Source organism: Cavia porcellus, unplaced genomic scaffold (assembly GCF_034190915.1).
Source record: "Cavia porcellus strain 051 isolate PalLab524CR breed Dunkin Hartley unplaced genomic scaffold, mCavPor4.1 scaffold_25, whole genome shotgun sequence".
NCBI lineage: Eukaryota > Metazoa > Chordata > Mammalia > Rodentia > Caviidae > Cavia > Cavia porcellus.
Genome location: NW_026947508.1, coordinates 21488146 through 21630537, shown reverse-complemented (window position 1 = coordinate 21630537; position 142392 = coordinate 21488146). Strand labels below are relative to the sequence as shown.

Here is a 142392-nt window from a genome sequence, read left to right as displayed (position 1 = left end):
TGATTAAGTTGAACACAATAAAACTGGATTCAAAGCCCCAATCAGGTAAGGCACAGCATACACCTGTAAAAGTTACACTTATTGGTAAGTCAGGAGGATGAAGACACCAGATTTGCTGTGGCATTGGCCTTGAAGTCAAGATTCAGTCATACAAAACTGAGTACAGTATCTGCTTAACAAGGCCAGTTCTTGAAGGGTGTGGTGGCACAGCATTTGGAAGCATTTGAAGACTCAGGCAGAAGGATAGCTGAGAGATCCAGGGTAATCTGACTATATAGGGAGACCCTGTCTCAAAAAAAGAAAAATAAATAAAAATTTATAAAAACCTCTATAAACTGGTGGCACAAGAATATATAACAGAGAGCTCGCCATGGAATTACAATAAAATCGTGTAGTTCTGACACCTCCAAAATTTATCTGTGCAACCCTAAGGAAATCATGTAACCTCTCACCCTGGGACTCCTTTTCTTATAAAATGAGGCCACTGATACTTAAACCTCAAAGCTATGATTCAAATACATAATGGGCATGCAATAACACTCCTAATGTTATAGAAAAACTGATAAATGACTTAAGGGCCCTTCCGTATGCTTCATTTTATAGTGGATGATATGAAGACTTGAAAAGGGGGACAAGGCACGCATAGCAAGTGAACGGCAGAACCTGGAGCCAATAAAAACGTTGTCGTATGCTTCTCCAAAAACGGTTCTAAAAGCCAGCCAGGAGAAAGCGGGAAGTTCCTTTAAAATGATGGCAAAGGTCCTTCTTAGCCGGCAGCCAGGACTCTGCGATTACACCAGAGAAACACACCTTTATGCGCACGCTAGCTTCTCCTCACAGAGCCAGGAATTAAACCCACTCGCGTAATCCGGAGTGATAATTAGCCCACAGCCCTCACAGCTCCCGAAACCCGCAAGGCCCCGGACGAGGGCAATTACCCTTTCTTCTCCTCTTCCCACTTCCTGCAAGAAGGCGACAGCACGCAAACCTCCATTCGGCTGCTCCGCAACGTAAGGGTGCCGAGAGGACCAGAAAACACTTCCTTTCGGGCGGACAGGCAGGTGCGCATGCGCAAAGTGCGCTGCGGGTGTGTGAAAAAGCGAGTTATTTGAAGCGTGTTCCTCCGGGCGGAAGGGAAGGGGCTCTTGACGTCAAAGGACTTCCTCTAGAAAAATATGCGGTTTTTTTCAATTCGGACCGTCTGAAGTTGTTTTTGTGTGGGCAATCTCTTGGAACTGATAAGACTGAACAAAGATATAGCTAACTTTTGAATTTAGCAACACTTTGGGGGGGGGAAAATGAGATTGGCTAAGGAGCTGCAGGGAAAGGAGCAGGGGAGAAGGTTACAAAACAAAAGACTTCTTTTTCTTAGCTGCCTGAAGGTGAAGGAGTTACCCTATACTGCTTAACATAATGTTATGTACTACTAGGAATGTCAGCAATACGCAATATTGCTGTATTTGTTCACTGTACGGTGTATATTATATCTCAATGCATGTATATCTCAGTGTAAAGATATAGAGGAATGGTGTGTGCATGTAGACACAGCTCCTCAGAAGGCTGAGGCAATAGGATTACTTGAGCCCTACAATTCAAAGCCAGCCAGGACAACATAGACCACCATTAAAAATAAATTTCTAGGGGCTGGGGATTTATTTCAGCGGCATAAGCGCCTGCCTTGCAAGCAGGCAGTCGTGAGTTCGATCCCTGGTACCGATAAAAATAAATAAATAAATTTTAAAAATTTAAAAATATATTACATATGGTATACATGAGATATATATATACAGTACATATGTTATATACTGTATATATAACTTATAAATTTAAGAGCATTCAACTCTGCTAATGTGTCAAGCACATGAGATGTGGATAGAGCCAGGACTGGGATGATGCATTGACTTGGAGCCAAAATTTAAGAGAACACTAAAAGTTCAGTAATTAATGGTATTTTACAAAATTAATCCCCAAATACTTCATGGACAAAATATAGAAATGTTAAATTCAATCATCAAATCAATCCTATGAACCAAGTACTACTCATTGTAATTTTATCACTGGGGAAATAATCTTGGGTATTAAATAATCTGCAAGGGGTTCAATTTCCTGTACAAAAAAAAAAAAAAACTGCAAGGGCCCAGCATGATGGTGCACACCTGTAGTTCCATCACTCTGGGAGAGTGAGGCAGGAGAATCATAGTTTCAAGCCGAGCACAAACTGGGCAATTTAGCAATTAGCAAGACTTCATTTCAAAATGAAAAAAATTAAAAATGGGGGAGAGGGGCACTGGGGATGTAGCTTAGTGCAAAAGTCTTGAATTCAACTCCCAGCCAAAAAATAAAATAAGAAAAATAAGAAACATGTAAAGTGGTGGAGGGAGTGGGATACAAATGTAAGCCGTTGGTTTTAGTCTACCCTCTTCGTTATTATATTACATCATATTAGCTCTAGTTCCTTTGCTTTACCCTATGCTATAGAAAATTAAACTCAGCAGACAGTACCATGTGGTTTAATAGGGTAATGAGACATAAATGGCTCAGCTGTTTGGAAAGCAAACAGAGCACTTCATCCAGTCTGGATATATCAGGGAAGTCTTCCTAGAAGAGGAATTAATGCCCAAAGTAGCTTGATGTATCAATAGATGTTAGATAAAGAAGGGAGGAAAGAAAATTTTTGACAATGGAAACAGTATAAACAAAAGAACACTGAGTTAGGAAGAAACAGGATATGGATTCTGAAGTTAGGAGTAAGAAATGAGACTGGGAAAGGAGTACCTCTCAGATCCTGGAGCACTTTGCAAGCTAGCCTAAAGAAAAGATGTGAGGACTGGGGAAGTAGTTTAGTGGCAGAGTGCTTGTCTAGCTTGAATAAGGGTTCCATCACTAGCATCACAAGAGGGGAAAGAAAAAAGGAAAGGAAAAGAAAGGAAAGGAAAGGAAAAGAAGACATCCTGTAATCCCAGCAGTCTGGAGGCTGAGGCAGGAGGATCATTGTAAATTTGAGACCAACCTGGGCTATAAATTGAGCTCAAGGCCAGCCTGAACTGCAAGCAAGACCCTGTCTCAAAAACAAAGGACAGAAAACCAAAAAAAAAAAAAAAAAAGAAAGAAAGAAAGGAAGCCAGGTGTGGTGGGTGCATGCCTGTAATCCCAGCATTTGAGAGGCTGAAGCAGGCAAGGTCAGCCTGGGTTACATAGTGAGATCCTAAAAAAAAAAAAAAAAAAAAAAAAAGGAAAGACTTGGAATATAGTTCAGTGCTCCCTGGGTTTAATTCTTCATACCACACACACATCACATATCATATCACTCTAGCCGCAAAACAAAGAAAAGTTTAGGAAAAAAAAAAAAAAACCCTTGGAGAGAAAAGGGCCAATAGGAGCCATGATCAATTCTTGCTGGGTGATAATTGCAAGAGAAAATTTTTAAAAATGTAAAAGAACAAGATGTGGTGGTGCATGCCTATAATCCCAGCACTTAGGAAGCTGAGGAGGGGGACTACTGGGAGTTTGAGGCCAATGTAGGCTACATAGTGAGTTCAAGGCCAACCTGAACTACATAGTAAGACTCTGTCTTAAGCAAGAAAGAAGGAAAGAAAAAAAGAGAAAAAAGAAAGAAAGACTGACTTAATGACTACAGAGACAGAGACAGACAGAGAGAGGAAGAATTGAGTCACAAATGTCTAGATTTCTACCTTTGGTGGCCATAGTAACACTTTTTCTTCAAAAGAGTAGGCAGAATGACAAGCTCTCAGTGGTGTAATGGTTGGAGTGTTGTAGCTTGGCAAACTGACGCCATCTTAAGCCCTGCATTTAATTAGTGCCCTGTAATCAGGAAAATGGAAAATTACCAGGATATAAGTCCCATGAGAAAAGCAGAATGAGCTATACCCACAGGAGAAAAATTAACCTGCTCAACAAAAGAAGCAGGATACAGGTGTCAACCGAAAATTAATGAAAGATTTGAGCTTTTTCCAACAGGATGTCTTTTGTGATTCTCTCTTTTAAAAACTCTAACTTTCCAGTTTGGTGCCACTTGTTTGGACCCTGAACCAGGGGGAATCTGTATATGAGTGGTCCTGAGCTCAATTAATTAAATTCCAAATGCTTGGATTCTTGTATTGTTGTTCATGCACCCACCTCAGGATAAGGTGTTAAAATTGCGAGGCCACTCTTTTTTTTTTTTTTTTTTTTTTTTTTGTCTTTTTTTCATTTTTATCGGTACCGGGGATCGAACTCACGACCGCCTGCTTGCAAGGCAGGTGCTTATGCCGCTGAGCTAAACGCCCAGACCCTAGAGGCCACTCTTTTACTGTGTAGACACTAGTTTCCAAAAATAAAGTCCAAACAAATTATAGGTCTACTGAAGCACCATAGTATTTATCCTAATTTTAATTGGCATTCTAAAATAGGGTTAAATTTTTAAAGTGGAGGATGAACAATATGTTTCTCTGATAAGGATACAAATCCTGGAGCTCACCCAGTGCTCTGCCACCACCCACCTGTGCGACCTTGGGCAATACACTTCCCCTCTCTGAGCCTCTACTTCCTTTTTTTTTGTAAAGTAGAGATAACAGTGCTGTTTAACCTTTTCTTTTTTTAAGGTGAGGTTTCACTATGTTGGCCAGGCTGGTCTCCAATTCTTGAGCTCCAGTGATCAGCCTCCTGGGTTCTGGGATTGCTTGCATGCTCCACAGAGCCCAGCTAACGATAGTACTTTCTAGGGGCCAGGGCTGTAGCTCAGTGGCATAAGGGCCTACTTAGCAAATTCAAGGTTGTGAGTTCGATCTCCAGTACCAAAAAAACCCAAAAGATATTACTTTATATAAGGGAGGCTACAAGAATAACATATGAGAGTTATATTGCACCTAGCACAGGTGTCTGATTGTGGTAATCACTTAATGAATGATAGTGATTATTAGTACATTTTGTACCTGTCATTTGACTTTACTTTTTGGTACTGGGGATTGAACTCATGCCCTTGTACTTGCCAGATAGGCGCTTATTTGACTTTTTTTTTTTTTTTTAACACATGGTAAGTGTTAAAAAAGCAAATGCTCTGCCACTGAGCTCTGCTTCCAGCCACCTAGGTTTGATTTTTTTGCTCGTGGTACTGGCTTTTGAACCCAGACCTTTGAGCATGGTAGGCAAACTCTACCACTGAGCCACACTCCACTTCTGGCCCTTTTAATATTTTTATTGTGAGACAAGAGTTCACTAAAATGTCCAAGCTGGCCTCAACCTGTGATCCTCCTCCATCAGGGCTCTGAGTAGCTTAGATTAATTATAAGCATGCACCACCATGCCTGGCACTACTAATTACCAAACTGCTACACACCAAACACAACTAAGAGATACATTTGATTGCACCTTGCAAAGCATGGAAAAGAGATTCGGAAAGGCACAGTGACATTTCCAAGATCACTCATCCTGTAGATGTCAGAATTCACATTCAAATTCAGTTCTCTGTGACACCAAGCTTATCTCTTTACTTACTGCCTTTTGAACTTTAGGGGTTCCTTCCCCAGGTACATTTCCCCAGTTGTTTCAACTGGTGACAGTAAAAGAAGAGTAAAGTTCATACATTTAATAATTACCAGCCAATATTAGATTAGACTCAAAGGATAGGTCCAGGATGTGGCCAGACTTCCTCAGCACAGCTGACTGTGGACATGGGTTGCAATACACACGCTCAGACACACACAGAGAGACATGCACAGCACGTGTTTCCTTCATCAGCTTTCTAGACTGGCCTACTGAGGAAGAACTACCTAAGACAGCTCTACTCCCCCATTAAATTCAATGTTAGACGTGTAACTTTAGTGTTAGAAATCATTTCTGTGGGAGTAAGCTATATGCGTAGCCCTACTGAAAAGGCGTAACTATTGCTTTCCAATCTAATCACCTTCAGTGCACGCATCAATTCACCTCCCAGTAGAAGCAGAAGTCCTTACTATGTTTGTCTGCCCTGCCCAGATATACTACACCTCTGATCATGTGCTGTCCATCATGCCCATCACTGTTCCTACCCTGTCCACTCACTCGTCACACTGTTCTCATTGCTAGCACTTGGCCATGTTAAATCTTCTACAGTTGTACAGTCTGCCTAGAATTTTCCTTCCCCACTAAAGTGGAAGATTCACTCTCTTTCTCTTATATCTACTCATGTCTCCCTTTATTAGAGAGGCCTTTCCCAATCACCGGTTTAAAACTGCAATCCAAGGCAGGTGCAGGGTTGTATACCTGTAATCCCAGCTATCTGGGAGGCTGAGATAGGAGGATCACGAGATTAGGAGTTAGAGACCAGCTTGGGCAACATAGCAAGACTCTGTCTGAAAACAAATAAGTTAAATTCCAATCTGCTATTTGCCCTGCTGCATTTTTTATAGCACTTTTGACCAAGTCACTCAGTATCAATTATTTTCCAATTTGTTTATCTTTCTCTTTTTATTAAAATTATAAGCTCTGTGAAGGCAGAGGCTTTGTTTTATTCATGGCAGTAGTCCTGACCCTGGCATGGTGCCCGCCACAGTGCAAACATTCAATAAATATTGTATTTGTTGAGAAGATGATCAGTAGCGACAGAGGTCCATGAACAATTATTATACTATTTTCTTGGTCTTGCAACACTTAGTCAGCACTGGATGTAGTGAAAGTAAAGCCCTTGATTTCCTTAAGTTCCAAGATAGTGTTACTGTTTTGTTTGTTCGTTTTTTGTTTTTTGAGGTAGGATCTCCCTGTGTACTTCAGACTGGCCTGGAACTCAGAGCAATCGTCCTGTCTCAGCCTCCTGAGTGCTGGGATTATAAGCAAGCATCACCATGCCTGTATGGGATCTTTTGTCCCAGATGTAGTACAGATCAGGCTGTGTCAAATATTGTAAGTGCACATGCACAGGCACATACCACACAGACAAAGCTTTACTGAGGGTGGAGGAGAAAGGCCTCTGTTGAAGCTTTGGCTGAAGGCAGTTAGCAAGTGGGTGAGGAACGCGGGCGGAGAGAGAGGGAGAGAGAGAGATAGCCTGCTGCTCACAGAACAGAGAGAAAAGGAAGTGTCTATTGATTTGTTGGAGTGGGCTAAAGTCCTCTTATTTTTATTGTTGAGGAGCATAGTTCCAAAAGATGACCTTTTGTGTATGTAATGGACTTAGACCACCATGTGGTCATAGTCACCTTGTCTTAGAGGCTGTTGAATTTTTTTGTTGTTTTGTTTTGTTTTTTTTGGGTACCAGGGACTGAACTCACGACCTCGGGTTTGCCAGATAGGCACTTAAACTACTGAGCGCTAAATCCCTGGGCCTTGGCTGTTGAATTTTGGTCTCTGGTACCATTATCCTGCACAGAGCAGCCTGCCTTATAGCTGGTGGACTAAAGAAGGTCAGCTTCACTTAGGAACTGCTGAATTACTCTTCTGGTTTTCATCCTCAACTGCATGAACAGCCTGGCCTTGTGATATGGCTGAAGGACTGTCCGTGTTTGAACTTCTGAGGAAGATCATGGGTGGGCAGAAGAAACACACAGCAGCCATGAAGGATTATGGGTTGAGCTCAACCTGTAGCATAATCTCTCTCTCTCTCTCTCTCTCTCTCTCTCTCTCTCTCTCTCTCTCTCTCTCTGAAATAGGGTCCTGCAATGTAGTCCACACTGATCCCAAGCTCACTATGTAATCCAGGCTGGCCTTGAACTCATGGAAACCCTCCTACCTCAGCCTCCCAAGTGCTGGGATTAATGGAGTGTAACATTATATTGGCCATAGCACAGTCTTAAACAAAATATTTCTTAAATGAGGAACATGGCTATGTGAAGGGTTGAGCAAAAATCCTTCTCAAAGCTTAAGACAGCAAAGGAGACAGATACAACATGAAGACAAAGATGCCAAGACTTTTATCCCATTTTCTTTTTTTTTTCTTTTTTTTTTTTTGTCTTTTTCCTTTTTACCGGTACCAGGGATCGAACTCACAACTGCCTGCTTCCAAGGCAGGCGCTTATGCCGCTGAGCTAAATCCCCAGCCCCTTTTATCCCATTTTCTGCAGGTAACCTTCAGGTCCCAGGGAAGTAACCAGGCTATTAACATAAACTCATGGATCAAAGATGCTATTGATACCAAAGTTAGTGAGAACATAATAATATTGTCCAGCTATGTGAAATCCAAAATTCATGGGTTTTTGTTTTTTTTGCACCAGGTATGGAACTCAGGGCCTTGTACTTGCCAGGCAGGCTCTTGTGCAGCTGAGCTATATCTCCACCCCTTAAATTCATGGTTAACTGGGTGTGGTGGCACATACCTGTAAGAGGCTGAGGCAGGAGGATCGCCAGAAATTCGAGTTCAGCCTGGGCTACATAGTGAGTTCAGGGCTAGCCTGAACTACATAGCAAGACTCTGTAGACTCTGTCTCAAAAAAAGAGAGAGAGAGAAAGAAAGACAGATTAGAGGTCTTATTTAGGTTGGGGGTGGGGTGCAAGTCCTCATTTCATGCAAACATCATGGATTTTGGTTTTACTGGTGTCTCCTGACAGATCTGTCAAAATATGCTATGCTACTGACACTAATAATTTACTTTGTCACCCCAGCTTTCTGTCACACCTCTGTCCCATCATGGTGCTCCGTAGCAGCCTCTCTGGGACACTTCATTTTTCCTTAGTGCATTTCTAATGCACTAATTTGTCTAATATACTAGCCAAAAACAACATGTGGCAAGTCCTAATTGAGATATGCTATAAATTTAGGCTGTACAGTGAATATACAGTGGACTTATTAAAAAAATACTAAATATCTCAATAATGGTTCATAACGAGTATATGTTGAAATGATATTACTTGGCGATAAATAAAATTATTTCATGAAATTTAATCTCATCTTAGCTTTAAAAATGTGGCTGAGGGCCAGCTTTAGCCCAGCAGTTCCTTCCAGTCTGGCTTCCCAACCGCCCGGGCCGATTGGTCCGGTGGTTCGAGACCCGCGGGCGCTCTCCAGTCCTTTAAAAAAAAAAATAAATAAATAAAAATGTGGCTGCTAGAATATTCAGAAACACATATATAGCTCATGTACATTTGTACTGGACAGTGCTGCTCTAGGATCTCAGTTTGAAGGTGCAGTTTACAGCTAGACAGAACCAGGTTTATGATCCAGCCAGTACTTACATGGCCCTAGGCAAATTAACTTCTTAAGCTTTGTCAGTGCGTGGCACACACTGTATACTATAGATACATAATGAATCAGAGTTGTTATTATGAGAATGGCGTAGGTCCTGGGGAATGTTTTAACATGGAAAAGACGTGTTTTCCAATGTATAAAAATATGACAGAGAGGGCTGGGGATGATAATTACTTGTAATGCCAGCACTTAGGAGGCTGAGACAAGAGGATCACCACAAGTTCAAGGCCAGCCTGGGCTACACAGTGAGTTTAAATCCAGCCTGAACTGCATAGTGAAATCCTGTTTTTAAAAGGACACAAAATTGAACAAAGCAAAACATGACAAAGAAGCCGGGCGTAGTGGCTCATGCCTGTAATCCCAGCACTCAGGAGGCTGAGGCAGGAGGATCGTTGTGAGTTTGAGACCAGCTGGGCTACAAAGTGAGCTCAAGGCCAGCCTGAATTGCATAGAGAGACCCTGTCTCAAAAAGATTTAAAAAAGAAAATGACAGAGCCTAAAGAGATAGAAAAGGGGAATATCTTAGATTTATTGAGTATCAGGTCGCAGATATTTTATAAATATTTGTATCATTTAGATCTCATCACAATGAATACTTTAGCTTTGTAGATGAGAAAAAGTCTGTGAGAAGTTAAGCATCTTGCTAGTAAGCATCACAGTCAGGATTTGAATCCAAGTTTGGCTGCCTCTAGAGTTTGTCCTAAGACTTTGCTATTAGGGCTGCTATCACAAATTACATGCTATCTCAGTTAATGAACTGTGTTCTCACTATAATTCTGGTCATAAACTGAACTGAACAAGAACCAAATGATATTATTTGGGGATAAATAAAAATAGAAGTGGAATCACTTTTCCTTGATTCTTAGATACTATCTACTCTCAGTCACGATATTTATTTAGTGACAAGAATTTCTGGCAATCATGAAATGCCTTCATATACATGTGTATATGCGTTGTAAGTGGAAGCCTGATAAACATGGACACCAATGCATTTGAAAGCTGAGACAACAAAGAATTGAACTTTATGACTTCAGAGTTCATAGAGACACCTAGACTTAGTCATACTGCTTCTTGGGATTTTTTTCCTATTATGATAACTACAGAGTTGTTATTAATAACCGCCAACAGTAAACACCCACTAACAAACACTGCATGATGCGATTGCTGATCTGCAAGAGTTTGGTTTGCTGGGAGACAGGTGAAACATTGCCAGGTCATTTTGTGTTTAGTGCTCTTCACTGCATGCTGACTCAAGCGTTCACCTCCCATCCCTACCCTACAAATTATAGGCAGCATTAGCCATTCCATGTCAAGACAGAGGCCTAAGACCATCTCCTGCAGAAGGATAATTGGCCTATTTATTGCTCCCTTCTACTCAGCCCAGCCAACCCTACCCCAGCCTCTGGCTGAGCAGTTGTTGAGCTGCCTTGAGGGGATAGGCTATAACAGTTAATATATTACACCCATCCATAAAAGGTTAAAGATTAGCTCTGTTGCAGCCGAACTGTAACTGTCTATTTGGGTTTCTCTCCTCCCGAGCTATCTGGGGAAGTTGGTGTTGTTTTCCATCGGAGGATTATTAACCTACTGGATCTCAGGTTTCCTGGATGGGGCCCTTCGACAGCTCTCCTTTAGTGAGCACTTGCCAGGCTCTGGGGCTAGCGATTTCTGTGACTGTATCACTGGTTTCCTCCTCCCACCAGGCCTTGAAGGCAGAGGAGGCGTCTCCTAATCTCAGAGTGGCTAGAACTGTGAATCTGCTCTGTGGTATGTAGTAATTGAGAGTAGAATGTTTTATTTCTGGTCCCCTAAAACCTCAGTGCCATTAGCTCCTTCCTTAGGTCAAAGGGTCATATGCCATTATCTATATCATCAACTCAAATATTTTCTTGGGAGAGTCTCTGTACAGCCCAGGGAAGATAGAAAAGCCCAAGAAAACTTATCAAGGAAACAGGACACTGACTAACAAACTAGTGCTTAGGGTTTAAAATGGGTTCTGGAGTCAGGCTGCTTGGGGTGAAATCCCATCTTTGTGTAAACCTGGGCAGGTTACTTTCCTTCTCCGCATTTGTGTCATCTCTCTGGTGGGGAGTCTATCAGTACTTCCCTTTAGGATTGTTATGAGCATTGACAGAGACACCTGGAAAATTGTAAGGCACACAGCAGTTTTAACCATTCCCAATATTGTGGTGAGATTTGGACTGTGTTAAACACAGGCATTGAACAAAATGGGTCAACATTTGGACTCACTTACATAGTGGCTACATGGACTTGAATCCATTTCTTAATTTCCTGAGCTTGTTTCTTAATCTGTAAAACAGGAAGATGATCCACTTGACAGAGTGTAGATGGTACTTGGTGCTCTTGGTATGTGTTCCCAAACACTGCTTTCAAGCAGTGCAGTTGAGAAGGCAGGATATAAACATCAGGAAGGAAACCAATGGGATGAACCCTGTAAGGAGAATTGGCATATTCTCCATATAGACGCACCATGGTCATTTGTGGCATATAATTCAATCAGCACTCATTGTGTGCCTGTGTAGGCTAATAGTTCTGGGCTTTTGATGTACAGAATAAGTGAAGGCTAAGGATGTAGCTCAGCCATAAAGTGCTTGTCTAGTGTGTATGAAGCCCTGGGTTCTGTCCACTGCACCGTCAAAGGAAGAAAAAAAAGCTAGACAAGCTAAATCCTTGCCTTGACAGAGTTCACATTCTCGTGATAAAATATACACTGGTTACAGAAGAAGTGATATGGGAAATATTTATGATATGATGTTGACTACAAGAGTGAGTTACAAAATCGTTTGTATAATATGATTTTAACTGGAGTCTGCAAAATGTCTATACCAGAGGAATTAAGACAGAATGCTCTAATACTAACAATAATTGTCTTTCATGCTTGGGACTAGAAATTATTTTATTTTCCCTTCATATGATTCTGTTTTCCTATTTTTTGGTTTTTGTTTTGTTTGGTGGTGGGGATTGAACCCCGGGCTTCTGCACTCCACTAGTGACCTACACTCCCAGATCTATTTTCCAGATTTTTGATGGATAATTGTTGCTAAAAATGAAAAGAAAAACAAACTTTAAATTAGGTATGGTAGCACATTCTTGTGATCCCTGCTACTCAGGAGGCAGTGGCAGGAATTTTGAAAGTTTTTATTTATTTATTTAGTATTGAAAGTTTGAATCCAATTTGGGCAATTTAACTAGATCCTGATTCAAAATAGAAAATAAAGTCTAGAGGCTGGGAATATAGCTCAGCAGCACAAATGCCTGCCTGTCAAGCACGAGGTCATGAGTTCAAACCCTGGTACCAATAAATAAAATAAAATAAAATAAAGCCAGGTGTGATGGTGTATGCCCGTGATCCCACCCCTTAAGAGACTGAGGCAGGAGGATTGCCATGAGACCAAGGCTTGACTGGTCTATGTAACAAGACTGTCCCCCAAAAACATAAATAAAAATAAATAAATAAATAAGGACTAGGGATATAGCTCAGAGTTTGATTTCTAGTACCACCAAAATAAAAACAAAACTTTTGTTTTTACTCCACAAAATTTGAAACAAAGCAAATATCCATCAATAGATGTATAAACAAATTATGACATGCTTTTGCAGTAGAAAACTACTCAGCAATAAAAAGATACTGATATACATAACAAGATGGACATATCTAAAAAAGTCTTAATGAAAAAAGTCAAGCACAAAAGAATATGTAACTTATAATTTCATTTACATGATGTTCTACAACGGAAAAAATTAATCTATAGCCAGAGAAACCAGATCTGTTTTCCAGAGGTAGGTAATTGGTAGACTGCTTGCCATGGGACCCAGGGAGTATTTTGAAAAAGTGTAAATATTCTATATCTGGATTGTGGTGCTATTTGGCTGTATACACTGAAAACTCTTTAAATGGGTGATTTTATTTTATTTTGTACCGGGAATCAAACTCAGGACCTTGCTCTTGTCAGGCAGGCACTTTATGCCTGTTGAGCTATATCCCCAGAACCTGTGTTTGTCTTTTTTTTTTTTTTTTTTTTGGTCTTTTTGCAGTTCAAGCTGGCCTTGAGCTCACTTTGTAGCCCAGGCTGATCTCGAACTCGCAATGATCCTCCCTCCTCAGCCTCCCAAGTGCTGGGATTACAGACATGAGCCACCACGCCCGGCTTGCGTTTGTCTTTTTTGAGACAAGGTTTTGCTATGCAGTTCAGACTGGCCTTGAGCTCACTTTATAGCCTAGGCTGACTCGAACTCACCTATCTCAGCCTCCTGAGTGCTGGAATTACAGGCATACGCCACCATGCCTGGGTAAGTGGGTATGTTTTAATTGTATGGAAACATATGTCAAACTTAGTCCATTGTCTGTGACTATCATAATGCATGTGCCAGGCCCTGTGTTCTAGCCCCAGAGTTGCAACACCCAACCCAACTCAGGCTGAGTACTTTACAAAGAAAGAGGTTTATGAAACTCACAGTTTTGACCTCTGTCTATGTGCTGCCAAAGCGAGCACAAGCTCACAGTTCTAGAGGTTCAAAGTCAAGATTAGGTGGCCTCACCTGTTTGATTTTGGATGAGGGCCCCCTTGGCTGTGTGTCAGAGTGGAGCCTGGGAACCATCACAAGTGAGACGGGAAGCCAGAGAGATTCGAGGACTGAGCTTGCTCTGTGTATAACAAGTGCTTCCAGGGGCCGTGAGATTGCAATCATCCCTTCCATGGTGGTGCCCCAAATAACCTATGGGCCCTCCGCCCGTCCCATCTTTCAAAAGTTCCTTTACTTTCAATCAATCAGACTGGGAACCAAGAGTCCAGCACACAGATTTTTAGGGAACACATTCAAATCACATACAAATCAGACTAATGTAACATTAAAATTATGAAAAATTATAGTTTTTCTTCTGCTCACAAGAGAATTATAGGTTCAACATTTGTAAGAAATTCAAATACTTTAGAAGAAATTTCTAATACTTTTGAAAAAAGTACTTTTTCCATTTTGAGATATTGAAAAGACCCCACAACTCTGAGTGCAATGTTTGATATGCAATAAATATTAGTGAATGCAGAGTAATGGGGAAAACCCCATTCCAAAGAGAAGAGCGAATGGAGTACTCAGAAATTCCAGCTTTATTCAGAAATCCAGGTAGAAACCTGGCAGAGGATAAGGTTGTCAGAGGGGTAGGTGCACGACCTCTGCAGGGGCCCACAAGTGGAGAGAAGGACAGAGGCGCTGATAAGGAATTGCCCGGGGTTGGTTTTCTGCTTGCTTTTAGCGCTCGCTCCTCCCCTTGAATTGGGGGAAAGAGTAAGAACCTGGCAACCAATGAAAGAAACCATAAGCACAGAGCCCTCGGCAAGGCCGGAGCAAGCCATGGAGATAAGCCCCACTGTCGTGGCTCAAGGACTGTGAACTGATCCCACCTGTTTGTCCTTAGTGAGTAGAATCATATCAGTCTGCAACCATATGTCCTAACTCCTAAAAAGACCTATATTAAGCATTATTTGTGCATGCAAAAACAGTTGCAGACTCAGGTCCCAGCTCCTATTGTGGTGGGGATAACAGAGACTGTAATAACTCTGTCGCAGGTGGCGCATGCACAGCGCCACAGCTCATCAAGCACTCCCCACCAGTCACTTCAGTGTCTTCTCCACCTTCAGAGCTGTGAAGTAAGAAAAAATAATGTGGCAAAGGGCAAGAGGCAAACACACCCGGGATGACATGCCAGCTCACCTCCTACAAGCAGATGGACCTCGAGCAGGAACGCGCTCCTCTGTGGCCGTTATGAAGAAGAAAAGTCAGTGCAGACGATGTGCCTGTCTCATTGGCGCGGACTGTGACAGAGCTGCTGGTGTTATGGCCGTCCTCGTTTTATGGATATGGACATGGCTCAGTGGAAATCATGAAAATGTCATAAGCAAGAGCTTTCACTTGCTGGAAAATCTCCAAGGAGAAAGAACTCCTCACTGCTGTTATCTGTTCTTTGCCCAGGGGAAGTTAAAAAAAAATGGATTTTGCAGAGAACAAAGACCATGTTCAAAAGAGTGACTTAGGGGGAAAAAAATCTTTTGACCTAAAATCACAGGGCCATGGAGTTAAAAGTGAAGGAGGCCTCTATTCCAGCTCCCTATCACCCACAACACAAAACAGATGGGGAAACCAAGGCCCACAGAAGGGACTTACTTCCCCAAATGACTCAGTGTGGAATGGCAAGCACTAAACAATAATATATATATATATATATTTTTTTTTCTTTTTTTGCTATTTCCTTCTGAAGACTTGGGGTGAATTCCTGATCCTCTACTAACCAGCTGTGTGACTTTGGTGCATGACATAACATCTCTGATCCTCAGTATCTGTATTTTAAAGTAAAATACAATAGCCAGGCAAGGTGGCTCACATCTGTGATCCCAGAACTTGAATGGCTGAGACGGGAGGATCCCTTTGAGTTTGAGGCAAGCCTATGTAGTGAGTTTAGGGCCAGAACAACATAGCAAGAACCTGTCTCAAAAAATCAAAATCAAAACCAACCAATCAACCAAAACTCCCATCTATCTCATTAGTGTGCTATAAAGATTAAATTACATAGTGATTACATAGTGTATCTCCAGTGTGCAATGATTTAAGTATACATATAGTTTCCATTTTACAGATGAGGAGCCGAGGTGTGTCACAATTTCCTTTGGCTCATAATTGTACCTCAAGTCAGACAGAGGGCCTAGAAGAATGAAGAAAGTCCTAAATAAGAATTGGGTGGGCACAGGTGAGCCAAACTCTCCTTGCGTCTGTCACTGGGAGCCGCCTTTCTGTCCAGTTCACTAAGACATCAGCCTCTTGATGACCTTCTGCTGCCAAATGCACAAACAAGTTGTGAAACCACCTGGGCAGTGACTCAGCCTGGAGGCCTGCTTGGCTGGTTACAGCCAGCAGGCTGGGGCTGTTTGGTTGAGCCTTGAAAAGATATTGTAACAAACATGTTGCTCGTCAAAGGCCAATCAGGTGCCAAGTGCAGACTGTGAACTTGGCCCTTCAAGCGTCATAGATGGCTGAACTTGAGTACCAAAGTTATAGGCACCTTCTGTGTGTTACTCTGCTCTAACAACCCTCTTGCCCAATGTCACAGCAGAAGAGGATGCTCTAGAGGGTGACAGCTCCCATTTCCTGAGGGAAGCTCGGTGTGGTGGCCAGGGTCTGGGGTGGCATCCAAATGATACAGACCTGAGTCTAGGGCCCTGGTTGTCTTTGTAGCTCTGGGTGAGTGACAGCCCTCTAAATTTGAACTTCCTTATTCCATCAGATACCCATCTTGCAAATTTGTCTTTTATCCCAGTTGGGGAGAGGGCATATTCCACTAGGATAGAGCAGGGACTTGACAAGGCTCTCAGTGACCTTGGAAACCAGAGAGCACAGGATAAAGGAAACACCAAGCACTGCAGCTTCTCCCAAGACCAGCAGCTCAACGGACCTTTGCTGTGTGTATTCTGCTGTGGAAGAGCCTTGTGAAGCATTTAAAGATAATTTAGCCTGACCTAGTGGCACATGCTTATGTTCTCAGCCACTCAGGAGGCTGAAGCAAGAGGATTTGAAGTTCAAACCAGCATGGGCAATTTAGCCATATCCCATCTCAACATTAAACAAAATGCATATATCTATATGTATGTGTGTATGTGTATATGTATTGTTGAGATTATAGCTCAGTGCTCCCCAGGTTCAATCCCCAGGGCCACAGACAAACAGACAAACCCATAGATCAAAAGAAGAAAAAGATGTAAATTTCCTGAAACATAAAACTCTATTCATTAATATAAGAATCGTTTGTCAAAAAAATCTATCCCTCTCCCTACTCGAGGGGGAATTTCCCCTCCTGCTAAAGGCCTGTGCTGTAGTGGTATATTTCCTCCTTGCCTGGAAGTAGTGGAAAAGCACCCAGCGTAACTATCCCAGCACTAGCCCCAGCTCAATCATAGCACTGTTGTCCTAATGATCATTGTATTCATTTCCTAAGATTAGAAGGGAAAGAAACAATTTTAATTAAGGAATACAGTAAATTGAGTGGAGTCCCCAAAGATTTCCAAGTCTTAATTTCTGAGCCTGTCAGTGTTGACTTGCATATAACTCAATCTCTTTTGCAGATGTGACTCGGACAAAAGTACTGAGATGGGGAGATGAGCCCATATTATTTGGGTGGGCCCTAAATGTAATCATTTTGTCATTAAAAGAGGGAAACTGAGGAATATTTGATTACAGAAAAAGAGAATACAGAGTTCTATGGTTTAATTATGTCCTCCAAAGCCCATGCATTGGGAAAAGTCCCTCGTGCAAGTATTGAGATGCATGAACTTTAGGAGCTGATTAGGTTTTGAAGGCTCTGTCCTCATCAGTGTGTTCATTCTGTTTCCTTGGGAGTCATTTGTTACCACAGGACTGGACTCCTTGTAAATGAATTAGGCCTCTTTCCCTCACATTCCCTTTCAGAGTGTCACCCTGTGACCTCTTCCAATGTTAGGGTGCACCAGATGTGGCCATTGATCTTGGATTTTTCCAGCACTAGAAGGCATAAATTTCTGTTCATTTTGAATTATCCAGCTGTAAGGGGAAGTGGATATATAGCTCAGCAACACAGCATCTTATCCGGCAAGCACAAGGTCCTGAGTTCAAAATTATCCAGCTGTGGTATTCTGTTATAACAGGACAAAATAGACCAAGAATCCATTCCTTGTGGTACACATCTGTAATCCCAGAATTCTGAAGGGTTGAGACAGGAGGATTACAAGTTTGAGCACAGCCTGGGCAATTTAGCAACTTACAGAGACAGTGGCTAAAACTAAAAAAATTTTTAAAGGTTAGGCATATAGCTCAAGGCTAAGGCCCTATGTTCAATCCGCAGTACTGCAAAAATTTACATGAACAAACAGCTGAGGACTATAGCTCTGATCCAGCACCTACCTAGCATGCAGGAAAGCCCCGGTTCTATCCCCAGTACTGCAAACAAACCAAAACAAATGAAAAGCAGACTAAGGTACAATGTGATTATGAACATAGAGATTGAAGCAATGTGACCTCAAGGCAAAGAATACAGGCAACCACCAGAAGCCGGAAGAGGAACGAATCCATTTGGATCATGCAGAAGGAATCAGTCCTAACACTCTGATATTAGCCCAAGACTCATTGCAACCTTCAGGCCTCCAGAACAGCAAGGGAATGCATTCCTAATGTCTTAAACCACAATCTGTAGTAATAGCAATAGGAAACTAATTCAAGGTTGTGGTTGGACTATTGATTATGGACATTAACACTTGTAGTAGATCCACAAAGGTGATACCACACAACATTAAAAAGGAATAAAGTGCTGGCTCATGCTACCACTGAACCTTGAAACTTCACTAAGTGAAGGAAGTGAGTAGCACATATCATGATTCATGATACATATCATGATTCCATTTCTATGAAACCTTCCACCTATAGAAGAGGCAAATCTGCTAGGACAGAAAGCACATCACTGGTCTCCTAGGGATAGGATAGAAGGGTTGGGGGTTGATGGATAAGAGGCATAAGATTTCTTTTTGGAGTAATGAAAATATTTTAAACAGCATGGTGGTGCATGCCTGTAACCCCTGTCCTGGGGAGGCTGAGGCAGGAGGATTGCTGTGAGTATGAGGCCAGCATGGGCTACAAAGTGAGCTCAAGACCAGCCTGAATGACAGTGAAGGAGTCCAGTCCTGTGGTAACAAATGTCTCAAAAAAGACAAAAACAAAAAACAACAAAAAAGACAGAAAGAAAGAAAATATTTTAAAATTGATTGTGGTGTTGGTTGCACAAGTCTATTCTAAGAACTGGTGAAATGCACACTTGTCTGAAACATGAATTATAGCTCCATAAAAGTGTTAACAAAAATATAGACAACTGATATTTAGCTAATCTAAATACTTGCCAAAATCTAGGGCGATGTCATGTACTTGTATTCTCAGCTATTGGAGGCTGAGGCAGGAAGATCACTCAAGTCCCAGAGTTTGAGGTCAGCATAGTAAGATCCTATCTCAAAAAACAGAGTTGGACATGATGGCACACACCTGTAATCCCAGCACAGGAAGCTGCAGCAGGAGTTTAAGGTTAGCCGTGGCTACATAATTAAAGACCAAACTGGTCTTTGGAAGACCTTGTCTCAAGAAACCAAACATAAAAATTAAGCCAACTAATTAAATAAATGTTTGCTACAGTTTATTTCTTTTCTCATTTAATTCTGGAAAAATAATATAACTAACATAAGCACCTGCTCATGTTACCGGGCATAATTTTATTTACTTAATTCTAATTGAAAGTTATTATAATTATTGCTTTGAATATCTCTCCTTTTGGACTGTTTATATTTCTCTAACTTTAAAATTTTTAATTTATTTAAAAAATTTTATTAGTACATATTTATAGTACATAATAACTACACTCATTGTAGAGAGTTGGTACATGTTTATTACACATCTTAATTCTTTTTACTTAGCATTGTTTCTATATCCTCTACTCTGTTTTATTGTCCTGCACACCTGTTTTTGACATTACCATCTTCGGTTCATTGTCGTTGTTTGTTGATTTTTGGTTTTTTGAGACAGGGTCTTGCTATGTGATTCAGGGTGACTTTGAACTCACTATGTTGCCCAGGCTGGTCTTGAACTTGTAGCAATCCTCCTGCCTCAGCCTTCACAGTGCTGGAATTACAGACATGAAGCACCATGTCTGGCCATTGCTGTTTTTGTCACTGTGGCTTTGTCGTATAACTTAAAGTTTAAAATTGTGATGCCTTCTACTTTGCTTTTATTGTCCAGGATTGTTTTGTTATACTGGTACTCTTCTGGTTCCATTGGAATTTTTAGGATTTTGGAGTGGATGGTACTGGGGATCAAATTCATGACCTCATACTTGCCAGGCAGGGACTTATGTCACTGAGATAAATGCCTGCCCCCAGGAATTTTAGGATGTTTTCCTGGTTCTGTGGGGGATGCTGTTGGTATTTTGATTGGGACTGCATGAAATCTATATAGCAGTTTTGGAAATGGGGCCATTTTGACAATATTGGCTACACCTATCCAGGACAGGGTTTATTTTTTCATTTTCTGGTGTCCTCTTTGGTTTCCTTTTTCAGAGTTCTACAGTTTTTTTTTCTTCCTTTTTCAGACAGGGTCTTGCTATGTAGCCCAGGCTGGCCCCAAAGTGCTGAGATCACAGTTGTGCACTGCCACGCCTAGCTGTAATTTTCATTATAGAGGTCTTTTATGTCAAATACTTAGGTTAATCCCTAAGTATTTGATTTTTCTTGACACTATTGTGAATAGTATTGTTTTCTAATTTCTTAATGGGTTCATTATTGATGTACAAGAGCACCATGGATTTTTCTGCATTGATATTATAGCCTGCAAGTATAATTTTATTTTTTTATTTTTGGTCTTTTTCATTTTTATCAGTACCGGGGATTGAACTCAGGATCGCCTGCTTGTAAGGCAGGTGCTTATGCCACTGAGCTAAATCCCCAGCCCCTTATGATTTTTTTTTTTTGGTCTTTTCCTGCAAGTATAATTTTAAAGCATTTTACATTTGCTAAGACTTTTAATCCCTATATGAACCTAAAGATTCAATTACTACCTATTTGAAGATTAATAAAAAAACAGGGAATGGAGAGGCTAAATAAGTTCCCTTGGATCACCCAGTTTATAAGTGATAGAACCAGGATTTTAACTCACTGGACTCCTGAGTCCGAGATCTCACCATTTTGTTCCCCTGCGATCACACTCACTGTAGGAGATGGCCCCCTAACTTGGCTGATTGGATCTGAGAATTTTCCACTTCTTATCTCTATAGTCTTTTACAAGGGTCAGCTGCACTTCCTGTATCTTCAAAAAGAGATTTCCTTTTTAAAGTTTAAAGCTGAGCAGGTTTCTGCTATTTATACCCAAAAGAGTCAAAAGGATCTTGATTTAGAAAAGGGCAAATTCCACCCACACTAGTGTAGACTCTAGACTTCCTGAGGAGTTGGTGACCAGAGAGCCCCTAACACCTGGGGCCCCCACAGACCACAAGGCTGGCAATTTAGCATCCTTTGCTGTGTATATTCCAATGTGTAGGGGCTTTGTGGATATTTTTTAAGTTAAAATTAATGTGTGGATTTTAAAAAATACTATTACTAAAGTTCACTTATAAGTAATAGAATATTGGAATTAAAATCCTGAGCCCAGTTGGGCATAGTGATGCATGCCTGGATTCCTAGCACTCCGGAGGCTGAGGCAGAAAGATCACCATGAGCTCGAAGTCAGCATGAGGTACAAAGTGAGTCCAGGGCTGGCCTGAGCTACATAGCAACACCCTGTCTCAAAAATAAATAAATAAATAAATAAAACAAAAAATCCTGAGCCTTGCATTCCAAAAAAGTTAGTTTTTTAAAAATTAAATATATAGCTATCATGCAATCCAGCAGTCACAGTCCTAAGCATGTGTCTCAGAAAGATGAAGATTTATGTTAAGATACAAATCTGTGTATGGATGCTTGGTGCAGGTTTATTTGTAGTAGCTGAAACCTAGGAACAGTGCAGCCAGCTTTCAGTAACTGAATGCTTATTATTATTTTTAAAAATTTTTTAAAAGACTAGTCAAGTGCAGTAGTGAGAAGCGGGGAAAGAGTAGAACAAGGAGTTCAATCTGTACTGACTGTGAACAATCGTGATAACTCACTACCTTTGGACCAGCCAGTAACTGAATGATTAAACAAACAACCCTCTATCTTGAGAATGGTACTCAGCATGGAATACTATTCAACAATGAAATATTAACACCAGAGGCTGAGGATTTAGCTCAGCGGCATAAGTGCCTGCCTAGTAAGAGCAAAGTCATGCATTCAATCCTCGGTACCAAAAAAAAAAAAAAAAAAAAAAAAAAAGGAAAAGAAATATTAACAATCTGGATCAATTTCCCAAAAATTATACGGGGTAAAAAAAGTCAATCTCAACAGGTTACAGACTGTATGATTCTTGTATATAAAACTCTTGAAATGGCCAGTTTTAGTGATGTCCATTTATAATTCCAGCACTCAGGAAGCTGAGACAGGAGGATTGCCATAAGTTCGAGGCCAGCCTGGGCTACATAATGAGACCATCTTTAAAAACATTTTTTCTTGAAATGACAAAATTATAGGAACAGAGCCTAGATTACTAAATGCTGGGAATTAAGGAGAAGGCAGAGGCAGGAGGAGAGAAGTGGGGGTGGCTATGGAAAGGTCCACACAGAGACTCCTTGCAGTGATGGAAATATTTTGACTATATCATCATGGATAGCTTGATTGTGATATGGTACTATACATTTTGCAAGATGTTATCAGAGGATATTGGGTAAAGGATATATGGGATTTCTTTGTATTGTTTCTTTTATACAATTATTTATTCTTTGTTATTATTTCTTATAACTGTGTTTAATTCTATAATTACTTCAAAATAAAACTTAAAAAGACCCTGGGCTCTGTGTTCAAGTCATGCTCCATTACTTACTAACTTTAGGTTGTTAAGTAAATAACTTTTCCTCTCTGCTCCTAAATTTTTACTTATTTTATCAGTTGATTGTGAAAAATTAACAAAATCATGCATATAAAACAGACTACAGGGGGCTAGGGATTTAGCTCAGTGACATAGCCACCTGCCTTGCAAACAGGTGGTCGTGAGTTTGATCCCCGGTACTGATAAAAAAATTAAAAATAATAAATAAATAAAACAGACTACAATGCCTGACACATTGTAAGAACTTAATAAACATGATTGCAGAAAACTTAGAAAATACACATAAAATGAAGAAAATGCCAGATGTGGTGGCACACACCTGTAAGTTCAGCATTTGGGAGGCTGAGGCAGGAGGACCTCTGAGAGGCTGGGACCAGCTAGGGCTATAAAAAGAGTTCAAGTCCAGCCTGAACTGCCTAGAAAGACCCAGCTTCAAAAAATAAATTAAGAAAATATTACAACCAGTCATATATCTACCATTTTAACATTTGGATCAATTTCTATGTTTTTATATGCGAGTATAAACAAAACAACCACAAGGAAATATTATTCCAAATGCACAGAGCTGTCTATAATAACCAAGAAGGCTTAACAAGTACATGACTACTGAATCCTAAAACTGCTACAAGGCAGAGTTTTGTCTTCTCTCATAGATGAGGCCATGTTGTGAATGAGAATTTTGCAGAGGACAAAATAACACTCTGATGTGTCTCTCTCTGAGGTGCTGGCCTGGGCGATGCTCGGGGTGTGCGGTCTCTCTACGTGGTCTCTGGGGGCCCCTAGGTGCCAAGGTCAGAGCAAACAGGCTCTGCAGTCAGCAGGTGCTCAGGAAGTCTCTACCCTCACAGTGGTCAAATTTGCTCTATTCTCAATCAGGATCCTTTTGTACCTTTCTCATTTAAGTGACAGAAAACTGTAAGCTTGAAGTTAAATTTTGAAAAAGGAAAATAAGCGAGGGTGAAGAGGTAGAAAAAATGCAACCTTCCTACCTTGCTGGCAGATATACCAAATGGTCCCATCTTCACTGGAAACAAAAGGTTAAACAGAGAATCTTCATTTAGGTCTGAAATTCCACCCGGAGGCATCTACCCTGAATATTTGAAATAAGAAGTGCAAACAAAGCTACAAGTTCATAGGAGCACAACCCATAATAGCCCAAATGTCCATCAAGGATGATTGGATAACTGGGTTGCTTTATCTATGTGGAACAGAGTGTTATCCAGTCATAAGAAGGAAAAAAGGGCTGGTCTACCTGGATGAAAAAACTATGCTAAGTGAAAGGCTGCACACACAAAAGTCGCTATTGTATGATTTTATTTATATGAAACAAAATAGATAAATCCACAGAGATAAAATGCAAATTGTGGGTTCCTAGTGGCTGAGGGGAGGAGCATATGGGAGAAACCGTTTCACAGGTAAGGAAAGGGCTACCATGTGGAGTGAGAGAAATGTTTTGGAAGAAGATAGAGATGGTAATTGTATGACATTAAGAAAGTACTGAATGGTCAGGGATAAAGCTTGGTGGTGCAAGCGCCTGCCTTATAAACACAAGGTCCTGAATTTGGTTTCCAGTACAAGAAAAACAAACAAATGAAGACCACTGAATTTTAAAATGGTTGATTGTATACTATGTAAATTTTGCCTCAAAAAAGTATTGAATGCTTTTTTTTTTTTGAGATGGGATCTTGCACTTCATGCTGGAGTTGAACTCATGGCAATTCTCCTGCCTTAGTCTCCTGCATACTGGGATTTCAGGCATGCACCACTATTCCCAGCTTTCAATAAATCATTAAAAACAAAAACAATCTCGAAATTACTTATGAAAAATGTATTATTTATCGCATTAATTCCAAGGTTGTGGCTTATGCCCATAATCCTCAGCACTCTGGGAGGCTAAGGCAGGAGAATCACAAGTTCAAGCCCAACATGGTGATTTAGTGAGAACCTGTTTCAAAATAAAAAGATAAAAAGGGCTGGAGATGTAGCTCAGTGCGGAGGCCCTAGGTTCAGTCCCAAGTATTGAAAAAAAGAGTCAGAGGTTAAAAAGCTCTAGAAGTAGGTTATTTCAGTAGCTAGATGATTTTATCAAGAATCTAAATTTTCTCTCTTTTTTTTCATTTTTCTCTTTTATGTTTGAAAGATAGTTGTCCTGTTTCCTGAGGACATAGTTACATCTAGTTCTCTTAAACTGTCTCTTTCTTTCTTTTGTAGCACTGGGGATTTAACCCAGAACCCTCACCCTGAGCTACATTGCCAGCCTTATTTAATTTAATTTTAATTTAATTTAATTTTATTTTATTTTAAGACAAGTTCTCACTAATTCGCCTAGGCTGGTCTTGAATTTTCAACCTTTCTGCCTCATCCTCCCCAGCAGTTGAGATGATAGATTTGTATCACAATACTTGCCTCCCACCTTGTTCTCTCTGTTTTGACAGAGTTTCACTGTGTAGGTCGGACTGGCCTCAAACTTGCTGCGTACCTCATGCTGACATTTAATCTCCTAAAATTATAATCCCCAGCCTGCTGCTGGTATTGTAGGCATGTACCACCATACCTGGCTTCTCTCTCTTTTGTAAGTAAAAGATTTTCTGCCAAGCATAGTGGCACATGCCTATAATTCCAGCATTGGAGGCTGAGGCAGGAGGATCACTGTGACCTCAAGGGCCAGCCTGAAGTGCATAGTGGGACCCTGTCTCAAAAAAAAAAAAAAAAGGAAAAGTTTTTTTGAGGACAAAGAAATAATTCACATAGCACATAACTTAACCATTAAGGTGTGTAAATTTTCTGGGGATGTAGCTCACTGGTAGAGTGCTTGCCAAGAGGAATGAGGCCCTGGATTCAATCCTTAGTATTGCAAAATTAAAACAAAAACAGACATGCTTATGGGCACATCTCAGACTGATTGTGCTGTCCTGATTGTTGTTTCTGGTCTTGGTTAGGGTTAGCCACTCTCTCTGAGAATGACTAGGCCATGAGTGTGGTCTCCTGGTTTCCACAGTGGGTGTGAAACATATAATCATTAGTGTTTAAAAGATGGGTTCCATTGAGCCACCCTAGAGCCAGAAGAGATAGGAAGAAATCGATAAGAAAGTCAGAGCCTCTAATAAGAGAACTGGCTACAATCCTGATGTAGTAAATTTTACACCATTTTTAGAATGAAGATAGCATGCTCAAACCCAGTGCCGACAAGCATTGGTTCAGGAATGGAAAGTCACCTGTGAAAATGCAATGTCCGTGGATCCACCCTGCTTACCACTGTGTATGACACTTGACCACCAACCCCGCCGAAGGGCAGCCCTTGTGTCTGCCCCTCCTGGATATGTACACAAGTGCTGGTATGGTTCTATCCCTGTGAGCTGAGTGGAGACTGCAGCCCTCACTTGTTTTGTTTTGTGTTTTGTTGAGATGGAGGGTCTCACTGTGTTGCCCAGGCTGTTCTTGAACTCCCAGGTTCTAGTGATCCTTCCACCTCAGCCTCTCAAGTAGCTGGAGCTGTCACTGACTAGCGTGCATCTTTAGTCACAGATGGAAATCAGACCCAGGCTGGTACTGCAGCCACTTCTCCATTGCTGACAATCGTCACCTTTGTTCATTCTCTTCTTCACACCCTGTAAAAGGAAGGATCCAACCAGACCAAGGAAGAATCCTAGCCCTTGGCAGCTGAGGCAGGAGGATCACTGGGAGTTCAAGGACAGCCTACTATCCATAGTGAGTTCAAAGCCAGCCTGTGCTACGTGGTGAGACTCTGTTTCAAAAACAAAAAACAAACAAACAAACCAACAAAAAATATGCCTGTAACTCAAACAGGGAAAAACAAAACAAAACAAAACAAAAAAGTAGGCTGGACATGGTTAAACTGAAGTTTAGTTTTGTTCTTTAAAAAAGTTGACAAGGGGCTGGGGGTTTAGCTCAGCGGCATAAGCGTCTGCCTTGCAAGCAGGTGGTCATGAGTTTGATCCCTGGTACCGATAAAAATGAAAAAGACCAAAAAATAAAATAAAAAAATAAAAAATAAAAAAATTGACAAAGGGGGCTAGGCATACTGGTATATACCTGTAATCCCAGCATTGCGGAGGTTGAGGCAAGAGGATGGCTGTTCCAGTCTGGGTTACAAAGTGAGTTCACGGTCAGCCTGAGCTGTATAGTGATACCTTGTTTTAAAAGGAGAGAGAAAGAAAGAAAGAAAGAAAGAAAGAAGGAAAGGAAGGAAAGGAAGAAAGAAAAAAGAAAGAAAGAAAGAAGAAAAGAAAAACCTTAAACAAACAAATATGCAAACAAAGAGAAAATAAAAAAGGAAGGATCCCAGTATGGAAAACAAAACTGCTACCAATCAGCTAAAGGTTCTTTCCCTCAATTCAGATGAAATCACAAATAGGCAGAGAGTAGCTCATTCAGTGCTGACATCCCTGGCTTCTGAATGACTGTGACTATCAGCTGAGTGTTAGTGACCCTCAGACACAGCAACAACGGACATGTCTTGGGGACTCTTCTGGTTAGCTGAGATGGCAGCTCTTCACAAGTCTCCATTGCTCTCTATTATGACTTAGATCAAGTATGACCCCCAAAACTTTCATGGACTCAGAGGTAGGGCTTTTGGAGGTGATCACATCACAGAGGTCTGTATCCACCAGTGGATACATCCACCAGTGAGTTCCACAGCTGAGTATGTGATTGGAAGGTGGGGCCTGGTGGGAACAAGGGCATGCTGGCACACAGTTGGAAGAATGTGTTCTTGTTCCTGGCTCTTTTCCTTTTCTCACTACTTATTGGCCTCCATGAGGTGAGCAGCTTTCTTCCCCTAAACCTTTCCACCATGCTGCTTCTGCCTTGGAGCCCACTGAGCAGAGACCAAAAACATGAGGTGCAATAAACCTCTCCTTTAAATTTCAGGTGTTGGGTACTTTGTCTGAGATTACAAAGTGACAAAGACACTGTCCATCTGGGTTATTGGCCAGTTTTAGCACCAGTAACCTTTGATGTTCCCGGCCCTTATGTACCAGCTCAGCATGATCTACTCAAGATAGGGATCATAAATAGGCAAAGTATGCTACTCAAAAGGGACTTTATTAAACTGGGTGTGGTGGCTCACTCCTGTAATTCCAGCACTCAGGAGGTTGAGGCAGGAGGAGTTCAAGATCAGCCTGGGGTACAAAGTGAGCTCAAGGCCTGCCTGAACTGCATAGACAGACCCTATCTCAAAAAGACCAAAAAATAAATAAATAAATAAATAAATAAAAAAGGACTTTATTAGAATTCAGGCTGTAACAGAAAAAGGAACAATGCATGGACCGACTCACTGAGGCTTATGTGAGGAAGTTGCTTATGTCTGGGCAGTGTCAGGTTCTCTGTGGAGTCAGGATAGAGGAAGAGCTCCTGGCGGGTCCTATGGAGGATGGCTGCAGGCAGTGGGGACATCCAGAGGGGCTGTGGGTGTGGTCACCTGGGATGGAGTGCCACTGAGACTCTGCTGTCAAAGCAAAAGTCTTCCTGAGCGGTCTGAGCCAGCTGTTGCTGCTAGGTGTTTGGAGCAGCTGTGGAAAAGAAAAATAAAAAGTACTTCTTGGGAGTGTCAGGACCTTCTGTCCTATCTCAGAGCCACCGGCATGCTCCACGGTGTCTAGTAAAACTGGTATCCTCACACCTGGCAGTGTGGTCACCTGTGATGAAGACAATGTCACCACTCAAGTAATCTGATAAAATGAGCTTTGTGTGAGGCTCTTCCAGAAGAAAATGTTGTCTTCACTGCCAAGAATGTCCATCAAAAATGTCTGTCATGGCAGTGTGCTAGTGACAGCAGAAGCGATCTACCTGCTGCTCAGGGGACTACCCGGGCCACCCCAGCACTGACTGTGGCTCTGTGTGGGGTCACCACATAGGTCACACTACTGGCAAAGTCGCTGAGCTGAATGAAAAGACTGATCACTGTTCTGATAAGGAGCTGAAAGAGGCCCCCAAATGCTTGAAATCTGTTGATGCCGCCATCGTCGGTATGGCTCCTGGCAAGCCCAGGCGTGCTGTGGGCTCCTGACTTCCTTCCTCTGTTCATGGTGTGAGTCAGACACTTGCTGTGGGGCTGATCAAAACAGTGGACAAGAAGGTTGCAGGAGCTGGTAGGGACAGAAAGCTCAGAAGGCTAAATGACTCTTGTCCCTAATACCTAATACTATCTCTGTGAGCTATAGCAGACTAATCTAGAACATTCATCTCAACTGGTCACTTAAGTTTAAAAGGAAAATATTGGTTAATGGTAATAATGCATCACAAAAACTTCAGAAGGGAAGGAGAATACTTTTTGCTCTGTGTGTTTGTGCATATATGTGGGTGTGAGTGAGTGAGAGAGAGAGAGAGAGACAGAGACAGAGACAGAGACAGAGACAGACAGAAAGAAAGAGACAGAGAATGTTTTCAATTATTAGTTTAAAAAAATTGAGCCAGGCCTGGTGGTGCAAGCTTGTAATCCCAGTACTTGGGAGGCTGAAGGAGGAGGATAACCACAAGTTCAAGGCCAGCCTGCACTACACAGTGAGATCCTGTCTCAAAAAACAAAAAAAGACAAAGAAAAAAGAAGCAAAACAAAATTGAGGGTTTGGGATTTAGCTCAGTAGCATAAGCACCTGCTTGGCAAGTGCAAGGTCATGAGTTTGATCCCCAGTAGCAAAAAAAAAGAGATCTTTCCATAGCTGGGCATGGTGGCACACACCTGTAATCCCAGCATTCCAGAGGTTGAGGCAGGTGGATCACTATGCATTTGAGACCAGCGTGAGCTGCAAAGTGAGCCTAAGGCCAACCTGAACTGCACAATGAGATCCTGTCTCAAAAAAAAGGAAAGAAAAGAAAAAATTGAGGGACTGGAGGTTTAGCTCAGTGGCATGAGCGCCTGCCTTGCAAGCAGACAGTCGTGAGTTTGATCCCCGGTACTGATAAAAAGGAAAAAGACCAAAAAAAAAAAAAAAAGAAAGAAAGAAAAAGAAAAATTGAAAGATAAAACAAAGAATAAATTGGATTTGCCTTTCTTTCTTTCCTTTATTTAAAATTTTATTTTATTTTAATCAGTATCAGGGATTGAACTTACAACCGCGCACTTGCAAGGCAGTCACTCATGCCACTGAGCTAAATCCCCAGCCCCTTTTCCTTTTTTTTTTTTTTTTTTTAGATAGGATTTTGCTATGCAATTCAGGCTAGTCTTGACTATATAGCCCAGACTGGCCTTGAACTCATGGCAATCCTACTGACCCAGCCTTTTGAGTACTGGGGTTACAGGCATGCACCATTACACCTGGCTTGGATATAGCTTTCATATGTGTTCATTTATACCATAATTTTAATGTCTGAAATCTTCTGAGTGTTTTAAATTCTGTAATTCACAGGAGACTTTCCAAACTTTTCCTGGCACATTAAAAATTCTGTTCAGAAGAGGATTCAAGTGTTCATTCAGAGAGAAAGAGGGATGGCAGAGGCTAATATTTCTTAGATCATCTGTTTCTTTGACTCAAGGCAGAGGTTTGATACCCTCTTTCTCTTGGAAGGGGCACTCAGTAGGTTTCACTCTATTTTCTTCTATTTTTACTTCCAATTCTTTCTACCTTCTAGGACACTTGCTTTTTCTTTTTTTCTTTCTTTTTGGTGTTTTTGAAATAGGGATTCACGATGTAATTCAAGCTGGCCTTGAACTCACTTTGTGGCCCAGGCTGGTCTTGAATGCATGGCAACCTTCCTGCCTCAGCCTCCCAAGTGGTAGAATTAGAGGCCTGTGCCACCATGCCTGGCTTGACACTTGCTTTGGTAATAATCACATCTCTAGTTCCCTTCTTACTTGCTGTTTCCCTCTTCCTTCCATGTCTCTGTAGAACCTATGTAGGCTCTGCAGGACCACATTTGAGGCTCTCCATAACTGTGTTAGCATGCTTCCTGCGGCAGGTAATGAAGAACCTGTCTGACTCGTGAAAGATAAATTTTTGCTCACTGACGTAAGGGTATGTGTGATGACTTCAGGCACTGCTGGATGTAGAGATTTAAATATTATCCTAAGTATCTGGCCTCTCTATTTCTGTCTCCAACCTTAATTCTCTCTTCTCTTAGCTTTCCTAGTCAAACAGCTGCTTTCTCCCCAAGAGTCCTAAGGAATGTGTCAGGGAGGACAGCTTGCTTTATGTGTCTCTCTTTGTGCCAAGCATCATCGAATTCTGATGAACTAGACCAGTTTTCACTGTGTTCCCACATCTGGACATATAAAAGTGGGGTTAGGCTAGATGCAGTAGCCCACATCCTTAATCCCAGCAAGGAAGGCTGAGGCAGGAGAATCACAAGCTCTAGATCACCTTCGGCAAATTAGTGACTTAGAGACCCTGTCCTGAAATAATTTTGGTGGTGGTGGGGGGTGGCTCTGGGAATTGAACTCAGGACCTTGTGCTTGCCAGGCAGGCATTTGTGCTGTTGAGCTATATTCCTGTCCCTGAAATAAAAAAAATTTTTAGAAGTAGCTGGGAGGCTGCTTAGTCAGAAGACATTAGGTTCAATCTCAAAAAAACAAAACCAAAAAAAAGTGGGTCAGGCCTACTAGAACTAAATACACCAGGAGGAGTGGATCAGTAAAAAAAAAAAACAAAAAAACAAAAAAAACAGGAACACACTATTTCCAAAAGGTGGAAAGGAAGTTGGGTGAGGGTATGTACCCTTTCCAGGATATTCGGCATGACATTCAGGCTGTCCTCACCAGCACATCCAGGACTTGATTATAGATCAGTGTCCTTTCTGCCCCACTGGTACATATTTCCTTCTGGTTATTTCCTTCTGCTGGGATTACAAGAGTGACCATTAGTCCCATCCATTTCCACCAAACAGTTTTGCCCCAGTTTATCAGCGTTCCCCGCCAGATCTTCTGTTCCCAATCCTGTGTACTCAGATTCTCTTGCCTGATCCAGGGATCCTACTTCTTCAAATCTCAGTCTGAAAATGAAGAGCAAGCTTTTACTTTAGCCATCTATTTCCAGTTCTACCCTTCCTCAAAGACCAGTTCACCCACCACTTCTTCCAGGAATCCTTCCTCCTATCCCTACCTGAAAGAGACTTCAGGCTGGCCTTATCCCACCTGGATTCTCTACTGTTACCTCTCTCATTGTCTTGAAGTTAGGCTTGTATTGTTATTCTCTGCTTTACAAGATCCTGACCTCTTTGAAGGCATCTCATCTATTGTCCAAAAGTCTGTCACTAACTTAAGTCACCTGCCATTGGGCAAAATCCTTGACCTCTTTGAGCCTTGGTTTAGTCTTTTATAAAGTAGGATTGAAGGACTAGGTATGATACCACATGATGGTAATTTCAGCATTTGGGAGGCTGAGCCAGGAAGATTACAGTGAGTTCAAGGCCAGCCTGAATGGCATAGTGAGATGCTGCCTCAAAAAACAAAACCGAAAAGCAGGAATGTTGGTGTTGGGGAGGTAGACAGAACTGTGGTACAGTGCCTGCCTAGCATGTTCAGGGGCCTGGGATCAACCCCAGCACTGCAGGAATAAATAAACAAAACATAAGTTAAAACTAAGAGTGATAATAGCCCCTATACATTTTTTTTCTTTTTTCTTTATATTGGTACCAGGGATCAAACTCACGACCGCCTGCTTGCCAGGCAGGTGCTTATGCCCCTGAGCGAAATCCCCAGCCCCAATAACCTCTATACATTTGTTTTGTTTTGTTTTTGTGATAACAGAAAAAACACACAGTTTATTTATTTATTTATTTATTTATTGTCTTTTTGAGATAGGGTCCCGCTATGCAGTTCAGGATGGCCTTGAGCTCATTTTGTAGCCGAGGCTGGTCTCCAACTCGCAACGATCCTCCTGCCTCAGCCTCCCGAGTGCTGGGATTACAAGAGTGAGCCACCACGCCCGGCCACAGTTTATTGTATGTACACCAGTGTGCCTGAAAGATGGTGTGCCTTACCAAGGACAAACACTGGTGCTGGCAGAGCTGGGATTCAAATGTCCTTTTCTAGATGTCTGCGCTCTAACCGGTATTCCCAAGGGACTGCTGCCTGGGAGACCCTTAGCTGTTGTACCCTTGCTGCAGAAGCAATGAGAGCTCCTCAATGCTTGGCTCTGTTGAATTGAATCAATTTCTACTTGGGTTGCACTTTTTCCGTGGACTGTGATTTGCCCCCTCCAGTTCATTCTGGCTGTCATCCGGATCACGTGACACGCTGGGGCCCCACTTACTGCCTGCTGACCTGGAATGTATCTTCCGAGCTTGCGGAAGTGGAGGAGCCCATGGGCTCCTGGATCTGGGATGCCCCAGAGCCTCCATTTACCCTGCCCCAGCCAGCCGCTGGAACTCTGAACCCGGGACAGTGCCCTCCGGCCTTCCACCCCGCCCCTGTGTTCCCCGGGAGTCCAAGGTCCTACTGGTCTCCTATTTTGAATATACTGCTGTCTGGTTTCCAAGGCATTTTTAATGACAAAACCACTTATTTGGCATGAGCCTCCTCATGGCTAGAAATTTGGAGAAAGGACCATTGGGATTTTGGATTCACTGAATTTATATATCTGTTCCAGGAAGCGTATTTTTCCCCAAAGTCTGTTTGTTTTCCATTTACCATCCAGTTAATGTGTACCAGGTGTTGTACTGAACACACTATGTGCATTATTTAATTCAGGATTTCTCAACCTTGGAACCATTTTGACTGGATAATATTTTGGTTTAAGGGACCTCTCCTTGCATTGTAGGATGTTTAGTGGCATCCCTGATTTATGCCTTCTAAATGTCAGTACCATTTCCTGTTGTAACAACCAAAAATGCCTCCAGACTTTGCCAAGTGTCCTGTGGGAGTGACAATCACTTATTTAACTGAATAATCAGCAATTCTATAAGGTAGGTATTATTGTCATTTCTGTTTTACTTATTTATTTTGTATTGCTGGAATCAAACCCAGGGCCTCACAAATGCTAGGCAAATGCTCTGTCACTGAGCTGTACATCCAACCAGCTCTACTCACTTTTTATAGAAGAAAAATGTGAGATTTGAAGAAGTAAAATCCAAGAAAATGGCAATGACCAAACCCCCATTTTTTACACAAGGCAGGCATCTTACAAACATCTACTCATCTGATCCCACCATCACAAATTTTTCACGTAGATGGCGACATTCTCATCTTATCAATGAGGAAATTAAAGAAAGTTACTAATGGTCATGTGGGTACTTGGCACTGTTTATTTATACTCTGCCTCATTCCAGATGGACTTGCGTTCAGATTTGAGGCCTGGCTGTCTGGTTCCAAAGTCCAAGCTCTTTCCCGGACACCAGACTGATGCTGAGTGTCTGAGAGGTGGCCCTGTGACAAGTCAGGCAGGGCAAGGCAGCCAGAGCAGAGCCGAGTCAGCAGGGCGGGGAGGATGAAAGGATTGAAACAGACCTCACCTGTGAAGTACTTACCGGGGAACCTGGCACGCGGGAGCTCCTGCATGTCTTAGGACTTTCCCCACTCCCTCCTCTAATAAATAAATATGATCTGTTTTGTAACCAACAACAAATCTTCTTTGAAGACTTCCCATTGCCTATAGGATAAAGTCCAATTTTTCTAAAGGCCTGGCACATTTGAGGCAAACCTTCTACCCCTGAGCTACACCCCCAAGCCAAAGTCCAGTTTTGCTGTGCTCTGTCAAGTCCTGCCAGATCCACCGGGGGCTGTCTCTGGCCTCAGCCCTCCTCTCATTCTTCCTGCTGTCTGTGCAAGGCTGTGTTCTCTTTCCTGGTCCAAATTTTCTCCTGTACTGTTTCCTCTGCCTTCTTTCTCCCCACGCATTTTGCTGATCATGTATCTTCCACGTTCACGGTAAACTGTACTATCTCATGGCTCCTTGTATGTTTTATTTCTCCAGGGGTTATCACCAGTATTTGTATAATGTTCATTCCTCTGAACTTTACAGCCTATGTTTCATTTCATTTGTTTTTTATTTTTTGAGACAGGTTCTTGCTATGTAGTTCAGATTGGCCTTGAACTTACTATGTAGCCTAGGTTGGCCTCAAACTCACATGGATCCTCCTGCCTCAGCCTCCCCACTACTGAGATTACAGATGTGTGCCACCATGCCCAGCACAGCCTATGTTTAATTGACAGCTGCAGGGCTAACTTGTAGTAGCATCTGGACAGAGGAAGAACTTGACAATGTCCATATGAACAAAGGAAAAAAAGATTCTCGACACGTGACTTTTCATACTCAAAAATGATACTGGGGGGTTGTTGGTGCATGTCTGTAATCCTAGCACTCAGGAGGCTAAGGCAGGAGAATCACTGTGAGTTCAAGGGTAGCCTTGGCTACATGGTGAGGTCAAGGCCACCCTGAACTACACAGCAAGATCCTGTCTCAAAAAAAAGGGTGGGGGGAGTGGGCCAGGGATTTAGCTCAGTGGTATAAACACCTACTTGGCAAGCATGAGGTTGCGAGTTCAATTCCTGGTACAAAAAAAAAAAAAAAAAAAAAGAGAGAGAGAGACAGATGCTGCCAAGTGCCTGTAATCTCAGCACTTTGGGAGGCAAAGAAGGGAGGATGGTAAGCTTGAGCCCAATATGGAAACTTAGTAAGAATCTGTCTCAAAATAAAAAATAAAAAAGACTGAGCATGTAGCTCAGTGTGAAGGCACTGGGTTCAATTTTCACGAATGAAAAAAAAAAAAAAAAAAAAAAAAGAGAGAGGCTCAACTCCCTTCTTGCTCCAGCAGGAACCAACTATGAAGTAAGATGTGATTTGGACACAGGAGGAAAAATTTCTGCTGCCACATGTTGTTTTGTTGAGATGAGAACACAGAGGCTGATGAGAGAAGATGGAGCACTAGTGATTTGCCTTCCGTCTCCAGCCACAGCATCCTGAGAATATTTCAGCCACTGCCATCGTTGTCCACAGGCTCAGCAAGACAAAGTCAAGGTGTTGGGCCCTGGCCCTGGGTATGACACATGTGCCAGAGAGCTGAAGATCCGAAGGTTCAGGCTTATGGGATCTCAAGCAAGTCATTGCCTGTCTCTGGTCTTTATTTTCACCATCTGTAGTAAATGTCTTAGATCAAGTACCCCGTTAAGCAGATTCTGAAATGGAAATCTGCATGTGGGAAGATTATTGGGGAAGTATGGATGGTTTGAAGTGAGACTGGTTTGAAGTGAGGAAGAGAAGGCCTTCAATACATCTGCAACGGAGGATTCAGGAATCTGAAGTGGGGTGCTAGAGCTGGGCTGATCTTTCTGGGTGGTTTCAAACAGAGGCAAAGAGCCAGGTCTCTGTAGCCTTCTGTCCCACCAACCAGCCATTAGAGGCAGACTTCCCGGAGGAGGTGTAATCATGACTCTCTTCAACCCAGGGCAGTCCTCAGAGAGGGACTCAGCTGAAATCTGAGGAACGAATGCCACAGCTTGGGTGGCACGGCAAAGCACCTGCTCCCGAGGAACCCAGAGGAGCAGTTTCCTAACCATTCTACAGAACCCACAGGCCACAAGAGCCTCCCTGAGTGGGAGACTGCTCTCCTAATTGTGTTGCACCTTCTCGGAAGAGCAAACTGCACTGCTGGGCTATAATCTCCCTGGCAGCACTTCGTATTTCTCCTTAGGCCATCCGCCACAACAGTAATGTAAATCATTAGTTGAGTAATGATCCACTATCTGTCCCCTGCACTTGACAGTAAAGCCCAAGAGAGCAGGAACCATGCCCGTCTCCTTATCTCTGTCTCCAGGGCACGTTACATATTAGGTACACAACATCTGTTGAGTGAAAGAACACCAGGGAGGCTATAAAGGATGGTCCTCTAGCAGATTCTAAGACAAAAAGGGTTTGTGAAGCACTTCTCCAAATCCACCTACCTGAGGGCTCTGATGAAGGCCTGGAACCCAAAAGGGATGACTTACGCAGCTCTTCACTGTCAGCAATGCTCAGAAGCGAAACAAAAAACTCAGGTCCCTAGCAACCTCTCTCAAAATCCATCCTGCATCAATAATGTGTCCACGTCCTGGACTGCAGACTGCAGAAGTCTAAAGCAGATTCATTAGATCCTATCTGGACTGGAGAATTTATACAAATTGAGTTCAACATGATTAAAACAGAACAACAACAAAGCAGACTGAGGGCATAGGCAGGCTATGCAATACAGAGAACTCTGAAATCAGAGAGAGGGATTTTAATTCAACCTCAAGTCTTGATGTTGGGCAAATTTCTGAATGCTCAAACTCTCATAGAGTGAGGTTCCAACTACTTGAACTGTTCTGGGTGGCCTTCATGTATTATTTAATCCTCACACCGTTTCTGTGACCCCAGGTATTAATTCCATTCCATGAGAAACTAAGGCTAGATAATTTAAGTAGCTTGCTGCTATCAGATATTAAATGTCAACACCGCAATGTGAACCAGGGTTTAACTGCTAAGTTAATATTCCCTAGATTTTCACTGGTGGTCCCATTTCTGCATCTGTAAAATGGGATGCACACCCCTTTCTCAAAGGGCTATTGTAAAGATTAAACTTGAACACATTTGCCAACAGCCACCTTTCTAGAAATGAAAGTGTTTTGCCCCTAGTTTTTTAAATTTTTTATCCCTAGTTTTATGATTAAGGAAACTTGAGGCACAGTGAAATGAGTCGCTCTTCCTAGGCTAGTGAGTGGCTAAATCAGGGCCAGAATCCAAGCTTCATATTCCAGCTTTGGCTCCCTTTTCTTCACATCCTCAGATGATCTAGAAGGAAAAGCAAGCATGTAGAAATACTGCAAAATGGGAGAGATGTCTCAAGGAAAAAGGCTACATGCAGTCACTCACAGAAGCCTTCCTGGAGACTATAGAGTTTTGGTTTATGCCAGCAGAATTCAGAGCAAACAGGAAACTGGCAGGAGAGGTCTTAGCTGTTAGTCCTGACATGGTTTTCCTATCATCTCATTAGTTCCTGGTGCCCAGGAAAATTAAAAAGTTTGATAAAGGACATATAACTGTAAATGGCAAGGGCATAATTTGCATCTGATTCTTTATGCCTGGAAAGGGATGGACAAGAAGGATGGGAGTGGGGGACACAAGAGGAAACCTCTGAGAGCAGCCTCCTCTCAGGGCAGAAGTCCTGCAGTAGGGAAAAAAGGACACGTGTGATGTCAGGCTCAGGGTCAAACAGGCCTCGGCTGAAAACCTGGCTCCACCAATGAGCTGTCATGTAGCCTCAGCAATGTCATTTCACCCATCTTAATTTTCTTGCAGAATTACTGCGGATTCACAGAAATGGCCAGCCCAGAGCTTTGTCAGAATAACAAGATCATTATTACTCCACAGTGCCAACAGATGGGTGGCAAGGCCGGGCACCCAAGGGACAGAAGCAAATTTTCAATGCTCACAATTTCAACCCTGCAATCACCAAGCACAAGCACCTGGCAGGGCAGGGGCTATCAGGTCCAATCCATGATGCAATCACAGTTCCCTACTTGTGCTAGGAGGTAAACCTTGACCTTCAGGAAATTGAAAAAATAGTCCACTAGCAAGAGATACAAAACAAAACCTTAGTGAACTTTTATTTCTCATCATATACAACCAGTAGTGAGGTCAAAGGTCAACTTGAACACTGGATACCCCTTCCTACCCACCCAGGGGACACATTCCGTCATTATGTCCCCTCTGGAACTCAAACCCCCATGCTGTGACCCCTCCCCTCCTGCCAATCTTCTTCACGGGGAGGGCTTTTATGCCTAGGGGGTTGCCAGTCGCTTCCCCATGCTTGCATGGGTATGAAATGTGGCACAATGGCCAGGTTCCTTTCCTGCCACCCAGGGAGGGAGGTGAGAACAGCAGCATTGTACCCCTGACTTTCCCAGGCACCTCCAGATTGGCCCGGGAGGAGGCATCTGCTGCTAGAAGGGCAAGAGAGGTTGCGATTCACAGTTGTTTGCTGCAGAAAGTGCTTGGGATCATTCTTATAGCTATTTCTGTTGCCAAGCAAATACACCTGAATTCCAGGAGTGGGGACAGATCCTAGGACAAAGGTGAAGTTCTTGGAAGGCAGCCAGGAGATTGACTGTGGCAGGGTGTGTGTGTGTGTGTGTGTGTGTGTGCTCCAGATGCCTTCAGGATTTTGTAAGAAAATCACTCTGCTGTTGACCTGAGATCCCAGAATGAAGCACTGGATACTGGGAAACTCAGTATCACCCCTCAATAATGCAACGAGGGTGGTCAAAATGGTTTGGCAACATGGTTACATATGGTTACAGCCATTCAATCGGTGGCAGGGGCCTGGTGTTAGCCTCCCTTACTGGGCTCTGGTGCCATGTCAATTACCTAGAAAGGCTCGACTTTTTGGCAAAAGTCCTTGGCAGGGCCCCTGGGGAGAAGGCAGGGGCACTGACCTCTGCAGCCTGGGGAGAACAGAACCTCCCTCTGTTCCTTGCAGACATTGACCGGGTTTCAAAGGTGAAGCCCTGAAGAGGTCTGATCTCAACCACAGAGGACCCAAGTACAGATCAGTTATCTTCGAATACACCCTCCTCCTTCAGATGGCAAAGTGGCCAACAGAGGATCCTCCTCTAGAGATAGTCTGTTCTTTGGATGTGTTTGGCCCTTCTCCAGGGGTCTCTTACTGTGGGAGAAAGGGTTACAGGGGTGAAGAGGTAAAGCCCTGTATGAAGTAAGACTTGGACAACCACAGAACAGGGGGTCTTGAGGCTGCCCAATAGAAAAGGCTTTTGATAGACTGGGCACACAGACCAGCTGTGACCTCAACTTTCACATTGATGGGTGAATGGCAGGTGGGAGGTAATGAAATATGGGAATGAGTGGGAGGGAAGGCAAAGCTGCCTGGAGTGCTGGTCCCTGGAGCTCTTTGCCCCTCTACTGCAGAGGCCAGCCAAGGACTTTCCAGTCCAGGAGGGCCAGGGCACTCTTGGTGCCTGGTGTTTGGCCTGCTGGCCAAAGTCCCAGCGTAGCCCATTCCCCTCTTTCTAGTGCCCTCTGCCTCATGGGAAGGAGGAAGGCTATGGCACCTAGGATCTCCTAGCCCTCTTCTAGGTTCCATGAGGAGAGGTCAGATTCCAGAGTCAGTCAGTGCAACGATTTGGTCCATTCCAGAGACAAGAGGAGGGTGTGACTCGGGGGCTGCACATCACACAAGCCCATCCCCATGATGGGATGCACAGGCGTGGGGCAGAAAGGGTCCTGGGTCTGTCTCCGGACAGAGAAAAGTCCTTGCAGGGAGGAGGGTGCCCCCAGGCTCAGCTGCTCCGGGTGTGGGTCCTGCGTGGAGGGAGTCAGGTCATGTAGCGGGTGATGGCACGGAGGGCATAGAGCAAGGCAGCTTGCATGCGGGCTTCCAGGAGCAGCAAATTCACGTGGACCTGGGACACAGACCAGGGGGCTGTTGACAAGAGTTTTGCAGCCCTCTCAGATTGCTATGACCTCTGATCCCTCAGCTCAGCCTTCCTATTCCCACATAAATGCTCTGACCTTTGAAGAGCAGTTTGGTGTAATAGATGCTGAAGAATTTCTAGCACATTCTTCCCCATCATGCCTTGTCTTTCCACCCCAGAGTTAAAACAAGAGTGAGCACTACCTGGCACCTACACAGGATCAGTGGTTTACATACATTTTCTAATTTTATCCTTCCAACAACCTTAAAGTGCAGGGAGTGTTTACTCTCACTAGAAAGCAGAAAAGCTCAGAGAAGCAAAGTGACTTGCCCAAAGTCACAATGCTATGACGTGGTGGTGTTATAATTTGAACCTTGCTCCAGTAGGCTACCACTGAAGAGCTCATAGGAAGCAAAGACCCACAGTCCAGGGGGCTGGGGATTTAGCTCAGCAGCATAAGCACCTGCCTTGCAAGCAGGCGGTCGTGAGTTCGATCCCTGGTACCGATAAAAAAATTTTTAAAAAAGACAAAAAAAAAAAAGACCCACAGACCCACTTCCCAGGTGAGTAAATGGCTTCTGAAATCACACAGTAGAGCAGGACTTAAACTCAGGACAATAGGTCCAGCTATCCCTCCTGGCTGGACACATTCTGGGTCCTGCCCCTTTCCTCTCTACTAGCTGAGCCTGTTTACTTCCATCCTGGTCCTCCCCCTGAGGGTGCTACCTTCTCTGAGTGGCGGAAGTGCCTCCAAAAGAGGTTGTACATTCTCCGGGTGGTCTTCTCTGGGTAGCAGGCCACAGTCTTTATATAGACTTTGAGGTTCCGCTCCAGGAGCTGATTCACCTCCCCGTAGTCATAGTCATCATACCTGGATGAAAAGACCCCCACAGCATTACTTACGCTTTGCTCCTGGAAGCAGCAACTCTCCCTACCCCCACCCCTGCAAAAGAACAAACAGAAGGTGGGAGGCAATACAAAGCCTAGTTCCTCTTAGCAAAACAGCTGATATGTATTCCAGGCCAGCAGAATTGTAGGAGACATCCTAAGGACATCTAGGGAATGAGCCTGCTGTTCCCCCATCAATTATGTGTCATGTGGATGTGTCCTCAACGTCCTCTCTACCCTGGTATACAGCTCTGCATCTCAAACACTGTACTCATCAGCCCACTTTACAGATGAGGTAATTGAAATTCAGAAAGTGAAATTATTTGCTCTGGGTCACACAGCAGGGAATAGGTTTCAAACCCAGGCCTGCAGAGCTCCAGGGCTTATTTGCTACTTTACACTAAAGGTCAGTGTATATTTGCCTTAGAGAAGATGATAAGGCAAAGAGGAACTAGTACTGTGGTCTATCCCTGGAGAAGGCAATTAATTTGTTTAAGGTCAAAAAGCAAATCAATGATGACCAGTCTGGAAAATTCTTTGTTGCATGCCAATCTGGTGAGCTTTGAATACATCTTCACAGATGAGGGTACAAACTGGAGTTCATATCAGCACATAACTGGTAGTGGACAGCGGGGAGAGGGGAAGGGCCAGGTAGATGAGTGAAGAAGCCTAACCTGGGACTAGCTTGTCACACACTCTCAGATGTCACTTTGGTACCCTGAGTTGGAACTCTACAATGATCACTGGTATAAACTGGTAAATGGTATAGACTGTTAAACGGAATGACCATGCTCACTACCCTCACTCATGTTTTTAGTAAAATAAGCACATGAACAAGCAAGAAAATGGCAACAGATCTTTTGGTGAAACTCTGTATACTTTGGCTGTTGGCACACAGAAAAAAGTCAGGAAGCAAATGTCTGACAGTTAAGCGCCGGTTGTGGCATTTTCATTTTTTGATGTTTTGATTTTTACTGGAGGCAGGAACAACTGAACTATATCCTCAGTCCTTACAGATGGCTTCCAGGTTCTTTCTTTTTTCTGTTGTCTATGTCTCTTTCTCCTTTCTCCCTCACTTTCTCTGCAGTGAAGCTGGAGGCTGAATCCAAACCTCCTGGCATGCTAATCTAAGCGAGCACTCTACTGCTGAGCCACAACTCCAACTCTGTTTGCTAAACATATTTGCTTCTTTTATAGACAGCCAACATATTTTTCAATATATTTTTAAAATGAAATAATTATGACAATTTCAACTATTAAAAAAAAAAAAAAAAAAGGACACATAAGAAAAAAGTAAAGGAGAAAAACATCTCAGGAAGCCGGGCATGGTGGCTCATGCCTGTAATCCCATCGGGAGGCTGGGTGGGAGGATCCTTGTGAGTTCGAGACCAGCCTGGGCTACAAAGTGAGCTCAAGGCCAGCCTGAACTCCATAGTAAGACCCCGTCTCAAAAAAGACAAAAGAATAAAAAATAAAAAAAACAAAAACAAAAACAAATCCCAAAAAACATCTCAGGATATGAATGTTATGGTGGTGTATCAGAATTTGGGTAAATTATTTTTTGCCTTAATTACTTGAATTTTGACAGTTATCAAAGTGAGATTTTTAAGAATTAAAATAATTCTTTCACAAGTAATTTTACATTTAAGATTATCTACAAGAACTTATTTTGCTGTTGTTGTTTTTTGAGACAGGCTTTTGCTAGGTAGTTCAGACTGGCCTTGAACTTCTTATGTAGCCTAGGGCTGACATTGGACTCAAACCAATCCTCCCACTTCAGCCTCTAGAGTGTTGAGATTACAGGTGTGCACTACCACATGCAGCTTTGAGAACTTATATATAAGACTAATCAATGTATATAGTGTTTCTAAGAGCGGAAAACTGCAAAGTATCCAAACAGCCAACAGTATAGGGAAATATTAAAATAATTATAGCCAGGCACTGTGGTACATGCTTATAATCCTAGCACCTACGAGGTTGAGGCAGGAGGATCATCTCATTATGAGACCAACCTGGTCTACATAGTGAGTTCAAGGCCAGCCTAAACTACATAGCAAGACTGTCTCACGAAGAAAAAAAGTTAAATGATTATAATATAGCTATAACAGAATACTACATATTTGCTTAGAAGCATTAAACGAGCTATCACACTGATAAGAAATGTAGCTCATACATTATTATGTGACAAATCCAAATCACAGAATATATCCAATATGATCTTACCAATTAAACAACAACCTACCCTGCAAAAACAAAAGATACTAGGTGGGATGACACATGTGTCTGTAATCTCAGCATTTTGGGAAGCTGAGAAAGCTGAGTCCAACCTGGGTAACTTAGTGACATCCAATTTCAAATTATAAAATAAGAAGGACTGAGGATATATTTCAATCCCCAGTTCCATGCTACATAATAATAATAATAACAAAATAAGAAGGGGCTGGGGATTTAGCTCAGCGGCACAAGCGCCTGCCTTGCAAGTGTGCAGTCGTGAGTTCGATCCCTGGTACTGATAAAAAAGAAAAAAAAAAAAAAAAAAAGAGGCAGAAGGAGGAGGAGAAGAAGAAAAGGAGGAAAAAGAAAAGGCTTTTAAATCTCAAGGCCCTGAGTCTGACCCTTAGCACAATTCTAAAAAATCAGAAAGACTTAATAAGCACAAGATTAAAACGTCAAGTATCATATTATAGTATATGGACAACTTCTATTAAACATTTTAGTGTATAGCCTGCAACATATTTTCCATGCACGCACATTTAGTCAAAAAACAACAGAAGGCTGGTGATGCACACCTATAATCCCAATACTCCGGAGGCTGAGGCAGAAGAATTGCTGAGTTTGAGGTCAGCCTGGACTACAGAGAGACACTTTCTCTCTTAAAAAGCAAGAGCAAAAACAAAAAGTAAAAGCCAAAACAAAAACACACACACAGGGCCGGTGGTATACCTCAGCGGCACAATACTTGCCTGGCAAACACAAGGTTCTGAGTTCGATTTCCAGGACCAAAAAAACCCCCCCAAAACAAAATCAACGCCCCCCCCCCACACAAATAAAAAAAAAAAGAGGAAGAAAGAAAGAAAGAGGAACCAAAAGAAGATTGTGGTTGGTAACACTCTTTTCTCAATATATTCTGAATGCTTTCCATAGCAAAATAAAGAGACTCTCTCCCCCGCCCCTTCTCTGCAGTGCTGGTGTTAAAACCCAGAGCCTTACACATGCTAGGAAATACTATACCACTGAGTTACATCCCCAGCCTTTAATGGCTGCATTATATTTCACTGAATGGCTATGGTACTGTTTAAGGTACCCTAAAGCTGGGTACTATGTTGACCTTATTCACCATGAGAGAAAATCTGCTATTTGAAATAGAAATATAGGGGCCTGGGGATTTAGCTCAGCGGCATAAGCGCCTTCCTTGCAAGTGTGCGGTCATGAGTTTGATCCCTGGTACCGATAAAAACGAAAAAGACAAAAAAAAAAAAAAAAAAAAGAAATATAAACTCTATACACTGCCATGTATATTGTGTATGTACATAATTATGTATAGATGTGCCTCTAGGTATGTTTATACTCACACACACACACACACACACACACACACACACACACACAACCATAGTTATTTCAGAGTAGGGTTAAGAGTTTCAAACAAGGAAGACTCTTACTAATTTTTATATTAACAAAGTACAGGTGCTTTGAAAAATAGTATGGGTAGGGGCTGGAGGTTTAGCTCAGCGGCATAAGAACCTGCCTTGCAAGCAGGCAGTCGTGAGTTCGATCCCCGGTACCAATAAAAAGGAAAAAGACAAAAAAAAAAAAAGAAAAATAGTATAGGCAATAAAAAAGAAATAACAACAATAAAATAATAGTGAGCTGACAGTAGGATTTGTGGTGCACATACACCCTCACCAAGGAAACCCGCGCTCACCTGATGCCAAAGACACAGTGGATATAGTTCCAGATGGCCCTGCGGAGCACGGAGGTGTCCACGCCACTGTGCATGGCGATGGTGTTGTAGGTGAGGCTATAGGCAGCCTGGAACTTCTCATCTAGCAGCTGCCCACCCTCAGGATAGAGCCGCTGGATCAAGGAGTAGCCATGATCTTCCCAAGTATAGTCCTGAGGCACATGCAAAGAGGTCAGTGTGTGAGACCTTGGTGCCTGAGGCTAGCCAGAGAGACCCCCTCCTCTGTACCTTTAGAGCAAGCCCTGGCTTTCCACAATGTTCCCGCCCTACACTATGATTTGTTGTTGTTTTGGCTTTTTGAGGCAAGGTCTCATTGTGTATGTAGTCCAGGCTGGCTTTGAACTCATTATGTAGCCCAGGCTGGTCTTGAATTCATGTCAATCCTCCTGCTTCAGTTTCCCAAGTGCTGAGATTACAGGTGTGCACCATCACACCTGACTCTAAACAACAAATATAAAACACCAAACCTGAGAAAGCTACAAGTATGTACTTCAGTGGTGACTTTCTTCCTACAATCAGGACTACAAGCTTGGGACATAAATGGGTCCCTTCTAGATCCATGGGGCCCTCGGTACCATCATGTAGTTTTGCAAGAAGGTACCCTAATCACTCAAACTATCTGTCCCCCGCTTCTCTGTAAATCTAGAGCAATGGCCTAGACCAATGGGGAGACTCTTACCTGGGCACGGAAGGTGGGGGGTGCTTGAGCCCCTCGCCGGGTGAAGTCCTCATACCCAAAAGTAGGGTCTTCTACAAAGCACAGCATGTCTGGGTGTGGAGCAGGCTCCAGTATGTCAGCTGAGGAACATGTCAGAGAGGTCATAGTGAGCACAAGGCATGGACACACAGGGATTCGCTTCTGATTTATCATCAAATGGGGGGCAAGGAGGGACAGAGAAAAGGGTAGAGAGAACCCCTTGCTGCAGTGGGAAAGAGCAGGACTTTGGCTAGAGTCAGGGCTGAGGAGGAGGTGGGTCCAGACATAGGCCCAGGAGGCAAGGCCCCAGAAATAGTAATAGTGACAGTTCTATGCAGCTGTCACTTTAGACCAGGGTTTGTGTTAAAACATTTTGCTCATTTACCCTTCATCATGTCAATCCTGAGGCCCCGAGGCAGGAAGTGACTACAGTGGTCACACAGCCAGAAAGGCTAACAGGCCTCAGAACCTCTGAGAAGGGCGGCTGAGAGGCTGCTTCTAAGGCATGACGTGTGGAGTTGTCTGTTCCTCACAGAAATGGCTAAGAAGGGGACAGTCTCGGGAACCTGTACCTGAGGGGGTCACCAGCAGGCTCTCGGACTTCTCCAGCTCAAAGCGGCTCTCCATTTCCTCCTGAGAGGCTCCCTCGTCCCGCAGCAGGCTGTCCTGCAGCTGCCTCATGCGTTCCATCAGAGCTTCCACGTCACGGGCGGCCTCGAAGCCCTGCAGGAGGGACCCAGTGCTCACCATGTTTTCCTCTTCCTTTCCCCACAGGAAACTCCACCTCGGCCTTCCCAGATAGCAGGCCTTCCTGAATGATCACACAGGAGGACCCAGGGCAGCCTGGGAACCAGCTATAGTGCTATACAGTTTACATGGTCTGTGAACTACAGAAGGGCTGCAGGCTACCGAAGACACACATGTCTTTTCTTAGATCAACTTTCCTTACAGGTAACTTTTTTATTCTTATCTTTTTGAGACAGGGTCTCACTGTGCAGTTCAGGGTGGCTTTGGACTCACTTTGTAGCCCAGACTGGTCTTGAACTTGTAATGATCCTCTTGCCTTAGCCTCCTGAGTGATGGGATTACAAGAGTGCACTATTGGGGCTGGGGATTTAGCTCAGCGGCATAAGCGCCTGCCTTGCAAGCAGGCAGTCGTGAGTTCGATCCCTGGTACCGGTAAAAAGGAAAAGACAAAAAACAAAACAAAAACAAGAGTGCACTATTACACCCAGCTCGTTGCAGTAACTTTTAAATTACTTGTATTTTTAAATTTTTCCTGTGGTAATAGGGATCGAACTCAGGACCTCATTCATAGTAGGCAAGTACTCTACCATGGAGCTCTTTGCACAGCCCAAAACTGTCAATATGTTTCACAACCCAAGGTGGGTACAGTCTTTATTCCCACTCAACAGATGAGGAAACTGAGCTTCACAGTCACATAACATTTTTGTGGCCTCTCAGACTGAAGAGATATGGAAACAGTGGCTTTAACTTAAGGGCTGGAGATCATACCAGCTTTTCTCCCCAAGACCCAGGGTCACAGTGACTTACCCTAGAGTTGTTCAGTGGATCCCCACTAGGGGGGCTGCTTTGCTCACTAGGGGGAGATGGTGCCTGGGGGGCAGGGCTGCCCTCTGAGTCTCCCTCTGGAAGGATGCCACAGCCAAACACAAAGGAGGCCAGTGAATGGCAGTGGGTGAGCAGGACCAGGGCTTGGATGAGTTCAGCCAGGGACCAGCTGTGCTCGCCCGTCTTCAGCAAGGCCTGCGGAATACAGAAGGTCAGACCTGCTCAGTGTCTGCCCTGTCTCAGCCAAGTCCTGGGGTTTCCTTAGGGACCCGCCTCCATCTACTGCACCTGGATGTGTTCCTTGGTAATCAGCCACGGCCGATGCGCCAGCAACTTGTTGATCTCACTGAGTTTCCGCAGCTTCTCAGGGGCCCGATGGAGGCCCAGCAGCCACTCAGGGTCACCACCAGTCTGCAGAAACTCAGTCATGTGGGATCCCACCAGGTAAGAACACTGGTGGCGGGCAGCAGCCTGTGGAGGGGGATGTCAGAGCCTGAGTCACTCTCCTCTTTCTATGCCTCATTCAGGGTGAGACCCCTTGGAGGGAGTTGTATCTTAGGACTTACTGTTGCTAGGAGGCAGAAAAGCTAGGCTTTTTAAACTTAAGCTTTTCTACCAGTTTTATAATTCGTCTAACTCCTTTGCCACTCAATTTCTTAATCTTTTTTTTTTTTTGTCTTTTTTGAGATGGGTCTCGCTCTGCAGTTCAGGCTGGCTTTCAGCTCACTTTGTAGCCCAGGCTGGTATCGAACTCACAACGATCCTCCCACCTCAGCCTCCCGAGTGCTGGGATTACAAGCATGAGCCACCATGCCTGGCTGAATTTCCTAATCTTTAAAGTAGGCACTAATGATGTCTCTCTTCAAAATGAAAATTCTATGGACAGTCAGATAAAGCTAGACCTTTCTTTTCTTTTCTTTTTTTCTTGAGATAGGATATCACTATGCAGTTCAGGCTGGCCTTGAACTTGCCGTGTCACCCTGGCTGACCTTGAACTTGCGATCTTCCTGCCTCAGCTTCCCAACTGCTGAGGTTATAGGCATGTGCCACCACATCCAGCTCAAAGCTAGGCCCTTCTGCTTCATCTATGAAATCAATTCAGGAAGCCCCAAGCAAAGAGATCCAAGGACAGAACCCCCATAGAGCCATCCCTCCAAGGGTCAGGTGCAGACGGACTCACCATGATGGCAATGTAGTGGCGCCACGAGCTGGCCAGGGGCCCATCTGTGTGCAGCAACAGGTAATGCAGACGCCAAAAGCTGCTAAGATAGTCCGGGTGCAGGCCCATCACCACTGCCAGGTTGTCTACCCTCCCCGAGGACATCAGCGCTTCCAGCCCCAGGTGCTGCTCCAGGCTCTCAGCCCCCTCCCGAAGGACCTGCCAAGCACAGGAGAGTGGGTCACCTCCTGTCCATTCCCACTAGCAGAGACCAGTGTCTTCTGTGGCGGGTATAAAAGCAGAAGGGTAAAGATCACTACCATGTCCAAAAAGAGAAGAATGGAGAGGAAAAGATAGTTCATTAAGTGATTAAACAAAATCTTACCAGGTGTCTTATTACATAATACTAGTCAATATTTATAGAATACTTTGAGCCAAGCATTGTTCAAGTAATTTCTGTACATCAACTCATGTGATTCTTACGGAAACTGGGTAAGTACCAGAGCTATTGTCTCGGATGCATCGGTCCCTACGTTTGATCCTCAGTGAAAATAAACCCATCCGGGGCTGGGGATTTAGCTCAGCGGCATAAGCACCTGCCTTGTAAGCAGGCAGTCGTGAGTTCGATCCCTGGTACCGATAAAAACGAAAAAGACAAAAAAAAAAAAAAAAAAAAAAAAAAAAGAAAATAAACCCATCCTCACAACAACTATGAGAACGGAGTACTATTTTCTCCTTTCTATTTAGTTATGTTTCTGGCAGTGATAGAATCCCTAGCTCCTTTTCCATTTTTAAATAGGAAAACTCAGACACAGCAACTCAAATTAGAGGTTCTGGGAGCTGAGGTTATAGCTCAATGGTAGAGTAGTGTGCTTAGCATGTATGTAATTCCATAATTAGCATGTATGTAAAAGAAAAGAATACACGTTCTTGATCATTCATGGAGCTTCTATTCTACCATGGTAAATGCACACACCCATTAAAGCCAAATGCAAAAAATGGTTCACATTTCCCAAGGGTTTTTATTAAATCTTCCAAACATCCTATAAGGTTACTATTCCTTTCCCCACTGACAGATGAGGAAACCATGCTGATATTGTTCCTTGTTAAGGACACAGACATGTTAAATGACAGAACCAGGGTTCAAATCTAAGTCCTGTTTCTTTCCTTTATTATAAGTAAGGAGTTATGTAAAACCGCAAAAAAAAAAAAGAAAAAAATACTATGAGAATAATATGTGAGCTTAAAATTTTGGGATACTGATATAAATAATCAGTGGGCGTTTATCTTACATTTATGAAGAACAAGGGAAAACAGGGAACCTAAAAACACAAAAAACAGGGACTCTAGAAATTGGTAACAGGTCATTAATCATTTTGGTCTGCACATTTACAAGAGGAAGAGATACTAAACAAAACATTTTTCCCTACTTAGGGGCCAAAGGAAATGAGCAGTCAATTTAAAATCTTTCTGTGAATGTGTTTTGAAAGTACCATGGACACTAACTAGAGTAAAGTTCCATGATGGCAAAGACTTTTGCCTGTCTTGCTCTCTGTCCCTATTTCCTAGAACAATGCTTTACACAGCTTTTGTCATCCAGCAGATAGCTGTTACAAGAATGCATGCCAGCCTACAGTGTAGCTCAGTGGAAGAGTGCTTGCCTAACATACATAAAGCCTGGGTTCAATCCCCAGCGCTGTAAATAAACAAATGAACTGATTGACTCTATAAATGAAAGATGTCTCTAAAATAGTAAGTGAAAAAAACAAAACACAAGCAATAAACTGTGACTTTATTTCTATACTGAAAACAAATACCTGTATGAAGAAAAGGCCAAAAAACCATGGCAAATGATTAACAGTAGTGAGCTACACAGAGGACAGAATAACAAGAGACCAGAGTTTTCTGAAACACTAGAAATTTAAAAATAATGAACCTATATTACTTTTAAAGCCAGAAAACTTTTCCATAATACGTGTACAATCAAGGGTGACAAGATGCATAGAGACAGTTCTATTTTATTAAGGAAAACCAGGGGTTGGACTGGGAATCAAAGGTTTGGCTATTAAAATCCAGGCATGGTGGCACATGCCTGTAATTTCAGCCTTCAGGAGACTGAGGCAGGAGGTCTACCATGAGTTCAAAGTGAGCCTGAACTATGTAGTGAGACCCTGTCTCAAAAAACCAGAGGATAAGCTGGATGTGGTGGTGCACACCTGTAAGCCCTGTGCTTGGGAAACTGAGGTGGATCACTTTGAGTTTGAGGCCACCCTGGGCTACATAATTGAATTCAAGGCCAGTCCATACTGCATAGCAGACGATGTCTCAAACAAACAAACAAACAAACAAACCAAAAACAAAACACAAGGGGACAGAGATGTAGCTCAGCAGTGCAGTGCCTCCTTGCAAATTTGAGGCCCTGAGTTCGATTCCTGATACCAAAAAAGAAAAAAAAGACCCCCTCCAAAAAAAAACCCAAACCAAACCAAAAAATAAAAAACAAAAACAAAAACCTCACACACAAAAGTTTGGCTGTTATCATTTTATCTGTCTAAGCCTTTTCCTTCTGAGGGAAATAGGAATAAAAGTACCTATTTCAAAGAGCTGTTTTGTGAGTTAAATGAATCAGAAATGGGAAAGGAGTAGTCACAGAACTACAATTTAAGCAGGAGGCCCTCTTCCCATCAATATCCAGTGTCCTATTTTTACTGGAACCAAAGACATCTTAACCTCTTTCAGACTTACCTCTTCCACTGGGATAAAGGCACTGGGCCCTCGAGGGCCACGCCGAGGCCGGCTCTCCCTCTGCTCCTAGAAGGAAACATGCTTGTTAGTTAAGGATAAAGGGGACTGATCTCTCTCCAGCCTCCTCCTCCAACCCTGAGGGCTCTGATGAGCTGATGAGCTTCTGTCTTTTAACATCTTGGGCCATCAGAGATATGCAAATTAAAAAAAAACACTGAGATTCCATCTTATTCCAGAAAGACTGGCTATCATTAAAAAAAAAAAGCAAAGATACAACAACAAACAATACATGCTGCTGGCTGTTGGTGGGTGTCATAAAGTGGTATAACTACTGTAGAAATCAGTACGGAGGGGCAGGGGGTTTAGCTTAGCGGTGTAAGTGCCTGCTTGGCACACACCAGGTTGTGAGTTCAATCCACAGCACCAAAACAAAAAAACAAAAAAAACCCCATCCCCTCCCCATAAACAAACAAACAAACAAACAAACAAACAAAAAACCCTAAAATTAGAACTTCCACTCAATCCAGCTATTCCCCTTGTAGATATCTTCCCAAAAGAACTAAAGGCATTATAGCACAGTGATACATAAGCAACTGTATTGTAACAACTGTAACAACACAGCTCTTTTTTTTTTTTTTCCTTTTTCGGTTTTTTATCGGTACCAGGGATCGAACTCACGACCGCCTGCTTGCAAGGCAGGAGCTTATGCCGCTGAGCTAAATCCCCAGCCCCAACAACACAGCTCTTAATAGCTAAATGTTGGAAGCAGCAGGTGAACGGGTAAAGAAAATGCAATATTTATACCTAATGAAGTACTACGTGACCATAAAGATAAACCTCATTCATGTGTGGGAAAATGGATCAACCTTAAAACTATGATGTTACGCAAAATGAATCACACAAGTTTTAAGTATTACATGGTGCCAGGCATGGTGACAAGCACCTATAATCCTACACCTGTGCTCTGGAGACTGAGGTAGGAGGATCACTGCGAGTTTGAAACCTGCCTAAGCCACATAATAGACAGAGCCACTGGTGCAACCTGCATGGAAATTTCTACCCCTTCGGTGGCTGATGAACAAGTCAGGGCTAATCCTAGGCTAAAATGTTCAGGAACTGGGCAGGAACCCAGGAGTCTCAGTATTTCTGGGTGGAAAAGACCCAGAGAAAGGAAATAGACATCAAGTTATACATCTGAGGCCACTGTCTTAGCAATCCATAAAACCAGTAAGAACTGCCTGCCACCTGTCTCCTAAAGCCAGTAACCAAGTACATTAGATGCCCAGAAAGGAACCTCATTTCCCCTCCCATCACGGTTTCTCTGACCCTCCCTGTCCACAACCTCCTAGTTGTCTCCCTGCCTCCCTGGCCCTCACGCCCCCTCTCCTCCAACTTCCTCACAGCAGCCAGGTTAAGGTTCTGATGTGTAAATCTGATCAACTGGCTTCAAATCCCCCCTACCCCAACACAGCCTTCCAAAAAAGTGAACAGTCCAAGCCCACCCCTACTCACTGTCATTTCCTCTGCAAAGCTATCTCTTTACAATCCTAGGAACATTTTCCTGATGCTGTTCAGTGACCCCAGTTCCCAGTTGTTATGGCTGTATCTAGATAAGCCCCCAGAGCCTCATGTGGTCATAGGTGGGGAGTTTCAAAGGTGGCTGGATTAGCACGTGTGATGCTGGGATTAAGGGTGCTCCACCAGGAAGGTGAATGCCTGGATGGAATATAAAGGGACAGAAAGAAACTGCTTGGCTACTTCCTTTGCTTTGTTGCCTTCTGCTTGCTCCTGTGTTGTCTCCTGCCTGCTTGCCATGGACCATTTCTCCTCTGCGATGCCCCTCCTCCGCCGTGCTATCCTGGCTTGGAGCCAGACAACTGTGAACTGAAATTTCTACAAACCGTAAATTCAAACAAACATTTCTTCTTTTAACTTGTGGGTGTCAGGCATTTTGTCTCAGCAATGAGAAAATTAACCTAAGACAACAATGATTTGCTTCTGAAAATACTGTTCTCAGGCCCAGCTCAGTATATTTACCAAGGTCCTGAGTTCCATTGCTGATCCCCTTCCCTCCCAATACTGTCCTCTAATCCTGTTTTAAATTGCTCTAATCCCAGTTTTGTGGAGAGAAGGACCAGGTCATTCATTGTGTTCTGTGAATGAAAACAGCATGGAAGGAACCACAGCAAGGTGCCCAAGGCTGATGAGAACATTTGTGCCAACACAAATGTATTTGCATTTCTCTAGAAGCTACCAGAATCCTTGTCTTAGTTTTTTTTGTTGTTGTTGTTACTGAGACAAAAACAACCAACATCCAAGGTTAAAGGAGGAAAGGTTTAATTCAACTCACAGTCTGTACAGGTTTCAATCCATATTCAACTGGCTCCAAGGCAGGGCGGCACAACAGAGGGGCATTGCAGAGGATTAACAGTTCATGGCAGACAACCACAAGAGCAAGCAAGACACAAGCCTCTCTCGGTCCCTTATATCTTACCTAGGCTATCTGTCCTTAGGGCAGGTAGCACACACACCCTTAAGCCTGGCATTGCACTATGAATGAATCCCAGTGTCACATATTCCTGATCCAGTTACCTCTGAAAAGCCTCACATATGACCATAAAGGACTTTGAGAGGACATCTAGATTCAACCCATAACAATTATGTTCACATTCCTCTTAAATAAAAAAAAAAAAAAAAAAAAAAATTATGTTCACATTAAACCTGTTTCAGCTGGATATGGTGGTGCATGCCTTTATTCCCAGGTTGCAAGAAGCTGAGGCACAAAGATTCAGAGTTTGAGGTCAACATGGGCCACATAGTGGGTTCAGGTCCAGCCTGAAGTACAAAGGGAAACCCTATCTCAAAATAAACAAGCAAAAACCAAAAACAAACAAACAAATCAACCATTAAACCTGCTTATTCTAGTCCTAGAGATGAAGTTCAGGAAGGATATTTTATTTATTCACTTAATTTGAAAGAAAGGCTCTTTTATACTAGCTACCTTACTCAAATCAGAGCCATGCCTTCACTGGAAAGGGACAGAGTTCCCTAACCTTCCTTTCCATTAAGATCCTGCCTTAAGCCAGGCATGAATGGGCATGTCTTAATTCCAGCTTTAAGAGGCTGAGGCAGAAAGATCACCAATATCCTGGGCTATGTAGAGAGACCCTGTCTCAACAAACAAACAAAAATATCCAGACTTAGTATGCCAGGAACTAAAAACTGTAACTGCAACCTTCTTTTTCAGATTGGCCAAAAGCCTCCAGAGGCAGATTTGTGGGGTGTCTGAACATTCACAAAGGAAACAACCATGAGACTTGTAAGTCTGTGGTGCCAGGTAACCAATATACTGCCCCATACTTGCTGTGTGGCTCTGGAAAAGTAATCTAGATTCACTAGGCCTTAATTCTGAATAAAGTGGGCTGAGCTCACTGTTCAGGCCCCTTTCGGCCCAGGCAGCACTGGGAGTGATCATGCCAGGTTGGTCCAAGGCCAGCATAGTAGCCACATCAATGCTAGAAACACTCCCTTTACAGCTGCAGTCCTCCCTCACCCACGAGAAAAAACCCTGCAGCTCAGTCTGGGAGATAAGAACTGCTGATTCCAAACTGCCTCCCCTTTGTGGATCTGAGGACAGACAGAAAACCATACTGGGGCAGGCAAAATTGGGGTAGGGAACCACAAGAGTCCTGGGCTCACTGGAGATACCAAGGAGGAACAGGAACAGCCTTCGGATCACCTCACTTCAAATTCTGCCCGGGAGCTATAGAAAGTAACAGTGGATACCCTGGCATCTGTTTGTGTTGGGTTAGATCCATCAACATCTTCCAACAGCAGCAAAGCCAGTGTAGTTTTGTTTGGTTTTGCCTTTGCTTTGTTTTGCTTTTTTGAGATAGGTTCTTGCTATGTAGTTCAGACTGGCCTCAAACTTACTATGTAGCCCAGGCTGGCCTTGAACTGGAGGTGATTCTCTTGCCTCAGCCTCAAAGAATGCTAGGGTCACAGGTGTGCACCACCAAGCCCAGCAAGATAGGGGCTTTTGACACAACTGCTGGGGCTCAGATTACAGCTCTACTACCTGCTGTCTGTTAGCTATGAGTCTCGGTTTCCTCATCAACTAACAGGAATAGTAACTAATTTCCCTGGGGTTTCCTGAGGATTTAATGACATAGTGCTACAAGGCTAACCTCTGCACCTCCATCATCCAAGGTACTTAATAAAAGTCAGCTGGCATTAATCTCACTGTTATTTCAAACAAGAGCTTCTCCAACCAACCAGTCCATTAGAATCCTTTTTAGAAAGTTTTCAGAATTACTGATGTTTGACTGTTAATTATGCTGAGTTGGTTTGGGGTGGGGCCCCACTAAAATGCAGCAGCCACGAGCTGAGAACCATTATTTGCACTATTTATTGATTACTTTCAAGTATAAGGCATTGTGCTAAGTGCTTCCCAGGTGGAATCAGAATTTGTTCATTTGGTGAACAATTCGATGATTCTATTGTAGGCAGCAAGAACACAACAGTGAAAAGACAAAGTCTCAGCCTTCATATAATTTTGGACTTGTGCAGAAAGTCATGATGAACAGGATTTGAATTCATAAAAAAGTGAACAAAACAGAGCAATGAAAGTAATGATAACAGGGTGGGAGAATGTACACTATTTCAGTGTAAGTGAACAAGAAAAGCCACTGGTGAGGTGACCTTTGAAGACTTAGGGGACCAGTACTCCAGCCACGAGAAATAGAGAATGAAAAGCCCTGAAAGCAAGACCAAGAGCTAAGAATCTATGGCTCTAATACCCAGGATGCTTCCCTGATCTTGACACCAGGGGGAGTCCAGGGAAGGCAGACAGAGTGGAATCCCATTGCCCAGCCCTCCCCCCATTCCCTGAGGGCAAAAAATCAAGCGTCAGGTTGTGAGTTCATCCACAGGAAAATAACAGCGATGAGGAGGGTCATCATTGGCTAAGCATTGACTTAGGCACAGGCACCATCTAGACTTTAAAATAAGAGACTGCTACTACCATCCATTTTACAGATAAGGATAAAACTTTAGCCGCCCAGCACTCAGGAGGCTGAGTTCGAGACCAGCCTAGGCTACAAAGTGAGCTCAAGGCCAGCCTGAACTGCACAGTGAGACCCTGTCTCAAAAAGACAAAAAAAAGGGGCTGGGGATTTAGCTCAGCGGCATAAGTGCCTGCCTTGCAAGCCTGTGGTTGTGAGCTAGATCCCTGGTACCGGTAAAAATACAAAAAAAAAAAAGGATAAAACTTTAGCAAACTTTTGGTCACTCAGCCAGAAAGGAGGTAGTGGAAGAGTTGGATCAGATTTCTTCAAGTTCAGTAACTATTTCCCCTGTATACACTTCTCAGGGTCTCAACAGTAGGTGAGACCTGGGGGCCCTGGAGTTCACCAAGAGTGAGCTGCTTCTTGTCTCTACCCACAGGCCCAGGGACCCACTGCCTCTAACCACAACGTTCATCACTGCTTCTTACCTTGAGGACAGACTCAACCTCTACTTCTCCAGTTACTCCAGTGTCCTGCACAGCCAAATCCAACAGAACTTTCTGTGATGCTGGAATGTTTTACATCCTCCTCGTCTAACACATACTATGGCGCCTAGTCACGGAGGCTGAGCATTTGAAATGTGACTTTCTTTGTGCAACACAAAGAAAAAAACCAAAACTTCCCTGTTATTTGAATTTATTTTTTTGGAGATGGAGTCTTGGACTCTCCCTATGTTGCCCAGATTGGTCTTGAATTTGTGATCCACCTGCCTCAGCCTCCACCTCCTGCTGGGAGTAGCTGTGTTGCAGGTCCCCGCCACACCAGGTCAGCTCTGTAAATCTAAATGGCCAGTGAGCCCACATTCAGCACACCTGTTAAAGATGTGCTTCGTGACTCTACCTGGATTTTACAGATAAAAAAGGAAACCCAGAGGGACCTGGTCACCTGCCCAAGGAACACAGCTAACATGGGGCAGGGGAACCTAATGAGGGCTGTGCTTTACAATTCCAACTGGGCCAGTGACAAGAGGCCAGCAGAAACAATGAAGTGAGACTGCTCTCTGGGAGGTCACTCAACAGGAGGTTTTCAGGCCATTGGTAAAAAGAGGCTAACTGCCTTAAAAGTTCAGGGCCTGGCTCCCAATTCAAGTGCCCCAGGAGACATTAGTCTGGTACTTGCAGGAAGGTTCCATACAATCTTCATTAGTTTGGGGATAAAGGGGACACTAATTTGCAAACAAAGAAAGATTATTGGTCTAAAAGTGAACTACCAGCTGACCAGTGGCTAATCTGCAATTTAAACTCAGGAATGCCTGGTATCCTGAGGGCTTTTACACTGTACCACAAGAGCTTTGGGAAGTGGCTGCAGGCCCAGAGATTTGAGTCCAGCTTAGTTTGGCTCCCCAGGCTTCTGTCCACCATCTGGTTGGCCTCTTGGAGTAGCTCCACCTTTGTTCTTGATATTTGGATCTGCAAACCCTGGGTCTCAGCTACAGACCCTTGTTTCATCACTATGTTGACCAGGAAAGGGCACATACTTCTCCCTGAGTCCTAGTAGCTGAACTGAGGTATTTGTCTGGGTTCGCACCCCAGAAGGATAGTGTGAACAGCCCCACATCCAACCAGCTTTGCATATCATCTCACTGAAGCCTCACAGTCATCCCAAGGGAAACAGGTATTGTTTATCCCTTCTTTAGAGACAGGCACAATTCCAGTCTGACCTCAAAGCCAGAATAATTTAATTTACAAGGAGTAACTAAGCCAGACAGGGAGAAAACTGTGAGCTAAGCGCTGCTTAGGGGCAGATGACAGTACTGGGGTTGAGAATTGCAGAGTTTGCCTAGTGTGACAAGAGAGACTGAGGAGCAACACCTAATTTATGTGAACAAAGTAACTGCTTCACATCATTGGCTCCAAAACTCCAGCCATGGAGAGGACCAGGATCAACGGAAGAAGATGTGCAAAGAAACTCATCTTGTGGGGAACTTCTAGAGCCCAATACAGCTTTCAAAACACACAAGTAGTACCAGACTGAGGGCAACCCTCAGAACTGTCTGAAGGTATTGATGAATGACCTACGCATTAGGTCCTTCCCTTGGACCTGGCTCTGTAAGTCTGGCACACTGCTATATCTCAAGGATTCCACTTCCCAAGGTCTTCTACAGAAAAATTTGGAGAAATACCTCAGACATACCACCATTCCACTGAAAAATGACTTCCTCTAAGTCTCTGGAAGCCTGCCCACACTACCTGTGGCACTCTTCTCCTTAGACTACTTTCCAGATCCGGTTCCAGAGAAGGGGAGGGAATAGATCAGAAAGGTTGAATCTGGGGCTGGAGGTTTAGCTCAGCGGCATAAGCGCCTGCCTTGGAAGCAGGCAGTCGTGAGTTCGATCCCCGGTACCAATAAAAAGGAAAAAGACAAAAAAAAAAAAAAAAAAAAAAAGGAAAGGTTGAATCCTGAAAAGGGAGATGACCATATTCTGACAGTAGTTAGTATTTTGGTTCCCATTACCATGTTTCATGTAGTACTAGGAACCAGGCACTATGTTTCAGCCTTTGCTTGTATTCTAAGTTAATTCTTCCAACAGTTACATAGAGATACCCATGAGAAGAACTGTGTCACTTGGCTGAGGTGACACAATAAATGGAAGGTTGGGACACCAACCCAGCACGTGCTTTACTCCAGTGAGACAAGGTATCTCAATAACATGATTTCCATTTTTTCATAAAGAAACAGACTAAATTGATTCAGATGAGAAAAGGCAAAAGTGAGGATTCCTCCATATGGGGCTCCTAAGCTGTGGTGGGAAATGGTAAAGAAACGTAACATGAGAGCCAAGGATGTAGCAAGGTGTTAAGAGCACTTGCCTAGCATGTGAGAAGCACTAAATTCAATTCCCAATACTGAAAAATAACTATAATGAAAAGCAAGTAACAAAAACCCCCAGAAACCGCGCAGAGCAGAATGGAGATTTTCCCTGGGCCACACTCTAGCACTAGCGTGCCACTGACTCAGCCTCCAAACACACTCACCTCCACAACAATCTAGGCTAGGAAACTAAAGAAACAAGCAGAATCCCCTCTTGTGTCAAGCACTGTCCAAAATCCTAGAGATACCCAGGCTAAAGAAAGACACCCAGTGAAGGAAGGGCTCTGTCTCAGCCCCTCCTATGCCTCAATTTTCTCATCCTGTAAAATGGGGGTATAGTGGGGCTGGGGATTTAGCTCAGTGGCATAAGTGCCTGTCTTGCAAGCAGGCAGTCGTGAGTTCAATCCCCGGTACCGATAAAAAGGAAAAAGACAAAAAAAAAAAAAAAAAAAAAAAGCGGGGGGTATAGTATATATGCTTTTTTTTTGCTGGTTTAGTTCAGAGGACCCAGAGACCACACAAACCCCTGCGCCTGGCATCCAGCAGGTGCTCAATAAATATGTTCACAGCCACTGCTGTAATGGGGATGGCAGGACAGTTGTTGAATTGGTCCGTCTTTATTCTTGCTTCCAGGCAAAGCCCCTAGGCTCTGTAAGGGGTAGGGAGGGGGAAGTCCCTGAGAAAAAAACTTCTAAGACCCTAGACCACTTAATAAGGAGCAGCCCAATCAGAACGAGGCTTCACGCGCCACAGCCAGAGTTGCCCTCTCTTCCCCCAGCTTTGGCTGCCGCTATCACGTACCAGGCAGTCAGCCAAACCCCAAGAGCATCCGCACCCGCGCCCCCTTCCAAATCGGAGGTACGGGCGAGAGCAGGAGGAGGGGTTGACCTTCTTTGGCCAGTCCCAAGTGCCCTTTTCCCCAAGCTGAGGGACTGGAGCGGGGACCGATCCTAGAAAGAGTCCTGGGCCCGCCGGCCTCCGCCGAGAGGAAGGGAAACTGTGCAGGGGGCGGGGAGGAGGAGTGGTCGGGCCGCTCCGGCTGGGATTTGCCTGGACTTGAAGACGCTCTCTCCACGAGAGCCCGAAGCCCGGAGAGCCCCGAAAAGGCTTCCCACTCACTCGTCCGGAGTCCAGGAGAACCAGGGAGGGCTCTGGTTGCCAGGATGGGGGTGGGGATGGGGGGCAGGGGGAGGGGCCGAGGGGTGGCGAAAAGAGGAGAGGCCGGAGGCTGCAGTTGATGCAACCCTGGTCTGGGTTTACGCGCTTCACTCCCCTCCCGGCGCCCGGGGGGCGCGCGGATTCAGCTCCGGACAGCCCGAGGCTCGAACGCTCCGGGAAGTGTGGCGTCGCTCGGCCACCGCTTACCTCTCCGGCCCCCGGGTCTCCGACGCCGCCCCGGGCGAACGGCAGGTAGCCCTTGAGCTCGGAGCGGCACTCCGGGTCCGCAACGATCATGGTGTGCGCTGGACCCAGCCGCGGCGGGCAGACGACCTATGCACCGGAGGAGGGGGTCTTGGACCGACGCTCGCAGGAAGCCGGGGCTAGGGGCCGCCCTGGAGCTTCTGGAACTCCGGGGTGTCTCTCGGGGTTCCAGGACGCTCGCTATCCGAAAGATGACTGCCGTTTAGCTGGACTCTTTCCCCAGCCTGGTTTCTGGAATAGTGGATGGCTTCGGAGGCCTGGGATTGGCCGCGATGCGGGTGTTCTCACGGTTCCGAGTGCCTCGGAAGTCCGCGGTGGTCAGCGCTGCTCCCAGACCCAGCGCTCCTCAGCATCCCCGCCGCGGAACTGCCAGCGCTCGCTCAGCTCTGACACCAGCAGCGCCGCTCAACCGGCTGCGGTCCCGGGGGGGGAGGGCGGGGACACAAAAGCCCCGAGGCTCAGCCAATCAGACGCTTGTTTCCCGGGGAGGCAGGGGCTACACCTCCCTCTGGAGCCAACTGTTTAGCCAATCGGCTTTGGGAAGCTCCTGGGAACTCTGGGAGCTGTAGTCGGCCTCCGACGAATGCTGCAAACTTTTGCAAGAGGCTTTAGTCATATCGCTGGCAATACCAGAAGAGAGTGACATCCCGAAGAGTCATTAGAGCTGCATGATGAAACGGACATTATGGGCTGGGCCAGAGAGCCAGGTGTGAAATCCCTCCCAAGTGAGCTTTTCAGTTCCTGGAGGGACTGGTTAGGGTTGGGAGAGGTTTGGTTCCGCGGTATCTAGTGGTGCTAATTATAGAACTGAGTACCAGACATTTGGAAGCCAGAGAACGCCACCCTGTTGCCCTAGGCCTCGGAGAGGACTCCACCTGCAAATATGCCAGGCACAGGGAATCCACCTCGTTTACGGAGTCTCCCGAGGAGCCCCATGCGCTGAAATGCCGTTGGCAACCTCACGACCTATCTCAGGCTCTATTGCTGCAATTTTTTCCCCTTCTCCCTTGCTGCCTTCTCCTATCACATCCTCCACCCCTGCCATCCTGTTTCTCGAAACTTCGTAACAACGTGTTCTGCTGGGTTTATTCCAGTTTGGCCCTCTGGCCACTCCTCTGACTTCTTTTTCCTCCCACTCTCTAACGTGGGTGCTCCCTTAGTTTCTGTTTTACCCTTCTTGTTTCCAGACACACTCTCTCTGATCTTATCCTCTTCCTGCCCCTTAAATTTCCTTTTGCAAGGAGGTTACCTCAGTTAGCATTTTAATGCCTGAAAGCTGAATTCATCTATTTCCCAGAAAGCCCCTTTGCGTTTTGTCTTCAGACCCCTCTTTTTGTTCCTTCGATTTAAAAATCACTGTTTGGCGCTGGGGATTTAGCTCAGTGGCCTTAGTGATCCCCCGTACCAAATAAATAAATCAATCACTGTTTTAAGAGTGTGAGGGTGGACTAGACCAAACAGGTTACTGCTATGACATTCAGAGTCTGGTTTAGGATTCCCAAGAATGAGCCTTTGGAGCTTGGCCTCCTGCCTTCAGCTTCTTGGGAGAAGGAAATGAATCTCCATTCTCTTTTGAGCCCCACAGACACTTAGGGTGGTTTCTTTTAATATTTTTCATGTATTACCTTGGGTTGTAGTTTTCTATCTGTATGTCTTATCTAGTCTTTTTCTTTTCTTTTTTGTTTTGTTTTGTTTTGTACTAGGGATTGAATGCAGAACATTTGCACTGAGCTACATCTCCAGCCATTTAAAAACATTAAAAAAATTTTTTTTTGGAGACAATTGTTCAGGGCTAGAATTTGTAATCTTCCTGCCTCGGCCCCCAGAATGATGGGATTATAGGCTTATACCACTACACCTGGCCTCTTTTGCTCTTCCTTTTTTTTTTGAAACAGAGTCCTACTATATAGTTCACTATATATTCCAGGCTAAATTTGATCTTGCTACATAACCCAAGCAGGCCTCAAACTCACAGTCCTCCTGCTTCAGCCTCATAGGTATTGGAATTTCAGGTGTGTGTTACCATTATTTGACCTTTTTTTATTATAATCACTTTGAGAGCATAATTTACATGTTGACATCTTTTTCTCCTGTATTATGCCACCTAGCACAATGTCCTGCTCACAATGTGTTCTAGATAATTTATTCTTTCTTTGGGTTAACTTTCATTTAAACAATCCTTTAATAAGATTCAACTTTCATTTTAAAAATGTAAGCTGCATATGATGATGCATGTTTTGTAATCCTAGCCACTTGGGAGGCTGAGGCAGGAAGATTCCATGTTTAAGGCCGGTGGGAGCAAATTTGTGAGACACTGCCTAAAAAAAGGTGTGGGGACTAAGGTTGTATGGAAATGATAGAGCACTTCCTACGCCCTAGGTTTAATCCCCAGTGCCACCTCTCCCCAAAGGAAAGTAGTTTTATAACCAGCCACACCCATGGTCCCTTCTTTGGCCTTCAAAACTTTCATTCAGTACCCTATTTTGCAAATCACTGCCCATTGAAATTGTACCTGGCATTCAAGGCCTTTATTCCTGTTTGTGGGCTGAAAGAAGCCTTTGTTCAAATGCCACTTCCTTCAAAAGCCTTGCTTCTTCAGCTCAGCTAAAAGTAATCCCAGCCATTCCTCAACACCTTCAACACGTTTCCAAACTTGATTTAGCTTCATTATCATTTCTTTTCTTTTCTTTTTTCTTTTTTTTTTTTTTTTGTCTTTTTGAGACAGGTTCTCTCTACGCAGTTCAGGCTGGCCTTGAGCTCACTTTGTAGCCTAGGCTAGTCTTGAATTTGCAACAATTCTCCTGCCTCAACCTCTCCAGTTCTGGGATTACAGGGGTGAGCCACCACACCCCGTTTGCTTCATTATCATTTCTACATGTCTTACTTCTTTTCTCCAGTTAACAATGGAATGTCATTGACCATTGGTATGAAGCAAGGGAACTGCAACTCAGTAGGTAAAATTGCTTGTAAAGGTCACACAGTATCCTTTTTTAAGGGCACCAAACTGCATCAGAATTTCTTTTTTTTTTTTTTTTTTTTTTTTGCATCAGAATTTCTTAAGGCAGGAACTGGATCTAATTGTCTCTATACACCTCCCTAGCATACAGAAAGTCCTAAATTAAAAAGAAAAAAAAAAAAAAAAGGAAAGAAAAATGCTTGTGCACATTAAGCAAGTACTTCTACCACTGAACTACACTCAGGTCCCCCAGTAAGTATTTTTTACATTTATATGAGTTACCCTCCTGGTAGAAATAACCCTTTAGAATCTGTAGGGGTGTGACTGAATTGTCCCCGAAGTTTCACTTACAAAGTCAATGATTTTTTTTGAGAATGAAAAGCAAACGATACTGATATTCTAAACTGCATCATCATTTGTGACCCAGTCTCTAAGAAAAGAAAGAAGAGACACAGACAGTAACATTTACCAGTAAGAATCTAGGCTATGTCCATTATGCCAGGTAACTCTCACCATCGCCTCATGAGTTGGGTATCATGTCCCTGTTTGACAGATAAGAAAACTGAGGCTCAAGAGGTGTGTTGGCCAAAGTCAAATAGCTTAGTAATATGCTAAGAATTCAGAGCAGGATGACTCTACAGCAGAAACTCCACTACACCAGTGACGAGAGAAGGGTGTGAATGTGTAAGAAGCAGGCTGCCACATGTAAGTGATGCGTAAAGCAGATGGATTAATTGGGAGTGAGAAACCTAACTGTCACAGGGCCTGTAACTGATGGGCCAGCACGTCCTCTGTGGAAGGGTTTCCATGAAAAGTCAGGTTATATCATATGAAGATGGCTGGGGCAGCTGGAATCTGAGTGCAGGCAACCAACGAGAAAATGAATTACTGAACTGGCTCTCCTAGGAGCAAATCCCTCCTCTCGTTCAGAAAGTATTGACCATGGCTGCTGTACCAGATGCTGTCCTGGGCTCCGGAAATACTAGCCCAGGAGGGAAGGGGATGAAGAGGGCAGCAACAACAGCTGGTCATGTCACCTCTCTGCTTCAGTCAAGCTCTTCCCTGTTACCATACTCTCTAGACTCTTGCATCAGCTAAACTGAGGCCGCTGATTGGTCAAAGCTATTTTTATTTCTCAATTGCGTTCTAGTCTTGGAGAAACAGACACCACTGGATTAGATTTGAAATATTTTTGAGATTTCTTCAGTTTCAGAGCCTCTCTTGGATTATTACTCTAATGGGATTCTCATCTGTTCTGTATTCTTCCTGAATTAATTTTCTGATCTCCAATTCTGGAATCACTTTACTTTGGTGATCTTATTCTACAACTGTGGGTGGGGGCTATGATTTATCAACCCAGATGTCATTTTCAGAGCTTTTTTAAAAATTGTCTCTCCTCCACACCAGGTCAGAACACAATTTCCGATCAGAGGGAACTTTTAGGAAAGAAGCCTCATTCCAATGGTTTTTTTTTGTTTTTTTGTTTTTTTTTTTTTGTACTGGGTATTGAACTCATGACTTTGCACTTGTCAGGCAGATGTTCATGCCGCTGAGCTAAATCCCCAACCTTGGTTTTTGGTGTTTTGCGACAGGATCTTATGATGTAGTTCAGGCTGGCGTCGATTTTACAGTGATCCTCCAGCCCCTGCCGCCTCCGGAGTGTTGGGATTACAGGCGTGCGCCAGCCTTCCAATTGGTTTGATAAAGCCACAGGAAACCCACCTCCAAGGCTTATTTACACATCGATTCAGTGGCTCCCTGAGCAGAAACCGAGCTAACCCCTTCCTGCACGGAGCTGACAGCTCCGGAGTTGTGGGCTCCACGGGCAACTCTAAAATCGGTCCCTCGTTAGTTATGCATTAGGGGTAGGACAACCACAGACTCTCAGAAACGAAGCCAGCTATCTTTGGAGAGCGTTTCTCAAGAGTCAGGCAGCTCAGGTGCTGGTTTTTAGCCTTATCACCGGGGCTGAATTTTTTCCCTCCAGCTCTTAGAATCTGTTTGTTCATCTTTAAAACAAAGGAATTTGAAATGAGCTCTAACTCTCCAGAGCCACAATACAAAGAACTGGTGTTGAGTAATGCATATAATTCTCTTTCCTCGATTGCATATGGGGTGTGTGTGTGTGTGTGTGTGTGTGTGTGTGTGTGTGGGAAATCTTTTAGATTTGGAAAAGCTCGTCTCTGTTAAATAAAATATGAAAACTAACCTCCGTGTTCTAGGACAATTCGCTGAAGAGTTCAGTTGGTTTTGTTGGCTGAGTGAATCCTTAGCGCCCCCTGCAGGCCGGATCCTGCTACAGATCAGTTAGAAAGGACAGAAAAAGGAGGGGATGAGGGTCCCCGCTCAGGTTTGCGGTATATAGGATTGTAAAGTCCCATCTTTACCTCATGGTCTCGAAAAGAGGTCAGGCAAAGGCGACCTTGTGGTTGCTGAACAGTCTCCTGCTGTCCGCAAGGACCAGCCAATCTCCCCAAAAAACTTCTTAGTCTAAATGTAGACTTCATTGTTTGGATTTACTCTTTCAGCCTACAGGCAGGAAGCCTCAGGTCCAGATAAAAGAGATTTACGCCTGGGATGGTGGCACAATCCTATATTCCCAGCTCCGTGGGGGCCAGAAAATTGTCTGCAGAGAGACTAGAATCTTGAGGTCGAGGCCCCCAGTCTGGAGCCAACTACACCTTAACAGGCTGCCCCAGGCGCCTCACATTTCCAGAAAGAACTTCTGCGTTGTTTTTTTAGCTGTGTGAACCTACACATTTCCGAACCGGTTTCCTGTTGTGTCAAACCGTCCAGTAAAGTTTACTCCACACGGTTACTTTAGGAACAAGAGCTAAGGTCCGCAAACCCCTTAAAGAGGCTCGATGCCAGTTGAGTGTTCAATAAGCCATTCCTATTACTTACATTATGATTGTTCTCGTTGTAACGTATCAAGCTCAGTGACTGGCTGACAGTTGATATTAGAGAAAGTGGCTGTAACTATCACTAAACTAAAAGTCTGGAACACGAAGCCTGACATTTAGCAGGTGCACAGTAAATGGTAAATAGCAATTTTTTTTCTGACCTCAGAACGCCAAGCATATTTTCAGCCCCAGCGTCTCTGAGAAAGCTGCAGCACTTACTCGTTTTTGCTCAGCAACAGGCTCCTTTTACGTAATCCGTGGCCGCCAATGAGCAGAAAGATGGGTGGGGTTTTTTTTGACAGCCAATAGCAGGCAGTAGCGATGCGTAGGATAGGCCCAGCAGGTTTCCAGGCGGTCAAGGAAGCGAAACTCCCGGGGTGTTTGAGCGGAGGGGCGTGTCTGTAAGGTCCGTCTGCCCGTCAACCGCACTCTGATTGGTGCGGACCGAAGCGACCCACTCCTCCGTTTGCCTCCCCTCTCCCCGCCGGGCTCCGCAGGAAAGGCTTCAACCGCAGTATCTGTTTTTTAGGTCTATTTTCTTTTTTCTTTTCCTCTTTAATAAAACATTTGGTTTTAGTTGTATGCTTCCCTTCCAAGTTATGTGTTTGCTCATAACAGAAAGTTAGGCAATTCAAAAAAGTATAAAAGTAAAAAGGAAGTATACCGCAATATTTTCCCCTTTGTGATTTTAAATGTTTTTAGGCTTTCTGCCCTTAGCTGGTGTTTATTGCTGTTCATTGCCCCATTGTTGTAAAGCGTAGAACTAAAAGGGACCGGAATGCCTACCAAAGCAGTATGGTTAGAGTCATAAATGGATTCTTCCGCACAGAGAGGATATGCAGGATTTAATGTTAGGTGGGGTTTTTTTTGTTTGGTTTTGTTTTTTTTTTGAGAGAGTCCCACTGTGTAGTTTAGGGTAGCTTTGAATTCTCTATGTAGCCCAGGCTGGCCTGGAACACTGGGTAATTCTCCTGCCTCAACCTCCTCCTGAGTGCTGGGATTCCAGGCATACACTTCTATGCATCATACCTGGCATTTTTTTTTTCATGATTTTTTTCCCACAGTGCTGGGATTAAAACCAGGGTCTCATACATGTTAGGTAAGGATTCTATCACTACATCCCTGCTTTTTTTTCTTTCTTGTTTTTTAAAAGATATATTTGACAAATTGCACTTAGAAATAAAAGGAAATCAATATGATGGAAGACTTAGAGCCTCAGAATTTCACACAAACATCAAGACCAAAAATCCTTACAAATGTATTGGTATTGTTTCTCAAAATATCCCCTTTAAAAAATGTTAAATTTACATACAGTCTATTAAATGAAACTAAAATCAACCAACATGCCAAATGTTTTGCTTTTAATTCTAGGCACAGTGCCTGTATTGAGTTTTACAAAGCTGCATGTCTTTCAACATGCATCCAGTGTTCTGTGTAATATTCAACAATATTGCTTTACATAAACACACCTAAGGCTTAAGTACATCTTACACTAGAACTTGAGAACAGCTAAAACTGTTCAATAGTTATAATTTACTCAGCTTCCATGTTACATCCTAAATAACCTTTGTTCAAAAATGCAGAACCTTAGCTGGATATGATGGCACACACTTGTAATTCTAGCCTCGGGAAGGCTGAGGCAGGAGAATTGATGTGAGTTTGAGGGCACCCTGGGCTACCTAGTGAGTTCACGGCCAGCCTGAACTGCAGTGAAACTCTGCGACAACAAAACCAAAACAAACAAAAAAACCCAAAGAAGGTGATGGAAGTCAGTGACTAGGTTCTACAACATTCATCAGCTGCCATTTACAAGGAAGGGCCACGCTGACACCTCTCCCATTCCCTCACAGATGCACAGCTTCCATTACTGTAGCAGTTGCTGTTCACTGTTCGTGGACGGCCTATGTAATATCAGATTGGAAATCACCATATCCACTCATGCTGTGCTGGCTGCCACTGCTGCTCCAGTTGCCACCAGTCAGTTGCCTGCTGGTTGAGCCACTATGACTGCGTTGGTCTGATAAACTCATGCCTCCCATTGCTTGGTTACCCTAAGCACCACTGCTTCTCCTGTTGTAGAGGTCAAGAAGAGTTCTACATACCTGTGTGCATTTTTATTTTTTGTTTTGAAATCACTCAGGCTGGTTCTAAACTTGTGATCTACCTGCTTCAGCCTCTCAAGTAGCTGGGATTACAGGCATGTACCATTGCTTTAGTCAAGACTCTGATGCTAAATATAAAATTTTATTTATTTATTTATTTGTGGTACTAGAGGTTGAAGCCAGGACCTGAAGTGTGTGCTTTACCACTGAGCTATCTCTCCCTCCCCGGCCTACTTATAAAACTGAAAGTTTATTTCTGGGAATATTATTAAGGCTTAAAATAGGTGCTTAGAGAAGGTGGGGGAGGAGAGTACAGAGCTGAATCATGTGCAGAATCTGGCAGCCACATTCAAACAGGCAAAGGACACAGAAGCAAATATAAATAGCTCCAATGAGCAGACCTCAAAAACACTGTCTACATCCCTGCTGGACATAGAGCTTTCTCACCTGCATTATCCAGGTTGTAGTTGGGCATGTGATGGGTCATAATTTGGGCCTTTGGGTTTTAAAAAATAGAATAAGTGGCCAGGTGTGACAGCACATGCCTATGATCCTAACATTCAGGGAAACTGAGGCAGGGGAATAGCAACCTGGTTGGTTTGAACCTAACCTGGGCAACTTAAGAGACTCTTATCTCAAAATAAAAAATAAAAAGGGCTAGGGATATAACTCAGTAGGTCTTGGGTTCAAACTCCAAGCCTGAAAAAAATAAACTGGTTTTGGTGACGCATACCACAATCCCAGCACTCAGGAGCCTGAGGGAGGGGATCACTGTGAGCTTGAGGCTAGCCTGAACTGTAAATAACAAGACCCAAATTTTTTTTTTTTTTTTTTTTGGTACCAGACTCATGACCTCCTGCTTGCCAGGCAGGCACTTATACCACTGAGCTAAATCCCAGCCCAAGACCCTTGTTTTTTTTTTTTTTTTTTTTTTAAATCTTTTTATGAATTCTCTTAGAAAACAAGAAAGATCTGTCAACAATTTAGGGGCTTGTTTTCTCTAGTTTTCAGTTCTTATAAAAGTAATACACATACCACTGTGTGTGGTGGGACACAGCTTTAATTCCAGCACTGGGGAGGCTGAGGCAGTAGAATCACTGTGAGCTTGAGACCAGTCTTGGATACATAATACATAATTTTTTAAGTTTAAAAAATTAACTTAAAAAATTACACTACTTGACGTGTAGTTTATCTGGCCTGTCTGAACCTGAGTTTGAAAGCCCTGGACAAAGTCAAGATTCCTTAAGTGACAGTCAAAGCCCCTTGACAGTCCTGTTCATGCTTCCCATCTTTGTTTTCCTCTGCCTCTTTCTTGCAGTGCTGAGGATAGGGCCGGGTTCACCAATGCTAGTCAAGGGCTCAACCATGACTGCATCTGGTGGCCCCTGTTCCCTTGCTGACACACTGTTTTGCTCACGGTCAAGGTATAGGGCAACAGCAGAATAGCGACTAGCAGTTCTCATCCCACTATCCAGTTTCTTTCAACTACTTCATTTGATTGTTGCAGTCAGGATTTAAAAGGCAAAAATTTAATATAGGACACATAATTTATAGGATTATTTTATAATAATCATCTAAAGAGTCAAATGCAGAAGAATGCAGGAGATCTGTCCATGCACTGGAGACCTAAAGAATCCAACTGAGGGTCTGGATCCCAGGGCAATGTCCTGCATGAGTCCAGCTCATGGCCCAGAGCCCAAGTAATGTCTCATGCATGTCTGTATCAAGAATCTGCACTGGGGGGCTGGGGATTTAGCTCAGTGGCATAAGCGCCTGCCTTGCAAGCAGGTAGTCGTGAGTTCGATCCCTGGTACCGATGAAAAGGAAAAAGACAAAAAAAAAAAAAAAAGAATCTGCACTGGAAAGGCCTGAAGGTCAATGGTGGAAGTTAGAAAGTCTGTATCAGCAGGATGAAGGATCTGTGTTAGCAGGTGGAGGGATCTGTACTGGAGCTTGGAAGTGAAACTCAAGGATCAGAGCTCCCTCAAGAGATTCACAGTCTTCATCAGCGATAGAGAGGTCCCAAGCTCCTCTGACAATGAGAATAGCTGAGTTCATGTCAGGAAAACCAGTGCAACAAGCTTCTCTGGGAGTATCAACTAGAGTATTTCCTCTAGTTCTCCTTTTATGCTATTGGCAACAATCCTAAAGTGGGCCTTCCACACTCAGCACCATGCTGATTTAGATCAGCTGAGTGTTACAAGCTGACCACTTATTAATCCACCGCACTCATTCACTTATTTATTTTTTTGAGATGAGTTTTACTGAACTGCCCAAGTAAGGCTGGAGTTTGCTATTTTTCTGCCTCAGCCTCCATGAGTGCTGGGATTACAGGCATGTGCCACCTGGGTTTTTTTTTTTTTTTTTTTTTTTTTTTTTTTGTCTTTTTCGTTTTTATTGGTACCAGGGATCAAACTCACGACTGCCTGCTTTCAAGGCAGGCGCTTATGCCGCTGAGCTAAATCCCCAACCCCTTATTTTCTTTAAGAGATAAGGTCTTGCTACATTTTCTGAGATGGCTTCAAACTTTTGAGTTCAAGGGGTCCTCCTGACTCAACCCCAGAGAGTAGCTGGGACTCTGGGCTTTTGTCAGCATATCTGGCTAGTCAAGTCCAAAGTCAAGTTAGCTGATTTGCATAAAACTAAGTGGAATAGGAGGTCCAGGAGCAGAAATTTTGCTAACTAGTTGTACAACCTTGCTTAGAGCTCTCTCATTCATTGGTGTGTGTGTGTGTGTGGTACTGGGGCCTGAACTTAGGGCCTTGTGCATGCAAGGCAAGCACTCCAACACTGAGCTGCATCCTCAGCTCACGCATTATTTACTCTCCTTTCACTCTGACCAGCTATGAGATACTTCTGTCTTTGGCCACATGGAGCCTTTCTTGTCTCAGAGTTCCTGAGACTAGAACTTACCTTGGAATGGTGTGCATCTTCATAGCTCATGTTATTAAATTCTCTAAGGTGCTTCTTTGTTAGCCAACTCTGACTGTCAAGTCACTCTCCAGAAAATAATTCACTTCCACCCACTTGTATGTTCCCTTCCCCTTTTATCTATCTTCCATCTAACGTGTACTTGCTTGCTTCCTGTTATGTAAGCTCTAGGAGAGCAGAATTTTAATTTTTGTTAAACTTAACACAGCACTTAGCATATCATCCACTTAGACTCAGTATATCTTAGAGGGGACTGAGAGGTCCTGTCCAGAGAAGGAGAGTAGGGATAGGGGGTGGACATTAAAAGGAACCCTTCAGGCCGAAATGAATGGTGTTGGGCAGAAATTCAAAGCCATACAGCTACATATGTAAACACAAAAGCCAGTATAAGCTGTTGAGTGCAGTGGTGCTCAAGCCTAATCAGTCGCAACCAGTTCTTGATGTTTCTTCTTCATTCCCATCGTTGCACTTGACCACAACAAAACAAATACCATACACACAAAATTCCACTTCTACTGCAGTTTTTCAGTGCTGGGGATCAAATCCAGACCCTTGCCTAGGCTAAGCATGGATTCTCCATTAAGCTAAACCCCCAATTCTGGTTTATGCTTCCTGTTTTTCCCAGGACTGTGGACTGAACTCCGGACTTCAGCAGTTGAGTTTTATCTGTAACCTTTTTTATTTTGAGGCAGGGTCTCACTAAGTCACTAAATCGTCCCAGTTGATCTCAAACTTGTAATCCTCCTGCCTTAGCCTGCCTGAGTGATGAATTACAAGCACGTAAACTACAGCCATTGCTGACTCTAGTTTTTGTTATCTGCTTTTTATGATTCCTACTTTTGTAACTGAATGTTAATGAGCAAATAATATAAAAAATTTCATTGGTGACAACAAACAGCATAAGGTGGGGGTGAGAAAGCTGCATGAGAGCATAGATGTTTTGCAGGCCTAGAGATTAAACCAAGGGCTTGTGTGTATTAATTAGATAAGTACTTTACCACTAAGCTATTCCTCCAGTCCTTAAACATAGAGACAAGGTCTAAGTTATTCAAGTTGGGTTTGAACTTGTGACTCTTGTGTCTCAGCCTCCCAGGATGCTGGATCACAGGCTTCAACCACCACACTTGCCTTCTCTAGGCTTTCGTCATTCAATTGTTATAAAGGCCTTTGTGTAACAAGGTCTTAGAACAAGTGACTCATCCCAAGTCTCTTCAAATACTATTCAATAGTTCAATAGTTGAGTTAAAAATGTTAGCTGGACATGGTAGTGATTTAGTCAGATCTTGTCTTAAAATTAAATCAAAAAGATACAGCTCCATGCAAAACGGGTTGGGTTGTTCAATTCCCAGTACCATAGTTCATTATTTTTTGTCTTAGTCTCCCAGACTACTGGGATTATGGGCATGCCACCATAGCTGGCTGCTGTACATGATTTCTAATTCCAGCTGTCTCAATATGTAAAATCAGAATGAGGATGAGTAGTTTATACCATGAGTTTTTTTTTTTATTATTATCAGTACCGGGGATTGAACTCATGACCGCCTGCTTGCAAGGCAGGTGCTTATGCCACTGAGCTAAATCCCCAGCCCTATACAATGAGTTCTTTAATCCATTTTATTTATGGCAAATCACTGTTATTACTGATGGTGCCTTGAATTACATCTTTTTTTGTTGTTCTTGGTACCTGGAATTGAACTTAAGACTTTGTGCTTACCAGGCAGACATTGTGCAGTTGAGCTATATCCCTGGCCTAAATGACATCATTTGAAATAATGACTCCTCTCCATTCCCCAGTCTTTTAAAGCTTACTGTGAACACTTGCTGCTAGACTGGGAGGAGCCCTGTAGCACACCCCTCCCATCAACATTGTCTTGTTTCACAGCACTCATCATGCTGCTTTGTTTGTAAGCTCTCTGTTGCAGGGATCTGTTTAATTTACTTCAGCAGACAAGTAGAGCCTGTCCCTCTACCACCCTCAAGAGAGCAGAAAAAGGCATCAGACACATTCACTGATGACAATTTATTATCTGTTGGCAGCACACAGACCAAACAGTAATTAGACCAGAATTATGTCCACATAGAAGTGGGCAATGATAAAGGCCATTCTATGGGGAACATGACCATTTAATCATGTTTTAGTTGTTTGATCTTCTGTTTATGTCGTTCAATTTCTTTCTCCATTCGTTCAATTTCCTTTTTATGATGATAGATCTCATCTTCATGATGTTTCTTCAAGGCTTCTAGTTGTTCTCTAGTCTTCTGTCTATAAGGACATAGTGGCTCAGGGCTTAATTCCAATCCTTTACCCCAAAGAGATTTTTAAGCATAACCTGTAGTCCCTAAAGTGGCGGCCCCATCCCAAAGGTAGCTATGCTTTTTCATCTTGACTCTATTGGTTAAAGAATACTCCATCATAAATTAAGGTGTCTTCATCTGAAGGAGGATCATCAACATGATTCCACTGTCCTGGTGTGAGTGCAGGAGGTACTACAAACTAGCACTTTGTGTAACTAATGTCATGCCTTTCTGGAATTCTCTATTTTAAATACTTTATACGTGGGGCTGGGGATTTAGTTCAGCGGCATAAGCGCCTGCCTTGCAAGCAGGTGGTCGTGAGTTCGATCCCCAGTACCGATAAAAAGGAAAAAGACAAAAAACAAAAACAAAAACTTTATACGTTATAAACTACTCTGGAAAGTTGTGACATTAGTTCCAGATACTTTATCAAAGGAACAGCCCAGAGAATCAGATCCCTTTTTGGGGGGAAAAAAGGAGCAAAAGAAGGGAACAGGCAAAAATATGTGGGGGAAAAAAAAAAACGTGATTAAGGTAAAATGATCCCATCTTAACTTGCCTAGGCCTTTCTTTGCCTACAGAAATGCATGGTCCACTGTAAGGGCCCAGAAAAAGGGTCTTTTCCAAGTACAGTGCTTAGCAGTCAAATTTAAGGCTCAATAAATGACTACAATAAAAATGCTGACTTGACAGCATTTAGGCCTCAGTTTTCTGTAACTATAGAGGCCCAAAAAGATGGCCTCTAAGGACCATACTCCAGTTATGGCAAATAAGTGCCATTGTGACACACATTTTGTCTTTTGTTTTGCTTTCTGGTGCAGGGACTGAACCCCAGGACTCTTGCATGCTATGCACCTACTCTACCACTGAGCTACACAATCAGCCCCACAATTAATCTTAGAACACAGACCAAAGATTAGTTCCTGACTCCAGTGTGAAGTCAGTTAAAGATAACTCAGGGCTCGGAAAGCCAGTAGATAGGCACACTGCTGTCCCTACTCCTAAGCAATTTCTAGCTGAAGGTCTGGGCTGGGTTACAGCAAAAGTCTCCAGGAGGGGGTAGAGGACAACTCTGGCCAGGTGAAGCCAGTTCTGATTACCCACTCACTCCGGAGGAGTTGGGTATAGAAACAGCTGAGAGGATCTGAAAACTCAGGGAATCCATATGAGTTTGCAAAGCTAAGGCATGTGGGGGAGAAGAGGGGAGGTGATGGGTAATAGGTGAGTAACCGAGTCAGGTTCAGAGACTGCAAATTATTGGACGGTCGGATCAAGACACTCTAGGGTATTTTGCTCCACCCAGGTCTGGGGGCCGGGAGATGGTAAATGATAAACAAGAAGAGTTGGGCCCAGGACTGAGCGTTCCGGAGACGGTGCAAAAGGCCTGCCCTTGGGACTTACATGCGGTTGCGCAAAGGACAGGGTGCGCCCTATAGATGGAAAAAGCCGGAAGCCCAAGTGTTGTAACGGAATGGGCTCCAGTTCTGCGTGGGATAGGGTGCTCCAAGGCACCAGAGGTGGGTGAGGCGACAGGAAATTTAAGAAGGACTGGAAGGCTCTGGAAGCTCTAGGGCTGGACTTGGGACTCAGTGGGCCTTACCGGAAGAACCTCTCCTCTTCAGCCTGCTCTCTCTTCCCGAAGGCCCCACCGGCTTCCCGGATCGAGCCGGAAGAACCATCATGATCCTGTGACAACAGAGAGAGACCGGAGCATGGGTAGGGATGCTGAGTGAAAGACAGGATTTGACTCTAGGGTGGGAGAGGGGATGCTGCCACGGCGTACCTTGTCCGAGCCGAAACCTCGGGTTTGCATGGCCCTCACTCCCCAAACGCCGAGCCGCGCCCGAGACGCCAACGCCGTACCTGCCATTGTGCCTAATTCAGTAGCCGCTCGTCACTTGGCTTGGCTGCTTCTCTATAGGCGCTAAATACGCGGCTGGCCAAACAGCCAGTCTTTTCAGAAAAGAGGCGGGACATAGGTAAGAGTGGCGAATCAGGACAGCTAAAAGGCGGTGCTTCTAGAGCCTAGAGCGAATCCTGAGAAAGAGGTGGGACTATTCTTAGCCAATCACGAACGACGGCTCCCGGGCCAAAGGAAAAAATAATTCTGTGGGCGGATGGTGCAGAAGAGGGTCTCTAGGACGTCGCAAGCCGCAATTTACCCTTTTAAGACCCATCAGTATGAAAGAGGCGTCCAGTTCTACAGTTGATGTTCAACGGAAATTAAGTCCTCCCTTTCCTGGTGATTATAAAGGAGATGTTTAAGATGTTGAAGTTCAGGACCTCGACCTTTCCAGCACAACCCCGAGTTTCAAAACCGCGTTCTCATCTCTTATGACGCGTCACTAATCTTTTATTGTATTGACATTGTCAAATCTCAGTTTAAATTTCACCTTCTTAGAGAAACCTTACCCGAGCTTTTTAATCATCCACCAGCGATTCTAGCGCATCTCCCAGTTTCGTGTTTTGCCTTCCTCACACAGTTCACCTTGTGAAGCCATCAGAGTCTTCAGTAGGTAGTTAATATCTGGAAATGGTATTGATATGTTATTGAATGGACTTGGTAAACTTTTGGTAATACAATGTGATTGGAGTCTAAGAAAGGCTTTGCCTTTTCACTCATCTAACAAATGTGAATAAGACAACAGTCAAGAAGTTTCCTTTTTTTTTTTTTTTTGGTACCGGGGATGGAACTCACGACCACACACTTGCAAGACTTGCACTTATTTATGCCACTGAGCTTCAGTCATGAAGTTTACATATGTTGTGTGTGTAATTGTCTCTATATAGGCTCAAGTTTATTTTCCTTTAGATGAGAGGGCTGGGCTAGCTTATTATCTTATTCATTATTATAAAAAACTTTTTTTGAGAGTCTTGCTACATGGCTCAGGCTGGCATCAAACTCATGATCCCTCATGATCTTTCTGCCACAGCCTCTCAACTGCTATTATTACATGTGTGTACCATCAGGCCTGCCCAAAATAGCTTTTTTTTCTGTGAAAAAAGAAAAAAATTTAATGTATTTTTCATCTGAATTTTTTTTTGTATTTTGAGAATATCACATTTATTTATTATTATTATTTTGGTACTGGGAATTGAACTCAATGACTTTGTGCTTGCCAGGCAGGCACTGTGCTACTGAGCTATAACCTCAGCACACCCCCCCCCCCAATTTTTGGAGAGCCAGTGGTGTGTCTGTAATCCCAGCACTTGGGAGGCTGAGGCAGGAGGATCATTGCAAGTTTGACATCAGCCTGGGCTACAAAGTGAGTTCAAGGCCAGCCTGAACTGCAATGAGAGACCCTGTCTCAAAAAAACAAAACAAAACAACAAAAAAAAACACCCAAACTTTTTTTTTGGAGAGAGCCTCATGGTATAGTTTAGGCTGGTCTTGAGCTCACTGTGTAGCCCAGATTGGCTCTGAATTTGGAGTGATCCTCCAATCTACCAATGCTGGTGTGTACCATTGCACCCAGCCATAAATTTTTTTTTTTTTTGATATCAGATATTGAACTCAGAACCTTGTGCTTGCCAGGCAGGCGCTGTGCCATTGAGCTACATCCCTGGCCCAACACTGGTTTTTATTATCTTTTAGTTGGGAAAGTACCAGCCCTGGTTTGTATGACTTTTAAATGGAAGGAAGTATCTGCTAGCCATATCTTCAAGGGTTCATTGCAGAAAATAAAAAAGTAGATGAATGAAAATAATAAGATGGGTTTGATAATTCCAGCACTTGAGAAGCTGAGGCAGGAGGATCACTTGAGTTTAAGGCTGGCCTGAAACACAAAGCAAGACCCTGTCTCAAAAAACGAACAAACAAATTGAGCCAAAAATTAAAAAATAATAAAAATATTACTCTCTTACAAGAATAGTTATAATTTGGTGTTTCCAGATGATCTTTGAGTGCTATTTTCCTTTCAGAAACTTTCTATGGCAAGGGGATAGCTCAGGGATAGAGTGCTTGCCTACTATGTGTGAGGTCCTGAGTCTGATCCCTAGCACCACAAAACAAACAACACTGCTTCTAGCTCTCAGGTATTGCTGGTGTTTTTTTTTTTTTTTGTCTTTTTCCTTTTTATTGGTACCAGGGATTGAACTCATGACTGCCTGCTTGCAAGGCAGGCACTTATGCCACTGAGCTAAATCTCCAGCCCCTAGTATTGCTGTTTTTGATCATCTCCTAGGCTGAGCACTCAGTGGGAGAGCCTGCTAAGCTTGCACTAAAGGTTCATGTACACACTGGAATGCTATAATAAAAAATAAGTAAATAAATCAAAGAAAATATGGAATGTTGGCAAGGAGTGGAGGAATTAGAACGTTGATACATACCTATTGGAATATAAAATGAGTCAGTTGGAGTAGAAAAGGGCTTGAGGTGGTTCAAAAAATAAAAATTAAACATAGAATTATCACAAGATAGTCGCATAGTGGAGCACACCTGTGACTCCAGCACTTTGGGAAGCTGAGGTAAGAGAACAGCAAGTTTGAGTCCAGCCTGGGGAGCTTAGTAATTTAGCGAGATTCTGTTTCAAAAAAGTGAAAAATGATTATAGGTGTAGCTCAGTAAAAAATCCTTGGGTTCAATCATTAGTACTATATGAAAAAATAAAAGAAAATGTGCTAAGTGAAAGAAATCAGACACAAAAGGTCATATACTGTATATTTTCATCTATATTAAATATTTAGATAGGGTTCGTCCGTGGAGACAGAACACATTGGTGGTTTTCAGAAACTGGGCAGACAGGTAACTGCTTTAATGCGTGCAATGCCTTTAGAGTGGACAGTTACGGAACTAAATAGAGGTGGTGGCTTCATAGCATATCAATATTAAAGTCCACTATGTTGTTCCACTTTAAAATAGCTAATTGTATGTGTTATATACTTCATCTCAATTTTTGAAAACGTCCACTTGAGGCCTGGAGCGCTTTAAGGATTCCTAAGTAGGGGAGGCGGGGCGAGAGGCGGGTTGGGCGGAGCCAAGTGAGAGCGCCTGCGCAGAGGGTCACGTGGGGGCTGAGCCGGGAAAATGGCGGCTTCGGGAGAGAGCGGCGCCTCGGGTGGCGGAGGCAGCACCGAGGAAGCATTCATGACCTTCTACAGTGAGGTGACCACCGAGAGGAATGGTGGCTCTAGGGGGAACCGGCCTGGGCCTCCTTTTCCAGAGGGCGGACATAGTGGGCCGCCTGGACCGTTGACTGACTCTTGTCTGGCCTTTGGGGCTGGCGGGTGGTGGTGTGCGCGCTTCTCTGGCTAGTAGAGGCTAGGCATCCTCTGGGCGAGGAAGGAGGAGAAGGAGTCTGAGGTTTGGGAAGAGGGTTCATGAGTGTGGCCAGTGAGGTTTCTGGGAGTGGGCAGACAAGTCCAAGACCGCGGGGCCGCGGGATCACAGAGGCTGGGCCGTTCTTGAGGGTGACTTAGCTGTCTTTATTCTAAACAGAAGCGTTCTTGTTTGTCTTCTTTAATGCGTAAACAGTATGGTCATGACAGGGCGTTGTGTTACTCCCAGTTTTACAGATCGCAAGCTTGAGGTATAGAGAAGTGAGGAATTTTAATTCGTTTAGGGTCTTAAAGCAGCAGGTAATAATAGCTTGGTGTTATGTTAGGATCTAGCTGAATCTAAGCCTCGTTCACTATTACATACCCAGCGCCTAAAATATAGAGTCCTTAGTAAATCTTTGTTGAGTAAGTGAGTGAATAAATGAAAGAAAAGAATGTCATTTAGAGGTTCACAGATTGAAGTGCTAACCTGATCGCGATTGAAGTCTTCCAGACAGTTTCACAGACCATTAGTTTCCATGTGAAACGAGGGAACGATATTAAATATTTTCAGGAGAATTAAGGGAGTCAGTATATAAGAAAAGGTTTCACAAAATATAAAACAGAAACATCTTTCTCAGTTATCAAGGGCTGAATATTGGGTCTTTTTGTAGGCGTGGGTTTTCAGAATGGATGTGAGCTTCAACTGTTTTATCAGGCTGTGAGCTGCTTAAAATCAAAGACCAAGCCACATTCATCTTTTATCTCTGTATTTATAGCAGTGATTGTTACATAGTCTCTGTACAGTAAGAAATTTAGGGCTGTGAATGTAGCTCAGTGGTAGAGATTGATTGATTTAATAGGCTAGGGATATAGCTCAGTAGCAGAGTGGCATCTTGTAAGTGCAACTGAATTTGATTCCAGGTTCCAAAAAAAACCCTCAGGAAACCCTCAAAAACCAAACTAAAACGAAAAAGAAATTTAAAGTTATTAAGTAGCACATTCTTTATGGTCTGTCCTTTTGAAATATTTAATTCATTTGGAAGTGTTGCTCCTGTTATACCAAAGTTTATTGGCTTTTAAAAATCAGCAAGTATTGTGGAATTTATTTTATTTGCCACCTCTTAATTAAAAAAAAAAACTAAGTTTGTTTGAATCAGATGGGAAAAAATACTTAAGGAAAGTCTTCAACCCTAATTCAACCAGCCGGATGTGGTGGTGCACACCTGTAATCCTAGCACTCTGGGAGGCTGAGGCAGGATGATTCTTCCTAGTTTGAGACCAGCCTGGGTTACAAAGTGAGCTCAAGGCCAGCCTGAACAGCATGGCAAGACCCTGTCTTAAAAAGACAAATGAATAAATAAGTAAATAATAATTCAGCCAATGATTATTGAGCACTTGCCACATACTGCTGTGCCATTGAGCTGCTAGGGATATATGGCAGTGAACAGAGGAGAGAGGCCTGTCTTAAAACTTGCATTCTCTGCAAGAACAACCCATAAACAGTGTAGCACCAGGTAGTGATGCGTTACCAGGACAGTAAGTTTGGTAAAGAGGATAAGAGGGGGAGTGGTCATGTTTTTTTTTAAATAGTGAAGAGGGTAGATGCTGAGAAGTGACTTTTTGTTACTGAAGTTCTTTATAACCTTGTTTTAGCCATAGGAATAAAGATGGTATATAATATACCAGAGATTCATTCCAGCTAGGATTTCAGCTTGACGGTGGACCCAAAGATGTTTTGCTGGGACTGCTTGGTATTTGTTTTCCTCATATTGTCCTCTGGACAGAGATTTTTCTAATTTTATTAGAGTTAGGTAGGTGTAGTTATTTGTTCTCTCCCACAATGGTTTTTAATACTGCTTATAGTTCATGTTCAAATGTAATTGTATTTTTCCCTTTGCAAGTAAAAACTTACCTAGTTCACAAAACAAATCATTCTAAGCTTCAGTTTTCTTATCTGCAAAATGGGCATAATAGTTATACCTATCTAATATGATTATTGAGATTAGTGATTACATGTAATGTTTTTATATTATTAAAAATCTAATAAAAGATTGCTTTTGTATTTATTTCTCAAAGTGTTTAGCAAAATAACTTGTACATGGTAGACATATAAGTGATTTCTGAACATGCAAGTGTTGTGTTAGACATTTCAGTTTACTCTTGAATATTACTAATGAAGTTTTTAACTCTCTTAATTTTAGGTAAAACAAATAGAGAAAAGAGATTCAGTTCTTACGTCCAAAAATCAGATTGAAAGATTGACCCGTCCTGGATCCTCTTACTTCAATTTAAACCCATTCGAGGTAAGCAGATTATACTGTGGTGGGGAACCTTTCCTACCTGTAAGTAGACTTACATCAAAATACATGTCTAGTTTGTTTCAGAAACTGTTTGAGAAAAGTGATAACATGATTGAATTTGTATAGTAAGTACAAATTTGAAGGTATTTTGTGTTTTTTTGGTGCATAGAATTGGAAAGGCAGCAACATGTTAAAGAAAATGAGACAGCCTTTGTCCTGTCAAATATTCTTCATCTCTTGTTAGCAATCCAAATAAATATACTCTACAAGAATTTAACTGAGCGGGGCTGGAGGGTTAGCTCAGGGGCATAAGCGCCTGCCTTGAAAGCAGGCAGATGTGAGTTCGATCCCTGGTACCGATAAAAAGGAAAAAAAAAAAAAAGAATTTAACTGAGCATAGTGGTGCATGCTCGTAATCCCAACACTCTGCAAAGCTAAGCCAGTAGGATTGCAAGTTCAAGGCCAGCCTGGACAGTTTAATGACTTAGGGACACCTTGTGTCACAGTGAAAAATGGGTATCACTTGTGAAGGTCTTTGTAAAATGTAAAAAATGTAAAAAAAAAAATCCATATAAAATATGGATTTATGCTGAGGCTACACCTCAGTGACATAAGCACCTGCCTAGTAAGTGCAAGGTCCTGAGTTAAATTCCTGGTGGCCTCCCCCGCCAAAGGATTTATTTTGAAATATAAAGGACTTGATGAAATAGGATCCTTGATTTAAACTACATACTTACTAAAGCTGGGTGAGATAGTGCAGCTCTGTTAGCTCAGGTGTTGGGAATTTGCGGCAGGATGATTATAAATTGAGAGCTCTCTGGGCAAGTTAAGGAGACCCTGTCTTGAAAAAACCAAAAAAACCAAAAAAAAAAAAAAAAAAAAAAAAAAAAAGCAAGGAGGGGAGCCTGGATGAGAACATCATACCATAGCAATATAAGTGTGCCCACATTTATGCTGCACAATTTGTAATAGCCATATCTTGGAAACAACCCAAATACCCATTAACTGTGGAATGAATTTAAAAAATTTGGTATTTTTATACAATGAATTTTAAAAATTTGGTATTTTTATACAATATACTCAGCTATAAAGAAGGATAAAATTGAGGCTTTTATAAGTAAATGGGTGCAACTAGAGATCTTACTCATAATCAGACTTACATGTGTAAATATATTGTCTCCCTAGTGTAAGAAAAAAAAAAGTAAATAATATCCAAAACATACAATAGATACTGTGAAAATGAAAAAGAAAGAAAGTGCTCAAAAGGAAAGAACAACTGGGACGGGAGAAAAGAAAGAAGGGAAAAGATTATATATATATATATGTATGCATACATATATGTGTGTGTATATAAAAATCTGTTCATCAAAAAGAATAGTGTTTTCATTATCTGATTGATCTTTTTTATGCCTAAATCTTATAATCTGCCTAATTTACTTTAAAGATAATATGTAATATATTAACTAGTGTTAATTTTCTGTTTATTTTTTTTTGAAATTCTGTGTCACTTTTATCCTTTTTCTTTGTTTTTAAAATTAAAAAAGGGTTAAAAAAAGAAAGGGCAGGAATGTAACTGAGTGGTGAGTGCCTCTTGGGTTCAGTCTTCAGAATACCACACACAGAAATGAGAGTAAATTACTAGGTGATGTAATCTCATCATTTAGGGAGACTGAGGCAGCACAAGTTTGAAGTCTGCTTAGGCAACTTAGTGAAACTGTCTCAGAATGAAAAAAAATGAGTTAAACATGATTTATACACCTTGTAGTGCCAGTACTCTGTGAGGCTGAGACAAGAGGATTGCAGATTCAAGCCAAGCATGGGCAACCTAGCAACTTAGTGATATCTTGCCTCAAACTTTAAAAAAAAGAAGAAACAGAAAAGAAAAAAGAGCTGAGGATGTAGCTCAGTAGGAAGACCTTGAGTTTACTTTCCAGTACTAGTAAATAAATAAAATAGATTGGGAAATGTAGTTCAGTGATAGAGTACCTCTGGCTTTAGTACCTAGTACTACAAAACAAAAAAAGTAAACTAGTTGTTAAAACATTTCTGTTTTACAACAAAAGATACTAGATATCCAACAGCCACAAAACAAAGATGGTAAGATTTTAGATAAGCAAATATGTTTTTAAATTTTCTAAATTTTTTAAAACTTAAATATGTATTTATTTTTGTGTTATTTTGAGATAAGGTTTTGCTATGTAGTTCAGGCTGGCCATGAACTCACTATGTAGTCCAGGCTAACCTTGAACTTGCAACAATCCTTCCGTCTCAGACTCTTCTGAATGCTGGAATTACAGGAGTGTGCCAGCATGCCTAGATATTCAGTTCTTTTATTGTGAGATGTTGAAGTTAGCTTTATATTGCTTATATTTATAAATAATTTAAAAATAAATACTGTATCTAATAAAAATAACATTGAATGCTTAGAAGACAACTTTTTTTGCTTAACAGAGAATTGAACTATTAGGCAAACACTTTATCATTGAGTTACACCTGCGGTACTTTTTATTTTTATTTTATTTTGAGGTAGTCTTTGTGTTGTTGTTTTGAGGCAGAGTCTTGCTGTGTAGCCCAGGCTTGCTTTCAACTCACTATGTAGCCCAGGCAGGCCTTGGACTCTCAGTGATTCTCCTGCCTCAGCCTCTTGAGTATTGAGATTACAAGTGTGTGGCACCATGCATGGCTCAAGGTAGTCCTGGTAAATTGCTAGGACTGGTCTCAAACTTGCTGTCCTCTTGCCTTAACCACTGAGTAGCTGAGAGTAGAGATGTGTACCACCACAATTGGCTAGTGCAAAATTTATTCTTGTCAATAAGATTCCCTATTGATAGGGAATTCCCTATTGATAGGGGTGGTGGTCCATACCATAATCCCAGCACTTGGTAGGCTGAGGCAGGAGGATCGCCATGAGTTCAAGGCCAGCCTGGGCTATGTAAGTAAATTCAAGGCCAGCCTGCACTATGCAGTGAGATCCTGTCTTTTTGTGTGTGTGGTACAGGAGATTGAATTTACTACCATGTGCTTGCAAGGCAGGTGCTTATGCCACTGAGCTAAATCCCTGGCCATATATATATATATTTTTTTTTTTTATCGGTACCGGGGATCGAACTCACGACTGCCTACTTGCAAGGCAGGTGCTTATGCTGCTGAGCTAAATCCCCAGCCCCTATATTTTTTTGTATTAGGGATCGAACTCACAACTTTGCACTTGCCCGGCAGGTGTTTATGCTACTGAGCTAAATCCTTGGCCTGAAATGTTGTCTTATGAAAACAAAAAACAAAACCAAAAATAATCCCTTTGTCATCCTGCATTGCTTTAATATTTTTTTTTACAAACATTCTTTCTCTGAACCATAATATAACTGTCAAAATCAGGAGATAAACATTGATACATTAATCTTCAGATCCCATTCAGATTTCCCTAATTATCTCAGGAATGACTTTTTCTTTTAAATTTTTATTAGTATGTATTTGCAGTACATTATGATTACATTTATCATGGAGTTTGTACATGTGCATAATACATCTTAGTTCTTTTTATTGCTTTTAGTAATGTTCTTTATAGCAAAAGGAGTCAATTTAGAATCTCCTGTATCATTTAGTTATTATATCTTTTTAGTATCTCCTATATCTGAAATGGTTCTTCATTCCTTTTTTTTTTGAGACAGTCTCACTATGTAGTTAGGCTGACCTTGAACGCACTGTGTAGTCTAGGCGGACCTCAGGCTATCAGTGATCCTCCTGCCTCAGCCTCCCGAGTGCTGGGATCACAGGTGTGTACCACCATACTCGGTCAGTTCTTCAGTCTTTCCTTAATTTTTTTTTTGTTTGGCTGTCCTAGAAATTCACCTATAGTCCTTTACATTGAGTCATATCCCCAGCCCTTTTTTATTTTTTATGTTGAAAGAAGATCTTGCTGACTCTTGGCTGGAGTCTGTGATCTTTCTGCCGCCGATTCTCAAAAAAAGTGAGGATTACAGGCATGCACCATCACTCTTGGCAAACCCCTTTCTTCACTTTCATGACTTTTATACTTTTCAAGATTATGAGCTAGTTGTTTTGCAGCACATCTCTGTATTTGGATTTGTCTGATGTTTCCTCATATTAATTGAGTTAATACAACATTGATGGGACTATCATAGAAGTAATGCTGCTTTTTTTCTCTTTGCAGCTTATAAAGTTGTAGATGCTTTTGATTTATTCTGTTACTAATGGCTTTTTGTTTTGTTTTTTTGTGTTTTTTTTTTGGTACCTGGGATTGAACTCACAACCTTGTGCTTGGCAAGCAGGCACTTGTACCACTGAGCTAAACCCCCGACCCTCTGTTACTAATGTTAATTTGAAAAGAAGTATCTTCTAGATTCATGAAATTGCTGTTTACCATGTTTGTAATTACAAGTATTTTGTGAGGGCGCGCTTTGAGATGCCTGGGGATCCAGTCCAAGGCATTGTACATACTAGGCTTTACTACTGAGGTACATCCCCAGCACAAATACTCAGTTCTTATCAAAGTTTCTGTTTATTCATTTATTTGTCAATGTGAACTTGGGATTTTCTGTTTCATTCAGTGTTTTTTTTTTGTACTGGGGATTGAACTCACGAACATGTGCTTGCAAGGCAGGCACTTACGCCACTAAGCTAAATCCCCAGTCCCTTATTCAGTAATATAAGCCAGGTGTGGTGGTGCTCACTTGTAATCCCAGCCCTCAGTGGGCTGAGGCAGGAGGATCACTTCGAGTTGAAAGCCAGCATAGGCTATAAAGTGAATTCAAGATCAGCCTGAACTGTATAGTGAAATTGTGTCTCAAAAAGACAAAAATAAAAAGTTGGCATTATGTTCCTCAGATTGTCCCAAGAATAACCAGTGGGTTTCCTTTCAAGCTAGCTTCAGTATTTTTTTCATGTCTTCATCATTTTTCCCTACTAGGCATTCTTGTACTTTTCTTGGCCCAGTCTTTAGCCATTTCACCAAGGAACGCTGGTTCCTTTTTTTTGTGGTACTGGGGATCTTGCCCTTGCTGGGCAGGTGCTTTTGCCACTGAGCTGAATCCCCAGCCCTTCCCTAGTTCCTTTTAGTGAGAAATGATACATAGAAATTGGGATTTAGGTGCCAAATGGACTCATTGTTAGTAAAAAGTACTACTCTCAAACTTTATTGGTAGTTATACATTTTTTGCAGTTCTATGGATTGAACCCAAGACCTCACACATGCTAGGAAAACATTGCCCTAAGCCTCAGCCTTAGCCCTTTTTAAAAAACTTAAGACAAGGTCTTGCTGAACTGCTCAGGCTGACATCAAACTTACCTTCCTGCCACAGCCTCTTAAGTAGCTGGGATTACAAATGTGTGCCTCCATGATTGGCTTTAGAGCTACTCATATTTTCTTTTTTTTTGTCTTTGAGACAGGATTTCAGTATGCAGTTCGGGCTGGCCTTGAGCTCACTTTGTCACCCAGATTGTCCTGCCTCTCAGCCTCCCAAGTGCTGGGGTAACAGGCGTGACCCACCATGCCCGGTTTTCTTTCTTTTTTAGATATGGTCTTGCTGTGTAGTTCAGGTTGGCCTTGAATTCACTATTTGGCCTAGGCTGGTTTTAACCTCATGGCAGTCTTCCTACCTCAGTCTCCAAATACTGAGATTACTGTAGTGTTCTATCACACCTGGCTCCTCCCACGTTGGTATTGTCACCCTGCTTATGTTTGACACCTTATGCTGGGCTGTCTGTCAGCGTACATTTTTTTTTTAAAGCTGAGGGCCTTCATGCTGAGCTATAGTGCCAATCCATTTTTTTTTTTGGTACTGGAAATTGAACTCAGGACCTTGTGCCTGTCAGGCGGATGCCGTGCCACTGAGCTATATCCCTGCCCTCCATTTTTTATTTATTTTGTCTTAGGGTCTTCATAAATTGCTAAATTGCCCACAGTGGACTTGAATTTGAGATCTTCCTGTCTCAAGCTTTCCAGAGTGTGGGGATTACAGAGGTGTGTCACCATACCTCACTGGGGATTTCCCTTGCAGCTCACTTTGGCGCTCCACGTCAGGCTATCTTTCTATGTAGGGCTTCAGTACTCCGTGACTTAGCACCACCTCTCTGTGGAAATAGTTCAGTGAGAAGGCTCTAGGTTCAATCCTCAGGATTACCCAAACAAACAAAATGAAACAAAAACAAAATCTCCCTTTCCCCACTGTTATCAAACCTGAGAACATTCTACCACTGAACTGCATCTTCAACTGTTTCTACTTTTTATTTTGAGAAAGAGTCTTGTTAAATTGTCCACGGAAGCCTCAAACTTGCTATCCTTCTGTCTCAGCCTCCGTTCGTGCTGGGATTTGAGCCATGTATCATCATGCCTGACATTGGTATGTTTTTTTGTCTTTTTTATTTTTTCATTTTTGGTACTGATGATCAAACTCACAACTTCACTCTTGTTAGGCAAGGACTTATGCTGCTGAGCTAAATCCCTGGCCCTTGTTTTGTTTTTGAGGCAGGGTCTTACCCTGTAGTCCAAGCTGGTCTTGAATTCATGATCATCCTGCCTCAGTGTTCTAAGTGTTAAGATTATAGACCTATAACACCTTGCTGGTGTGTTTCTCTTTCTTTTTTGAGACAAGGTTTTGTTGTATATTTCGGGCTGATCTTAAATTCAGCTGTGTAGTCCCGTCTGGCCTCAAACATCTTCCTGCCTCACCCTACAGAGTATTTGGGGTTACAGGCATGAGTCACCATGCCCAGCTCAGAGTTTCTTAAAGTGCGTTTTGTTTTTTTTTTTTTTTTTTTTGGATGCAGGGTCTCACTGAGTAGTTTACTGACGATAGTATACTCAGGCTGGCCCTAAACCTGGAGTGATCCTCCTGCTTCAGCCTCCTTGAGTGCTGTGATTACAAGTGTGCACCACTTAAAGTGGGTTTTGCTTGCAGGTTTCCACTGTGGTTCCTTTGTTCATTTTGGGTTGAGACTTGCTGAGTATTTCTGCTTTGAGATGAAAACTAAGTAGTTGGCCTGATTTTCTTCCTTGTTGAGTTGTGTTTTCTTTGCATTTATTTATTTATTTATTGGTATGAGGGATTGAACTCATGACCTTGTGTTTTCGAGGCAGGTGCTTAAGCCACTAAGCTAAATCCCCCACTGTGTGCATTTATAAAGATAAGAGGTGTAGCAACAGTTTTCTTAATGGAGGAGAACATTTTCTCAGTGTATCAAAACATGTTTCTAGGGCTGGGGTGTGGTTCAGTGGTAGTATATTTGCCCAGCATGTGAGAGTCCCTGGGTTTGTCTCCAGCACCACAAAAGCATGTCTCTGGGTGTAAGGTAAATGATTTATTTATTGATTTTAAATAAATTATTTTCTGATGGAGAGAAAGCATTATATTAACTGAGAACCCTAAAACAATATCATTGTTACTCTCATTGATTTGATCATATTTCTCAAGCAGTTTTTAGCAACCTTTTCTTTTTCTTTTTTTTTGGTACTGGGTATCAAACTCACGACCTTAGACTTGCCAGGCAAGTGCTTGTGCCACTGAGTTAAATCGCCAGCCCTTCGAGCAGTTGTTTTTTTTTTTTTTTGGTACTGGGGATTGAACTCCAGATTGCACACTTGCAAGGCAGGTGCTTATGCCACTGAGCTGAATCCCCAGCCGCGAGCAGTTTTTAGAACCATGCTACCCAGTTTTCTAGAATGTGATACACGGCTCTAAATGAATGCTAATTTTATGTATGTAGTATTTGTATGTTTGTCTGTATATGTATTTGTGTGTGAGTGTGTGTGGTCCTGAGAATTGAACTCTGGGCCTCTAGGTAAGTTCCCTACCATTGAGCCATTACCTCAGACCTATTGTATAAAATTACTGGGGCTGGAGATTTAGCTCAGCAGCATAAGCGCCTGCCTTGCAAGCAGGCAGTCGTGAGTTCGATCCCTGGTACCGATTAAACGAAAAAGACAAAAAAAAAAAAAAAAAAAAAAAAAAAAATTACTGGCCACCTCTTAAATAGAAACTTAATCTTTTTTATGGTTTTGATTTTGATTCTTCCAGGTTCTTCAGATAGATCCTGAAGTGACAGATGAAGAAATAAAAAAGAGATTTCGTCAGGTACAGTACTATTTCTTTGTAATAGAGCTTGAAACTTTTGCAAATACGTGAAGAGCTCGGTATGGGGGAATCATTTCAAGTTGGAGGGCAGACTGGGCTACAAAAGTGAGTTCAAGGCCAGCTGAACTATGTAGTAAGACCCTATCTCCAAAAAAAAGAAAGAGAGAGAATATGTGAAGCATGCAATTCTTTTAGGACTTGGGCCAAAATTTAAATCTTTCCCCCCTCCATTTTAAATCTAGATACCTGTTTTTGTTTTTAAAAACAAACTCAGTGACAGAATGTTAAATAATTTAATGATCAGTGCTAACTTGCAAAGAGAATGAATTTTATGTTCAAGCAGAATCTTTCCATCCCCTTGATTAAGATCAATAAGTATAAGATGGAATAGTAGAACTTGTATGGAGTCTTACTACAAAGTGTTTGGGCTCCCAAGAGAGAGTATGCCAAATGATTCGTAACAGCCTTTTAGCTTTAAAGCTTCGTCCTGCAATACTTTTATTTTCTTGGGCTAAGAATATAGCTCAGCGGCATAAGTGCAGGCCTGCCAAGTTCAAAGTCTTAAGTTCAATTTCTGGTTCCCCCTACCTCCAATACTTTTATTTTCTTTAGAGGTAAGATCTTGCTAAGTTGCACAGGTTGGCTTCAAACTTCTGGTCTCAGGCAGTTTAGCCTCCTGAATAGCTGGGATATGGTGCCTAATTGTATTTCTCTGTAATGTCATCTCTTGCAAACTTAAATACCCAGGAAATACTGTTTTAATATAAGGAGTGCTTTGTGAAAGTTCTCCAGGAAAGTAGTTCTTTTTTTTTTGTCTTTTTCCTTTTTATCGGTACCAGGGATCGAACTCACTACTGCCTGCTTACAAGGTAGGCGCTTATGCCACTAAGCTAAATCCCCAGCCCCCAGGAAAGTATTCTATAGTTTTCGATTCTTACCCGTTTTGTTTTGCTTTTTCAAGACGAAGTCTTGCTGGCCTTGAACTCACTAGGTAGTCCAGGCTGTCCCTGAGCTCACGGCTGTCCTACCTCAGCCGCTGTCCTACCTCAGCCTCTTGAGTGCTAGGATTACAGGAGTACGCTGTCACACCCCATTCTTATATGTAGTGACTCAGAATACAAAGTCCTTTTGTTTGTTTGTATTTTCAAGGAGAAAAAGGAAAAAACCTAAAAATTTCAAAATAATGTCAGTCGGGGTAACAATGGTACATACACTGTACATTGTCATCTCCAAATTATTCACACAGAGCACAAGACATCTGCATTCAATGATTATACAGAGTTTTATAATAACTTTTTTTTCCCCTGACAGGATTTTGCTATGTAGTCCAGGGCAACTTTGAACTTGTTAGGTAATTTAGCCTTGGACTGGGGAGCCTCCTGCTTCAGTCTCCCAGGTGCTGAAATTACAGGCATATACTATCATGCCTAGCTTCATATAACCCTTTTAACAATCCTTTCAGTTTTGACAGTTAATAATCCTCTAGAATCTTTATAGGAGTTGAATAATCACTTCCTTGTGTCTTTTCAATTTGGATTTTTTGTATGTTTTATGTATTTTGTAACCTTAATTTCTTTGTATCTCTTATGTACTTTGTATTTTAACAGGATCTGAGCAGTGCTGAACGTAATACTCTGCTTCTGCATGATGCACTTGTTAATGTCCAGGGTTGAATACTTGTTTGTTTGTTTGGGGGTTTTTTTGGTCTTTTTTTGTTTTTATCTGTACCGGGGATTGAACTCACGACTGCCTGCTTGCAAGGCAGGCACTTATGCTGCTGAGCTAAACCCTCAGCCCCAATACTTGTTTGTTTAATGCAGTAATTTTCTCAGATTGCTAGCTCATAGTCATCTTCTGATCTGCTATTAAGTCAAGATCTTTTTTATCCTTACCTGCTCAATCTTTTCTGATTGTATGACTTTATAGCCTTTTTTCTTTCTGAACTCTATTCTGCACTTAAAATTCAGTTTTTTTTCTTTTCTTAAAAATCTTGTTTCCTGGGGTTGGGGCTTTAGCTCAGCGTCATAAGCACCTGCCTTCCAAGCAGGCGGTCATGAGTTTGATCCAAGTTAAAAAAAAAAAAAATCTCGTTTCCTACTATAATGCATTAGTAAGTAGTGTTTCCCTGTTTAATAAACAAGCACTTTCCTTACTCTTTTTTTCTTTTTTTTTTTTTTTGTGGAACCGGGGATTGAACTCAGGATCTTGCATTTGCCAGGCAGGCACTTATGCCGCTGAGCTAAATCCCCAGCCTGTCTTTTTGTCTTTTTGAGATAAGGTTTCACTATGCAGTTCAGGCTGGTCTTGAACTCACTTTGCACTTCAGGTTGGCCTCGAACTTTGCTGGCATTATGGGTAAGCACCAATGTGCCTACCTCAAATCCTTATTCTAAACAATTTCTTGTCACTGAAAACTCAGTAATTTGAGTTAAAAGTATTTTTATTGGGTCCTTATGTGGTCTTTTTTTTTTGAAGAGTTAAGTTTATTTTTCCTTACTTTTTAAAAAATTTTTTAAAAATTTTATTTAAGGAGAAAAAGAAAAAAAAGCAGAGAAAGGGTACAAGTTATACAGAATTTCAGAAAAATAATAAACAGTAGGAAATCACTAATTAATGGATTACATATTGTCATCTTAGAAATATTTGTTCAAGTTACAAAATTAAAGCTTATATAGTGGACATTCAAACAGTGAGACCAAACAGTTCTGTTCAATGGTCCAACAAAACTCAGTAATATCATTGTCTATCTTATACACTTAAATATACATGCAGTTGTATCGTTTAGAGCACTTTCTTTTCCTCTCTTTTGTACAATGACTATTATACATTTCTTATATGGTCTTACAGTTAGGCATTGCAGATATTGGGACTGTATGGTTTTATTTAAATCTACCACTTGTGGGCTGTGTGAACTTGGGTAAATTACTTTGGACTGTTCTGTGCATGTAACCTTGTTTTGTAAAATGTACTTACAAGTATTTAAGTGTGCTGTCACACATAAAGCACCTAGGATGTCTTGACACATATGTCCTCATTGTACACTAACTGTTGTCAGGGTGTGTCAGTACACCCTCTTCTTTATTTGTATTTCTTCCTTAAAAAAACCTGTTTAGATGTAAGCACTTAATATTCTAAATGCTCTATTTCTAGAGCAGGAAACTGAGGCAGAGGTAAAATTTTTTTTTTTTTTGGTCTTTTTCCTTTTTATTGGTACCGGGGATCGAACTCACGACTGCCTGCTTCCAAGGCAGGCGCTTATGCCGCTGAGCTAAATCCCCAGCCCCCGGCAGAGATAAATTGAATAGTTGACTATCTCATAGCTAGCAAGTGATTGAAGCTGGAATCAGAATTTAGGATTAGGGCTCCATTAGTGCTAGACTTCACATTGGTTTCCTTCCCAAACACAATTCTGGTTTCTGACTGTGACAGAATGTCAGGAATGTTAAATGTGAATGTCTGAAAGAAACACCTATTGGGGATTTTTTTTTCCTTAGATGTAGACTTGCTATGTAGCACAGTGTGGTCTTGAATTCATGATCCTCTTGCCTCAGCCTTCTGAATGCTGTGATTGTAGGCATCTGACAGCCTTAACTTTCTTATAAAAATTTTATAATTTAGAAAGAAAAAATGGAGAGTAGTGTCATATGTAATATGTCCAGTAGTGACTTCATTATATATATTTGACTGAAATACTTGTAAAGTGAAGACATGATGATGCTTTCCCCTAAATACTTAGCATATATCCTCCCTAAATAAAAAAAGGAAAGTGGTGTGATGGCTGATTCAGATCTGAAAATAGAAAGTAAGCGTAAGAATTTTTGGAAAGTTTCACAGAATTGGGATGCATCCAGAACTGAGAAGTACCATTTATGTTCTTATTGGACAGAGTAGAGGTGATGTTGCCTGCTTGTCACCTTAGTGCTCAAGACAAGGGACAGCAGAACTCAGTACTTTGCATTCTCCTTCCTTTCCCAAATTATTATAGCACTTGGGTAATGATAAGTTTCCTTTTGCTCTCAAAGTGGTGTATAAAACTCAGTTTCCTAGTTGTGCAGGTATGTTTTGGTGTTTGAATTATTTTGAAAACCATATTTCGGGACTGGGGATTTATCTCAGCGGCATAAGCGCCTGCCTTGCAAGCAGTCAGTCGTGAGTTCGATCCCTGGTACCGATAAAAACGAAAAAGACAAAAAAAAAAAACAAAACAAAAAAACCCATATTTCTGGGCATTTGATGGAATTTATGTTTGTTGTTGTTTTGAGACAGGATCTCACCATGCAGTTCAGTCCTTGAGCTAGCAGTGGTTCTTTTGCCTCAGCCCTCCTCAGTGCTGGGATTACAGGTTTGTGCCACCATGCCCAGCGAGATTTGTATATTTTAAAAACTAAGAGTCTTTTTTTTTTTGCCATCATACCTTAAAGCTTTTGGTTATAAAGGATCATAGTGCAGCCCAAGAGATACTAAATATTTCTGTTTTTAACAAGCTTAACTTTTCTCTTATATAGTTGTCCATATTGGTGCATCCGGACAAAAACCAAGATGATGCTGACAGAGCACAAAAGGCTTTTGAAGGTATTTGTAAATTTAACCTGCATCTGAATAATATGTTATGCTAGAGATTAACTATTCTTTGTCTTAGATCAAGAAAAAAAAGTTAAAGCTATGGATTTCAGTAAAAAGAGATTGTTGTTTAAAAGTAGACCTTGGGGGGCTGGGGATTTAGCTCAGCGGCATAAGTGCCTGCCTTGGAAGCAGGCAGTCGTGAGTTTGATCCCTGGTACCGATAAAAAGACAAAAAAAAAAAAAAAGTAGACCTTGGGGGCAGGGGGTACAGCTCAGTCATAGAGCACTTGCCTAGCATGCGCAAGGCCCTGGGTTTAATCCTCAACGCTACAAAAAAAAAAAAAAAAAAAAGAAAGAAAGAAAGTAGACCATGACTTTGTTTTGTCTTATTGTTTTTGCATCCTCAAAGATTGTTACTTCATAGGATTTTTTTTGAGCATAAATTAGGAACTATTTTATTACCAAGTTAAATGTGGATGTGTTGTGTTCAGCCTTGAGTGTGTATGTAATTTTTTTCTGATGGTTTCAAGGTCATCACTGTATTTTTATGGTTTTTTTTTTTTAAGTTAGTTTAACAGGAGTAAATTAACAAACGAGGGAGTGCTTTTAGAGAGCACAAGTTCATTTGCACTGCCTGAGTATAGTTCAGCCTTTCAGAGGGTGTTTGCAGAAACAGTTAATTTCAATGTTTTGCATTAGCTGTGGACAAAGCTTACAAGTTGCTACTGGATCAGGAACAAAAGAAGAGGGCCCTGGATGTAATTCAGGCAGGAAAAGAATACGTGGAACACACTGTAAGTATTTATAGTGCTGCTGTGTTTAAGGAAGTATCAGCAAGCCCTGGGCACCTTGGAGGAGGGTAAATGTAAAAGTAGCAGGCCCACCAGCTCGACTAGCGAGTACATACAAGATCACTGGGTAGTTATAGCGGTCATGAATAATGTGTGCCTAAAGCTAGAATCGACCCTTAAAAGAAGAGCTCACGAGCAGGAAGAGCCAGGGCGCAGCTTCTCCTTCTTCCTCCACCACTTGTGTGCTGAGGACAGAGGACTGCTTTTGCCCCCTTGTCACGTTGCCCTCTTACCCCACTGAGAGTGGAATAGTGGAGGGGGCTGGTGGCCATGGCTTGACTCTTGATTTTTATTCTTGTCTCTGTGAAGGGATTGAAGCATGGGCTTGAGGATGACTGGCAAGGACATTTGAGTAAAATTTTTAAAAATGGGGAAAAAAATCCATGTGTATATTAATAACATGGTTGGAAATGATTCAAGTGAAAGAAATTCAGTTATATCTGACGTCTTTCGGATTTTAACATAAATCTCCAAAGTGGTAGAAAATAACTTGCTTGTGGTAAGGAGGGTTTTTATTTTAATATTTTATGTGCTGGAGCAAAAAAAAAAAAAAAAAAAAAAAAGAATCTCAAGGCCATTTATAAAAACTATTTCAGAAGCAAGCGAATGTGAATGTGACTTTCCTTTTAAAACTTAGGACTCTGAAACAGAACTTCATAAATTAATCCAGTTTAGATAAAAAAGATTAGTAAAAAGTAAAAAATAAAGAGTTGTAACTGTGCCTTCTTGGTCATGTGCTGAAAGTGGCACTTGTAGGCTCAGTTCTGGCAGAAATTGGGAAAGTGTGTACCTGTTTCTCCTTGAATCCTTGTGGTAGTTACCTGTTCTGTATGTGTTGCCTGTAAGGAAGTCATTGTTAGACTTCCTCACCACAGGGTGGCAGTAGGGCCTTTCTGAGTTTGGAAGGCACTTGTTCTTTTGATGGTATAATAGATTATTTCAAGGAGTATTGTCAATCCTGGGCCGGGGATTTAGCTCAGTGGTTCAAGTGCTTGCTGGGTAGTGTTTGCTCTCAAACACTTAGAAAACAGTGCGATGTGAAAATTACTAGGGGAGAGGTACACAGTGAAAATAATCAAGAATGAGGTTGTAGAAATGCTAGAAAAATACTGTTTATATCTAATACATTGTAGATTTTGTTGCTTATTCTAGAACTTGACTTTTTTCCCCTCTATAACTACGTAACTATAATTTGAGAATGATAAACAGGTAATCTGTTGATTATATCTAAGGCTGTTTGGATCATGCTTGATCTGATGAGTCTTAACAACTCCCCTCTGCTCCCTTTCATCCTCTTGTTAGATTGGATTTTAGACAAGGTTAGAGAAGGACTGAACATTCCTACTCTTTTTTTGGTTGTATTGCAGGGTTTCTTTTTATTGGGGTTGGGAGAGCTCATCTTTACTGACTGCAACTTTGTTACACCTATGGCTACAGAAAAATATACCTATCATATTGTGTACCTTGGTGGATTATTCTCAAAGTATGAGTGCTCATCTTTTGATGAAAGAAATTCTTTTTAGGTGAAGGAACGAAAAAAACAACTAAAGAAGGAAGGAAAACCTACAAATGTGGAGGAGGATGATCCGGAGCTGGTGAGTCAAATACAGGAAAAGCCACTTTACATTCCGTGAGTGGGTCCACTGATTGGTGGGCTAGAGAAAGGCCTAAGAGATAATGAATGCACCTTATAAACAGTCTATATTGTAACTTTAAAAACATGTAAATGAGCATTCACTCACCCTTTCTGTCACATAAGGGTATGGTGGGTTTTTTTTTGTTTTTGAGTATACATCTGCTGATTACTGAGTTCACAGTTGACTTTTTTTTTTTTTTTTTTTGGTACCAAGGATTGAACTCACGACCTTGTACTTGCCAGGCAGGCACTTACACTACTGAGTTAAATCCCTAGCTCCACAGTTGACTTTTTTATAAGCCACACATAAAAATACTGTTTATGTTTCTACTTTTAATTTCTTTTGAAGTACATTGGAACTTAGGCACTTGGGAAGCAATCCAAGAGTAGAATTTTAGATACGATTCTTTGTAGTAATTCCAGGTGTCTCACTGTACCTAGTTTACCACCAGTGGTGTTTTTTTTTTTGACACAGGGTCTCTCTGTATAGTTCAGGCTAGTCTGTAACTCACAGTGAGCCTCTTGTTTCAGCCTTCCAAGTACTGGGATTACAGGCATGTGCCAATATATTAACCACCAGTTATTTTTAAGACTCATTTATTGAGTCTTTCAAGGAAACAAACATTTATCTTTTAAGGTGAGACCCAGGATTTTTTTTTTTTTGTGGTACCAGGGATTGAACTCACGACTTTGTACTTGCCAGGCAGGAGCTTTTGCCACTGAGCTAAATCCTGGGCAAACATTTATTTTTATCAGCATATTTATCAGTTTCTATTGGCGTTTAAATCACAAAACTGCAATTGCAAACAGTGTAGATCACTTTGGGAAGGAAACAGCCAACTCTTGGTTGTCTGTTGGTCCTGATACTCACGGCTCATGTTTCTCTAGATGATGTCTTACAGAGGAAACTGGATGGCTTCTTTTATTTTTTTGGATGGCTTCTTTTGTGGACACTGGCTCATTTGTGTTTACTTGCCTCAAAAACCTGAGAAATTGGGGCTGGGGATTTAGCTGAGTGGCATAAGTGCTTGCCTTGTAAGCAAACCGTCATGAGTTCGATCCCTGGTACCGATAAAAAAGAAAAAGACAAAAAAAAAAAAAAAAAAAACTGAGAAATTTATAGTCATCTTCAATCTTAGCATCTACTTGTTATTTTTTAAACAAGATTTATAGGAGAAAAACAGTCTTGCTGCTTCCTTGCAGTTCTTACTTCACTGCTTTTGCTCACAGAAGATAGTCCCATTTGTGTGACAACACTGCCTGAGAACTGTCAGGTCAGGTTTTCTGCCTGCCACCTGCTGTGGGTTTACTGCTCCAGTGTTTTAGGGCTTTGTCCTCAGTGCTACTTTTCCTTATCTTTAACTGTCCTCTTGAGTCCTTTCTGAACTTAGAAATCCACATTTTCTTTTAAGTTGCTAGGAGCCCCAGCCTTTTTCCCTGGAGATGCGACTTGCTGTGTTTCCCACGCTGGCCCCTAACTCAGAGGCTCAGTTGATGCTCCTGCTCCAACCTCCCAAAGGGCTGAGATTACAGGCAGGCAAATGGCTCTAGCTTTTTTTAGTTATCTTTTCATGATTGTGAAGAACATGATGATGATAAAAGATTTGGAAGTGGTAGAAAGATACCAAAAAATGCAAATCATTAGTGTCTGTCTACCCAAGAGCATTTATAGTGTTTAAAGATGCAAAGTATTCCTTACAGAGTCCTTCACCTGTTTAATGGTGTCCTTATTAAGGACAAATCTATCAGCACTGTGCAGAGCAGTGCCTAGAAGGTGACAGTGTTAAAAAAAAGTGGCAAAAAATTTGAGATTCCTTTATTTCCCTTTTTCTGTGCACATCTGTCTTTGTTCTGTGCCTCTAGTTTTAGGATGTAGGCCATATTAAATTTGTATGTCGAATTATTTTCTGTGCTTTCTTTTGGTACTAGGAGTTGAACTCAGGACCTTGTGCTTGCCAGGCAGGCGCTGTGCCACTGAGCTATGTCCCCAGCCCTGTACTTTCATACATATTTAAAAACATCATAGACCAGATGTGATGGTACATACCTGTAATCTCAGCACTTAGGAGGCTGAGGCAGAAAGATTGCTGTTTAAGGCCAGCCTGGGCTACAAAATGAATTCAAGGCCAACCTGAACTGCATAGTGAAACTGTGTCTCAAAAAGACAAAAAAAAACAAAAAACCACAAAAATACATTATGTTGGGCAGAACAAATTCTAAAGATAGAGCAGAAATATAATCTCGGTTTGTTTTGCCTTTTTTTTAGTTTTTTGAGCCTGGGTCTCCTGTGTAGCTCAGGCTGACCTCAAACTCCTGATTCTCCTGCCTCAGTTTCTCAAGTGCAAGACTTAAGAACTCTCAAAGCTGGGCATTATGGTATATTCTTGTAATCCCAGCACACTTGGAAGATGAGGCAGGAAGATTGTTGTGTTTGCATACTGCCTGGGAAGCATGGCAATTTAGGAAAGACCTGTCTCAAGATGAAAAATACACCTCCCCACAAAAAAAAAAAAAACCCTAAAAAACCAATAAGGGTAGGAAATACAGCTCAGTGTGAAGGTCCTGGGTGGACTATTCCCCCACCAAAAAAGAAAGAAAGAAAGAAAGAAAGAAAGAAAAGAAGGAGGGAGAGAGGGAGGGAAGGAAGGAAGGAAGGAAGGAAGGAAGGAAGGAAGGAAGGAAGGAAGGAAGGAAGGAAGGAAAAAAAGATGTTATTAGGTATCTGGGTTATTTATCTCCCAAGAGAAGTAATGTAGTTAATTGTTACTTTGAAGAATCTTTTTTCTTTTTAGAGTTCTAATCTGCTTTTGTCTTGATCGTCAAATACAAGAATTTGAATTTCTGGTAAAATATTTACTTCTATTTTCTTTCATTCTTAATTCCTTACAGTTTAAACAAGCAGTATATAAGCAGACCATGAAACTGTTTGCTGAGCTGGAAATTAAAAGGAAAGAGAGAGAAGCCAAAGAGATGCATGAAAGGTACACATGTATATTTTCACTTGAAGGACATCTAAATGTGTCAGTTAGCTACATGGGGATTTTTCCTGGTGAAGGAATTAGGTAATAGGTTTTTTTTTTTGAGACAGGATTTTGCTGTGTAGTTCAAGCTGGCCTTAAACTCACAGTGATCTCCTGCTTCAGCTCCATGAGTGCTGAGATTACAGGTATGTGTTATCATACCTGGCTAGATAATACATACTTTTAAAGAGACTGTCTAAAGTAGTCACTTCAAATAGCCAAGCTTTTGAATTCCTAGAGTAAAAACTTTTCTTTTTGATTTTGAGAAATACTATGTAGACCTCAAAAATGCTGTGTGTTTTCTTTCTAACTTTCTGGAATGAAATAGACAATTAGTGAGGCTGTTGTTACTGAAGCCAGAACTTTTGTGGGACTTGTGGCTTCAGCTCTGGTGAGTGTAGTATTTGTATAATATATCCATTTAAAAAATGTTACTGTTTTAAAGTATCCTTTTTTTGTGGTAATAAAGCCAGATGGTGTGGTGATATGTGCCTGTAATCCTAGCACTCAGGAGGTTGAGGCTGGGCGATTGTTGTGAGTTCAAGGCCAGCCTGAACTGCGTAGTGAAATCCTATCTTTAAAAAAAAAAAAAAAAAAATTAGGGGCTGGGGATTTAGCTCAGCGGCATAAGCGCCTGCCTTGCAAGCAGACAGTCGTGAGTTCAATCCCCGGTACCGATAAAAAAGAAAAAAAAAAAAAAATTGAGATTGGTTTGGTTTACATATTTGTATTGTTGATTTAATAAGAACTAGATTTTTATGCTAGGCCTTTATTGTATGATTGAGTTTGTTCAGAAATCTTTTTTTTTTTTTGTCTTTTTCCTTTTTATCGGTACCGGGGATTAAACTCACGACTGCCTGCTTGCAAGGCAGGTGCTTGTGCCGCAGAGCTAAATGCCCAGCCCCTTTGTTCAGAAATCTTGATCAAGAACTTCCACTGTCATGTTCATTCCACTGAAATGAGGAGATCTGTATTGTTGACAAAGCTTTCTTATCAACTGAGTCTAAAATCTCAGATTGCTGTTGGCTGTTGGCAGGTTACCTTAAATATCCATGTGGTTAATGGACATGTTTATATCTTTCTTAACCCCTGCCCACAGTCTGATCTGCACGTTGTAGAATGAGACCTTCATGCAGGTGGATTGAGCTAGCTCTTTCCAGACAGCCATTTGTGTAGACCTTTAGTTGATAGGGAATACACCTTAACTTGTGTGGTTAATACAATCTGACAGCATCACATAAGTACTGTGGTGATCCTTTTTTCCTAGGAAGCGACAAAGGGAAGAAGAGATTGAAGCTCAAGAAAAAGCCAAACGAGAGAGAGAGTGGCAGAAAAATTTTGAGGTAAATTGCCATGGTGGTCAGGATTCTTATTCTGTAATACGGAGACTTGGTTCCTGGGGCATTTCTAGGGTTGAATGGGGAAGATTGTGGGAAATGGGATTTGTGGGAAAGAACGGGAGCTGGGGCAGATGGGCCTGGTGCTAACTCAGCCTCCTGTAAGCCCTATGACCTTGCCAAGGACTAGTGGGTTGAGCGTGTGGTAGGTATAGCTGCCAAGTAAACCTGAGAAAAATGGATTGTACACTTAGTACAGGGAATAAACAATGAGTATACCTGTTACTGAGAAGACAGTTAATAGAGACTAAAGTTCTTATGACCCCACTTACCTTCCTGTAGAAGGAGTTTTGGCTTTTGAACTTGATTCTTAGATACCTTCAGGTATTTGGCCAGTTTCTTGATCATAGCCACGTTTGGTCTTCCTTTATAAAATTTAGAACTTAAGGTAGGGATGGCTGACCAGAGTTAATGCCTTTGTTTCTGTCCCTCTTCACAAATGAAAAGAAAGAAAATGAGTAAGCCCCTTCATAACAAGGTGGAGATCGTTATGTCTCAGCACAGCTGTGTTTGGGGCATCCATCCAAGACTGGGAGGGCAGTAAGAAGGTGTAACAGAATGAGTGGCTGTACTGCTGCTAGCTGTGGGTTTTTGTGGGTTTTTTTTGTACTGGGAAATAAATTTAGGACCTTGTGCTTGCCAGACAGGCACTGTGCCGCTGAACTTTATAGCTGTATGGTTTTGAAGAAATAATTTAACCTCAGTGTAACCATTGTGAAATGCTGGTGATAATCCATATAGTACTTAGCTTTTATTTGAGATATAGATAGATAGATAGGTAGATAGATAGATAGATAGATGTATGTTTTGGTTTGTTTGTTTGTTTGGGTCTCACTGTCCTTGAGGCTGACCTTGAACTCACTGTGTAGTCAAGGCTGGCCTCAACTCATGGCAGTCCTGCCTCAGCCTCTCAAGTTCTGGGATTCTAGACATGTGCCACCAAGCTGGGCTAGTATTTAGGTTTTGTGAGGGTTAGAAGTAACGTATGTTTTGAGTTCCACCTCTGGCATTGTAAAGGTAAAACAAAAACAAAATTGAAAAGCTCAGAGGACACCAGCAAATTGGGGCTGTGTGCTGTTGTGATAAGTGTTAGTGACTATATCCTACTCTTCCATGCTGGAGCTCATCCTGCCTTCTAGAGACAGCACCCACTTTCCCAGGCCGCTGGAAATGAAAACAAAACTCTTTGGGATTTTTGTTTCTTTTTTTTTCTTTCTTTTTTGGTTTTGTTTTGAGATAGGGTCTTGCTGTGTAGTTTACCCTGACCTTGAACTCACTAGGGAGCCTAGGCTGGCCTTGAACTCACAGCAGTCTTTTGGCCCCAGCCTCACAAGTGTGGATTGCAGGTGTGCACTACTCCTGGTGTGAGCAAAACTTTGCTGCAGTCGGTTCTTGAACTGCTCTGGAGGCTGACATAGGCTGGGGTACAGGAGTGTGGGATGATGGCAGGGTATGTTCTAGTTTCCTCACGTCAGACTTCTTTGGTTCTTTCTCTTAGGAAAGTCGAGATGGTCGGGTGGACAGCTGGCGAAACTTCCAAGCAAATACAAAGGGGAAGAAAGAAAAGAAAAATCGGACCTTCTTGAGACCACCAAAAGTGAAAATGGAGCAGCGCGAGTGACCACGTGGATCACAGCCACAGAACCCTCCTTCAGCTCTTTCCTGCTTTGAAGGACTCATTCTTTTCTTCCCACCTCCACCCAAACATAGAGTAGTATTTGCTTTTTAGCCCATTTTGTTTTCAATACAATTTAATACTGATCAGAGTAATTCTTTTGTACATTGAAGTGAGGGGCTTGGTTTAAAAAGACCTTCCTCCACCCTTTACCCCTAGAACAACCAGGATTGGAAGGTGTCACCATTGATGCTGCCTTCTCTTCCCACAGCCTGTAACTTAATGTTTTGTACTTCACTCAATTGCGATGTTTAGAAACTTCATGTATACTTCGTGGGAATCATCCAATTAAACATATTGCTTACAGTGGTGTTGCTGTGACTTCAGAGACAAGCCTGGGCCACCTTAGGAAGCCCTTCTGCAGCACTTGCTAGCTTTTGTCTGTGCTGTCTTTTGTCACTCCATGTCAGACAAGGAACACAGTGTGGGCACAGAGGACACAGAACAGTCACTCAGCGCCCTAAAGCTTTGCTGTCCTGATATTTGTGTGCCCTTCTAACTGATCAGTCAGTGTGTCATGAAGCTCCCAAGCCACCCAAACCTGTCTACTCTCCAGAGAGCTAGCCATCCTCCCAGCACCTGATGCTGTTGTGTCCTAGCTGGTCTACATTCATTAGTGGTGATACTCTTTATGTATAATAAATTTTTGTACCCAAACAATTAATTCTGTCCTTTAGGTATTATTCCAAGGCTGAGTTTCTTGTCTGGCTTGGCCTAACTCTGAAATGCTTTGGGGTTGGGGACACACAGCTCCCTAGAGCTTATTTGCTGGGTCTCATATTTTCATTGACAAAAGGGGAACAGAAATTACTGTGGCAGGGGCTGGAGATACAGCTCAGTGTAGAGGGCTTGCCTAGCCTATGCAAGGGCCTGGATTTGATCCCTGGTACCACTAAACAAAACCAAACCAAACAAAAAACAAAATTGTGATGGCAGTTTTTAGGGAGCATTTCCTGTGTTATGTCTAAGATAGCTACGTATACTCATTGGGTGCTGTCAATATTCTGTTCTCCTGTGTAACATGAAACATCATTTTGAGGATTAAATGAAGTAATGAAAGCGTTCAGCTTAGGGTATGTGCTCAGATGTCTGCTTGTTGTGGGAGACAGGATCAGCCTTTGGGAGGGGCATAAAGGAAGTAGAAAGGTGACACATAAAATGCAAAAATAGGAGAAACTGGGTGACTCATAATGAGACTTTGCAGTGTCTTATAGATGAGTAAACAGGTACACAGACTGAAAGGGATAGTGTGAGATAGTATCGAGATTCTGCAACTTTGATTTGCTGCTTTGTGGGAGGAGGTAGAAGCTTGTGTATCCTGCTGTCCTTCCACATACAGCTGAGCACCTTGAAACCACACGTGAATGGACATGCAGGGGCAAGTGTGTCTCGACTAGTAACAGGGCAATGAGATGGAGTGCAGGGGTCACGAGGGAGTGCTGCCTGCCTGTGCAGGGAGTAGCCTCTGGCTTTCTAGGCTGGCAAAGTGACACCATCTTCATGTGGTGCCTCACATTCACCCCTCCCTTTAAGGGATTGTCATTCAGCTACTCCGTCTGCATCCCATCTTTGCCCTCAGAAGCTTGTGCCAGGGCACCAGGTGTCATGATGCACATCTGTAATCACAGCTACTTGGGAGACAAGTAGGATTGCAAGTCAAATCTAGTTTGGGCAGCATTTGTTGTCTCAAAACAAAAACAACCGCAATTAATCTCATCTGCAGGTGTGCTTGTTTATTCAACAGATTGCTGGTTAAAAGTAAAACGGTGAGAGTTGGGTATGTTAATGCATGCTTGTAATCATGAGTTCAAGGCCAGCCTTGGCTGCGTGGGGAGACCCTGTCTGAAAAACAGGACAATAATGTAATTACCAGCAGGTCCCTGCTACCTGTCTCGCAACTGGATCATACAGGCAAATGAACAGGTAACCAAAGTTCTCAAAAGACTTGTTTGGATCTGGAACAATCTGAAGCTTCATGCGTTCAGAGGTGGGGCTTGTGGAGGGGTGATTGGGTTAAGGGGGTGCTGCAGCCAGCTTACTGTTGGAGATGGGTTTACTTTTTGATTCTAGTGGGACTTGTTGAAAGGTGGGTCACTGGAGCCGTACCTGGAAGGGTCTACTTTCCTCCCTGGCTCCTCCCTTCTCTCTGCTTCCTAGCAACCCTGATGTGAGTTGCTTTCTTCTACCAGACCTTTCCACGATGTCTGCCTGCCATGGAGCTGGCCAATTGTGGACTGAAAATGGGAGCCAAATCAACCTGTCCTTTAATTTATAGGTGTTGGCATTGTGTCTCAGGGTCAAAGAAATTGACCAAGACAGGCATGATGGACTGTCTTGGAAGAAAAAGTCCCTTGATTTTGTCTAGCAACCAGATGTTTCCGGGAGAAAGTGACCTGTTTAAAAGTTGGAACCAAGAAGCTGATACATCAGTCAGGAATGTTTTCAGCTGTGAGGGAAACTGGTAAATGGGGAAATACTTGGCTTATGTAAATTTGCAGGCAGGCAGTTTCAGGTATTGTTCATGGCTCAGTGACCACCCAGGAAACATCCTTCCTGTGGTCTGTCCTCTAGAGGGCTTGTCGGCTTCCTTGCCACCTTCTTGTGCGCCACTTACACTTCTAACGAACTGTAAGCAAGAAGAATTCATCCGAGAAACATCCTCAGATGTCATTGCCCAGGGAATGAGTCCTATGGATGCCTTAAACGGTGAGTTCTGCTGGGAAAGCAGCAAAGCTCAATGGGCAGGCTGTAGTCACAGCTCTGTCCCCCAGGGGTGGGCCCTGTGGCTTCCACTGAACTAAAACGTTAGCAAGGAAGAAAGGAAGGTCAGCCAGCTAACAGTGTGGTGCTGATGGAGGGGACTTGGGAAGGTGTTTCCGTCAGAGGGAATATCAGTCAGATACATAAAGGGCGTGGTGGTGAGAGCATAACCCATTTGTGGAACTGAACATCCTTTGCCATGCCAGGAGCACAGGCTCAAGGGCAGAGGCGACTGGATCGTGAAGCCGTGAAGAAACTTGGTTCTGGTCAGGGAAGTCCATTTTCCTAGAAGAGAAAGTCCACTTTCTTTTTGCCACAGTTTGGTCCCAGACCTGTCTGGAAGATCAGCATTCATCTCAGTCTGGTCATAACCCCACTTAGAGCAGTTTTTCCAGGATGCCCTGGCTAGGGAGAGGAGAGATGTGTGTGTGGGCACCAAACCAAGGCAGCATTGTGAAGACCCACCCTGGGGCAGGCTGTCACAACCTGCAGCTCCTCCACCCGTGAAGAGGATGAGGGCAGCTTTGTGCAGGGCAGGCTTGTTGGAGGAGCATCAGGCCGTGGAGCATGAGAGGCTGAAGGAGTCCCTCCACTCCTCTTCCTGTGGTTTTCTGTGAGTAACAGAGTAAAGTCACCACCCACACCTTCATCTGTGCTGCCAGCCGCTGCCCAGGCACCCCTGAGTGCCGGAGAAGGGGAAGGAGCCAGGCAGGGTGAGAGTCTTGGCATTTAGGTCAGCAATGAACCTTAGCTTTCTTGTACATAAAGTAAGAATTGTACATTTACTTATTTTTTGTGGTACTGCTGATTGAACCCAGATCCTTCAGGTTGCACTACATTCTCAGCCCTTTTCTAATTTCTAATTTTGAGACACAGTCTCACTAACTGGCTAAATTGCCCAGGTTGAGTTTAGCTCAAACTTGTGATCCTCTTGCCTCAGCGTTTAGGAAGGCTGGGATTAAGGCATGTACTACCATGCTTGACTGAGATTTGTACCTTTAAAACAAATAGAGCCATGTGTGGCAACTTGTGCCTGGAGTCCTGGCTATGAGGGAGGTTGATGCAGGAGGATCACGTTAGCTCAGGAGCTTGAGGCCAACTTGGGCAACAAGGCAGGGTGCTGTCCCAACGAACAAGAACCGAGTGCTGACACGAGGCATCCGTCATTGTCTTTGGCAGTCCAATCCCCTGTGTTCTCTTAGTGGCTTCCACAGCTGGACAGAACTTCTGGCCCTTTCAAGTCCCTGGGCTTCAGGAGGCAGCATGGGAGGCTGCACACAAGCCTTGCCCGGCTAAGAGCATGGAATCTTAGAGGGGTGGGTTTACCTCTCTCCATTTCCTTCTTCTTCCCCTCAACCCTAACCTGGCACATCCAGTTTATCTGCCCCTTGCAGAAATTATCCTCGCCATTGGATCTGGGGCCCAGGACTCTGCAGGAGTGTTGAGGACTGAGCGCAGGGGGCCTTGGAGGCTTCTTGACAATCTGCTTTGCCACTCACGAGCTTTGGGGCCTGGTGAGACATTTCTTCACTCTGGTTTTAGCTGCCTCTGCTTTGGCAAAATGAGGGCAAAATCCATGTCTCTGCTGTGAACACTACTAGTGAGGTTCTGTGCATGGGCGGAAGAGTAAATTTCCAATAGACTGGAGGTTCATTTGTTCCCTTTGTTTTGTTTGTGATATGGAGATTAAACCCAGCACCTCCCACAAACTAGATAAGTGCTCTATTACTGAGCTACATCCCCAACTCTGAGGGTTTATGTGTTTGTTTTTGTTATTATTTGTTTGAGACAGTCTCATTAAATTACCCAGGCTGGTCTCTAACTTTTGGCTCAAGTAATCCTCCTGTCTCTTGTCCCAAACAACTGGGATTACAGGTGTACCGCTGCAGATGGGAGCACGAGTCCTACCGCACATCAAACTGAGACACCTTGCATAAGTCTTGAAACTTTCGTGAGACTCAGCTTCCTCATTGCATGTGTATTGACCGAGGGTTGAGGAAGTCAGAGAAACCAGGTGCTCGGCACATCATGGGATACGATGGCAGCTCTTCCCTGTCCCATTCCCCAACTGTGGTCTCCCTGAGAACCCAGGACAACACAGACCCTTCTGGTTTCTCTAAAAGCTTTGCTTCAAGATTCAGGGTGGAGTGCATAAGTGAGCATGTGCACACACACACACACACACACACACACACACGTGTGTGTGTGTGTGTGTGTGTGTGTGTGTGTGTGTATGCTTGGTGAGGAGACAGCTGGATCTTTACTGGGCTCCCAGGGCTGGTGCCATCAGACAATGACAGAGGTAGAGACTTGGGAGAGTTTAGGATTCCCTCAGGGATGCCAGCACCCTCACTCTGTCCCTGTGGCTTAGTGGGGAAGTTATTCTTAACGTGGGAAATAAATCAGTGCAGCTAGCAAGACCCCCCTACATGACTGAGCTCTCCTCTCTCAACCCCAAACATTCTCAGAGTCCCTCCAAGCCTGCTCAGCTCCGTGGATGCTTCCATGGAATCTGCTGGGGCTTGTTAACATTTTATTTGCTGGGCCCTTCCACTGGAATTGTGGGATCAGAGTTTCTGGAATTGAAAACTGAAAAACTGTTTTTTTCAGTGCTAGGGATCTGTGCCATGTATGTATCTACCATGGGCTACACTCTCAGCCTAAGCATTATTGTTTTGGTGCCTTGCTGATTGAACCCAGGGCTTTGTGCATGCTAGGCCAAACCTTGAAACAGGTTGACCCCTGGCTCTGGGGTGCTAGGCAGCAGGTTGGGTAAATTAAGTGATTTTCATTTACTAAATTACATGCCAGACTTCATGCTAGGTATGATGTAGGAAGTGGTATCAATGTTACGGACGCAGGAAATAGGGTTAGAGATGTTCATTTGAGAGTTCAAGCTGAAGATAAGAGGTAGAAGTCAAATCCCAGTCAAGTGCAACTTTTTGTGTTTTTGCTTTTTGAGATAGGGTTTTGCTATGTAGTTGGGGTCAACCTTAAACTCAGTGTAGCCCAGCTTAGCCTTGGACTCGTGACAATTCTGCCTCAGCCTCCCTGAGTACAGGTGTGCAGCACCATGCCTGGCCAATCTGGTGGATTCTAAAAGTTGGTACTTGAGAATGTCTACCTATGCTTTGCCTCATTTGCCCTTCTCTGTGGTCTACCACCTCTGCTCCCTGCTAAGCCCAGTCAAGATATTTTGGGGAGCAGATGGCAGAAGTAGTGATAAGGAATAACTTTCAGTGCAGAACAGGAAAATCTGGCACTCAAGCAGTGCGAGGCTTTGTCTTCCTCTCATCTGGAGGTCGCTTCAGAAAGCAGAATTTTCTCTTTCTCAACAGACGGGGCTGTCTCTGCCTTAGCTGGGGACACCTGTGGGCAGGGTCACAGGACAACAGTCCTCTATGGGGAACAATGTCTGTGTCTCCTCAGATAGAGGCGTCTTTTGAAAGTAGCTGTGGGTCTTTTTCATAAGCCTGGACCTCGCTGGATTCAGGGCTGTGCTCACTGGAGCATAGGTCCTGGGGCCATCTCTGTGTTAGACAAGAGGCCCAGCCCCTCCCTCTTCTGTTTCCCAGGCCTAGCCCTTCCTCCCAGAGGGGCTCAGGGTCAGATGGGCCCAGCCTGGTGTTGTCTGAGCCAATGGGCAAACCTCTGGTTGGATGTGGGTATTCCCGATGACCTTGGGGTCCAAGCTCCACCCAAAGAGTTGGCTTCCTGGTCTCCTCACCCAGCAGAATTGGCAGACAAGCCTCTCCTAATTGTTCATCCTGCTTCCACTGCCATCAAACAAGGAACAAGGGGAGGATAAAGTGCAGCGACCCATTTGCATCTGGGCCAAGCTTTTGCTGCCTTCCCACCCCTTCACCTCACTTCCTGCGCTCCCTGAGACTGAGCCAGAAGCATGCTTTCAGCAGCCCTCTCTCTCCCTCTGCCTCTATGTCACCTTCTGGCCTCTGTCCTCGATGTTGCTCAGGTAAGAGACTGGGAAACTGGGTGAGAGGGTCAGGCCTGGCTGCTTTGTCAGCGGCCCCAAACAATCCTGGAGATGCTCAGATTCTGGAAGGGTCCTCAGAGTCAGCCAGTTTCTGTCCACTCTCTAGCCACCCACAACACACTCCCTCCTGGGCACACACACAACAGCACACATCTCTCACACACTCCTGCAGACATTTAACAACAGCAAGATATGTAATACAAAACAGACAGCAAAGTATACAAGGCAACACATGTGTGCAAAACACAATGGACTCAGGGGCTGGTGATTTAGCTCAGCGGCATAAGCACCTGCCTTGCAAGCAGGCAGTCGTGAGTTCGATCCCTGGTACCAATAAAAAGGAAAAAGACCAAAAAAAAAAAAAAAAAAAACCAAAAAAAAACCAAAACACAATGGACTCATTATCCCCCTCAGATACTCATTACACATGATTCACAACTGCAACCAATGACACAAGATGTCTGCACATGACACATATTACAACCCGTAGCATAAAGGACATCTTTACATAACAATTGCACCTATATTGATGACCCCCCCATAACCACCTCCATCCATTCACTGCAAATAAACCTACTCTACATGGTTACACATCTCCTCTACACATACGCATGTGTGCAACACTTGCACCTATCACAGAACCCTTTTTCACAAAAGGTCCTCAAGATTCCTGGGTGAAGCGGGGCATGGTGGCACATGCCAATTCCAGCACTTGGGAGGCCTCATGAGGCAGGAGGATCTTTGCAAATTCAAGAACAGTCTGGGGTAGATAGTGAGCTCAAGGCCAGCCTGAAGTGCATAGCGAAACCTTGTCTCAAAAAGACCAAAAAAGGAGCTGAGGATTTAGCTCAGCGGCATAAGTGCCTGCCTTGCAAGCAGGCAGTCGTGAGTTCGATCCCCGGTACCAGTAAAAAGGAAAAAGACAAAAAAGAAGATGCTCTTGCTCAGTTGGGGCATGACAGGGGCCCTGGTCAGCAGCACTATCCCTGCTTGGTCACATGTGTCACATCACCACAGGTGTGCTCTAGTATCACTGTCTCTCAGTGCTATAGGTTTTCTTTTTTCTTTTTTTTTTTTTTGTCTTTTTCATTTTTATTGGTACCAAGGATTGAACTCACGACCACCTGCTTGCAAGGCAGGTGCTTATGCCACTGAGCTAAACCCCCAGCCCCAGTGCTATAGGTTTTCTAACAACATTTGAAATGTGATAGGAAAAGTCCTCTCGCGACACATCCCTGTTCTTCAGAATTTTATTTTCTTCAGAATTTCTTGGCTATTTTTGGATTGTTGCTTTTTTCAATTGAATTTTTTTTTTTTGCTTTAGTTTTTAAAGATAAGATCTCATTATGCAGCCCAGGCTGTATTTGAACTTGCAGCAATCCTCCTGCCTCAGCCCTGAGTTCTGGGAGGCTAGGTGTGTGCCACCATGCCAGTTGCTTCATTTGTAACATTAACATCTGTTTGTAAAGCTCCTTGGAGTTATCTTGGGAGTTTGATTGGACTGGCCCTGAATATATGGGTTAAATCTGAAAGAATCAATATCTCTATTATACTGACAGTCTCATGCATACATATGGGTGCATCTATTCATTTATTTTTTTTTTTTATGCAGAGTTTCACTATGTAGTTCAGCTTTGAGCTCAGTCCGTAGCCCAGGCTGGCCTTGACCTCACGGTGATCATTCTGCCTCAGCCTCCCAAGTGTTGGGATTACAGGTCTACAACGCCGGTATTTATTTCTGTGTTTTTGTTTTTGTTTTTTGGTACCAGGGAGTGAACTCATAACCTCATGCTTGTGAGGCAGGCACTTACGCCACTAAGCTAAATCCCCAGGCCCCCCCCCCCCCACTTTTTTTTTTTCTTTTTTGAGACAGGGTCTTGCGATGCAGTTCAGGCTGGCCTTGAGCTCACTTTGAAGCCCAGGCTGGTCTCCAACTCTCAACGACCCTCCCACCTCAGCCTCCTGAGTGCTGTGGTTACAGGAGTGAGCTACCACGCCCGGCCAGTATTTATTTATTATTGAATTATTTCTCAATTACTTTTTATAATTTCTTCTGTCAAGGTCTTATAAGTCTTTGGCCAAACAAAAGGAAAAATCCAAATAGTTTTCTTGCTACTATAAACAGCAACTAATATTTTCTTTCGTTTTTTAAATTTTTAGCAAATAACATTTTCTACCTGGGGGTATGGCTAGGCACTACAGGGAGTCTGGTATGAGGGTGATAAACGACTGTCACCCAGGAAAAGGAAATTGGAGGCTGGCAGTGGAATTCCTATCTAGTACTCAGCTCCGCTTTGAAGGGGGGCAGGAGGGAGGGAGGGAGCACCTGCAGGATTGTCGGGGGTGGGATGATGAAATAGGCCTGTACCGGTTAGTGAGTCTTTCTGGCGGGGTCACCCTCCTCCTGGATCTGGACCTCCACCCTCACCGGCACTCTGCTCCTGATGGTTGGAACGAGTCTTCTTTCTGGGGACAGAGAGGGTGGAGATGGTTGGGCTGGAGTGGTGCGCAGTTCTCAAATGTTTTGTTCCAGGGTCTCTTACACATTATTGAGGGTCTCAAAGATCTTAGGATGACTATGTTATACCTGAGGATATTTACTGTACTCCAAATTAAAGCCGAACATACACAGGCTTGCATTCTGTCAGCCATCACTGGCCATCTTCACACCTCATGAAGAAACTGCAAATGCACACTTGTGAGAGAAAGAGAGTGTAAAAGACAAACAAGATTTTATTACTAGTTTTATTTTTGTGTCAATCCTGGTTTAGCATTGTTAATAAGGTTGTTATTTATTTATTTGGGTTTTTTTTTTCTCACTGTGTAGTTCAGGCTGGCCTTGAACTTTCTTAAGTAACCCAGGCTGGCCTTGAGCTCAAGGTGATCCTGCTGCCTCGGCTTCTGAGTGCTGGGATTACAGGCATGAGCTCCCACTTGTGAATAGTTTTGACTTATCATACTCCCCATAGGAAAATTATAGCCCAAGACACAAATATCCATTATATAACATTGGTAAAATTAAAACTGGCGATGAGATATTTTAAAAAATAAAAAACTTTTATTATAAAAAAGTTAAAACACATACCAAGCGTGCATGTAAGGTCTAGTTCTTTAGGGCTAAGGCACATGTATAAAGATGCTTGGTCCTTTAAAGAGCCATTTTTGGCTTTGATAAGGGACAGCAGGGGACTTGAACAGTAGGAGCCCCAAGTTAGGCTGAGGCTGGACACTGTCTGTGGGGTCAAGAGGACCACACTCCTGGTTCACCTTTGTACCTGCCTTGCCCTGGGGCTCTGGTCCTTTCTGGGTCTCAGTTTCTCTCTCTGTGTAGGAGAGTAATGGACCAGCTGATAGCTAAGGGACTTGTTTTCTTAGTGTCCACCACAGGGCCTGGCACCCAGGGCTATTGGTGAATGTTGTTGGTTAGTTGAATGAATGAATGAACGAGTGGGTAAGGACTGGAAACTTTGTGTACTCAGGAAACTCCTGTCCAGTGCTCTCTCTCTCTCTCTCTCTCTCTCTCTCTCTCTCTCTCTCCCGGTCAGCTGTGCTCACTTCCTCCACTGCCCACTGCCCACACCTCTTTCTTCTCTCTCACTCACTCTCTCCAGGAACTCACTGCCAAGCTCCCATTTGGTCTCTTGGGAGTCCCCATCCCTATCCCTCTGGGGAGCACTCTGTTCCTGCAGGTTTCTTGGACCCAGCACTTCTTGGTCACCAGGGATCCTGCCCAGTCGTGCCACTGACCTGTAGCATCTCTGAGCTCCCCTCCTGTCCTCACTCCTTTCTCTCCTCACACAGACACTGATGCCTGTGCGGCGGCACCCTTGCTATCTGTTTTCTCTTTTCACTGCCGGATCTTTGCTGTCCTTGTGTCTCCTCGTTCCTCTCGGACTCTGCCCATACATTCACATCTCTCTCCCTGCATGCCTCCCTCTGCCCTTTCTTTTTCTTCCTGACTCCTCCTTGCCCTCCTCCCTCACTCGTCATCTGCTGGTCACTCACTTCTCCTCTTGCTCACTCGTGGGTTTCTGCTGAGTGCACACTTGAACACACGCTTTCGCTCTCTGACTCAGCTGCTGACCTGGTGGCCGCTGCCGGCATTCTGCCCACTCTGTCCCCGCCCTTTGCTCTTCGAGAAGCCTCTGCGCAGTGCCCAAGTCCTGGGTGGCTTGATTTGGAGGTTCCTGTGTTATCTATTGGAGGTTCCCTAGGGTCAGTGCATTTCCTCCTGGGGGTGACTTGGCAGTGATCAGCTCTGTTTCTTCACTTCTGCAATTGCCAGACGGCAGCACAGAGGCTGCGGCCAGGCTGGACCCAGGGACACAATAGACACTACAGCCAAGCCACTGCCGCTGCTGCAGGTAAGAGGGGCCCTTGCTTTAGCTGGGCAGGAAGAAGCCTATGAAAATGACCCGAGGAGGCCCAGTGCATGCCCCATGCTTCAGCTGAGCAATCAGGTGGTTCTGTTTTTAAGGGACTATTGTGACATCTTTCTCTGGCTTAGAGTCTCACATTCAGAACTTCTTTTTTTTTTTTTTTTTTGTCTTTTTCATGTTTTATCGGTACTGGGGATCGAACTCACGATTGCCCGCTTGCAAGGCAGGTGCTTATGCCGCTGAGCTAAATCCCCAGCCCCCCAGAACTTCTTATGAACAAACTTTGCCAGGGGACCCAGCATCCTTCTTTAATTCTCTGGTGGGACTAAGGGGGCTTCAGAGGTCTCCCTGGGAGATAAAGGTGGCAGTGAAAAGGGCTGCTTAGATCTCAGGGAGTACAATGCCCTCTGGTTGTGAGCTGTATCATCTTGGGCAAGTTACACCCCGATGTCTGTGCGGTTTCCTTCTCTGTCAAGTCAGGATAATGCCAACGCCCTGGCAGGACTGTCAGGAGAGCTAGAGGGCCCGATGCAGGGTGGGGTACTCAGGAACTCCCTACACACTGGGTTTCCCTGGTGAATGAGGAAGGTAACCAGATTATGGGCACCAAAGACCAAGCTTGCAACCAGTTTCATCCTCGGGTCTCAGGTGCTGGCCACAAAGCCTGGGCTGCTACCCTTGCCCAGAAGTGGGGCTGACAAAGCAGAGGTGCTGGCCAGGGACTCACTTACTTGGGAGCAATGAGGGAACCGGCTGGTTCTCTCCCAGGCATCAGGCAACTCTCAGGGCAGACTGAATGTCCAGTTATGTTCCAGATGATTAAGTCTGTGCATATGTCAGAAGGACAGTGACTGCCAGGGAAGCAACCAAAAGTGTCTTCTTTGTCTTTGGGTACAAACAACCGAACTAGAGAAAGAAGTTAGCTGGGGTGGTGGCTGGCTGCAATCCTGTGTGGGCATCTAGGGCTTTTGTTTTGTTTTGTTAAATGGAGTTTTTTTATGCAGTTCAGGCTGACCTTGACCTCACTGTGTAGCCCAGGCTGGTTTCCAGTGTATGGCGCTCTTCCTGCCTCAGCCTCCCGAGTTGCTGGGATTACAGGTGTGCACCACCATGCCTGCCCACCCAGGGTTTTGACTCAAGTTCTTCCTTTTAAATCAGGAGCTTGGGCATTTCAAGAGCTTTACTCTTCTTTGCTGAATGGGAATTAAAAGACTGACTTTGTGGGTTTGTAGGCAGAATGAGGAGGCTGACAGGAAGTGCTTGATAGTAAAATGATGTCAGCATGTGAAGAGTAAGCCTGACACTGTAATACATCAAGGATGAGGAATTTGTTTTGTTCATTGCTTTGTCCTTTCCCTTAGTAGAGGCTAGTATGTGGTGTGTGTTTAAGAACATTCATTAAGGCGTGGTGGTGCATGCCTGTAATTCCAGCAATTAGAGCCTACAGCAGGAGGATTGCCACAAATTCAAGGCCAGCCTGGGCAACATAGTGGGTTCAAGACCAGGCTCAACTACATGATGAGACCCTGTTTAAGAAAGAAAGAAAGTATGGGCTGATTATAGGTATATGCCTACCATCCCAGCAATCTGGGAGTTTGAAGCTGAAAGATTGCAAATTTAAACCCAGCCTGGGTAATCTGGCAATTTAGTGATAGCCTGTCTCAAAAAACAAAAAAGTGTGCCCTGAATAGATGACAATAAAGTAGTATGTTGTAGTGCATAGAAAATGGGCAGTGAGCCATGGCCCCACCCTGCCCCTGACACTGGGGTCACCTCAGGCAACCTCAGATTTCCCCATCTGATCAATGGAGGTTTGGGGGATGGATTTATAGTCCATGGCATCAGTGACAAAATATGCCTTTAAGATTGACTATTTTCCTTCTGACTGGCGCTGGTAGGAGGAGGATGGGTGAGAGACTAGGACCCTTGTCCTTTTTTGTTTGTTTGTTTGTTTGTGTGTATTTCTTTTCTTTTTGAGACAGGGTCACACTATGCAGTTTGAGCTCATTTTGAGCTCACTTTGTAGCCTAGGCTGATCTTGAATTTGCAAGGATTCTTCTGCCTCAGCTCCTGAGTGCTGGGATTACAGATGTGAGCCACAGTGCCAGGCTTTTTTTTTTTTTTAATCGGTACCAGGGATCGAACTTACAACCCAGCACTTGCAAGGCAGGCACTTTATGCCTCTGAGCTAAATCTCCAGCGCTTTTTTTTTTTTTTTTTTAAATCCTTGTCCTTTTATGGGGAGTTGGAGAGCTCCCCCACCTACCAGGTTTCAACCCCCCCAATTCATTTTGTGGAGAACTGGGAGCACCCCTCCTGTGAACAAGGAGGGCAGTACAGTCTCCTGTTTGGTGGCATCCTTTCTTTTCCATACTGGGTTCCCTGGCAGCTTGGGCTTGGGCTTGGGAGGGGCAGCAGCTGAGCTAGAGTCTGGGAGCGCTCAAGATTGGCCTTGTGGGGATAAGGGTCTCATGGTGGGAGTAGAGCTGGTTCCTGGAGGGCAAATTTGGGCCACAGCACAGTAACCTCTGAGCAGCCCTTCAGGTCCTCAGCAGCCTGGTAAGAGTGGGGAGAATTCTGTCTCTTGGTTCTCTTGAGTGCACATCTAGTTATGTGGAGCAGACCCTGAACTGGCTCTGGCTGTGTCCCTGTGTGCCTGGGTAGAGGCCTGCAGGTGGCCTGGTACTGCCTGGCAGTTCCCTGAAATAGAAGCAGCTTCAGTGACAAAGCTAGTTGAGCTGGGCATGAGGATTATAGCTGGGTAAATTTGTAATCCCAGCACGTGGAGGCTGGTGACAGAAGAATGTCTGATGGTGATAGCTGGGCCCGGTGGTGAATACCTGTAATCTCAGCACTCCTGGAGGCTGAGGCAGGAGGAGCAATTTACCAAGACTCTGCCTCAAATTTAGAATATAAAATGGCTGTGTAGCTGGGCATGGTGATGCACTCCCATAATCCCAGCACTTGGGAGCTGAGGCAGGAGAATTGTTTGCAAGTTCAAGACCAGTCTGGGCTACAAAGTGAGCCCAAGTTCAGCCTGCACTGCATAGTGAGACCCTGTCTCAAAGTGACAAAAATAAAATGAAATAAAATAAAATAAAAATAAATAGATAAAAGGGCTGGGGATGATAGCCCAGTATGAAGCCTCTGGGTTCCATCTCTAATACAAAAAGGAAATAGAACAAAAACAAAAAAGAAAAGAGGAAGAAGAATTAAAAGAAGCAGAGGGCTTGGCAAGCCTCTGGCATCTTCAGCCAGGGCGATTCTGGAGCTGGACCGTGTGTGTGTGTGTGTGTGTGTGTGTGTGTGTGTGTGTGGAGGGGGCATGTGTGGGAGGTCATCCCTCAGCCACCCCCCCCCCCTTAGTTCTCCAGGAGCTGAGTTCAGCTCTGGAGTTGAGCTGGCTGATGTGAGAAGTATGTAAAAAATTTATATAGTGCCCTTTAGAGTTTATAAAGTTCATTTTAGTTAGTTTGTTTCCCAGGCCAAGGAACTGAACCTAGGGGACTGCACATGCTAGGCAAGCATCCTACCACTGAACTACATATACCCTTACCCCTTTTCAAACTTGATTTTCAGACAGGGTCTTATTAAGTTGTTCAGCCTGACCTCGAACTTGCAATCTTCCTGGCTCAGCCTCCTGAGGAGTTGGGATTAGAGGGGTGTGCCACCATGCTGAGCAAGCCCATTTCAGTTTACCAAGTGCTTTAGTGTTTATGGAGTGCTCTATCTGCCCCACCCCCATGATCTCACTTCCTTTTTACAACACTACTTTGAGGCAGGCAGCACATTCCTCCTTGCAAACAGAAATCTCAAGGCTCAGAGTTGGGCAGAGACTCACTCAAGGTGGTGGACGGCACTGCTGAGTCCAGAACCCAAATCCCCTGATTCCAATGGTTGTGCTTTGTCTCCAGTCACCCTTGATAGCTTCTTCCAAAAGAGATGTGGCTGGCTTGGTGTATGACTGATTCTTTCACTTGTCTTTTGAAAGGGTCTTGCTATGGTGTTACATACTTGCCTCAAACTTGCAGCGATCCTCCTGCCTCGGTCTCCTGAGTGCTAGCTTTACAAGTGTGTGCCACTACACCTGGCTCACTTATTAACAGTTTCTGAGGAGCGTAGGGAAGGGAGCTCACAGGTCTTGAGTAAATTGCTTCCTTCAGATTTTACAACTCCCAGCACTAGCCTGGACCCTGAAGTAACTGAGAGCCTCTTTTCCTGTTTGTTGCATGTCACTTGCTTGCAAAGTTAAAGCCTGGGTGCAGATAACTGTAGTTCCTGGCTGCTGGTTACAGATTTCCATCAGCAGAGGTGATGGTAGTGGTTTCTGGTATCAAGTTTTGGGGTGTTAGTGTCTTGGTTTCCAGGTTCTTTCTGTCTTGAACAAAACAAGAAAAAATGGTGACAAAGGTTATTTGAAAAATTAAAAGTGAAGGGTAAGGGAGAAACCAGCTCTGCAGAGTGAGCTTGAGCTGAGTAAAAGAGGAAAAGGAAAAATAAAGACCAAAATGAGGTACATCCTGGGGGACCTGGGGTGGGTCACTGTGAAGGAAGCCATGGTCATGGGCTCTTCATGGTGTCTGTGTCTTTTTATCCATTCTATATATTGCAGGAACCCACGAGAGGTCCGTTATAGCATCCTGGGAATTATTTGGTGTGTGCCCTAGGACCTGGTCATGCCTGCCTTCTCAGCCAGTCTAAGCCGTGTCCTACCTTCCTGCCTCATTTTCCCTGAGAGACACAAAGCCTCGTAATTCTTTATATGGTGTCGAGGGAGGGAAAGTCTCTGTCTTCTATAGCTTCTTCTGGCTGGAAGGGGGCATACAGCTCCTACCCAATGGGGATTACATGCTCTCCTAACCACCTTGGGATGTCGTGACTCACTGGCTGGGTTGAAGAAACACCTGTCTGGAGGTGCTTTTTTTTTTTTTTTTAATCGGTACCAGGGATTGAACTCAAGACTGCCTGCTTGCAAGGCAGGCGCTTATGCTGCTGAGCTAAATCCCCAGCCCCAGAAACACCTGTCTGAAAACAATGAGAAAAGAGTTATGACCATTGAGCTGCCTGTTTGATGGGAGAAAGAAACTTTTCTATCATCCCAAATATGAGGGGTAAGTCAGATATCCATACTCCTGTGGAGAGGAATGTATGTCAGAGAGGACTGCCACATAAATTATTAAGAATCTGAGAGCCGGGGCTGGGGATTTAGCTCAGCGGCATAAGCGCCTGCCTTGCAAGCAGGCAGTCTTGAGTTCGATCTCGATCCCTGGTACCGATGAAAAGGAAAAAGACAAAAAAAAAAAAAAAAAAAAAAAAAGAATCTGAGAGCCAGGGACTTAGTAAGATTCTGTTTCCTTATCTGGAGCTGCACTGGAGTCTGGTGTCTTGGAAGAGGAATCTCAAACCTTCCAGAGGCTCACAGGAGGAGCTTTTTCGCTGTGGGAGGTCTTTTTCTTCAGACACTTCAGATGGAACTAGCTTCATTCTAGAAAGATGAATCTAATCATCTATCTCCACCACCTTCACTGCAGTGGGCATGGCAAAGATTACTAAAAGGGGCCCTTCGATTTTTGCTTGTAATCTAATTGGCCTACAGGAGTGCCTTTCCAAGGTTTTTTTTTTTTTTTTTTTTTTTTTTTGGTGGTGATGGGAATTGAATTCAAGGCCTTCTACATGTAAGGCAAGAGCTCTACCACAGCTGTATCCCCAGCCCTCCAAGTTTTTAAGAGCACTTGTTCTCCGGGGCAGAGAGTAGGTGAACTCCCCTGGGCGAGCAGCTGGAAGGACTCATTCCTGGACATTTGGATAGCCTTTTGTACTTGGCCCAGATTAATGAGATATTTTAAGAGTCTCATGGTCTCTGGGCTTCCTATCAGTGGGTAGAAATGGCCTCCCATATAATATCTCAAATGTCCTTCTTGGACAAAGATAACTTTCATCAATAAACCACACCTCCTTAAGGACCTTGCCCGCTTTTATAGATCATTTGTTCACAAGAGGGGCTAACTTCTGGGCTTGTAGGCATCAAAGAGGCAGGGTAAGGGTAGGACAAGTTTTTATAATAACTTCAGGGATGCCCAAAAGCATGGCTTCATACTGGGTAAGCAGTTCCCATTAACCACAAGTAACCTTTGTCTCCAGAATAGCTCTGACCTAATGGGAGAGTTAAGACTTCCTCTGTTAGCACAAACACAGCTGCTACTATCATCAGGGAGCAGTCACTCCATTTAATTTTTTGCAAAGTATGGCATGGATGGAGTTTTTGTTCCACTCTTGTGTCAAGATCCCTGAATCATTTCATGGAACTTTCCTCTTGTGTTTTCTTTTAAAAAATTTTTTTCAATTTATTTATTTTTTTACCATGAATCAAACTCAGGACCTTGCACTTGCCAGGCAGGCATTTCTGCTGCTGAGCTATATTCCTGGCCCTGTTTCCTCTCTCTCTCTCTCTCTGTCTCTGTCTCTCCAGTTCTGGAGCGTGAACCCAGGGCCTAATGCATGCTGGGCAAGTGCTCTATTACTGACCTGTGTACCTAACCCTTCTATGTTTTCTTCTAGGAATTTTATAACTTCAAGTCCTTAATCTATTCTAAGTTAATTTTTTTTGTATATGCTTTAATGTTAGATTCAATCTTTTTGTTTCAAGAGCATGTCTAGTTTCCCCAGTGCCATTTGTTGAAGAAACTATAATTCCCTCATTGTGTAGTCTTGGTACCTTGCAAAGACTATCTGACCATGTACATGAAGGTTTATCTCTGGGTTCTGTATTGATCAATCTTTAAACTAATACCATACTGTTTTGGTTGCTATAGCTTTGTAATATTTTGAAATGAGGCAGCATGAAGCCTCTAGTTTTGTTCTTTATCAAGATTGTTTTGGCTGTTTGGGATCCTTTGAAATTTCATCTGAAAAACAAAATAAAAATAAGCAAACATAAAAAATTTAGGGCCAGGGATATAGCTCAGTGGCACAGTGTCTGCCTGGCAAGCGTGTGGTCATGAGTTCGATTCCTGATACAAAAAGCAAAACAAGAAATTCCATCTGAATTTTGTATGTTTTTCTGTTTCTGTAAAAGATAGCAGTGAAATTTAAAAATTCATTGGATCTATACATTGTTTTGGGTAATAGGAACATTTTAACAACATTAGGTTTTTTGAGCCATGAACATGGTATATTACTCTATTTTGCTGTGCTGTCTTAAATTTCTTTCAATAATGTTTTATAGCTGTCAGTGTACAATATTTTTTTTTCTCGTTTTTATCAGTACCAGGGATCGAACTCACGACTACCTGCTTGCAAGGCAGGCACTTATGCCGCTGAGCTAAATTCCCAGCCTCAGTGTACAATATTTTTGCTTCCTTGTTTAAACTTATTCCTGAGTGTTTTATACCTTTGGATTCTATTGAAAATAGTATTGTATTCTTTGTTTTCCTTTTAGGCCCATTTAAAAATTTTCATTTGTCCAGTAAATAAATGGAGACTCAGGGTCATAATTAATTTGTGGGTTGAGAGAGAGGTTTGATGCCAGCTCCTGGGTTACCAGAGCAGATTTCTTAGTCCTTTTGCACTATTTCCTTCCTGACTCAGTGAGTTAGGGTAAAAAGCAAAATCTCAAGCCAACAGCATCTCTTTCTGGTGCTTTACAGCACCTGGAGCTCCTGTAGTCAGGCCCTGGAGAGGCCTGTGAATACAAGAGCTAGCTAAGGAGCTGCTGGTGTCCAGCAGGCCCACAGCTTGGCTAAGCAGTGGTCTTTGATCTTTGGAGTTCAACATTCCTGACCTGCCACTTCTTAGACTATGGTCAAGTCTGTTCCATCCTCCAATCTCAGTTTTTTTTCCCTGGAAAAAATGCACGTCTTCTCTAGAAAAATGGGTGGAAATCTCATCTTGTAAAACTAATGTGAGCAGGAAAATATGGTCATGGGAAAGAAATGTCTGTACATTTCACTATTTAGTCATGCCTAGAGCTCTGAGTTTAAGTGGGCTCTCTCCGGCTCCTCTTCATCTGTTCATTCCCTACAGAGCATAGAGTCCTTGAATCTAAGCAGGTGTGTCCATATGGAACTTACGTGTGTCCCTGTACCCCAGCTTCTAGCCCATGCTCTGTTGGTAAATGCACGCTCAGGCTTATAGAGCCTCAAGGAGCTGCTGGTATAAGACATGTAGATGAATTTGTGTGTATCTGATTTGTAGCTACGAGAATTTAGAGATTTCTGTCTTTTTTTCTTCTTATATTAGGTATTTTAAAAAATGAAGAAAAAATTCTTAGACATTTTTATTTTTGACTTTAATTGATTTCACAAATGTTAGGCGCTCTTATGATTGGTGACCCACAGTCTGATGAATTAACCAGTGTACGCTTTCCTCTGCTAGTTCTTGATGGTTTCACCCCTCTGGCCTCCAGCAGTGGACGGGAGCCCCAAGGGGCAGGGAATGTTCATGGGGTGGGGGCGGGACAGACTGTGAAGCAGAGTGGTCTGAGCCTCTACTTCCTTGCTCCAAACGCTCATCCTCTTCCAAAGCTTTTGAAAGCTTTGTTGGCATTAGCCTGAAGCTCTCTCAGGAGCTGGTGGGAAAGGTTGTGTGGTGTGGGTCAGAGTTCCTAGGTCTGTAGTTCCATATGTGATCTGTTCTTCTGGTTCCAAGAAGCTGCACCAGTAGTGAGAAGCCTGGCCATCTGTGGTTCAGGTCCTGTTCTGGCCACTTGGCATTCCTATCTTTAGAACCATTGTTAAGATGGTAAGATTTTGCAAGTGAGGAACTAGAGACTCAGAGAAGTGAAAGCACTTTATAGCAAGTAAATGGTGAGCCCTTTTTCCTGCCCCAGCCCACTTCCAAATTGCTTCTCCTCTCACACCCACTCCCATACCTGGACTGAGGATTGCACCCAGGGCTTTGCACTGAGCTACATCCCTGCCCATTTTTGTTTTTTGTTTTGAGACAGTGTCTCACTAAGTTTCTAAATAGCCCAGACTGACTTTGAACTTACAATCCTCCTGTCTCAGCCTCCTAGAGTTCCAGAATTACAGGTGTGCACCCCCATGCCTGGGCTATATACTCATATCTCTGTGCCAAGCTCCTTGAACTGTTGTCAGTGGTTTATTCACTCCAGTGAAAGTAAAGAAAGAAAAAGATCAAGTCATGCTCTCAAGAAGTTCCAAGCCTGGAAGAAAATAACCACAGAAGCCAGTAGTTAGAACATGTTAACTGAATGTGGTGGTGCATGTTTGTGATCCCAGCACCCGGAGAGGCAAAGGCAAGGAGATGGCCAGTTTGTGGCAAGACTGAGAAGCTCTGTGATACCTGTCTCAAAAAGAAAAGATGAAAAAGAGCCAAGGATAAAGCTTAATATGAAGTCCCCGGGTGCAAAAAAAAAAAAAAAAAAAAAAAAAAAAAGTCGGGCTGGGGATTTAGCTCAGCGGCATAAGTGCCTGCCTTGCAATCAGGCAGTCGTGAGTTCGATCCCCGGTACAGATAAAAAGGAAAAAAAAAAAAAAGTCAGATGCTACCCTGAAGGATGTAGCCACTGTATCCTCAGCTGTGGTGATCCAGAGGAGGCCATCCTGCCTGTGACTAGGTCTTAAAGGGTGAGTAAGACTTGTCTAGGTAAAACATTGGGCACAACGCGCGTGTAAAGGCACTGACATTAGATTTTTTTTTTCTTCTTTTGGTACCGGCGATTGAACTCACAACCTTGCACTTGCCAGGCGGGCACTTATGCCACCGAGCTAAACCCCTGGCCCAAGAATGGAATTTTTACAGAGGTAGCAAGGTGTTTAATATGACAACATGGCTAGGATGAAGGATGAGCTGCAGGGAACTGTGGGACATGAGGTGGGAAAGAAGGAACCATGACAGCTGTTAGATCCAGGGAGTATGCAGCTGGCGTGTGCTGAGCATAGCACTTCTCAGACTGTAGTGTGTGCGCAAATCACCTGGGAATCTTGTTAAAATGCAGAGTCTCTTTATTTATTTGTTTGTTTGTTTGAGACAGGATACTCCCTATGTAGTTCAAGATGGCTTTGAGCTTACTGTGAAGTCCAGGCTGGCCTCAAACTTGTAGCAGTCCTGCCTCAGCCTCCCTCACGCCTAGGATTACAAGGTGTATACCACCATGCCAGGCTCTGTTCCTTACTTTCAAAGTGGTCTCTCTCTCTGCCTTACCTCTTGCCTTCTCCTCCCTACTCAAAAGCTACAGAGAGCTGATCACATTAGTTGCGCACTCATCCACCCTGCGATGGTGTCTTTGATCCTCATAGAACACAAGGCAAATTCCTTATTGGGACAGAGGAGCCATTCAGGGCCTGGTGCCTGCCTCTGATCTCATCCCATTGTTCCCATTCCTCACTTCCCCAGGGCCAAGCCTCATTGACCTTTCAGTTCCTTAATCATAACAGACTCATCCCTGCCTCAGAACATGGCAAACTGATTCCTACTGCAGGACCTTTGCACATCAGATATGTGCCAGGAATATCCTTCCTGGATCTGCCCCTGACTTGTTCCTTCTTCCTTTTTATATTTCAGCTGGGGGAAGACCCAGGTTTTACAGATTCCCGAAGCTTAAACAACCTGAGGGGACCCTCTCTGAGGAAAAAATACCAAATTACAAATACACAGTTAGATATAGAACATGGAATCTTAAGCATCCAGGACTTGGCAGTAAATCTGCCTCAAGTTATTTTTTTTTCTTCAAGTTTTATTTAGATGTTGCGTCTCCAAGGCACCATCCCTGAGCATTCTGTTTTAAGTAGCTCCTTACCCAGTCCTAACCAGGCCCTGGTGAGGCAAGTGTGCAGGAGGCGGAGAGACCAAGAAAAATAACCTAGAGCAGTGATGGCGAACCTTTTAGAGACCGAGTGCCCAAACTGCAACCTGGAACCCATTTTCTTTTAATCGCAAAGTACCAACACCGCAGTCAAACCTGAACACTGAGGTTTCAGTTTATTTTTATTATTTTATTTTATTGAGGTTTTAGTTTAGGAAAAAATCATACTCCTGGCTCACCGGCTTGCGGGCTGTGCATGCCGCTGCAGCTCATGTGCTATAGTTTCACCACCACTGACCTAGAGGAACGGAGGCTTGAGCGGTCTTAAAAAGAGATCTGGGAGTCAACCAGGCCGGGAGGAGAAAGAAGGGATCCCCTGCATAACAGGCACCCGAAACAGTGGGAACAGCCTCTCTGGGAGCCCGCAGGGCCAGCGGAGACCCTACTGGTTTGATTTTGGGTGGTTTCATTGACACACAGTCCACTGGGCAATAAGTTTAGGGCGAGGGACAAGGGAGGAGTCATATGGGGACCAGGACCCCGGACTGATCAGATTAGCAGGAATGGGAAAAGCACGTGTTGGACCCCAGAGGCTCCAAGGGCGATGGCTTTGGCAAAGCAGGGGCTCCTTCCAAGACGAGCCACTGATTCTGCAGCTGGAAGGAAGCAGCCTCCCTCTCCTGGGACCCTGACAGAGGCCACATGGACTGCGGGCTTGGAGTGAGGTACACCTAAGGGAACATTCCCCCAGGGGGCGCTTCTGGAAAGCCGACCTGAGCTGAAGATGAGCCTGTGAGCACAGATCCCAGAGCATCTTTTTTTTTTTCTTTTTTCTTTTTCGTTTTTATCGGTACCAGGGATCGAACTCACGACTGCCTGCTTGCAAGGCAGGTGCTTACGCTGCTGAGCTAAATCCCCAGCCCTTCTTTTTTCTTTTTTCCTTTTTTTTTGTCTTTTTCAGATCCTGGAGTATCTTAAAGCAAATGCCAAGTCTTGTAGAATTTCTTTTTGTAAATTTAAAAAAATTTGAATAATTTCACGTGTAAATACTTTTAGCATGTGAATTTAGTAGGTAAGGGCTTTAAAAATCATAGCATCCTATATAACAAAATTACTTATCATTTATATAATTTTTTTTTTTTTTTTGTACTAGGAATTGCACTCAGGACCTCATGCTTGCCAGGCAGGCACTGTGCTGCTAAGCATATATTTAAGTTAGCAAAATTAATAGTATTTTCTTTTTTTTTCTTTAAGGAGAAAAAGAAAAAAACCAAAAAAGGGTACAAGTAATACAAAATTTAAAAAACAAACAGTAAGAAATCACCAGCTAATAGATCACACATTCTCATCCCAGAAACAGTTGTTTAAGTTACAAAACTGAAGCATACAAAGTGGACCTTCAAACAGTGAGAGTGCAAACAGTTTTGTTCAATGATCCAAAAAAACTTAGTAATATGGTTATCTATCTTATACACTTAAACATATATACAGTTATAATGCTTAGAGCACTTTCTTTTCTTTTCTTTTGTACAGAGACAATTACACATTTTGGGTTTTATTACTCCCACAGTTCTTACTACTTTTTTTGAAGAGAGTAAAACCAAATGCGACATATCAGAACAGAGTCAGTCAAATCAAAAGGATGGACATAATAGATAATGTAAAAAACAAAATATAAGGTAATCAACAATGATTACCATACTGCCTCTTGCTATTTTAAGAAGAATTGCCAGTTATAATAAAATTGAACAAAACAGTAAAGAATAAAACCAAAGCACTGGAGACATTACAGGACTTTAAAAGAAAATAATAGTCAACCAGAATGGGCATCATAATGATTCTTATTGTCTTCACAGTTTTGCCTATACTTTCGAACTTGGTACTATTAAGCAAAGCAGAATAGGGGAAAATCAGTCAAAACAAGATGGTGAGGGCAATACAGGATTTCAAATCAAGTTAATAGGAAATCAAAGTAGATTACTATAATATATCCTGCTATTTTAAATTTATTTTTCCCTTAATTAAAAAGATACAAACAAAAAAGTAAATAATTAAAAAAAGGGATTGAGATAAAAGAGGGCATAACAACAGAACAGCGCAGGTCAAAACATAACCATTTAAGCAAAATAGTGTTTCACCACAAGATATCCTGACATAAAAATAGTTACCATAGTGTCTTTTTCCTTGAAATCTTTGAGTATAACTTCGTATACTGTAGCACCAAACATATCAAGACACTGTAAAACCATTCAAGAGAATGACATTATCACAGGGTATTTAGAACCAATTAACAGGAAATGAACAATTGTTTCTGTATAATCTCCTTGTCTATAAAAGTTTTTACTTATATTATCATATATAATAAAATCCAATAAGATACAACCTTTTAAGACCGATGGAGACAGAAGAATACAACTTTGAATGGACTTCAAAACAAGATGATACTAAATCAGCACTGCTATTATGATATCTTGTTTTCTCCAAAATAGCTGTTCTTACCATCCAATCTTCTCTGCCTTATTTCTGTTGAGCTCTTTTTCTGTCGTTTGCTGTCAGTTTGTCTTCTTCATTTCGCTTTTTGCTCCATTCATGTGGCTTCTCTGCCACTATTTCTGGAATCCTGATAATTTCCTTTTTTAGAATATCCTGCAGTATTCTCTGAAGAGTTGAATTGGTGGTTGCAAATTCCCCTAGTTCCCCTTTATCCTGGAAGTACCTTGCTTTTCCATCAATTTCTAGGGACAGTTGTGCAGGATATATCAATCTTGGCTGGAGGTTATTATCTTTCAAAGCTTGAATTATTTCCCCCCACGCTCTTCATGATTTGATGGCTTGTGCTGAGAAGTCTGCTGTAATTCTGATGGGTGTTCCCTTGTAAATGATCTGTTTCTTGTCTCTGACGGCTTTTAGTATTCTGTTCTTATATTGGATTTCTGGAATTTTGATTATTATATGCCTGGGTGTAGCTCTGTTTGGGTTGTAGGTGGCTGGGGTCCTGTATGCCTCATACATCTGAGTATCTTTACCTTTTGCTAAATTAGGGAAATTCTCTTGGATTATTTCTGTGAATAGCTTTTGTAGTCCATTTGTTTGTGTCCCTACTTCTTTTATGTTCTTAATTCTTAAGTTATAGATCCTCTTATCATCTTCTAGCCTTTGTATTATTGCTGTTTGTTTTCTTGTTATTTTTAAGAAGTTTTTCATTTCATGCTCCCATATTACAAATCTGCCCTCCAATTCAGATAATCTATCCTTAGTTTCTTTCAAGCTGTTATGCCAGTTTTCGATAGAGTTTTTAGTTTCCTGGTAATCTCTTTGAACCTGCTTCACATATTCTATGTTTTCTTTATTTTCTCCATCAAATAATTCTCCCCTTTTTTTCTGTTCTTCCATTCTACCATATGTTTTTTCTTGGGCAGTGCTTAGCATATCTCTAACTATTCTACTTATATCTTGCTTCAGGTCATTAATAACTTCATTCCTGAACTCGTCTATGAGGTTTTGGAGATAGCGCTTTATGTCTATTGGTGCCGTGTCTGATATTGCATGTTTCTCAGGATTGGGGGCTGAGGACCCTTTCTTGTTGCTCCCTCTTCCCATATTTTTTTGTTCCTTATATACAAGCGTATATAGGAGGCTCCATTTCTTTCTTTGTCAGTTACAGTTTGTTTGAATTGCACCGGCTAGGTGTTCCCACCCACTGCAGTGTACTAGGGAGACACAAACCTGGGCAGCTTATGCTGGGCCCGCCCCTCCAGGTCAACCTACCGAAGGCTTCACTGCTAGGGTGCACCTCCAGGTGCTGGGATCTGGTTTGGGCTAGCATACTGGGTCTTAGCAGCGTCACACAGGCCAGGCACTCCCCACCAATCCCGCTTGAGAGGGGAATATGTGATTGAAGTCACTGCAGCATCCTGTTTCGGGTAGTCTGCCCGGTCCCAGCATGTCCTTTGCTGAAGCCTCCTACTCTATGAAAGGATCCCCGATCTGCTTACTCACTGCAGGTCGATGCAGGGCTCCCAGCCAGTCCTGCTCTCAACTGCATTCACCGCTTCCCACCCTCAGAGCTTTTGCACCTCTCTCCTTGCCGTGTGGATAGAGACGCAGCAGCAGCTGCAGAAATTCAAATCGCAGCTTCCAGTGGTGCGGAGTCCAGCTTCCGTGCTGAGACCTTATCTGTTCTTGTTGTATCACCGGGATTGCATTTCCAGTTGGTTTCTCTTAGTTTATTTGGTTCCTGGGTCGGCAAAGTGTATCTCCCCTTGCTTAGGATTTCTCGCCTGGCACCATGCCTGGATTTTAAGTGTGGTTTCTCAGAGAGCCTCTGAAGCTGCTGCTATCTATCTGCCATGTTCTCCCGGAAGTCAATAGTATTTTCTTAATTTTATCTAATACTTAGACTATGTTCTAGTTTCTTTAATTGTCTAAAAATTAGTTTTCTCAAAGTGAGGGCACAGGAGCACACACTTACATTCCTAACACTTGGGAGGCTGAAACCAGCTTGGACTACACAGTGAAGCCCCATTGGGAAAAAAAGAGAAAAGCAAACAAAAAATTCCAATGTGTTCAGTTCAAAGTCCATACACAGAATTAGAGTTCTTGAATGAATTTAAATGAGAATTTGGCATTCCTCCTCGTTGCCTCTCTCCCTCTGGAGACCTCAGACTGACTCACCCAGAATTTGCGTTTCTGGTTGCTGATCTCCTCGTGCTTTCCACACCGCTGGCTACTCGCTCTCATGGTCTCGGGACTTTGTTCTCCTAGATCTCCGGTGTGGAGACCTGGCTCTCCTCCCACCCTTGGGCTATGCTGTCTCAGCCTCCTTTGTGGCTTTCTTCTCCTCTTTGAACTTTAAATTTAGGCTCTTCAGCATTCAACTCTTTTCCCCTTGGTTATTTCCGCACGTTGGTGTCCCGCACGTATTCCCCCTCCCCAGCCCCCCTCCGTTCCTCCTGGTCAGACCCTACAGTCCTGGGCACCTGAGGCTGCCCTTGCTTCCTCCCTTTCTCTCAGCCAGCACCCCATCTGTCACCGTGCTCTGTCCATCCACTCAGCCATGGCCAAGCCTCCTTTGGACAATCGCAGCTGTCTCTTTGCTGCCTCTTGCCTCTTCTCTGACCCCACCCCACCCCTTCTTTTTTGTATGCAGCAAAGGTGTCAGAGCCGTCTTCCCCAAACCCAGATCCAGTCTTTTTTTTTTTTTTTTTTTCTTTTTTCTTTTTATCGGTACTGGGGATCGAACTCACGACCGCCTGCTTGCAAGGCAGGTGCTTATGCCGCTGAGCTAAATCCCCAGCCCCTTAGATCCAGTCTGGCTCCTTCCATACTCAGCACCCTTTAATGACTCCTCATTTTCTACAGAATGAAGTACAGATGGTCTCTGACTTATGCTGGCTCGATTTGAGACTTTTTCCAACCTTACTGTGGTGCTAAAGTGATGTGCACCAGTAGGAACCTTACTTTGAAGTTTGAATTTTGATATTTGCTGCTTGATGACTTTGAATGTGACACTCTCTCACAAAGCCAGGCACAGCATGAGCCACAAGAGCCACACAAAGCTCCTGGGTGCGGTGTTGTTAAGCTAATACGTGCCCTAGGTTAGGCGCAGTAGATGAATTTTCATTGATGCTGGTTTTGGGTAATGGTGGGTTCATCAGCTACTGTAAGTCAGGGGGCATCTGTACACATCCTTTTGCCTGAGATGCAAGCCCCTTTCTGAATGGACCTGTAGGCACTTGCTTCGCTCTTTCTCGCTTCACCCACCTTGGACTTTGCGTTGTAGCTAAAGTGAGTGAATGTCGCAAACTCACAGGCCAAGGTGCCTCCTCTCCCGCCCTCTCAGGCCTCTGCAGCAGAGTCCCCTCTGCATGTGCCCCTTATTAGCTCAGGGTTCTGCCCTCCCTCAGCTCAGGGTGGAGGCCATTGCTCAGTCTCGAGATGGGGTCACAGGGGACATCTCTGAATTCCCACCACACCCCTGTGTCCTTCATCACGCCTCTACCACGGTGTGATTCTCCAAGTTGGGAGCCGAGGCCTCGTCCAGTGGGTGCGTTGGCGAGTTGGGACCCCCATGTGCTGATCTCATGCTGAGAGTTTTTATCTTTGTGAATCAAAATTGAAGCAACAAATATCCATATTAAAAATATATTTTAAAAAAATCTTTGGCAAGTACTGGAGACTCAACCCAAGGGCTTCACACATGCTAGACGATGTCCTTGACCCTTTTAATTTTTGACACTAAATTTGCCAAATATCCCAGGCTGGCCTCCAATTTGTGATCCTCCTGCCTCACCCTCTGGAGTAGCTGGGGTTACTTGTGTGGATCACCCTGTCTATCTCAAAAGCCTCAAAGTTTTATGTATTTACTTGGTGGTACTGTGATTGTCCCTAGAGCCTTGTGCATCCTAGGCAAGTGCCCTACCCACGGAGCTACCTCCTCAGCCCAATATTAAAACTTTAAATGAAGGCAGAACCATAGGAGAGGCTGAAACAAAAAATAGTAATATTCCTTTTGCTTTTAAAAAATATTGCATTAAAATATTATCTTTTTTTTTTTTGTACCAGGGATTGAACTCATGACCTCATGCGTGCCAGGCAGGCACTTATGCCACTGAGCTAAATTCCCACCAATATTATCTATCTTGATTGCTGAAAATTTGGTTCCACATTAAACTTTGCACCTAGTGGGTGGCTCCCTGCCTCACCTTGACCCTGGGGAAAAGACCTTTTCCACAGGCCCAGGTGGCATGGTGAGGTGGCAGGGCCTGGATGTCCTGGTTTGGGTTGGATGGTGGGAAATTTTCTGAGAAGGATGATCTCACCCCACTGAGCACTTGCGCCACCAGTGGTGGGCAGGGACATGACCTACCTGAAGACCCCAACTGAGTACCTTTTCCTGGCCAGCTAGGGCTGCCTGCACCTCACACCTCTCAGAAACTGCCAGGCCAGAAGTATCTCCATGCTCCAGCCATGGGAGGGTGACGTAGGCTTAGTGAGACTTGATCCTAATACACTGTAATTCTGTGAGAGCCCAGTCTGAGGGAGAAACAAGGCTTGTCACAGACAAGTGGGCATCTTGGAGTCAAATCAAAGGAAAGCTGAGACTGTTGAGTAGTGATACTCAAATTTTTTGCTTCCAGGCATTTTTTCTACCCTTGAAAATTATGAGGGCCCAAAGAGCTTGTAGCTATGTGTCATATCTATCAGTGTCTAGTGTTAAGAACTAAAACTAGGTTGGTATAGTGGCACACACCTATAATCCCAGCAACTTGGGAGGCTAAGGCAAGAGAATTATAAATTTGAGACCAATTTGGGCAATTTAACAAGATCCTGTCTCAAAATAAAAAAATAAATCAAGTGTAGTGACCCAAGCCTGTAATTCCAGCCTTTGAAGGACTGCAGCAAATTCAAGGCCAGCTGGGCTCCATAGTGGGTTCAAGGCCAGCCCGAGCTACATAAGGAAACTTTGTCTCTAAAAAAAAAAAAAAAGCCAAAATGAAACAAAAATAAAAATAAAATAAAAAGCTCAGGTTTAGAGCACCTCCTTGGGTTCAATGGTTAGTACCATAAAAACAAACAAACAGGGACTGGGGATTTAGCTCAGTGGCATAAGTGCCTTCCTTGCAAGTGTGCGGTTGTGAGTTCGATCCCTGGTACCAATAAAAAGGAAAAAGACAAAAAAACAAAAACAAACAAAATCCAAAAATCCTCAAAAAACGAAAACAAACAAAAAAAAACCTACGGCTAGGGAAGAATGCTTGCCTGCTCTGGGTCCCATTCCTAGCCTTAAAAAAAAAAAAAATTAACAACTGACATTCTGAAATAACTCCATTTTTACATGAACAAATCCAATGATAAACCCTTTTTATCCTAATGTAAATAATATATATTTTGGGAAAAAAATGAGATTTTCTAAAACAAATCATTTAGGGAAAATTGACATTGATTTACATTGTTTATAAATCTCTTTAATGTTAGGTTTGCTAGAAGACAGCTGACTTCTTGCATCTGCTTCTGTATTCATTACGTTGTGATATGTTTGGGGTATTTTTTGTTTTGTTTTGTTTCTGTTTCTGTTTTTTGAGACAGGGTTTCGCTATGTAGTTCATGGTGGCAACTTACCAAACTTAGTGAGATCTTCTGTTAAATTTTAACAAATTTAAAAAGGGCTGAGGTTGTAACTCAGGGCAAAGGCCCTGCATTCAACCCCCTGCACAGCCAAAATATAAACATAGATAAAAATTTAAAAATTCCTAAGATAGTAAGTGTTCCTAAAAAGTTCCCAAAAAAGTTTATTTAGGGTAAATAAACTTCTCCCTAAACCTATTTAGAGTAGATAAATTAAATAAACTTCTCATGAAGGCTATTTCCCAGAGGCTACTTCCTACTGCCAACGAAAGTGTGACTGGCTAGATGTTTTTGTTCATACTCCGTTACAACTGCTGTAACTTATAGTTTCTTCTATTATGTAATGGTGTTATCCAAGGTCAGCTTTCCATGTCAGTGCAATGAGACCCAAATCATTCGTTCTAATGACTGGCTAATATTTTATTCTCTAAATAACTCTAATATTATATTTCTCCTTATTTCCAGGCTTTTTATGAGTATATAATTTATTTCTTTTAAATTAACTTAGGGCTGGACTGGTTAGACCTGCTAGCCACACTGAAATTGTATGTGACTTTATTTTTATTTATTTATTTATTTTTGAGCACAGGGTTGCATGCATGCTAGACAAGAGCACTACCACTGAGCTCAAATCTCTAAATTAATTTTAGTTTAATTATTTACTTGTTTTCGCTTTTTTGAAAGAGTCTTGCCATGTAGTTCAGGCTGGCCTGAAACTCTCTATGTAGCCTAGGCTGATCTCAAACTTGTGACCGTGTGCTTTTCTTCTAGGTGCTGGAATTACAGATGTCCACCACTATGCCTGATTTAATTAGTTTTCTTTATTTTTATTTTTATTTTTTTGAGACAGGGTCTCTCTGTGCAGTTCAAGGCTGGCCCTGAATTCACTATGTAGCTCAGGTTTTCCTCAAACTGATAGCTATCCTTCTGCCTCAGCCACCCCGCTGCTGGGATTACAAGTGTGTAGCACCATGCCCAGCTGAATTAGTTTTTAATACAGAACAAATTTACTCTTAGTTTTTTAAATTTCAAATCTATAGTAAAATATTCAAATTGTACCATAAAATTAAAGTTTTTATAATACAGATTTTATGCATAGATTTGTAAAAGCATATTATTATTATTTTTTTTCGTCTTTTTTGTTTTTATCGGTACCAGGGATCGAACTCACGACTGCCTGCTTGCAAGGTAGATGCTTATGCCACTGAGCTAAATCCCTAGCCCCAAAAAGCGTATTATTTTATGTAGAATGGAAGACCTCATTTAATTTAGAGTTTTAAAAATATGCAAAATGAGTGTCTTTTAGTCTGTTAATGCTGCTGTTACCGGGGTTCTAGAATTCAGTGGGCTCCTTCTGGAGATTCTTTCCAGGTTCTTGTCCTAAACAAAAAATTGGATAAAACAAGAAAAAAAGATAGTAAGTTTTATATTTACTAATGGCGAGAAAAAGAAATACCCTCTGCAGTGAATTCAGGCCAACTAAAGTAGGAAAAGTACATTCTGTAGGGTGAGTGGCCACTGAAAGAGCTTGTAGTGGCCACAAGGTTAACTTTGGCCATCTTTGTAGTCCTTATTCCAACATCAGATCTAAGACATTCTCTTAAAACTTGGTTGATTTCATGCCAGAACAATTGCAGACAGTATTTTTCGACTGATCTCAAGTGCAAGAGCTCTGTGTCCCGGAGCTCAGTGTCCTGGAGCTCAGTGATTAACAGGTCATGATCGTCCAGACAGCTGGCCATGCCCTAATCTCCTGCCTCACAGCTATAACAAAATACTTGAGACTGGATAATTTACAAAGAACAGAAATCTAAGTTTCACTGTTCTAGAGGTTCAAAATCAGGGTTCAGTGTCTGGATGAGGCCTGGTATTTGCTTCCAACTTCCCGGTACTCTGTGTCCTTACATAGTAGAAGAATTAGAAAAACAAAGGTCAAAAGAAAATGTACTCTTTAGCCCTGAGCCCTTTTATTTATTTATTTAGAGAAAAAAAGCAAAACAGAAAAAAGGGTAGAAATAATACAGAATTTTAAAGAAAAGACAGTAAGAAATCATTAGTTGATAAATTACATATTGTTATCTTAGAAGGAGTTGCTCAAATTGCAAAATCAAAGCATAAAAAGTGGACAGTTAAACAAGGACAGTACAAACCATTCTGTTTGATAAACTAACAAAAACTTAGTAGTATGGTTATCTATCTTGCACACTTAAACATATATACAGTTATATCCTTTAGAGCACTTTCTTTCCCCCTGAGCCCTTTTATATGAGTACTGATCCTATATGTGAGGAGTCTCCCTTCCTTACTTGCTAAAGATCATATCTCCGAATACTGTTGCACTGGGGATTAAGTTCCAATGTGAATTTTTTGTTTTTGTTCTTATTGGTACCAGGGATCGAACTCCCTGGCACTTCCAAGGCAGAAGCTTATGCCACTGAGCTAAATCTCCATTCCCTCAATGTGAATTTTTTAAAAGGGGGATTTTATCATTCAACCTATAGCAAGAACTATTGGAATTGGTAAAGTAAATAGTTGCTTCTTGGCTTTTTATTAACCAGAATCTTTACATGATCTTCCAGGCACTGCCAGGACCCTATGAGGAGCTGACTCTTGCAGCCCAGAGCCATGGAGTTAAACAGCTCTTCCCGGGTGGATTCTGAGTTTCGATACACACTCTTCCCAATTGTTTACAGCATTATCTTTGTGCTGGGGATCATCGCCAATGGCTATGTGCTATGGGTCTTTGCCCGCCTATACCCTTCCAAGAAACTAAATGAGATAAAGATCTTCATGGTGAACCTCACGGTGGCTGACCTGCTCTTCCTGATCACCTTGCCTCTGTGGATCGTCTACTATTCCAACCAGGGCAACTGGTTTCTACCCAAATTCCTTTGTAACCTGGCTGGCTGCCTCTTCTTCATCAACACCTACTGCTCTGTGGCCTTCCTGGGAGTGATCACCTATAACCGCTTCCAGGCAGTGAAATATCCCATCAAGACTGCTCAGGCCACCACCCGCAAGCGAGGCATCGCTTTGTCCTTGGTCATCTGGGTGGCCATTGTGGCTGCTGCATCTTACTTCCTTGTCATGGACTCCACCAACGTAGTGTCCAATAAGGCAGGCTCGGGCAACATTACTCGTTGCTTTGAGCACTATGAGAAGGGCAGCAAGCCTGTCCTCATCATCCATATCTGCATTGTGCTCGGCTTCTTCATTGTCTTCCTTCTCATCCTCTTCTGCAACCTGGTCATCATCCACACGCTGCTCAGGCAGCCAGTGAAGCAGCAGCGCAATGCTGAGGTCAGGCGCCGAGCGCTGTGGATGGTTTGCACGGTTCTGGCAGTGTTTGTCATCTGCTTTGTACCACACCACATGGTACAGCTGCCCTGGACCCTGGCTGAGCTGGGGATGTGGCCAAGCAGCAACCACCAGGCTATTAATGATGCACATCAGGTCACCCTCTGCCTCCTTAGCACCAACTGTGTCTTAGACCCTGTCATCTACTGTTTCCTCACCAAGAAGTTCCGCAAGCACCTCAGCGAAAAGCTTAATATCATGCGCAGCAGCCAGAAATGCTCCCGGGTCACCACTGACACAGGCACTGAAATGGCCATTCCAATCAACCACACTCCTGTCAATCCCATCAAAAATTAGTTCCTGCTTGCTGGGGTCAGGCCCAAAGTCTTCTGTTCCATAAGGGGTATCTGCTGTAGTCACCTCCTCCCTGGGCACTGGTGGCCCATGAAGTATAAAGCCTACCTCACACACAGGCAGGGACAATGGCCATGCTGGACTGCTAGAAAATCCAGAACTTGAACGAGTACCTTCACCCCCTTTGCACACATCATGACCTGATCCTGAGCCTCTGGGTCCGATGAAGCTAAGAGGAATCTGAGGGTCAGGGGACAGACTCTGAGCCATTCCCAGGTTGCCCTACTAGGGTAGTAGCCTAAAGCCCTTAGGCAATGACTCCCAAGTGCTCAGACAGTGGAAGTGGCCTGGTAGAATCTTCTGATTCCGCCAGCAAACCTGTCCCAAATGACAACTACAGAAAAGAAAACATGAACAGAGCAAAAGCTAAGACATGAGCTTGTTTCCTGCACAGGATTTGCCTCAAGCTTGGGTCAGTCCTGAGGGGCTGGGAGAGAGAGAGCCTCTCCTTCATTTTCCTGCCTTACTAACAGACCCTGAGTGAAGACCTTCAGTGGGGCAGAACGTCTCTTTAAAGCAAAATTTGAGAGCACACCAGCCAGGGCAAGTCCAGAGGCTTCCATGGGAACAGCGCCTACTCAGGAAAGAGCCTGAGGTTTCTGGTTGGGAAAAATCTGCTCCTTCTCTGGAAGGCCCTCTCTGCCTAATTTCCAGGAAATAGAAGGGACAGTTACACAGGCTGGTGGGTGTCAGCTTCTCCAGTATTTCTAAGACAGCTGCCTGTCATTTTTGATAAGCATTCAAATGAGACGCTCTCCTTCCTTTAGCCAAGAACTTGCAGTGTGAGCCCTGCGGCCTCAGACATGGGGTGTCCAGTGCTCCTCTGAGAACTTCCTTCCAGCCATTGTCGCACTAATTTGGGACTTTTCTGCCTGCCAGGCAACACTGGATTGCTAATTTTGATACATAGTTCCCCAGGGGCTAGTAACCTGCTTGGGTCTGGGAGAGTAGCTGTGCACTGGCTCTAGCTGATGGTGACCGTACCCGGTGGCCAGAGCAGCACACTCAAGCGTTGGTGTCACACAGACCCAAGTTCAGTCTTGGCTTTGTCACTTCCTGCCGAGTGGCTGGGGACTCAATTTTCTACCTCTTAGTGTTGTTGCCTGTGAGGTAAAACCTACCTCCCTGAGGTGTTCGGGCAGCAAATGCCGAGAAAGGCACCTCTTGGTCAGGGTGACTGCATCCCAGACCCTCCCTTTGACTGAGAATGTGGACCCTTCAGTCCTCCGGTAGAGGCTGAAACAGTAAAGGGTGGCACCTGGATGTGGGGATGCTGCTTCAGGCTTTGCAGACCACTCACCTAAGATATATGGACTCTCGAACTCTGAGAGAGCGACAGAGACAGACACAGACACAGACACAGAGACAGAGAGACAGAGACAGAGAGGCAGAGAGAGAAGGGGGAGTGGGGTGGGTGTGTGCAGGAGTACTGCACCTGCGTGATTGTGATAGAGAAAATGACTCTGCTCACAGAATAAATTTTCAGAGCAAAGCAGAAGGCAGGGAGAAATGACAGGAGCATGGAGGGAAGAGGGGACAGATCTTGCAGGGGCCTGCTGGGTGACTGTCCTCTACACGCCTTCCATTGTGTCCCATGAGAGTCTCTTGTCCGGACACCTTACTTAGTTGCTTAAGCTGATTTGAATGAGTGTCTATTACTGGCAGCCCGCAGAGCAGCAGATAAAGTGTAAGTCTATGTGCTAACATTGCACAGTGTTTCCTGAACATCAGCCATTTGCATCTCTCCTTGCAAGCTTTGTAATGTCCACGCACCGGCTGTGTGTTTACTTAATAAATACTTTTTCTTTAAATCCAGTCAGTGTTTAAAACTCATATTTATTGAAAAAGAACTTATAATTGTAGATGAAAAACAAAGCTACCTGCCACAAACAGGAGGCAAGCATAAAATGAAAATAAAACTACTAAAACTGTTTCTCCGTGTTCTGTCTGAAGTTATCCCATGTGCCCCAGGGGTTGCATACCATACCCCAGAAAAGCCTGCTGTCCTGTATACAATGCCTGGAGTTTGCACTCAGTGAGTGCTCAATGAAGAACGACTGACAATTCTTTTTTTTAAATTAGATTTTACTGGTACATTTTAGATATACATAATGGTCCCATTCTTCAGAGAATTTGTCCCTGTACGTGATTTAACTTGTTTCTGCTCCCCCCTCCCCTTTCTTCCCTGAACCATGAGTGGCAGTTCTGAGATAAGGGCTTGTTCTTACCCCGTTGTTGTCCTAGCTCATAGGTTAGGCTCTTCTACCCAGGCTGCTGGGGTGTGGGAAGAGCATACAGTTGGCTTTCTGTATCGATGGGCTCTATATTCCCAGATTCAACCAACTGCTTGTTGAAAATGTTAGAAAAATAAAATCGTGTTTGTACTGAACACATACAAGATTTTCCTGTTGTCCTCACTTTCTGAACAATACAGTCTGATAGCTATTTACTTTAGCGATCATAAGTGATCTAGAGATGATTTAAAATATCTAGAAAGAGGTGAGGAGGGAGATTGTTTGCAAATATTATGCCACTTGATCATCCGAGGATTTTGGCATGTGTAAGGGGTGGCCTGCAACCAAGCCCCCTCGGCACCCTAAGCTTAAGTGTTAAGGTCACAGCCTGCTCCAGCCCTGGTAATCTCATTGCCACCCCAAATACAGCTGCATTTATTTACCCTGTAACCTTGCCTGGTTTGGTCAGGCTTCTGTTCTGTTTGACTTTGCCCAGAGCACTCAAATTCCTCCAGGCAACATTTTAGGGCTGGGAAGGCCCAGCATTTTAACATGCATGTCAGGGTCTGCCTTCCCTACTCTGTGGGGCAGGAATGTTCTATGAGCCCAGTTCCTCTATTTTTCTTTCTTTCCTTTTGGTCTTTTTGAGACAGGGTCTCGCTATGCAGTTCAGGCTGGCCTTGAGCTCACTTTGTAGCCCAGGCTGGCCTCAAACTTGCAATGATTCCTCCTGCCTCCACCTCCTAAATGCTGGGATTTCAGGCAGGTGCCACCACACCCAACTTGAATCCAGTTTCTTCTACACTGCCTAGAATTGACATCTGCCTGTCATCAGAGTGTACAGCTTCCCCAAGGTGTAGCATAAACATGCATTACATAGGTATACACTTATTTTCAAAGATAAGGAATCTTTCTAGAGACAAAGGGGATGCTCTATGACCATCTATCAAAGGAAGATATAAAAAATTTTCAGAAAGCTAGAACATTTTGGGACCGAGAGGGTCCATTCCCTTCATCTTGCTAAGAGGAATAAGGGCCCGAGGGGTAAAGGTATCATAGAAGTTGCACAGGACAGAACAGAACTACAGCATTGGGTGTTTATCTGCATCTCTTCCGGTGGCGGTGTCAGGGATGATATGAAAATCTAAGCTGTAATTCTGTTCATGAAACCTCACGGATGGGGGCTTCCAAGGCATCCTGTGTACCAACAACACCTTACCTTTCATTTCCCCCGATTGCTTCCTCCTCTTTTGCCCCAGGGACCTGCCACAAACTCAACCAGAGAACCCTCCACTCCTGCAAGGCCAGGTTTCCTCGAGATGAGTCATAAACACTAGATCGGATAAGGGCAGGTCACGCTAGACTAGAACTGGGTGTGTTTCTACTTAGTTTTACTCACCTGTGCTTGAGTAAGGCCACAGGAGATACAATAAAACCTTTCGGAAAGCACCGGGGATTGTGCAGACTTGTTTTTTTGTCTTTTTGAGACAGGGTCTCACTATGCAGTTCAGGCTGGCCATGAGCTCACTTTGTAGCCCAGGCTGGTCTCGAACTCGCAGCGATCCTCCTGCCTCAGCCTCCCGAGTGCTGGGATTATAGGCATGAACCACCATGCCCAGCTCCAGACTTGGTATTTCTATAAAACAAATCACATTGCCCAGGACATCACATGGCCAGTGAGCAGTCCTCCTACTCACTCATCCTTCTGTCCACCACTTGCCTGTCTGTCCATCCATCTACTCATGCATTTAGATACCCCAAAAAGTCCCATGGAGTGTTTACTTTGGTTTAGTGACTATGATAAACATAATTTTTATCTATTATTCCATTAAAACCCTCATACCCTTCCTGAAAAGCATGTGGTTTTTATCCCTAAATTAAAGAATAACATAGGTAAGGCACACCTGTAATCCCAGCATTGGGGAGGCTGAGGCAGGAGGAGGATCACTGTGAGTTCAAGGCCAACCTGAGCTATATAGTGAGACCCCAAGGAGATGTCCCCAAGATCTTCCCTCTGGGTAGGTCTCACTCCCTCACTTCACATCCTCCCCGGATTATGAAACTATTGATGAGATCAGAGCCCTCATGATTATGATCTAATCTGTTTTCCCAATTTCACCTCTGAATATTTCTTCAGGAGGGACCAAGCCCTGAGGAGACAGTTCATATCCAAATCATAATTCTTCAACCCTAGCTCCCAAAGGCTCATGACCATCTCATAGCACAAAATACATATTTAATTCATCTCCAAGACTCCTGATAATCTTCATAGTTGCAGGACTGCTCAAAATTCCAAGTCCAAGATCTCCTCTGACACTCAAAGCAAACTCTTGGCTGTGAGCCTCAGTAAAAATAAAAGACCAAATTACATATACTCAGCATGCAATGTTGGAACCAGGTAAACATTTCTATTCCGAAAGAGAGGCACTGGAGAATACCAAGGACCAAAGCAAGATTGAAACCCAGCAGGGTAAATATTAAATCCTTGTCCAGCATCCAGGGCATATGCTAGAGGGATGTGAGCTTCAAACTGTTTGTGCAGCCCTTACTTTAAGGTCTTGCTGGTTGCAGCCCACATGATCTCTCTCTCTCTCTCTCTTTCTCTCTCTCTCTTTCTCTCTCTCTGACTCTGCTTACTATGTGCAGCTTTGCTTGATAGATATTCTACATTCCTGGCATCTCAAACTTTCTGGAGGCTACATAGCTAATTCAGCTTCACACTCACAACTTTGCATACTGCCTCTCTGCTGCTGCTTGCAGGGACTCTGATTTTGCTACACATTGCCTGCCCTCCCAGGCTTTTCTTTGAAATCTCAATAGAAGCCTCCACAACCTCTCAACTCTTACATTCTGCATGCCTGCAAAATCAACCTCATATGGATGACACCGAGGTCTACTACCAGCCAGAGTAATAACTAGGCCCCTGAGACCATGGCTGCAGAGGCCTCTGAGTGCGTAGGTGGCTGAGCATAGTAGGAAAAAAATCATGGAAAATCAACTTTTTTTTTTTTTTGAGAAACAGGGTCACAATATGTAATTCCTGCTGGACTTGACCTCATTATGGAGCCCAGGCTGGCCTTGAAGTCACAATCTTCCTGCCTCAGCCTTCCAAGTGCTGGGATTACAAGCAGGGACCATCACACCTGGCTACTTGGTTTTTTTTAATGGCATTATTTTTTTCAGCAATCATATTTTCCTAGGCTCTGATTTTAAATACATTCTTTTCTCACCTAACAGCAAGTTTTTCAGATCTTTCTGCTCTGCTTTTGCTCATAATTCTCCCAGTAATTCTGGTTGAAAGCAGTGAGTAATTCTGATGTCCCAGTATAATATGTTCTCCTGAAATGTCCTCCAACAGAAGAACTAAACTGTAACCTTTAAATTTAGCCTCTTATAAAGCCTCAGGGAATGACCAATCTGTAGACAAGATTTGGGCCACTAGTCACAAAATCAGTCTCACTTCTTGATACCAATTTTCTCTATTAGATTTCCATTATTGTGACAAATACCTGAGAGAAACAACTTAAAGGAGGAAAGATGTGTTTTTCCCTCATGGTTTCAGTCCATGGTCATTTGGCTCTATTGCTTCTGGGCCCATGATGAGACAAGTGAGGGGACTTGTGGTGGAATAAAGTGGCTCGCCTTGTGGCAGGCAGGAATCAGAGAAAGGAAGGGGCTGGGAACAAGACATGGTCCCCAAGGGTCCACTCCCTCAAATAGAAGTTCCATCTTCTAAGTTTCTATCATTTCATAACAGCTCACCAAATTGTGAGCTCATAAATAGGTTAATTCATTGAGAGCTCAGAACTTTCACGATCCAGTCTTCTCAAAGGCCTTATTTCTTAATATCACTGCACTGGGAACCAAGTCTTCGACACATGGGCCTTCTGGAGGCATTTCACATCTAAACAAAATATTTCCATTTTACAGATTGGGTAAATAAAGCTCAGAGGGGTTCAGTACTTGACAAAAGAGTTATAAATAATATTCAAAGCCAGATCTACCTTAGTGAGCGTAGGTTCCGCTCCTTCGTTCCTTCTCTCAGTGACTGTACCCTCATCCACACCACTCCAGGCGCATTCCAGTGTGTACTGGGGCAGG

At 43.1% G+C, this 142392-nt stretch overlaps 5 protein-coding genes across 9 annotated transcripts in view; 2 read left to right on the top strand and 3 right to left on the bottom strand.

Moving 5' to 3' along the window:
• The window catches only part of Med18 (mediator complex subunit 18), a 9785-nt gene extending 8656 nt beyond the window's left edge, over positions 1–1129 (bottom strand). The window contains exons 1-2 of one of the 2 annotated variants that reach the window (XM_003471267.5): positions 939–1129; positions 1–63 (exon numbers count right to left, since the gene is read on the bottom strand). The exon at positions 1–63 is cut by the window's left edge and continues 83 nt beyond it. The gene's annotated coding sequence lies outside the window, so the exon portion shown is untranslated. Of the gene's footprint in view, positions 64–810 lie in introns of both variants that reach the window. The other variant, XM_005004257.4, reaches the window with a different exon arrangement.
• A 37040-nt stretch (positions 1130–38169) lies between these two features.
• Sesn2 (sestrin 2) lies at positions 38170–60757 on the bottom strand. The gene is made up of 10 exons (XM_003471268.5): positions 60287–60757; positions 51045–51110; positions 48321–48518; positions 47429–47611; positions 47123–47335; positions 46141–46291; positions 45551–45669; positions 44833–45023; positions 40746–40890; positions 38170–40007 (listed from the first exon to the last, which is right to left on the bottom strand). The coding sequence occupies exons 1-10, from the start codon at positions 60374–60376 to the stop codon at positions 39921–39923; spliced, it is 1443 nt and encodes a 480-aa protein (XP_003471316.1). The 5' UTR covers positions 60377–60757; the 3' UTR covers positions 38170–39920.
• Positions 60758–73240: 12483 nt separating this feature from the next.
• Atp5if1 (ATP synthase inhibitory factor subunit 1) lies at positions 73241–75501 on the bottom strand. Its single transcript, XM_003471270.5, has 3 exons — positions 75314–75501; positions 75131–75216; positions 73241–73498 (listed from the first exon to the last, which is right to left on the bottom strand). The coding sequence occupies exons 1-3, from the start codon at positions 75398–75400 to the stop codon at positions 73360–73362; spliced, it is 312 nt and encodes a 103-aa protein (XP_003471318.1). The 5' UTR covers positions 75401–75501; the 3' UTR covers positions 73241–73359.
• A 2999-nt stretch (positions 75502–78500) lies between these two features.
• Dnajc8 (DnaJ heat shock protein family (Hsp40) member C8) lies at positions 78501–102981 on the top strand. The gene is made up of 9 exons (XM_003471271.5): positions 78501–78634; positions 80991–81092; positions 89123–89179; positions 93685–93751; positions 94442–94536; positions 96117–96188; positions 99119–99210; positions 100517–100592; positions 102145–102981. The coding sequence occupies exons 1-9, from the start codon at positions 78557–78559 to the stop codon at positions 102265–102267; spliced, it is 762 nt and encodes a 253-aa protein (XP_003471319.1). The 5' UTR covers positions 78501–78556; the 3' UTR covers positions 102268–102981.
• A 1921-nt stretch (positions 102982–104902) lies between these two features.
• Ptafr (platelet activating factor receptor) lies at positions 104903–137872 on the top strand. Of its 4 annotated transcripts, XM_063235886.1 has the most exons (3): positions 112992–113439; positions 123979–124944; positions 134926–137872. In XM_063235886.1, exon 3 carries the CDS (start codon positions 134972–134974, stop codon positions 135998–136000), a length of 1029 nt encoding a protein of 342 aa, XP_063091956.1. In that variant the 5' UTR covers positions 112992–113439; positions 123979–124944; positions 134926–134971; the 3' UTR covers positions 136001–137872. The 4 variants fall into 4 exon arrangements, with proteins under 4 accessions (XP_063091957.1, XP_063091956.1, XP_063091958.1 ...); XM_063235887.1 differs by lacking the exons at positions 112992–113439; positions 123979–124944 and adding an exon at positions 104903–105027; XM_063235888.1 differs by lacking the exon at positions 123979–124944 and having other exon boundaries at positions 112992–113535.
• The last annotated feature ends 4520 nt before the right edge of the window (positions 137873–142392 follow it).

Bases quoted from the DNA above. Each gene is read 5' to 3' on its own strand.
- Sesn2 (XM_003471268.5), bottom strand. From the start codon at position 60,376: ATGATCGTTGCGGACCCGGAGTGCCGCTCCGAGCTCAAGGGCTACCTG. The intron at 45,670-46,140 runs GTACAGGTTCCC...CATGTTCCTCAG, and splicing joins CCTGCTGGTGACCCCCTCAG to CTGACATACTGGAGCCTGCT. The intron at 45,024-45,550 runs GTAAGAGTCTCC...CATGTGCCTCAG, and splicing joins CCCCCACCTTCCGTGCCCAG to GACTATACTTGGGAAGATCA.
- Atp5if1 (XM_003471270.5), bottom strand. From the start codon at position 75,400: ATGGCAGGTACGGCGTTGGCGTCTCGGGCGCGGCTCGGCGTTTGGGGA. The intron at 75,217-75,313 runs GTACGCCGTGGC...CTGTTGTCACAG, and splicing joins GAGGTTTCGGCTCGGACAAG to GATCATGATGGTTCTTCCGG. The intron at 73,499-75,130 runs GTAAGGCCCACT...ATGTCCTTATAG, and splicing joins GAAGAGGAGAGGTTCTTCCG to ACAGAAGACTAGAGAACAAC.
- Dnajc8 (XM_003471271.5), top strand. From the start codon at position 78,557: ATGGCGGCTTCGGGAGAGAGCGGCGCCTCGGGTGGCGGAGGCAGCACC. The intron at 93,752-94,441 runs GTATTTGTAAAT...GTTTTGCATTAG, and splicing joins AGCACAAAAGGCTTTTGAAG to CTGTGGACAAAGCTTACAAG. The intron at 94,537-96,116 runs GTAAGTATTTAT...AATTCTTTTTAG, and splicing joins AAGAATACGTGGAACACACT to GTGAAGGAACGAAAAAAACA.
- Ptafr (XM_063235887.1), top strand. From the start codon at position 134,972: ATGGAGTTAAACAGCTCTTCCCGGGTGGATTCTGAGTTTCGATACACA.